At 44.4% G+C, this 137,318-nt stretch overlaps 1 protein-coding gene across 1 annotated transcript; it reads left to right on the forward strand.

The window, feature by feature from the left end:
* Nucleotides 1-1,137: 1,137 nt before the first annotated feature.
* On the forward strand, nt 1,138-109,832 carry LOC120904711. The gene is made up of 16 exons (XM_040314944.1): nt 1,138-1,290; nt 43,745-44,067; nt 91,038-91,129; nt 95,206-95,928; nt 96,008-98,137; nt 98,211-98,503; nt 98,576-98,712; nt 99,088-99,147; nt 100,385-100,508; nt 101,288-104,269; nt 105,547-105,636; nt 106,255-106,442; nt 106,520-106,706; nt 106,773-107,063; nt 107,154-107,343; nt 107,421-109,832. The coding sequence occupies exons 2-16, from the start codon at nt 43,999-44,001 to the stop codon at nt 107,539-107,541; spliced, it is 7,677 nt and encodes a 2,558-aa protein (XP_040170878.1). The 5' UTR covers nt 1,138-1,290; nt 43,745-43,998; the 3' UTR covers nt 107,542-109,832.
* The last annotated feature ends 27,486 nt before the right edge of the window (nt 109,833-137,318 follow it).

The following is a 137,318-nucleotide window of genomic DNA, read 5'->3' on the forward strand; positions in this document are numbered from 1 at the left end:
ATTTTTTGCATTAACGATTGGTTGCAATTGCTGAGAAATGCAAGCATAGTTATCCTGAGAACCCAAATAGCCAATTTGCTTAAGCAGCTAATTTTGGCATGCTAAAGTTCGCTGCTTGAATTCACCTTTTGCAGTAGATAAACAGCATCAAAGTTCCAGGTGGGTCTACAACACATTTTTTTGTTTTCTTTATGTGCATGTTTTTTTGTGAACAATAAATGTTCATAACTTTCACAGAATTGTAAATAATTTACAGTTAACTCAAAATCACTTCACTTATTATTACTACTTTAAATAACTAATCTAACTGGAACACAAACCACGAGACGGCGTCTGTCTTTGACACTTTGACAAGAGCCACTTTTTTATCGATATTAAAAAGCTATAAAGTTCCACAAAGTTCGGTACACGTTCTTTACAAGCCTTCAAGTTATATCATGAACCCTACACATAGTGCTAATCAGCCGCAAAGTTCCAAAGAGTACCATAGTTCGGCAAAGTACTGCTTCATCTCTTAATCATCCACAAAGTACGACATCGGAACGACTTTTCGTTAAATAGCATAAATTAGCTATAGAGTTCGGGCTGGCCATTTGGGAAATCAAACAAAAACTCACACCATTATGTATTTATTACCATCATTTTGCAATTCAGTTCATTTCTCAGTCGGAATAGAGACAGAAAACAACTTCAAAATCATTTTCAACTGATTTTAAACACGTAGAGCTGCATAATAGCTGCTTAAGAGCTACAGTTCCACTCTTAAGCAGCGTAAATGATGCGGTTGTTTCGAAACATTACTTATCTGCGTTTTTTTACATGCATTAGGCACACTATTACCAAACACTACTAGGGAAGTACAAATGACGCAGATTATGAGTTAAATTATTAAAAATAAATAAAAATTCAATTGTTTTCTTTCCTTTCTGCCACCAAAAAATAACACCAACGCTCATTCCTACCCCTTGACAGCGAGCACAAACGTCACCGGCGGCATTTGGCGCGTGACAGCTGCCATCGACGTCAATGCGAACAGTGAGCGAAGCCGCTACCCCATTTCGTCCAAAGCGCACACTGAGCAGGCTTCAGTTCGTGGTCAAAACAGCACCTTGTTTACCATTTCCAACGTGAGAAAAAGTCAAAAACGTTCATTATTTTGTCCAGCACGGACGTCGTCGTTGTCGTCGTCGGGTCGCGTGAAGTTCTGATGTTTTGTTTTCAGTTTTAAACGCTAAACCATACAAACTTGAGTGTTTTCGCAATTGAAAGGAGATAAAAAACGTCTAGAAAGTACGTAAGTGTTGGTGGGGAGAGAATTTAATTTACTTTTCTGTGCAGTTTTTGTTCTTTTGATTATGTGTGTATGTGTGCTTGCGTTCGTGTTCTTTCTCGGATTCTTTCCCTCATAGAGAAAGGGGAGGAAAGGTGCTGCTGTAGAAAAACCCTTTTTCGCGGTGCTTGATGCAGGGAGTGAAATGTGAATCGTGTGCTTTGTGGCTGAGGGTTCAAGATGTTCCTTTTCTCAACAAAGTGGTAGAATCCCATCCTCCCGGTCGCTTGGTGCAGCAATGCGTCTTTCGCACCAGAATTATTCAACCAAACAGGCGAATTTTCAACACACAATCACGCGAAGGTGCTTACAGTGTGCAGAAATTCCCAGAAAAGAAAAGCTGGTAGGGAAAGCAGCAGCTTTTCCATTTCCATTCGCAATCAAACACGGAAACGGAGACGCGCAAGTGTAGAAAAGGCGCACCAGAGAAGGAAGTGGTTAGGAAGGACAGGAGGGCAGTGCGTCAGGGGGGGGGGGGACTGCAGCAGAGTCTTTCGGTTGTTCGGGGTTGATTTGCCCTGATAACATTGTTCTTCCCCTGGGTTTAGGTGTGTGATTGTGTGAAACATTGCCGCCACTATCGAAATAAAAAATAAAGGTGCGTGTTCCCGTGTGCTTCTGTGTGTGTGTGTGCGGTTTAAGCTTGCGAAGAAGAAGCGTCATTGTGCGGTAGGAAAAAAGGGCTGTTCGAAAAAGGAAAAAAATAAAACCTCCCAAAAGCTAACAAATACAAACGCGCTCCAAGAAGCCAAGCAACGGAATGTGTGACCGTAGTGTGTGGGTAATTTCAATTCAATTTGTGAGTCGGCTAATGCTTTTCTAAGGTTACTGCGAGCTACATGAAAAGCTGTGTGTTGCTTGTCTGCATGTTTGTGTGCGTGTAAGTGTGTGTATGTGTGCTACGATTTGAAAGAAAAGGAGCAAAAAGGATAACAACCGAAACGACGGCGGAGTACCTTTAATTACTGTGTGCGTCCAGGTCAAAGACAAGGGAACGATTCGTCTCGTGTGTTTTCAACGCAGACAACAATGGCAAATGGTCCAACAAAAAGCCTCACAGGTAAGAAGTAGTGAATAGTGAATTGAACGTACCTTAAGAAGGTTTATTCTTTCATTCTCTATATTTGTATGTGTGTGTGTGTGTTGAACAACAACCTGCCTGTTTTTGGAGCAATGTATGCCTCCAGCCACCGTCGCAGGTTGCTATGATTTGTGTCGAGACCCTTTTGTTGAGGGCGTTTTAAATTTCCCAGCGCTCAAGGGCTGTGGAAATTGAAATTGAGCTGGAATAGAAATTGAATATATGCAAGGCTTTATGTTCCAATTTTTAGAAGTTCTTGTATATTGTATATTTTGACATTTTGTCTGTGTTGTGAGCGTAAAATGACACTACACATCCTATTAACCCTATTATCTCACTCGCTGAAAAGCACTTTGGATAGCTTAAAATAATTAAAAATAAATAAAGAACATTCTTCTAATAAGCTTCATCTTATCCTGTTAAGATGATGATACCCCGATACCGGTTCCCTGTTCAATTGGCACCCCAGGCAACCCATCCCAGGCGTTGCCGTTTGAATTTTAACCGTTTTTTGCGTTTTGATATTGTGCGACCCGCTTCACGAACCGTTTGCTGTTTTCGATTACGGAATACGGCTTTTCTTAATATGCCTTCAACATCATTCTAGAGCCTGCTTCCTCTTCCACCACATCTGGATGTGCCAGCCGGATGATCACTATCGGGAATGATGTTTGAGAACAGGTTAATGCTGCCCCAGCAGAACCAGTTATTCCAGTTGACCGGTGCCAGAGCCTCCTTCCCGAGACACACACACACACAGACACACACACCTCCCCACCAATGATCTGCGAACGGATGTGAATGTATTATTTAAATGTGGCTTTTAAATGTGTTGTTTAGAGAATGGCTCCCCTGGCGGCAAACTCCCGGGCAAACAGCTGCAGTAAACTTTTGCGAGAAGGTTTATTGGTTTATAAATTGAGAATTTGGTTGAAATCCCAACCGGGGCCAGACAGGCAGGGCAAAGCGTACAAACCGCAATATGACGTTGTTCTTACTTTTAGGGTAGCTGTTGTTATAGCGTGTGATCACAAAAGTGACCGAGAGCGACTGGAAGGCCAGCAAACTAGTAGGCTTTACCTTATCAGCTTCCTACGGACATCCAGCATAACCACCAGCTCGCGATAATGGTGCGACAACGGTTACAGAACCCCCCAACGCTTTGCGAAAGTGAAAACGCATTTTGGTGCTGTATAGGTTTGCCCGCTTCTCTGTGTGTGTGTGAGTATGCTTTCCAGTGGCGTTGTCATGCGTTTTTATGGTCCCCCAGCATTTGATAAGATCACTGGAAAGAAGGGGGGATTTGGTGGTTTTGAAGTAGTTGTCCAAAGGCACGACCCGCTGGATAATCTCTCGCCTTTCGCCTTGCTGGAGTAAAATGATAAGAAAGGCTGTCCCGCAGCGTAACAACAATTATTGAAGCCCTCAAATTGCAGAGTTTTTTTTTTGCTCTCTTCCCTAAAGCACCAAGTTGGATGACATTCAGACGGTGAAAGTGTCTCTCCGTTTGCCGAGAAATTGTCCAAGTGAGATTTTATTGCTGCGCGCGCGTAAATCTGGAAACGAGTTTTTGATTGGATGTAATTATACAACGTTGTTATCTTTGGCTCGTTGAGATTTAAGACCTTTTTTTGATTAAATGGGTAAAATAATTCTTCGTTTCAACATTTACAGAAAAGAAATTTCTTACTGATCCTTGAAGTACGTTGAAACAGAAAGGCAAAACATTGGAAATACACAAATCTGTCTCTCTGGAATCCTTCAACAAGTAACGGAGCTTTACAACAGAAGAGAAAGACTCTTAATGATGATAGTAACATACGGTGCATGTTGCAAAAGCACTCCCTCCGATGCATTGTGCGTGCCAACAGGAAACATGACAGAAGTCATTACTCTTCGGCTGTTGGAACGCGCCGGGTGGAATTTACGCCACAGCCGTATATAGCATGGGGACAACTTTCCACAGAAGGCTGCTTGGCTGTGCTGGACCAACGGTTTAAGATCGTTGTATACATTTCTTTGCACATACGCGCACACCCTTTTACGAGTACGGGCAGATGTCGCTTGGGAGCTCCATAGTCCACAGAAAGAGTCAGTCTGCCGCCAGTCTCTTGTCTGGATGTTTTGTGACTCTTCTGTGGGATGAGCAAAAGACATTGAAGTTAAGGCGACCCATAATTAAGAAACATTTTATTACTGGACTGTTTCAGTGAATGTGAAGACTTTGATATTGGGATTAAGGGGGATGTCTGTCTGCCTTTGTGGCAAGGACGTGAAAAGGAACGTAGCAAAGAATTTTAAGAGCGAGTATATGGGGAGTTAGGCATCAATATTTAGGCATTAGTGTAAGAGCTTTTTCGCCGATTACGCGCAAAGAGCTTTGATTTAATTGAATAAGGTCTTTTGGCAAACTCTTGAACCCAATGAATATTTTTGGAGGATGTTCTTGACTTCTTCAATTTCCAACATTTTAAGCACCACGGGAAAGGTCTTACATTTCTTACCGATTAGAGATGTCTCTGTTGAACCTCTTGCACTAATTACATTCTCTCATTAGCTTCTACAACCGCTCCTGCTTATCCAATCAAACCGTTTTGGTCGTTTTCGGGTAGAAATATGATGTTGTGGATTTACCAGAGCGTGCTGTTGGGGGAAAAAAACCCCATTTCAGCTCAGGCCCAAGGCTCAGTAGTTAATATTCGGTGCAAATGAAGCTGTCCGCTTATTAGCGCATGAGTGAGTAGAGTAAACAGTTTCGGCTTTTGGCGGTTACGTAACATCCAAAGTGTTTGTGTGTCGGTCCTTAGCAGAGACCGACCCGTGACAAGGTAATGAGATTAGGTGAGCCAAAAATAGACAAAAAATTAGTTTGCCTGATGGTGGTCGGTTAGCTGAGAGCGGTCAGCAGCGGCGGCAACATTTATTAGCTGAGGCCAAACGGTGGATAATCTGTTTATGTTATTTTATGCTACTGCAGGGGTGTAGGTGTTGATTAGCTTCACGTTTTTCATGTTTATGGACATGTTATGTTGTCTGTTACTTTTCTGGAATAACATCTACACAATTTGTTACTTTCTTCGCCATGCATGCCACGTTGAAACATGTAGTAGGTAGAATTAATCGAAGAAAGGCGCCCCTACGGGTGTCTTCAAAAACGGTCTTTATCAGTGACAATGCGTCACTAATGAGCAAACCTCCTTCAACCACAGCTGCGCTTGGCTGTCCCTGACTCATCAGTGTCAATGTCGGGTTAGCTGAACTGATAGAAGGTGAGCAAGAAGTCGAGGTTTAAACTGCAAACCTTGCGGAAAAGCGTAACTTGAAATAGAAATAAAATTATCAACCTTTGTCTCCTCTGTCCCCAACATATTACGCATCTCAAATCTTACAGTTGCGTAATAACCTTACACTTCGATTGCATTATAGCCGATAGAGGAGGCGCAAGTGCATTTTGCAATCTGAACGTAGCCTTCTCCACGAAGCCACGCTCGAAACTGTTCTTCCTCCTTCCTTGGCCGTTTGATTCGTTTGACGGTCGAAATGCAGCAGAGCTTGAAGCGTCGGTTCAGTGAAAGGTCAACGAAATCAACGTCACTTCTTGATACCCGACAGCACACAACTCGCACACTTTTACGGTCTATCGGCCTGATAATGATGCTGCTGCTGCTGCTGCTGCTGCCGCTTGCACCGTAAGAACGGGCGAATGATGATGAGCAGCTAGATAGTGTTAGAAGAGGAAGGTTTCTTTCTCGTTTTAGCTCTTTTATTCTTACACATTTGTGGGAGAAAGCCGACAGAATCTAAGCTAAATTTTTCCATCTTGTGTTGTTGTGGTTCCGTTGCGTGCGTAATTGTGTATACAGAGTGTTTGTACATTCTTCCAGTCGGAAAAGAGTGTTGGTGATAAGAGAAGGCACGTTTGAAGCTTTTAAGTGTTGGCTGTTGTGGTTGGGGTTTTAGCAACGTCAGTTATAGTTGTAACGTCATTATTCACTGTAGAAAAAAACGTTTCGGAGAAATTTTAAAGTTTAATATTTAGGTATTCTTTTGACTGAAAGAATTTCTATGTTTTAATGATGTCTTACTCATGGGTTTTCACTCTTTGAAAAAGCCTTTTCTGCTTATTACACAATTGGTTCGAAACCGGGTTCGATCCCGGGACATTTTGTGTGTAAATACTAGAACTTACCTCGACCCTATGAAACCAATGTGGAATAGCTAAGTTAAATGCGGTATAAGTGATGTTTCCTTATCTGATATTTGTACTTTCTCATACATACTACTCATTGACGCTTTATAAAGAATTATCTAGCTGGCTCTCTTTATTATACAGCATTAATAAACTTCTACCACACGATCGTTGCAATAAATATCACCAAAAGTTAATTTACCTCAGCGACAACTTGGGCACAGAAATGGGAACACACGTAACTTTCTAACGGTTCTACCCAATTGCTGGGCGAGCCTTGTAACAAATCTCCATTAAATAATTCCATTCTACTTGAGAGTTGGCAGCTTTTGGCACTGATCCAAACCGAACGAACGCGGTGTCTTGGTCACACGGGTGGATACTTCGACTTTGAAATTACACGAAGAAAATAAGTTTGGTGGTGGTGAGTTTTTGGTTTTCTTTATGCAGTACATATGGCGTATACCACGTTGCCTCTCACACACACACACACACACCACTGCAGGAACATTCTTACCACCTGAGTCTCAGCTGTTCGTTCTCGTTGTCAGCAGCAAGGGGAGACAGGTTTGTGGAACCGGGTATGATATCCCCTGCTAAGGAATATATACATAAATTGTCATTAAAACTTCATTTCGCCATTAATGGCCCCGGGATAGCCATCCGGTGTGACAGACTTTGGCACACGCTCTGATGCAGTGGCGTATTTGGTGGATAGTTTAATCGAGCCCACGATGCACGATTGCGGCAAGGTGCGCTTACTGATTGGTTATTGATTGGCTGTATCGGGGAAGGATATAGCGGGAAAGTGATTGCAAGTTATAAGCTGTTCCGACGCCAACGCCGGGAGCGCACGATTGGGGAGGCTAGAGAGAAAATACACGATTATCATTTTTCATCGTTACCCATCTACTACAATCGCATAAATGGATGAAGAAAAAGTTTTATCAGTTGCCTCGTAAAGGGTTGCTACTCCGTTCCGGTTGTCACCGAGAGCTGCTCCCTCGGGACGCCATGCACATGCACACTCTGCCTGTCTACTTTTCACCGTAAAAGGGCTAAACTTTTACGCCCATAAACGGCCAGCAACTGGACATCATACAACGGCATAAACGACACTAAAAAGCGGCAAGTAAAACATGTTCAAAATTGTAAAAAAACACTCAACAACACTTTCATTGGTTTGACTGTTTTGTGGTCTCGTGTGTGGTTGCTCCCAATGAGTAAGTTGTTTGTGGGAGTTTTTCTGCTTTTTTTGGACATGTATGGGCGTATTTTTCTTTATGTTTATTACTCTCACAAATGGTCCCCATAAGCGTCATTACGTGTTAAAACGGAGAACAACTTGTGGAGCAGTGTAATGAAGAAGGTACAGATGCCCGGTGCCTCTGTAGGAAAGATGATAAGAGCAGGACGGCTGTGGTTGACTCAAGCTGTACGGTTAATTGGTAAACAGCACGTGTGAATTATCGGCAGATAAGTAGAGAGCGTCTATTGAACTACTACGTCTTGATCTGAAAATTGAAATTTGTTGATTGTGTGATACGGCTCTTCAAACACTCGATAAAACCAGTAAACGTAAGATAAGTAAAGGAGAATTTCATACTAACTCCAATAAAATTCTTTGCAAACTCAGTGACCGCACAGACTGCCCCAGGGTGAATTAATCATCGTCATAAAGGAAAACCACACCACACCACTGTGTGATGGGTGATGAGTAATCGCGGAATTCTTTCTATACCCTCGCAGGTTATGGACCTCTTTCTCTCTATGGCGGGCTACAACCAGCGAACCGCAAACGGAACTCACACGGAAACTGTTCCTTTATTTCCATGGCTCATTCCACGAGGAATAATAAGCTCTTGTGCTCTTGTTTCGTGCTCTTTGTGCGGAGTTCTTTTTTCTTTTAAGTGTGCCGTTGTGCTAGAAGTTAAGCTTGCACTCTTAGTAATGGTTAAAACCGACCGCGACTAAAACCATGGCAAACAGAAAGTGGTGTCTATCCAACTTCGCTGCTGCTTTGGCGAGTTTTATTTCTTTATGTTCTTCCAGAAGAGGCTGTCAGTGGTTAGGTTTGTAATTTAAGATCAATTAAATAGCAATAAATCGAACATGATTTTCGAGACTAGAACCTAGGGTCTGCATGTTCTTGAAGCAGTGCATTTGCCGTCTCTGCTACGAGACATGTCCAAGTCAATGTGTTTTAATACTGTCTTTATTCTCCTTCACGTCGCTATCGGTCAATCATACAACAAGTCAGGTCAAGTATTGAAGATAGCAGCCGAGTCCTTTCGCGCGCGCGTGTGTCATATGTGGTAGATAAGAAAGTATTTTGCTCTTCAAAAATATTGAATCTAGCTTCTAGGTCACGACCATGCTGTAACAAGAGCCTGCGACCGATACTACACGTCCAATGTTCCACCTAATTATAGCATGCTGGTAGCAAATGTAGAGCGGAACTGGGGAAATGTGAAGGTCATCCTTGCCTGTCCCTTTGCTCCGCGAAGTGTATTGATTGAAGTGGGAAAGCTTTTCCTTGTACGCTTTTTTAGGGCTTATGGTGGACCCATTATTTTTTCTAAAAGATTCTGCTTCTATGGTGATGTCCACACACGCCACTGCACATTGCTAAGGGGATAACTAAGAGGATTAATTTTTTGTTCTCTTACATCGTAGATAGACTTCGTGTGTGGTAGTTTTTTTTTACATATTCTCAGAAAAAACCATCACCACTATATCGCACCTTGAAGCTGTTGTGCTTAAGAGTGCAAAAAAGAAACGGAACTCCAGGGGTGTTCGATTAGCCCTACACTGACTGACGTGTGTTGTACGGGCTGCATGCTGGTCGTGTCATCTGCCACGGCAGAAGAAGACCTAATCTAATGTGTTAGTAGGTCAAATGGAGAATGGAGGAGCGAAAGAGTCGGCTTGTTGAGTGTACCGTGATGCTGCCTCCCCTTATAGTAGGGCCTGGTAGAATCTTTTGCCCGGATTTTAACACTTACCGCAAACACTCACTCCCTGCCTTTTTCCACTGTTCCTAAAGGTTTCACGCTTAACGGTCACGGTGACATGACCCAGTTGAAGACATAGGAAGGGAAAGAAACAAAAAAAAAAGTGCACAGTTGCACACATTGCAATGAAGGGAAAAGTGCAAAAACTAAACCCCGCAAGATGGTTTCGGGTTAGGTTGGACCGGTCGGGGGCTCAAGATTTTCCAACCGGCATTGACCCTCCCGATGGAAGGCTATTTTTCGCTCGTAGGCTTACCGGTCGGATTGCCTTGTTCCGCAATACCTCAGCCGGTTCGGAGTACTGAAAGTCTTTAATCTTTTTGAAGCTTGAACAATTTTCCCGGTTCTTCCAGCTGTATACTACCACGAGTGTGTGTGTGTAAAAAAGGCTTATCGTGGGGAGAGTTTGCTTTCTCGGTTGTCTTTCTGAACGGTTCTTTTTTTGTTGTTGCTAAAATGCTGCTTGGCTTTTCCGTTATGGCAAGCCGGTCTGTACGACGCGGTGGAAATTTGTGTGGAGAAAAGTGAGACTCCGTTAGGTGCGATTCGAAAAAAATTCGAGAAGCGATATATGGTATGCAGTTATCGTGTTTGGTTTGTTAAGCATTCAATGCTGTTTTTTCGCGTTTCTTCAAATAGACAGCAATTAGTTGATAATGTGTTGATAATTGAGTTAATTGAATTATAAAAGCCCCGTTTAAATACGTCTTTATCTTTAAAGTAATACTTCACTGGTTGCTGACGCCTTAATACATGACTAATTGTGGTAACACATTGAAGCTGAAATATACAACCATTAAAAACTAAACTGTGTATCCAACTATTTATAATAGACGTCTCCAAATTCTGGGTTCACAAATATCACGTCCTATCACACCCCTCATCTTACACATCACGCTACTATTACATCAAACTTCCATTCCAAAGACACCAAACTTGATTACTTATTTAAGCGGCAAGCTAAGTAACTGATCGTTTCAATAAATTACGACAGCGTTCTATCTCGCTCCCTGGAGAAAAAGGCATACCACACATTGTACGTATCGCTGGGTAGATTGGTAGACACACCTTCCACTAGTCGGTGTCGTCTGGCCCCAGTTGACCCTTAACTACGTTGGTCCGGAATTAAATGGTTTTTCCCTCGGACTCCCTCTTAGCTGGGTCAAATCGATCGAACCATAAGCTCGTCTATGTATCGTGTGCGCCGTTCATCAATATTTATTACATGCTGTCTTCTCATGGCCAGTGGTGACTATCAGTGAGACGCCCCAATACCTAACGTCTAGAAGTTCTTGAGGTTGGAATCACCCATACTCACGAATGCTTTTCAGTAGCGCAGATAAGGCGAGTCGTTTGAATTAGCAGCAAATGTGCATTATTGATGTGGTTTCGAGGGTGGTGAAGACATACCCTTTGAGGATAGGCAATGGAATGATCATATCAACACGCTGCAGTCAATTATGTGTTGCTGTTTTTGTTGGATCTTGGGCCTAGAAGGTAACAAACATTGGCGTATTTATGAAGAAACATATAAATACGTTTGTACTGGTGATGATGAGTGTATGAGTTACAGGGAGTTAATGAGAATATGAGCTAATCGTTAACTCACCCTCTACGAATCATGAAAACTATTGTGAGTGGATTCGGCATGGAAAATGATTTAACTCAGTTTGAATGAGTTACTAGTCCCCAAAAAGGTTGAAAGTTGCATTATATAGCAACTTCTTGATGATTAATTCTCTGTAAAGATGTAATTCACTCACTCATTCTAACTCAGCATGCACATTACTAGTTAGAATACACTCAATCTCTGGTTAGCCTGCTGTTATCGATAAAATGCAATTTTGCAACAAAAAAAAAGAAACAGGGTTTTGTATTTACGCAACTGTTTTGTTGCGTTTTCTACCTTGTGGCATCGTTATTGATTGATTGGATGTGCGTTTTTTGTGTGCGTAATGCAATTGATCAGCAATATTTTTGCTGACCTCCATCGCATACAAACCACCACTTCCGCCGATTATCGTTTAATCCAAATCGGTGCTTTATTATCGAACTTCGAAACGCACATCGTACGACGGTACGGTGTAACGCACCCACACACATGCAAAATCGATTCCCTTAGGGGTTTCTTTTGCCCTGGGTCACTGGCAAAACTGCCAACAAAAACGAAACTCTTCTGCGCTGTATATGACGCGATTGTTTCGAATCGCGAGTTGCGGCGTACCCGCCCGTGTGCTATAGCTTGTGACTGGTGCCGCGTCACGTTGTTGACGTGATTCCGCGGTCGTACGTACGCGCACTGGTCTACCGATAAAAAGCGTAGCAAAAAAAACCCAAACCAAGGAAAGCACTTTAGAGGGGTTTAGTGGGACAGAGAGGCCACGGTGCACGTTGTCACTGTATCGATACGACGACGACAATCGATAGAAAAGACGGCGCTGGTCAATATAGCAGCATCTAATGTGGTGCGTGTCTGTCTCTGCTGGTATTTGTTCGTTCCGTTTTTATCGCTGTTCGATGGGAATGAGTGTTGTCCGTGGTACTGCGGACGCGTCTGCGTTTGGAAAGTGCCTCATGCGCGCTCAAACAAAAACCGTTCATCCGCTTCACCGATAACGCGATGCGCGCGGTTTGATGTTTTGGTACGTGCAAAAACGTCAACCCCCCTCTTGTCGAGTGGTCGGGTTGATGACGGCTGCTAGAAGAGGGTGTTGATTCTTACGAACTTACGAACTCCACAGTGCAATGTGTATGTTTGATCTTGTAATAGCGGATATTGATTTCGTGGTAGCCAGAAATGGATTGAGTTTGGAGTGATTTTATTAAGGCTGTATAATGCTCACTGGTTTGACGCAATCGATGATTCGTGTGAAATGTCATTTTAATATTTTTTTTTTATTTTTTTCGTTACAGGTAAATTAAATCATTCCCGTGCGTCAGTGTCCAGTGAGCGTGAAAGACTCGTCAGACTCCCGGAAAATCGTTCCTGTTGATTAATTATCATAAAAAATAATACAAAAATCACTAAAAATTTGCCGATAGAGGGCGCCATAGAAAGGTGAGCGATGATTCGTTTGTTCGAGTTATATTGTCAAGATGATCGAGTGAGAACGGTGTATATATGGGTAACTGTGAGTACGTTTAATGAATCTGAATGAATCTTCGAAGTGATTCAATGACTCTGAATCTTAAAGTTTAAGATTAATTTTGAGAATCTTTATAGTCTTTCGAGGGTTGATTCGAATCACTCAAGATTCATAGTAACGAATCATTACCGAAGACTATTAAAGCATAGGCCAGGATTGGGAGCAATAGTTCGTATACCCAATATGTTCTACTCTTTTCTGAACTGAATCATCATCCTTTCATTGCAAGACATGCAACATGGCACTGACAGGCATAATTGTAGGCGCTAGCACATTCCACCGCCTATTCCAATTTGACATTACCCTCCTTGGTTTTTGCTTTCTTCGCTGACAATTGTCACGATGCGTTCTCAACATCAGTCATCAGCGTCTAAAGAACGGGCCCACAGAGCCGACCCCTGTCCCAAATCGGTGACACCTTCTCAGTCTCAGTGTTCTCAGTCCGCCCGTTTGATTGGTCCACTGGGAAAGGAGTGTGGTAAGAAAAACAGTGAGTGTGCCGTACAATTACCGTCAGCCCACGGCGCGCTCCATTCCCAAGCCTCCTCCCTTCCAATCAAACTTGCCGTGAAACTTGTCAGACACGGCTGATCCAATTGCAACTGCGTCGACAGTTCGCTTGACAAATCACCGTTCTGACCTTCCAGTTTTGTGTAGCGTGTAGAGTGTAGAATGTAAAAAAAAACAACATGCTCAAGCTATGCTGAAGTTTGATGGCAGTTTTTCATCACCAACCACAGTCTTGGGCGACACGAGACTTGTCTTGTTAGGACGTCGCGCCGCACGAAAGCTTAATGTCCACACTGGATCCGTCCCAGAGCATAGTCTCGCCGGTGTCGGTGGCGTCGGCAAACATGAAAGGAACGCGCTGAAAAAGGGAAAACTTTTGCAAAGCACCAAAGTTTTGTGCACTTGTGTACCTTAATTTGTAATCTCCATGGACACTGTGAAGTGACCGTCGCGTGTGCCCTACGTCCTAGGTGTAATGTTTGATTGCGTTTCTCGGCATCGGGGTACAAATTGATGAAGCATAATTATGTATCTACAGCCGACCCACAGATTTTTACCACAAATCGTCCGGTACAGTGATTGCAGTGTGAGTCTGTGTGTGTGTGTGTGTGTGTGTGTGTGTGTGTAGCGTAGGGCTCGGTTTTATAGAGCTCTAGGGGCTGAGTGACAGGGCAGGATTAACCTTCCATCAATCAGCTGTTCCTTGGACGGCATTCAATTAGCGGTGGCAGCGCTGGAATTGGAGCAACATCGAGGGAAAATGTGCTTCGGTTGGGTCGAGCAACGATCGAAGGACGGCGGAAGAATGCAAGCATCTGTCGAGGCCCTGTCCTGTCGTCACGCAAATTGCTCACAAGTACATGGTATGGAAGGTATGGATAAATTCTTCGGGACATGTAATCCTAATGTGTGGAGTTGTTGAAAACAAAATTGTTTTTGGGGAATGGTTTGTCCGTTGGAATCGTTTAAAAATACCTGAGCTGGTTCTAAGGTCATCTAGGAGTTTTGTTTTATATTATTGCTTTAGGTATTTAGGTCTAAAAGATATCTAGGACATTATAACTCAATGCTTCTATGTAACTTCTGTTTATCAGGCGCATTATATTCTTGCATAGAATCATCTCGACGTTGAAGTGATGATCTTTTATATGCGAAAGTTAACTTTGGAGTTCATTTTCTCGTCTGGCATCAACATCAAACTCAAAGAACTATTTTTACCATGATGTTCCTTATCTGCGAAATGTGGTATACAACATATCAACACGAATCATCTCTGGCTGTCCTAACATGTTAAACATGCCTCAGTTTAATCATCGCTCCATTGAATCGCTCACTCATCAATCATACGGCATGTTGAACAAAGCACAAAAATTCTATCCACATTTCATCCAGTTTCGCTGAACTCATGATCAGAATGAGAAATGATTCGGCTTGTCGAAATCATTCCGGCCGTTGTCGGCGAACCTCTTTTTTCGTGTGCTCAGTTGACTCTTTCCTCAGCCGATTCATCTACAACGACACATCGCAGCAGGCATACCGCTACCGTGTATTGTGTTCTTGGTGGGGCACGTCATTAGCAAACCTAATGAGTGAAAGTAATGCCATTTGTCATCGGGCATGTTGTACACATACACACAGTAGCGGAGCACAATCTTCATAAAAGGGTATATTTGTGTGCTCCAGTGTTTACAACTTGCAATAGACAGAGAGAGAGAGTGCAGTGTGGTGTTGGTGATGGCGCAGCTGATGTGTTCATTGTTGCCATCTAATGCTATTGTTTATTGTCGTCATGCTGGTGCTGTTGTGCGGTACAGATCCGGTGGCTCACCGTCAATATTGTTTGCCTCGCAGACAATGTGCTCCACTGACACATACACATGTACCCAAACACACGTGGACATACATTTGATAGTCAACGATCATCGAATCGCGCCCAGCAGCATAGCGATTTCCGTTCCAAGTGGGTGATGATGAGGCGTTAATAGAAGCGCGCGGTGGCTCAGTTACGGTACGTTTGAGGAATTATGCGTCAAACCGGCGGCATGCTCGTGGCTCGTCGAATATCTTCTCCGGTTGGTTGCCAATCGTGGGAAAACTGAGCGCATGATGCGACTTGGCAAAGATGGCGATGCTGTGCTGTGTTCGGTGGTGTTGTTCGGTTCCAACAGCTCCCACGTGGGCAATCGAATAAAAGCCGGTGCTGCTGTAATGCCGGCTTAAGCTTTTAGCCTAACTTTAGCTCGAGTACATTAAAGGGCCAAAGAAGCACTATGTGGCAAGAGTTTAGGGACTAGAGTAACTGTGATTTTTTTTCAAATTTAATGAATCTTTGCCATCCTAAGCACTGGTTTTGATTCAATCGCACAGAATTATGCTAGTAGTTGCACCCTTTTTTGAACCATTGAAATTATAAAAAGCTTTTGTTGAAGGTTCTTTTTCATGGAAGTGGTGGACAGTATCAAGAGCAGCATAAATATGTATTTAACCATCAAAGCAAACCTGCGCGGCATTGAAAAGAAAACTTCCGAAACCACGAAATGAACCCAAAATTAACCATTTGTCACTAATGACAGGCCGGAAGGGAAATGCTGCCAGCCACTCGTCACGATGTCCGCTTGTCTTGAGAGGGCAAAAAGCACCGTTTTTTGGGGGGTGTAGCTTTAGAATGGAGTACCTTTACCGTTAAGGTGGTGTATACAGAAGGAAGATCCATCGCCAGCAGTTCTTCACAAGGAGAACAGATTGCTGGGGCTGACTCAACCATCAACAGCCGTTTTTCCACGAGCTTGGAATTTACATCTTGACACGATTTATTACGCGTCGCGCTGCCCTGACTGTTGCTCCGCTGTAATGAGCCATGTGTGGTGGTGGAGTCTGTGGAGTACACTAGGTGCAAGTGTCTTTATAATTACCCAGCGGTCGGGTCGGGTGATCTCTACAGCAAATGATGCACTCTCGCACTCGGGTGAAATCATTGAATCATTCTTTCGAGCGAAAGAGAGCTTGCAATTGTTGCAGCTTTACGATGCAATCCGGACGTAACTTTACATTTAATTTCTCAATATGCATACTAAGCTCGCGAGTGGCTTTTGCGCAAACACTGCTCAGGTGCAGCACAATGTTGAGCTCTCGAGAATGTGTGGTGCATGTAAAACAATGCGTTTTGCCGTATGCTGCTCTGGTGAGAGTAATATCATCTCTTACAATTCAGCTCGTCACGAGTGTGTGATCATTACCATAACCCTGTGTGCATGCTCAATGTAAGATATGGATGGCTCGTCGTGCAGCATCATCATTATGCTGCGATGCGGCGCAGGGCTCGCTGTGTGCGTACCTGTCGTTTTATTGCAGCTGTTGAATGGGAAAAGTCAACTCACCTGTCCGCCGTGTTTGTGGCATGCGGTAAAAATTCTTCCATTGTTTATTTTCTGATTTTTTATTGCCTAACGGGAGAATTGCTGCAACAATTGAACTAGTAAATTGCTTAATTATTCGAGATGATATTATTTTGCATAATGGGCGCCATCGTTATGTCGATCCAATTCGCTTCAAAATTGATGTATTTACCCTTAGCTTTTCTCCATATACTTAAATCTATGTATTTTTTTGCATCATGTCGCTGGCAAATATGTCAATAATTTATCTATTTTCGAAATACCCAACTTGTGCCCACCTTTTGACATTTTTGCATTCCCGACCCAACAAACGTGTAACGCGACCATTGTTTCTCGTGCTACTGCTTCTCCATCTCTGCATTATACCTTTTGCATTTAAAAATTCTTTTCTGGCATTCGAGTTTTTTGCTTGCTTGCTTGCTCGCTGTTGGTCGGTTGCTTGCTACCGAACCGACTGAACTAGAGCGCTCAGCCGGCGGTGGTGAACTTGCTCAACCGAGGCGCAGAGAGCAGTTCACAATATCTCTGCTCCTGTATACCCCCATCGGGGGTAGGTGACCTTCTTGGCCCGGGCCGCGTGGAGATTGGTTACGTGGCGCACTTTCCGCACCGTTGTCGGTCCGAAAAGGCGAACAAATTCTTGAAATATTTCCCATGGTCTCGGGCGTAAAACCTCTCGGGTGGTGGTTCTTGTTCTTTCGGTTTCGGTTTTCGGTGCGGATTTGTGTCGGGGTTTTTTGAGCAAATCACAGAGGCACACAGAAAGATGGAATGGATTTACCTGGTAAATGTGGTTGTTAGCTTTTTGCACCGGTTGCTGCCGCTTCTGATCTGGCTGATTTCTGCGCTCTTCGATTTGCGCGTTGCGCAATGTTGTTTGCAAGCCGGTGGTTAGTGTATCGAATGGAATTCTGGTGTTTCTTTCGAACCTTGTCCGGATACTTTTTTTATTGGATATCTGTTATGAAAGAATGTGAATCTGTCGGTAGACAGTTGCGTGTTTAAGAAACACAGGACAACAGTATTGAATGTTGATTGGGTTAAGAAGGAAAACATAAAACTATTAATAGGAATTATAAAGCCTTTCTGATTCGCTATCTGCCAGACGTTTGTGACGGCTCAAGAAATGTGGTAATTGGTAGCAATAGCTGGTGGTCGGAACATCTGGGCTATAGCTGGGCTAGACCGGACGTTCCGTTCAACGACAATTATTGCTCATTATAGGCTTATTTCCGTGCATTACCTTGCCTATACGGTGCATACAGTGACAGAAATTGCTATAAACGGACATGTATCTCGAAATCAGATGTCAGTTGGCTCAAACGTCAAAATTTTGGCACCAATTATTTGCTAATAAGGTTCCTGAACAAGTCGGGCGAAATTTTCATTATAGGGGGCCTTCACCATTCTAGTTAGTTTTTTGTATGGAGTTTGACAGTTGGAGGCTGAAATCATGTAAACACTCCATACAAAATCACACAAAAAACTAGCCTGCAATTTTCAGTCTAGATTATTCTAGCCTCAAAGCTAGAATTAGATTCGAGTACCTGCTCGAAAACACGGTGTTGTTTACATTTATTCCAAGGTGCATTAAAGAGATCACGTGGTGGAATCTAGAATCAAAGTGTATGTAGTCCAGGTGGTCTCATAGCATTTTTTTATAACCAATTTTGAACATCAATTTTTGACAGAACGAGGGAAAACTTTTGCTCCAACGAGCTTTCTGGAGGCTTGACGAATACTCAAAACACTCTTAAAATCTTCATTCAGAACCAGAAGCGATAAAAATCAACCTTCTTGGGATAAGCCCAACCTTGGGATAAGCCCACCTGTATATTATACTTACTTAGGTAGCTGCTCGAAAACTGCTATACAATGCAAACAGCTGACAGGCTGAAATTTCAGCCTACGAACTTAAAACGGAAAGGGCCCCATAATTAGTTTTTTGATAGTACATCAAAATCGACCAAAGATTTGGATTTGGAGAAAAATTAAGCTGCACTTTTAACAATTTCCTGCACTGTATCCGCCTTTCAAAAGGTAGAATAACTCAAAAGTGTCGATATTACAAATGTGGAATTTATACCTTTCTTCAATCTGATTTGTTTGTCCAAGTTGTAACACCTTCACGCAGCAGTTTTGCATCATCGAAACGAAGCGTCCGAGCGACCGAGTCCTAATTTGACGAACCAGTGACGAAACGCACACCTTCATCAAACGGCAAGCAAAACGCCCCAAGAACGGCCACGGCAGTAACTGCCTGCCCCGGATCGCTGAGGGCTGTGTACCGCGCATATAAATTAAGATAAATTATCTAATTAACCACTCACTGCACGGCGGCGGCGGCTGCTTGCTTGGTGTGCTGGTGTTAGTTTGTGCCGCTGTGTTAATCCGCGGCCGCGAAGATGACGCTACTCTTGCTTGCACCGTCGTCTGCATCCGCGTTAAAATTGGCTGCGCAGTGAAACAGGAAGCCAAGAGTCGTTGGAATGGGCATCAGCAGCTCCCCGGGGGAATTTCACACACCCGATTCCGTCTGCCAGCGGTAGTGCACACGATGCACTCGGATGGGGGGATTGTGGTTGGTGCATCGGCGGCGCGCGATGGTGTGATAATGAACGATTACCCGCTGGATTGAGTTTAATTTGTTTCGCGCGACCATTTTCACGCGCGCTTGCACCTCTCACCAGACGAAAGTGACGAAAGCGCGAGGCGTCGGATTTACTACAATTGCATGATCTGTAGGTTGCTCTGTGTGTATTGGAAGCATGCAACTACTACTGCTAATGAGACGCACATACACGTCTCGGGTAACGTCTCCATAGGCTCAGTGCACAGTTTAAATAAGATCTCTTTGCCCGTTCGCGATCTGTGTCTGTTTGGCGCACAGGCTGTGGAGTATTATTCAAGCGCCAAAACGCAACGCGCTTACCGGCAGACAATCCTCACGGAGTGATGAAGTTTCCCCCCCGGCTCTGGCTGATTTGTGGAGGAAATTGGTGTCTGCGAGGGCACGTTAATCTCGGTGTTAGTTATGTTGTCTCTCGTAGTTTCGGTGGTAATCCCTGGGCAAACATAACAGAGTGTGTTTCAACACTGGCCTGCTGGGAAACGATGATGCTGTCGACGTTACTGGTCGAAGGGCTTTACGTTCTGGCCAATTATTTTAGTGCCAATTTGTGGCTGGAGCAGGTGCGTGTTGGGTAACTTCGAGTACTTGATCTCAATAAGAAATAAGCTATATCATTTGCTTGTGATTCTCCACAATGCAAATGTTTTAATGATGAAAAACTTCTGTACAAGTCGTAAAAATCAAATAAAAAGAAGATAATCCTTATCTTACAAGAGAACAATCTCATAATAAGACGTGATTGTTTCCAACGGTTCAAGAACCGTGACAACAACATCGAAACAACAGCCATAAAATTAAATACCAGCTCGTTTTCTCTGCTTGATCCGATCGATCTGATTAGATGTTGGCATTTTCGTCGCTGTTTTATGACCTCCCTAAAAACAATCAGACTTTGGCCTAATGTTACACCCGCATGTCGTGAATGTCTAAATATCCCCAAAACCCGCACGGGATATCCCCAGAAAAGCGATTGTGTTTCCAAATGTTTATCCTATTTGGTTCGGTTGGATCACAAATTAAATAAAGATTCCAATCGATGTTTGCGTTCGTGTCCGTATCGCTCCCCAGCTTTACACCCTGTGCCCCATTAAGAAACATTCCATCCGATTAGTAGGGAAAATGCCAACCGTACCGTATCGAACCACGTGGAAATTCAAGAGCAATATGCTAGTTTGGATGGGTAAGGAAATTGTGGGACCTAGAAAACTTGAATCATTTTACCGGCTTGAGTCGTACTAGACACACTGCCGGGTTTTCTTCGTTTACCCGTTTATCTGAATCACACAGACGGGAAAGTCCGGAAATAAGAAACTTTTCTCCGACTTCGGTACGCACTGAAGTTTTTTTTCTGCTGCTTGGTCGGTTTGCAAAGCGAACAGTAAGGGGATTGTCTTTGCTCGCAGGCCCATGAAGCAAAGGATGGGTCGGGCCCTTTTTTTGTTTTGTTTTAGTTTCTTTGCTGCATCCCACGTGTTGGCAGCTTCTTCCGTATTGCTCAGCACATTACGAGCTGAGATGTTGCACCGTGCGCACTGCAATCTGTGGAAGTTGATTGCATCCGTTGTCTCCCGGGAAGTGACACGGGAAACCCGGGGGAAAGTTTGATAAGAAGTTAAAATTAAAATAACTGCCCCCGTTTACTTGCTGGTTTGCACAGTCATTCTGGAGTCTTGGCGAAGGAGGCTTAACTTTAACTAGGTTGAAGACGGCTTTAGATTGGATTTTTATGTCCATAATTAGTTCTATCCTTTAGAAAGGGCAAATTAACATCATCCATGAATACTTCTGAGTGGAAAATGCTCTCCAACTAAAGATTCGTCTCTTAAAGCTTCAAGATTTCTCCGTTTTCTACTCAATTTTTGCACCGTTTTGCTGTAATTCTATGCCACCACTTAGCGCCTCCCAATTCCCTCACACCCAGCGCAGTCATTCACCCAAAGTGCACACTCCTACGTGCAATTCATCTTCCCTTGTGTTCCATTTTGCTACAGGTTTTTGCAAAATATGATCCTACCCAATGGAACGCAATGTGGTCCTCTGGATCACCACCTTCACCAACGCCATTTTGTGGCTCTCTTCGGAGTCGTTAAACGTTCACTGGCCGTTGGATGTCTGTCCGAACTCGAGCTGGGCAATATGGATGGTTCGTCTGCCCGGGGGAGTGTGATCCGACAGCCAATATAAAAAGGCTAGCCAGCATCATCTCCCAATGCCATTATCACTTTGGAGAGCAGTGGTGGGTTTTTTTTTTTGTATTTTCCCACAAACATTGAGAACGCGGACGATGGTTGCCGGTTGTTTCACCATATCCTTTTGAATGTTTGATGGTGTAGCAGCAGTAGCAGCTCCAATTTATTGTGTCTGCAAAAGCCTGGACCTCGGGACCATATTTCCTACCTCTACTTTTGTAACAAACCAATTAGATATATTGCACAGATCATATCTTGGAATATTTCACCAGGAACAAGTAGCTCTCCTGTGTACGCGGGGCTCTACAAGGAAACAGCAACCATGCTCGTAAACCTTCGAATTTGAAATTTCCGCTCCATTTTACGAGCAATGAAGAGGAGACGAGCTTGTGCACTTCTATTGCAGCTCTCGTCCGGGTTAGAAGGTGCAGTCAGCATTGTGTGGCCTTCTGTGTCCTTCACCGTGCATAGAGCTCAACAAAAAAAAACGAACCGTAGTGTTACTTGAAATTGAAATAAATCCTTCCGTAACCGTGCGCAGGAAAACCACCCGGGGAGATATTCTGTTGCGCTTTTCCATGTGTGCCGTGCCTTCGTTCACTAACCAGATCAGCAACCCAACCGTATGCTAGTCAGCTCAGCGTTAGCACCGAAAAATCACACAATTTGACATCCTGTGAGGGAGAAAACCCGGTGGTTTGTTACAGGCCTGACGGGGCTCCATAAGTTATTCATTACGCCGTGAGGTTGCTCTTCTCGAAGTCGTCTTCTACTTTGCAGCCTCAAGATCCAGCAACCTGTTGTTGTTGCTGTTGAGCCACCGACCGTCAGAATAGGTGTCTAAGTGTGTGTGTGTGTATGTGATTGTTGCCTTCTTTGTACATCACTGCACCACATGATTGCACCCTTGTTTCCTTCACCAATCTCTGAGCCATGCAACGAAAAGCGGATGAGAAGTTCAGTTACGATTTCCTGAGCACTACCACCACCTCGGAACTCGGTGGCGTACACCTCGGTGGATTCTTTTTTACACACACCACGTGCTGTATGTTGTACACTGGCCGAGAGTCGTTTGTAGCACAGACGTATGCTCGCCTGCCGACTCGTCGACATGGTCCCGCGGCAAATGATTCTAAATTTATCAACCTGCTGCCGCGCGCATACTTCCACCGCAGCAACTGTTTGCGGGAAGAAGGTGTCTCTGTGGTGGCCATCGTTGGGTGGGATGCATTTTATGTTCCACATTTTTTCGCCTTCCCTTTGTTTCGTTTCACGTGCATCGTCTACGTTGACGTCTAGCACGATTCGTTTTTGTCGGACGTGTTTGCATGCGGTGCGAATCTTGGCCGGCCAAACTTTGCAATACTATGACACTACTCTCCGTGTGATCATATGCTCTTTTCATCTGTATTATTGCACCCGGCTATTGTGGAAATTGACCTACATAAACACAACTTTATCTCTCGTGCTCTAGAGTGTAGATCTTCTGCAGTATCCCGATTTGGGATGGTGGCAGAGATTGCGAAATGAATCGTGTGCCTCTTAGTGGAAATTAAAACATCATCGATACAGACGGCTTTGCTGTGTGGGTGGGTGTCGTCTGTCCGACCACCGAAATACTGTGGAGGTGCTTATGCCCCACACGTGCTGTTGTTTTAGAGATTAGCATGTTTAGATACTGCGAACGACGGAAGAAGCTGTGTGCATCGAGATTGAGGCCACAGCCACACACATGCCCGGTCGTGTCGTTGGTGCATTGCGACGGATCTCTTATCTTTAATGCCTTGCTCTCTCTCTCTCTGTCTCGCTGTGTGGTGATTCTGCAGTCCCAGGTCTACTCTACAGGGAAATACAGTGCTACCGCCTTCCGTTTACCCCCGCTTGGAGAATGATTTTGAATCATCGAAGCTATTTTTGGCGGCCAATTTCCGCCGGCGTTTTTTTTTATTATGTGCACTGTGACTGGTGACGGATTTTTGAGTGCAACACAACTCTTTACTGTCTTGCGATCGGTTGGCTCGGCGGTGAAGGACTTCTTGTGCCCTTCTTCTTGTCTTATAATAAACCCCTCGGTGGGAAGGTTTTCTCTTTCAGGTCACGAATGATATAATTTTACGCAACGTTATCACTCGATTCGTGCTCGCTGCAACTACACAAACGGTCGCCCGTGTCAACCTTCGAGACACGGCGGCTCTTTTTGCGATGTGCCATAACTCGAACGGTTTCCGCTCCCTCGGGGTGACCCGATGCGAAGTTGAATAAATATTCAAAGTGACAGAGCGTTCCTTTTTTGTGTGATTTTTGGTTTGTTTTTGCTACTTTCTTAGCAACAACGCTTTGGGAACAGTATTCGCCTCGAATGCGCGCACTCGTCTAGACACTGTGGCGGACGACGGCAGCATGGCAGTTGGTTTTGTTGCAAAAAGGGAAATCCACCAAAAATGGCTTCTTTGCCAAACGATACAGCAGCGGCGGCGGCGGTGTGGGGTGTGTCTTCTATTGCTGCAATAAGACAAACGCTCTGTGCCGGAAGCCATTATGCTGCTTCAACCACATTGGCTTTCTACTACGATTTGCGTGTTCTGATTCGTGGAGCAAAAAAAAACGAAATCACAATTCTTGAATGAGGTTAGAACCATTGGAAGAAGCACGCTGACCTAACTGAAGCACAAAAAAGCGTTTGAGTTCAGTTTTTGCGGGACGATGATGTTCTGCTGTTGTTGGATATAAAACTGGAGCAATGTTTGGGGTAATTTATAACCGAATGCTATTCAAGAAATTCCCAACGCTCCATTTTATGTGTGATGTGATATTGCGATTTATTTCTACTACTGTAACTGGTTTAATAGACACCATTCTAACAAATATTGTTGTAAAGCACAAAATTGGTATCAAAGTTATTAAAACTGAAAATGTTTTTTCAATAATTAAAAATGAAAAGAACGTTATTGACTTCGAAAGGAAATTAGAGCCGCTGTAAACCAAATAGCGCCTTCTAGAGCTAGACCAATATTCCCTAACCGTGTAAATACATTCGAGTGGTTTTCTTTGCAAATGTTTTATTTTTCTCCCATCTCTGTCTGTTCCCTTTTCTCGTACAGCGATGAAAATCCAATTTCGGACTGTATGTTTTACTTCAATTTGATCGTCGATCGTTGTCCTCTACACCTCTTCGTGATGCGAAAAATGTGCTCACGGTCCGATGGGTATCGGAAGTTGGCGTGTCTTAGATCTTTCCTTTTTCGGTAAACCAAACACGGGGGAGATAAACATTCTCAGCCGGCAACTCTGCGGAGGGCGTGCAATCGGTTCTCGGCGAGCAGAAATGCAGCAGCATATGCTCTGGAGCGCTACAGGAAAACGCTGGAAGACACGTCGCTGGCGCGGTGAATTGCTTTGTAAGTTTCTACAATTATATTCACTTTATTATGTTAATCGTGCGCAGGAGAACAGTATTGTCGCGGTATACCGGAGTATTAAGAAAGAGAGCTTACCCGATCGGATGCTCCTTTTTATACCTTCTCTCTCGCCTTACGCTCGCGCGCCTATTCCTTCTCTCGCACCTGTCCTTTCTCACGCACCTACGCACTTTCGCGAGGCTACGCATTTCTCGCGCTCATTATGCGTGTCCTGCCCGACTCTCCCGTTATCTCCTAAGCTCTCTAACTATCTACTTGAGACCCTAATTAACCCTTAATATCGCAGACCTCAAGTGATGAGAAAAAGCTGTCCTTCCCAATTCACTTAATTTGAACAGGCGAACACCACAGAACCCCCCACCAGTGACGGAGTCGCGATAGAAAAAGAATTGTGAGAGTGTTTGTCTCTTAACTTGAGATTTCATTTAGTTTTTCGCAAAGCGAACATTCTTTTGGCTATTTGTGGTTTTGCCTGTTTTGGAGACACCCTCCATTTCGAAAGCAGGTTTGAGGCGGTCAATCGAAATAGATTCATTTTTTTCTTTGATTTTAACCGTGAAAAATTTTCTGCACCGTCGAACTACCTCAAAAGGTCCTTCATACGGTGCTTGTAAACCCGTTCTCACTTTATCTACCCGTACGAAAACATGTTTACAGGTTTGAAGGTGTTTTGGTAAGTAAACCGGTGTTGTATCATTTAGTTTTGGTGGGAATGGGTCAATGTGCCTTAGCGCTTTTTTAAAATCCTGAACAAATTCGGGTACGTCCTCGACGGATTTTGCAGCAGAGGGTAAAAATACTTCGGAAGGAAGTCGCAAACTTTCTCCATATACCATTTCTGCTGGAGCGCCTTTTAATGCGTCTCTGTATGCTACTCGAATGCCCAGCAGAATCAGTGGCAATCGAGAAATCCAATGCGTATTGTCTTCGCAGGCTTTTAACGCTCCTTTTAAGTGTCGATGGAATCTTTCAACCATTCCATTGGATTGAGGGTGATACGCAGTCGTTTTAATGTGATGTGTTCCTAACAACTTTGTTAGTTCTTCAAACAGTTTTGACTGGAACTGTCTGCCTCTATCGGTTGTGATTGTAGATGGACAACCAAACCTTGGAATGTAATTCCTTACAAATGTTTCAGCTAGCGTTTTAGCCGACATATCAGGCATCGGATAGCATTCCGGCCAACGTGTAAAACGGTCAACAATGGTCAGTAAGTAGCTCATTCCTTCGGATGGTGGCAATGGACCAACGATGTCCATGTGCACATGTTCAAATCTCCCTTTTGGAACGGATAATGCTTCCAAAGGCGAGCGAGTGTGACGACCAATTTTAGATTTTTGGCATCCAACACACGAACGAGTCCAGTTTCCCACGTCCTTGTTCATTGACGGCCAGAAAAATCTTTCGGATAACAGCTTGCGTGATGCGCGAATACCCGGATGGGATAGGTTGTGTAGGTTGGCGAAAGTTTTTTTCTTAGAGATTGAGGAACATACAACCTATTCTGTCCAGTCGACGACTCGAATACTAGTTTGTTTTTATCCAATATTAATTGATTTAATTTGAATTTGGAGTTTGCCTGACTATTTGAGTCTTCAAATAGTTGTTTTAGCTGTTCGTCTTTTTGTTGTTCCTTTGCAATTGCTTCATATGTAAAGTTTGTGATTTCGTTGGTTTCTCCTATTCGAGATAACGCATCTGCCACAACGTTGCTCTCGCCAGTAATGTACTTTATATCCGTTGTGAATTGTGAAATAAAGTCTAGTTGTCGGCATTGTCTTGGGGATTTTTCTGTTTTTGAATTTAGGGCATGGATCAATGGTTTATGATCTGTATAAACCGTGAACGATCTACCTTCTAGAAAATGTCGGAAATGTTTTATCCCAAGAGTAATAGCGAGCAATTCTCTATCGAATGTGGAATACCTCTGTTCCGTGGGCGTCATCGTTTTAGAAAAAAACGCAAGAGGTTCCAAAATGCCTTCGCTAGTTTGTTGTAATACTGCCCCTACAGCAACACTAGAAGCATCTGTTGTTAGTGTATAAGTAGCATTACTTTTCGGATGCACGAGCATGGTAGCGTTTGAAAGTTCATCCTTTATTTGATTTAGTGCTTGTTCACAAGCGTCAGACCATTCGAATTTGATTTTCCTATTTTTGTTGTGCTCTTTTACTAACTGGTGAAGCACTCTTAGCTTATCTGAAATGTTAGGAATGAAGCGGTGATAATAATTCACCATTCCCAAAACTCTTTGAAGCTGTTTCACCGAACATGGTGAAGGAAAATCTCGAATGGCCATTATTTTTTCTGGCGATGGTGTTATCCCTTTCGCCGAAATGGTGTGGCTGAGGAATTCTATTTGATTCACACCAAGAATGCATTTTGATGGCTTAAGTTTTATATCGTGATCCGTTAAACGTTTTAGAACAATGTGCAAGTGTTCTAAATGGGATTCACGCGTCGAACTAGCTATCAGAATGTCATCTATGTATACAAACACAAAATCTAAATCATGAAAAATATTATTCATGAGTCGTTGAAAACACTGGCTTGCATTTCTGAGGCCAAACGGCATCCTTAGAAATTCAAATAACCCGAACGGCGTGGTTATCGCCGTTTTGTGGATGTCTTCCTCGGCAACAGGTATGATGTGGTACGCTCGAATGATATCCAACTTAGAAAAAATTTGCAACCATCCAAGTTCATCGTAAAATCCTGCACATGCGGGATCGGATAACGATCAGGTATTGTGATGGCATTTAAACGCCTATAATCGCCGCAAGGTCTCCAATCTGAATCAGGTTTGGGTACCATGTGTAGCGGTGACGAAGCTGACGACGAGGACACTCTGCAGATTCCCAGATCCAACATGTGTTGAAATTCTGCTTGAGCAATCTTGTGCTTTTTCGGATCCAGACGTCGTGGTTTAGAAAATGGTAAGCTTCCTTTGGTTTCGATGTTATGTACTATCGAATGCCTAACTGGCTTTTTATAATCTGGTGGATCCACTAAAGTTGGATATTTTTTAAAAATTTCACCAAATATGCTCGATTCAATCATCCAGTTTTTGGGGGTAGGTGTATCCACTAAAGCGATGGTTGCGATCGTTTCTTGTCCTGTAAGATGATCGATCAACCTCTTTCTTTTTAAGTCGACCCACAAATCGTGCTTCGCTAAAAAATCAGCCCCAATGATTGGTCGATTCACTTCAGCAAGTGTGAAACAGTGCGAAAACACTCTCCTAAGTCCAAGACTTAACTGTAGCAACTTGGTTCCGTAAGTAGCAATAGGGCTACCATTAGTTGCTACTAGTTGGTGTTCAGCTTGTTTGAGGACTTTTCCAAAAAGATTGTACGGTATGACGGACACGTCGGCTCCTGTATCTACAAGGAAGGTAAATGTTGTTTTTTCATCGTCAATGAAAAGACGAGAGAGCCCAATATTGCTCTCGGGTTGCCCGCCGCTGCCGTTGAGCAAATTAGTTTTTTGCTGCGAAAAATTGCAGGGTTTTTGGCACCGTCGTGCTTGTTCGCCAAACCGAAAATGAAAATAACACATGGGGTGCTTTCGAACCTGTGATGGTGTTCTTGCACGTTTTTGGCTCTGAGATCTTTCTCGCTGTCTTCCTCTATTATTTCCTGTTTGGAAGGAAATTCTCCTTAGCATACTACGCAGTTCAGAAATTTCCTGTCGCAATATTGCAGTTTCATTCGAGGGATTTCTTCCCGAGCTTTCACTAGAAGAAACGCCTGCGATTGATGATACCGCTCCGGCTTGGGTTGCTTCCCACACCCTGTCTGCGATTTTAATTAGCTCATTAATTTCTCGGTTTCCGATGGCAATGAGCGCTACTTCCATTGTTTTTGGCAATCTTGATAACCAAAGCTTACGAATAAGCTCGGAAGTGAGGTTTGCAGAATCACCTGCCAGCTGAACCATGTGTCTGTAAAAATCAGACGGACTACGATCACCCATTTGTACGTGATACAACAACTGAGTGATTCGTTGTTCTTCACTCGCGTTAAGCCTTTCTAGAAGTTGACTTTTTAAATGTGAGTACGGGTTGTTTGGTAATGGCATAGTTATTATGTCCATTATTTTCGGCAAGACGTTTTTCGGGAGCACGCTTAGAACGTGAGAATATTTCGAGCGTTCCCTTTTAACGTTTGAAATATCGAACTCAGCTTCTGCTGCCACAAACCATGCGCTTGGAGCGTCTTCCCAAAAACAAGGCAATTTTGTGGAAATTTTTCTATGGCCAAATGAGAGTTTTTCTTGTTCCATCGTTCCCGCCACTGATGACGGCCCCGCGGCTCGCACCGGAATTGCACTGGGACCAGCATTTTTATCATCACTTTCGTTCTTTGACATTTTGGGTTCACAGAATATTCCCTATCTAATAAAAAAAATGTACCTAATTCTCTCTAAAATGCTTACACTATTGAGTTGATTTTTTTTTTTTTTTTTTTGGTTTAATGAAAATTGCGTATTATGATGAAAAAAAAAATTTTTGTTTGAAATGTTTACGACGTATCACGAAACGATTGTGAAATATGTATAAATATGCATATATATATAAATAGGTCGGCAAATTCAAATATAATGCATGTCAATATTTAACGCAATAGTATATACGATAATAATATAATGATGGAACGCGGGAAAATACGTTATAATAAGAGAAAAGATAAAATAAAATAAAGGAACGAGCTCACCGATATCGTGGCGTATAGCGTCAGCAGCCGGTAGGTCACCACGAGGTTCTCAGCTCGTTGTTCTCGATAGCGGCTGCGGCGTTGTGGTTCATGCAGCAAAGACGATGCTGCGCCGATGAAAATCTCGACACGTTATTGCGATGGCTGCGCCGACGAAAAACTGCACACGTCATCTACGATGTTGCACCGTAAAAAGCTGCACCCGTCATCCACGATGTTCCGCACGTTCGTTCACGTTGAAATCTGCGTCCGTTCATTCACTATGATGTTCCGTCGAATGATTGGCACGTCATCTTATGCTGCTTCCCGTTGTTTTACACAGCTCGATTTCTGCTGCGCGATGGGTTAACGTGGTTTCCACCATACAGGATCGAGATGGCTGCTGCATGTGGTTTCCACCATACAGGATCGCGATGGCTGCTTCACGAGGTTTGCCACGTAGAAAATCGCGATGGCTGCGTCACGTGGTTTGCCAAATAGAGGATCGCGATGGCTGCTTCACGTGGTTTGCCAAATAGAAGATCGCGATGGCTGCGTCACGTGGTTTGCCAAATAGAAGATCGGGTTGGCTGCATCACGCGGTTTGCCAAATAGAAGATCGCGTTGCTTCCTATGCCTTGTTCTTCACACGGGAAAATCGCTGCTCTGGCGTGGTCCCGTGTTACACTCGTCAGTTTTCGGAGGGCTGGCTTCTTCCCATCCGAAAACGAGAAAAAAAAAACCCGTGAGTGGTTTCCTTTGCGACACTCACAATGTGGGCTACCGCATGGTCCGAAACGCGGATTTCACGATGGCATTCACCCCGTACGTTGGATTGACAGGTTTTGTAGTAGCGGTAAAACACTGTCCACGCGGTAACGCGTTGCACTCTCCTTAATGTTCCGACACGCAGTGTATGTGTCCGTGTGCGTTATACTCCAGTCCGGCGCTGCAGCACGATGATAACAGGGACGTGAACAGCTGAAGAGGTGGGACCGTGATGTGCGTTAGCGACGACGGTTGTTGTTTCCTCTATCCATTGGCCATGCACTTAGCACTTGTTGCACTAATCACGACACTTTTCACGACACACTTCAGATCACGTCGGGGTCACCAATTTGTAAGTTTCTACAATTATATTCACTTTATTATGTTAATCGTGCACAGGAGAACAGTATTGTCGCGGTATACCGGAGTATTAAGAAAGAGAGCTTACCCGATCGGATGCTCCTTTTTATACCTTCTCTCTCTCGCCTTACGCTCGCGCGCCTATTCCTTCTCTCGCACCTGTCCTTTCTCACGCACCTACGCACTTTCGCGAGGCTACGCATTTCTCGCGCTCATTATGCGTGTCCTGCCCGACTCTCCCGTTATCTCCTAAGCTCTCTAACTATCTACTTGAGACCCTAATTAACCCTTAATATCGCAGACCTCAAGTGATGAGAAAAAGCTGTCCTTCCCAATTCACTTAATTTGAACAGGCGAACACCACAGCTTTTTCTCGACCGCTCATAACCGCGGTCTCTCCATTTGATGGGAAGCTCGTACGAATCGAACTCGTTTCGGAATGATGATGGTGGTGGTACTCCTTCATAAGCGGGTTGATAGTTTTGCTTCGTCCGCGTCACCACTGCTAGGGCGGTGACCCACTCCCCTTCCAACGCCTTCGAAACATATCGTTTGCCCGGTGATCAAAGACGATGATGATGGAGTTTATGAACCGCATCATTATTATGATTGTTTTATATCAATTCGATGCAGTCGGCGCTTCATCTTGAGGGAGGGCTATGGAGTCACATTTTGGGGCGTTCTTGCCTGCCTATCCAAAAGGGCAACGAACGTTGGCAATGTTGGCACTTTTTAGGTCGTGAAAAAATAATTGGATACAGGGAAACATATTTCGATCGAAAAACTATCGCACAAATTTACGAATATTGACTCACGTAGTTTCTTTTTGGAGGAACGAAAGGAATGAAAATAGAAACAAAATTTTTCTCTCTCCCGTTGGGACGGGGAAAAAAAACCGCAAAGAAGCCATTGAACTCGCGACTGTCTTTGCCGGACAGAAACATTAGAAGAGCAGCACTTCAACTTCCTACCAACGAATTGAACTTCACGTGCCGTAACCACACCGTGTTTGTGTCAGCATGTGTGTGTGTGTGTGTTACGTCTGTTAAATGGGTTGTAATTTAATTTAGCTTCAAATGGTCGGTTTCCCGTTTTTCCATTCCGATACATTCGCAAGCAGCAGCAGCAGCAACAACAGGCTCGGGCGTTTCTAATGTGTTGCTAGTTTTTCATTCCCTCTCTTACGAACACGAGTACAAATCGGTGTACGACTACGTGTAGAATTGCTTTACAGTTTGGGGGTTTTTTTCGTTCTTTTGGCTAGAATTTTCGTTTGCAACACTTCTCGTGCTCAGCCAAACTCGCTCGGTAGAAGATACTGCGTACACCAATGATTTTAATGTCAACGTACCCCAGTCGCCGGGTCGTTGATGTGTATGTGTTTTTCGGTGGCACAGGAATGCGCTGCTTTAATTCCAAATTCCATCCATCACTGGGTAGCTTAAGACACGTCGCAGCTCGCGAGTTAATGTTTTGTGGGATATCATGAGGCGGATCTAGATGGTGTGATCAACGTTGTTTAGGAGTGAATGGGAGGGTTTTTGGTAGTGCACGATCACGCGTAAAATCCGTCATGCGTAAAATTAAAATGCAGAAGCTACTTTGGTGGTTGCTGAAGAGTTTGGGAGAAATCTATCAAATTTGTTTATTATAAGAAACGAATTTTAGAGTTTCAAGAGCAATTGCATTTTTTATGCTTAGTTTCACGTTTGCCTTAATTTGCTGAGGCATTGCACGTAATGGTTTCAAAATATGGTATCGCCAACGTTCACAAATCATTTGCATATTGATACTATGAGTACACACCTCCATAACACACACTGCTCAAATAAGGGGAACCGTGCCCTAAACGATTTCCTTTGGCAAGCAATATTTTATCAAAAAACAGGAGTGGCTTCCGATAGTGCTGCATCAACCAACGGCACCGAGGACCAATTTTCCATTAGTAAACCAACCAACTAAAAAAACAGCGTTATATCCTTCCTGTACATGCCATCACTCCCTGTCTAGAAGTCGTTCCGATATGATCCGTCCAGTCAAACGCCAAGTCGGCGGTTAGAATCCTCAAGGAAGTTATATTAATCACACCCCCTGGTTCAACACTGCTAATACCCGTGGACGTGTGGGGAGTTTCTACACCAGTGCACGCGACTACCGGTTCGGGCAATTTGTTAATTAAAAAAACGAGAAAAACCCGCACAACTAAAGCAGTTTACTGACCAGGTAATGCCGGAACTAAATCAGACCCGTGTCGCATCAGGATGGTGTGGTGATAGTTCGAAATGTTCTACACGAGCACCAGTATAATGGGGCTTCTTCGGTAATGGGGTCGGGTACCTTCATGTCCCGCGAGAAAGAAACAGCACACGTCGGCAATGTCTGAGGCTATTAGTACCCTTAAGCTGATAGCGTTTTGAGAGTTCTATGTTCGTCGTTTCCTTAATTACGTTTGAAACATAAGGTGGTATATAGGGGATAGTGTGAGGGTAGTTATTGTTTTCTGTGTTCTCCTCTATATGAGTATTAGCTGACAGTTGATGGGTCTTATGTTGGGGCTGTAAATGATGTTTACAATTTTATTGTGAGTAATTGAATTTGGCGGTGTAACGACCTAGAAGAGACATTCAAACGTGTTTACTCTGTGTTGAATCACTCATTCGTACTTCATTAGAAAAGTTCCATTCGATACTTGAGGTCTAGATTTGATCACACGTCATAGTGTGTGCAAAAGTGGGCACTTGGTATGACGCCATGGAGAAACGTATTACAAGTGCGTGAAAATTCCAACTTAAATGTGTAACACGATGGTAACAATTCTTTATTAAAATAGCCTTTCATAACAGAAGAAAGGGAATGTCTGCTAGTCAAAGCGTCAAAGCGTTTACTTTATTATTATTATTTTTTATGCATTTATTCCTCAATCGAGAGATCATCAGTCAGAAGTTAATCTTAAAAAACCACAGTAATTAATAAAGAATAGCAACCGCATAGTTTTGCAGCTTTGATGAAGATATAGTACTGGCAGCTTTCTCATTCCATATCTTACCTTTTATGGTTCATTATCTTTCCGCACCTAATTGATGATTAGTTTCGGTTTGAGACTCGTCGGTCAAGAAGGATGTGTGGTATCATCTCCAGGAGAAAATCATAAACCCATCATACCATGTGTGGAAAACGTGTCCAGCAGTTTTTATTTATGACTTGTCAGAGATCTTCCCCCTTCAATTCACCTCATTCGTGTGGCGAATTTCTATCGTTTCAAGCGTTTCAAGCCAGCCTCACACTGACGACACGGACACACGACCGGACAGGCGAATAATTAATTCCGAAAGATATGGCAACGAAACACTCTCGGTGGCTTGGATCCACTTCGTAAATAAAGGTTCCTTGCCTGGTGTTTGGTATCATATTTGCGACCGGCTAGAAAAACGCAACATCTACCACGCTACCGTTCGATAGCCGGTTTTGGCGTTCCCCGAACAACAACGGTAGAGTCATTTGAAATTTAGATTAGAAATCCGATGCAACTCGTCGGACGGTCGTATTGGTTTGATTGAACCACAGTGTGCCACACCAATCCGCGCCAGTGCGCGCTGTTCAACAAGTTCCGTTTCGTAAATTCGCATAAATTTGTTGTCGTTGCTTTTTCTATGCTGCCTAGAACGAGTGGCGGAGGCACGCAGGGGGAATCATGTGACCTAGTAACGGAAGCGTAATTTGGACTGTATGGCCTTTCGACATATTATATGAGGGTTGTGACGGGGGGGAGTATCGAAGTCATGCGGTTGCTAAATGACATTACGCCTTTTGATCGCGTGAGCATGTATCGTACGGGCATTCCATTCTCGCGGTGGCTACCAGCGGAAAGGTTTTCTGTTCATCATTATGATGGTTCACTGTTGATCTGCGGAATTATCTCTGCACGATTTGCCTGTTGTGAAGTGTTTCAAGGCAAAATGAGGGGAGTCTCGAAAAAAAATCATCCTCCAAGCACAGTAAGCACATGGATGGAAGGGACGCGTTCGTCGCTTGCGTACGCTTATCTTGTTGATGTTTCTCGTTTCGCTTAACGATATGCTCAACCGACAAAACCGCCAGCGTACGCGTTCTGCCCAAGTATGGACAAATGTCCGTGCTCCACAAGAAAAATAACCACTTGTGAGCAGCACTGCGAGAGCCCTTGAGTGAGCAGCAATTCGTAAACTACGCCGGGTTCGGAATTGAAGGATGTCGTAATCATAACCTCCCCCTCCGGTTCCGAAGCGCGCCACACATCGTCGTGGGCCTATGCTAACAGTGAAACCATCGAGCGATTATTAAATAAATAAATAACATACCATGCTCCATTCAACCGTCCTTCTGGTGTGTGTTTCTGTGCGACCTTGATCTGCCTTGTTGTGGAGCAAACGTACAAACAAATTTTGTTCTCGTTCCTATTCCGACAACCTCGTACGAATGGCTCAAGCATTTTGAACCATTGAGGATAATCCACACGTCCAGGGATAGCAGGTGGCGCCAGTTGGTGCCTATGCACCTTCGCGTTAATGTCTGGCTGTCTAATCAGCACCAAGAAGGACATCCAGCAGTCTACAGTCGCTATTGTTCTTGCGTCTTTCAGCAATGCATATGTACGGTTTGTGAGCGCCTGATGCTGGAGACAGGGCGGAGAAGATTTATGCTATAATTTGTGCTACATGCACGCCTTCCCTTTTGCTTTCATATGTGCCTTGCTCCTTTCGGTTTCAACAAAACAATGTTGTACGCGGGCGCCGTCCAAATCGTTATGCGTCTGGTGACACACTTCTGTCGTATGAAGCGGCCCAGTATCGTCGTTTTGCGAGAGTCAGTTTGCTTGCCGTTGGTGTTGCACATGAAGGCAGAGGTAATAAATATTATCCGCCCATCGATTTTCCACTCGATCACCTCCTTGGGTCTTGGTTGGGATCCAGGCTCTAGAGAGCTAGAGAGCATGGTTAGACAAAAATCTGCACATCGACAACTTTTGGCTTGTATTATCTGCGGAGATGCAGCGGCGCACAGCTGTATCGAACTTTTATTTTGAGAACCAAAAACTGTTTCATTCTTGCATGCTTTGGGCGACAAATTTTCCTACTCCATTGCACCGAACGTTCGGACTCAATACAAAAGACTATAACCTCCTTTTTGTTCAGTATGCAAATAACGAGTGTTTCGATTTTTGTGTTTTACCATGCAAAAAAATATATTGCAAGTCATAAATATTAATTCCCGAATGACGTCCCGCAAGACTAGCACGCTCCTCCTCCCTTTTTGGTTTGCAGTTTTCGCTCGGGGTGGTCATGAATATTTTGGTGTGGCATAGGAAAAAATGTTGCCATAGCAACTCGGAACAATTTTATCACTTTGTGTCGGGGATCGTGTGATGTCGTAGTGATGGCGGAACCCCCGAGGGCATCACGTTTCCACCCAGTTCCACGCTTTGTGTGGCTGCTTCTAATGATCGGAGAGAAACACAATCCCGAAACACTAAACCTTTGGCCGATACAATGTTATATAATTTGCACACTGTGCGACGGTGAGCTTTACTCGTAGGAGATTCCTAGGTGGGGAGATGATAACTTCACGAAGACTTGGTTTTTTTGTTTAGTTGAGGAGGTCTAGCGGTGAATAGACGAAGCTAATCTGGTGAAACATTACACTACTGTGAGAATATAAATTTCCAGTCGGATTAAGCTGCGCAGATGAGGTTCCAACCGTTGAGAAGCATTTGGAAGTTGGCTAGAATGTGATATAATGCTAGGCATCATGTTGGCAAACTTGAAACGGAACCAGTTTTTTGACTCAACATGTTAATGATAAATACAAACTAAATGATTTGCTAATGTGTCAAACGATCAGTGATGTTTTGCTTTCCCTTGAACCTTACACACGGTTCATAGAGAAGAAGATAACTGAAATCCAAAAGCTTCCGGCATCGACGTACAAACGCCACTGTGTGTTTAGGTACCTCTTAGCGTACAGGAAACGCGTACGGATATCTATTACCATTTTGACCACAGCTGTACCGCTACTCGTACGCAAATTCGTCGTAACACAACCACAAGCGTTCGTGATCTTCCAGAAATAGAAACACACGGAGAGATCTTTCTCTTCACTATTGCGTGCGTGCGTGCAGTGCGTTAAATTGAAATGTATCCCAAAGCCTGGGTGGCTGGATCGATTGAATATCGTTTTGAAGCAAACGGTTCGTTAGCGGGTAGCTGAAGAGATCTGTCTTCTACTGGTGCTCTCGTCGTGCGGTTACTTCCTGCATTCTTCACACATCCCTTCGTAACGGCAGCAACTGCAGCCGCATCTTGTCTATAAGAGTTGGATGAAAGAAGGCATCAATTTCACGGTTCCGTAGGTTTTTCATACTTTCACTCTCTTGTCCATTTCCGCGCGTGTGTGTGTGTGTGTGTGTGTGTTTGTGTGTCTGTTCCGGAAGCTGAAACGTTTAAGTCTTCCCCCTTATTTGTTCTCAACTCTCAATACTGTTGGGTCTTTCCTGAACCATTTTCTTGGCGACTTTCAGGTAGTTGGCTGGATACCAAGTCTTAGACTTTGACCGATCGATTCGGGTTCGAGTCTCATTGTCGGAAGCTCACAAGGTGTCCACCTTTAATTACCACCAACTGTCGTGTTGTCAGTCCTTGTGGACAAAATAAATCTCGAACTTAATGATGGGCCGAACAGACTTAATGGTACCTTCGTCTGTGTGGAGTAACCGGCACCTTTTCTACGGAACACCCTGGACGTGTCTTGAGGTTCAGTTTTCCCTTTCGGGCTTTTGTATGCAAATGAATGGCCGTGTCGGGTAGAAAACAAACTTTCTCAAACTTCAAAACCCCATTTGCACAGTGGCACCTATCTAGATGGGTCCCATCCCCCTGGGGGGTAGTAGATTACCTCTGATGTCTACAGCTCGTTAAAGCCTGGTACCGATAGCAAGATCGGACCACTTTTGCACCCATCAAGGTCTGGTACGGTTTGTTAGGAACCTTTTCTGAAGTAGCACTTGCTGGGCCGAACTGAACTGTCAGCCGGAACTTCCAAACGCTCGTTGCAATAGACATTAACAAACAATCACCCGGCCGGAGTTGGTACGCTTTTAGAGACTCCCCGGCACGATGTCGGCCGTCCCAAATGGGCTGACAAATGATAATGAAGACGTAAGGATTTTGGGTTCGGGGTGCCTCTCTTTTGTCGCGATCTCGTGATCGCAAGTGAGTTTTAATGTAACATTGTTGTCCACACGGGTGTGCGATCGTTATGTGACCGAAACGGAGGAAAATTTCGGAGTTGTGCGTTGCCATTTTGCACCCTTTCGGTGTGATTACTTCCCTTGTCCAGGGGTGTTACTTAATGGGAGCCTATGCATCTTCGCAACGATTTTCAACCATGTTTCGGTTGTCCATCTCGATATTCCACGGTGGTGACGCGCAACCGCGCGGTATCAATCGGATGTATATTTCACGTCCATTTCACTCGCTTAATGTCTTATTTTGCTTGGCGCTTTTCGGACATCTGACCGGTCCATCGGGTCCGTGGGCATTTGGTCGGAAAGGAGGAAGATGCTTTTGTTTTGGTCCATCGATCCATGGCGTTGCTGTAACACGTCCGCGGGACAATCGCGACATGAATCTTCTTTTCTTTTTATTTTTTGAATGGAGGAAGCAAGTGAAAGCGGGTTCACTTCTTACAGATTTGTTTTATTTTTACTTCCAACTTTTAATAAGACAGCATCCAACACTCGTACGCTTTTGTGCTTCTCCAAACGGCTGGTTACGTTTGCTTCCAATTTTTGACCAGAGCTCTATTAGCTATTTTTCGCTGAGCGGGCAGCAGCACCGTAAAGCTTTTAAAGTATTTCAATTTCCTTCCATCCGTTTACTTCGTCTGCCGTCATATTTTCGCCAAATCTAATCCGACGCGTTAAACCCTAAACAATAATCACGCACCAAGTGGCGAGCTTTCGAGCACATGGCGGCGAAACCTTGGGAATGGAATGGAGGTATGAAACGTACCCCAGAAGATCGTTGGATTAAAACTTCCTTTGTGGCAGCATATTGCATTGATGGAGAAGAGAAAATCATAGCGTCTTCATCTCCCAAAAAAAACAGCATCGAAAAGGAAATGACGTTTTCCACTCCGGGTTGGAAGACCCGTGTTGCGCAACCCGACAGATGACCAAGATAACCAATTGGGGGGTGAATTTATCCAAACCCATATAAGAAAGAAACTTGCAAAACGTGCAATTATGCAAAAATTGAGGAGCGAGTAGGGGCTTTTTCTTTTTTTTTTTTTTTTTTTGCTCTCTCGGGAAGGATTTGATTTTTGGGCGGATGATTTTCCATCTGCAATGCGGTAAGCGCTTTTGCAGCATCGAAGTTGTAATGAGCGATGAGACGCTAAAAAGGGAGAAAACAGATCAGGAAATCGCTGTCGCGCGTTTGTGGTGGAGAAACTTTATGAAAAATGGGCCGACCTCTTTGCTGGACGAGGGTTCAAGAAGAGTTTGCCTTTTTTATGTCTGCATGTCGGCATATAATTCAAATGTGTAGTTTGTAAAGATATTTTTCTATAAAACATCGAAGATAATTACATTATACATTGGGTATTGTGCTTGTTTCTACAAAGCAGCAGTCAATCATTCAGCCATACCTACTTTTGGTCCTTATGTAGCTCTTGAACCAGGCTATTTGTGCTTAAATACGGAAGCCAGACGTGCAATGTTTGGCGCCAATGATGTTTTTTTTGTTACTATGTTTGAGTATAGCAAAGCCAGGCCAAGTAATTACGACTCTGGCGAGCAGCCGGGTTTGGTAAAGAATTCGTTCCCCTTCCGCACCATGATTGATAGAGCTAATGATGCTGACGTTAACACTTGTTTCATTTAGCGATCCTTCTTGCGAGCATGATGAATGATAGAGGAAGTGCGCAAGTTAGCTTTGGCATTTAAGTTGTAAGCTTTTGGGTGTTGTTTATTCAAGTTTATCTCAGATCTAGATCCTATTCTGAGATATAATTACAAATTTGCAAAAATGTGGAGAATTCCATCCATTACAACTAACGCCATCTTCAGACGGGAGATACCCTTCTGAGTCATCCAGCAGTGGACGACGAACGGTGTACGATGCGCTTCCCATTATTCCATCCAATCAACTGTTCCATTAAACTCAGAAGTTTCCCGTGATCGATGTCGTGCATTACCATTTATGTGCATCGTTTCTCGCCCATTTGTGCGAAAGATTAATCCGAGTTTATTTGTTGCCGGGTCGGCAGTCCCCAGCTGAAAGAAACGATTCAATTTCTGGGTTGGTGCACCCAACGGGTGTGTACACACATAAAGGACAATAAATATTATTGCGTCTTAATGCAATTACCCGTCGGTGGATGTTGATTGATTTGTTTGTCGGCCGGTTGGTAATGGTTGAAGAGCGAACTCCAGGCAAGAAGATATATTCTACCGGAGCGATTTGTTCTAGACACAAGCGATTAGTGTTAGAGTAGCTGGTTCCAGCAGACACGCTGGTTCAGTCTGTTGTGCATTGGTTGGAACATCTTTAAGCTCAAGAGTCCGATAGTGTAGTGTGTATGTACAGATCTAGATGACAACATTGTATGAGCTCGTTTGGACGTCTTTAAAGTGCTTTAAGAAACCATAAACCTGTAACAATTTAATGGCCTCAGTCATCCTTCCACAGCGAGACGCTCGCAAGACATAAAGCGACATCAATTAATATCCATTTAAGGCGCAACAGAGCTAATCGCCCCCTGACAGCTGCACTGTTTATTCTTGGTCAAATTGTTTGCCACAAGAGAATGGGGATAAAAACGGAAACGGCAATCGAATGTATTTATTTGAACGAGCAGCATTAACGCTCGCGTACTCGTTCCCGTTTTGTGGCCAAACAAACCGATCCCGTTTACCGTAAGCCTCCAACTGCAACTGGCGTTGTCAGGCTCTCGTCGAACCCCGTTCCTTTCCTTTATCGTATGTCCGCTGTCGCTGCATCAACATTTGCACAAACAACGCATGCAGCTGAACTGCACATTCAAACTGGTGTGTTTATGTGTGTTGGGATGTATTCGTGAACCCAAAAGCAATCGAACATGCGGAGCCCGGGAGGACGGGGACTGGCTTATCGTGCGCGCGCGCGCCTGTAAAGAAAACGGGTTTGGGTTGTACTGCGGCGGCACTCGCGTGGCCGCTCCGGGTGTGACCTTGGGGTATCTTTTCGCTCGCAGTTAACGGAATCGAACTGCAACCAGCTGGCAGATGGTGTGTGTGTGTGGTGTAAGGTGCATGTTCTTACGTGCAAGGTGGTTGGCCCACGGCGCATATACCCTGCCCTTTTCCAAGCGATGATAAAAATAATGACGCACCAACCCGGTTTTGATCGTTCGTCTCTTCCTGACTTGGTGGTTCTGTGAATACGGGAAATGGAACCTGCTGCTGTTGCTGTTATCGCGTCGTAACTGGGCTCTTCCGTAGTTCACCCACCAAGTCACTAACCTTTGATCGAGGAACGGCATTTGGTAGTGTCTCGATGGCGTATTTTATGGTGGTTGTTTGAAAGGGTTGTTGCCGTTGTGACGAAATAGAAAAAAATCGCTTTTTGGTTCGCATTTTTTATCTGATACTGTTAAGACGAAGAAGTTGATATAGGTTCAAGGAAGGATTAATGTGTTCTCTGTAATCTTCAGATACCGTTGCTATCAAGAATTTCTTTGAAGTGTGTGTAACCTGCTAAATTGGAGCAATAAAGCTGCTTGGGTAATAAGGAAGAGATTCCTTTAGATATGTTGCGTTTGCGTAAAGCATTGGATTTGAGTCACAGAAACATAAAAAAGGAGCTACCGCTTTACCAACAGCTCCACACACACACACAAAAAACGAAGAACCCTCTAACGGGTGTACTAATGCGCTTCACCCCTCCCAAACAAACCTTAAATCCTCAATGCCATAACTGGGCCCCATTTACGGAATGGTGTTTCATAAATTCTTGTCCAGCTGTCAACGACAAGCATGGGAAGATGTCTGTTTATTTGCGCAATTCCTTTCCGAAGCGCTATTGACCATGGAAGGTTTACGAAAATCATAAGAAAGGAGTAGGGGTTCTCTGTTTTTTATGTGTCTCCCTGCTCAAGACTGCTATCAAATGATGAAGGTTCACCATTTTCTAAGGACCACTCCACCATTTTTGCTGCCCCAAAAGAATCCCAACAGCAAACATCCGACGTCAATAGAAAGTCATCTCAAGGTCACGGAAGATGGTCCGAAGACGCCCATACCCCGGTGCAAAAGAAAGCACAGAAAGCTCAGACATGAGAAGAAAAAAAACAATCTTTATCCGATCTCGGTTTATTTCGATAACTTTCTTCGCTTTTTCTTCGTCTCTGCTTTCTTTTGGGTAGGTCAGTACATTCAATGTCGAAAGCTCTCTTGCACTGGGTGAATTCGAAGGTGCCTCAAGGCACCAAAATCCGGCCGGCTTGATTGCGTAGCAATCAGATTACATTCCTCTTCAGTGATTTAATCGGGCATCGTTTCGTTGGAGATTGAAATTTCAAGCATCGAATCATTCTGATTGACGCCGGAATGTGGAACATTTAACACCATCGTTTTTTTCTATGTGGGATTTGTTCAAATTGGAAATTTGGGTTGCAGCTTTGCTGTGACGGTAATTTATTTAACTCGTGTAGATAATCTTGTGTACACGTATCTCAAACTCGATGTGTACTCCATAAACTACATCAAAAAAGATTCATCTTGAGATAAGAGCTGTATCGAAGTGTAATCACTTCAGGGTAACCTCCCAAGTGTTAATACGTCAGTTCTCCACGTCCTACGTAATCTTCAAGTTCCAGTACCTCCAATGATTGTTTGTGTACGTCGCTTTTTTTCACCGTTTTCGGTAAGACCCACTGCGCGAGTTCGCCTTTTTTTATTGGCAGTTCATAATTCGCGATTGACCTTTTTCTTCCTTTACAACTCATTCGATCGTTCCGGCAAAGTAGGCAGCCGATTGCGAAATCATTCGTGTGGTTTGGTGCGAAATAAAAAAATCACTCTTTTTTTACTTTCGTTCAACGCCCATGAAGTGGTCATCCACCAAACAAACACAACCAGACGATCTGGAGGCAAAACGACGCTTGGAAGATAAATTGGCTGCCAAATGTTGATTCTTGCCTGTGGCCTGGCCCCCTTTGCGTTGATGCGTTGGGACGAGAAAATCTTTCGAGATTTGTTTAGGTTCGAAGGACCAAAACCGGTTTACCGAAGATTGAAACGACGCCGGAAACGATCTCGTGTTTGTTTTTAATGCCACCGCCAATAAGATTTAGGCGGCAGTACACACGCGGCTTTCTCAAGTCTTCGTCCATTCTAGTGGCATCGTCATCTCGTTATGCACCTTCCACTCTCCCCCGTACTTTCATGATCGTGGATGATCGTTTGTGTTATTTCCACTTTTGTCGTTTTGTTTTTGTTTCCGTTTTGCGTGCGTTCACGACGATCATCATCCTGCCATGCGCCTCCCTCCGATCGATGGGAAATTGATTATAAAAAGCATCCGCAAGCAATATTGCGTTTGGGGTTTTATTCGTGTTTTGCCTGTTGTGTGTGTGTGTGTGCCTGCCGCGCACGAAACTTGATCTAATTAAGACGTATCACATCCGGCCGATCGTTAAGTAATGTGTGTTTAACCTTTTATTCCGCTTCCTTTCCGTTTCAGATGTTCCAGAGTGCATTTTCCTTGCGATTGTTGATGGTGGTGTGGTGATGTGGCGGCGGCAGCAGTCTTTGCTGCTTAAGATAAATCCATAACCGTAACTGATGTTGAAGATAGTGGAGTGAAATGGTTCAAGTGAAAACCAACAATCAAGAAATGTGTTGTGTGTTTGTGTTTATCTAATGTAATTTATGAGAGCTTCAGTGAGTGGTTGATTAAAGTTTGATATTAATTTTTATATTTATTCGTTTTATTTCATTAGGTTTTTATTATTATTACGCATAAAGGTGTCACAGTTTGATCGGTGATCGTGTAACATCGTGAGTGTTAGTGAAAAGCAATAACAACAGCAAAAAAAAAAACCGGTGCCCGTTTGCGCAACATGTGCTGACAAAACATCGTGTCTTGTGTGTGAACCGTACTTAAAAGGCAGCCCGCTCGCATGCTCTCTTGCTGCTGCTGCTGCTCTCTTCGCTTCGCTTGCCCGTGTGCCGTCGGCAGAGAGTGTGACCGAAAATGAATGAAGTCGTCATCCGAGCGCCCTCTCTGAAGCGGGGAAAGAACTACGAAGGCTTGAACAACAGGGTAAGTGTCTCGGCTAAGCGTGTTATATTCGTAGCACAACTGTTCGTAGAACAGTTGTTTGTGTCTTGGCTAAGGCTGCGCATACAATGTGCGCAAACAATTGGATGTAATGATTTTCATTGCACTGCAATGTGATACAGTTTAACTATATTGTAAATTATTTTTAAAATAAGTTTGAAATGTTATTCAATGCTTACGACTGAGCCTTTTACATATTTTCAGTTATAAAATGCTATTGTGTTACAGTTTCTTCTTCTTCTTTTTCTTCTTTGGCTCTACAACCGATGTCGGTCAAGGCCTGCATGTACTACTTTTAGGGTTGGCTTTCAGTGACTAATGGTTTACCCCCAATAGCAGGATAGTCAGTCCTACGTATGGCTGCACGGTCCATTTGGGGCTTGAACCCATGACGGGCATGTTGTTACGTCGTACGAGTAGCCACGAGACCAGCTAAACTACAGTTTATTGGAGATTAAATGTTTTTGTTCAATTTTTCTTCTTGCAAAACATATTCTACCTCCAGAATAAAACCAAATGTGGTCTACTTTATAGCCTACCCAATAGATAATGTTCTCTATACCTCATTTGCAGTTATATCCATGTTCTGCTAACAGTTATCATAAATTTGCCCCATAAATCCTTTGCCAAATACATCCCTCCAAACTCCTCTCAACCACCTCGCTTCTCCCGATGTTATAAATTTCCTTGCGTGTATGTGTGCGCGGTTACGAAACCTTCCCAAACGACCTTGACGATGTACTTCTTCGTTATGTTTCGTTTGGAGCCAAAGGTGCGGGTATCATTTGGAGCGCAGTTTTGCCAGCAGCATTTGCCGGTGAATGAATAACCTGTTTCGAGAACCATCCAATTTGGCAAGGGAATTCGGACCCTGTTACAAAAGAAGAATGAAACTAACGCCCACCAGCATTCCGGGCTTTTTCGCGTTTCCCATGCCGGTGGGCGTCAATTTCTTCCCGATGACAAAGTGAGAAGAAACATTCATAGCAGCATAGGCTGCCCATGTGTGATGCGAAATCGTTTTCTGTTCGTATGTTTTACAAATGGTTCGATTGTGAGCATGATTTATATGCTTATTCCGCGGGACGGTGAGGATAAAAATCTAAAGCTATGCAAAATGGTCAAAATATGTTGAAATCTCGTCTACACAATCATATAAATAAAGATTTCCGCTTGAAATTTCACTTACAATTCACTTATAATTGCATAGTAAAATGAAACCTTGCAAATGGATCGCAATTGCGGATGCTTCAAAGGTTAATCTATAATTTATTTATCAAAATGCTCCTGCAGCAACATAATGTAATAGCAGTCCCCGTATGCGATACGTAGGCTTGAAGGGAGACCTCAAAAACCCCACCCTCAAGCCTCGCTACAGCAAGAAAGGGAAAGTATCCCATCATCCTTCGCGAACGGAACCGATCGATCCCCGTTATTACGTTTTCATTTTAGGATCTCCCTAATTGCAACCCCCCCGTTCAAGTGCTGTGTACTGGTGGTGCCGAATGCCAATATGCTTCCACGGGGTGTCTCTCTTTCGCTCGGTCTTTCCCTCAGTTCCGCCCATCCGTTACATCCGGTGAGTGCGGCGGGGTCGGGAGGTGCCCAGCAGCAATCATCAGCTGATCATGAGAGATGATAATGACGGTTGAAAAATAAAAAATAAGGTGCATGTAGCGCGAGTGCTCTCACAAAAATGTTTCGTTCGGTCTAGTGTGTTGGACCAGGACGTCGATCGTTTTGCAATTGTGGAGGGGCTTTTTAGAGCTGCAGACACGCAACCCTAAACGAGGGGGGGAAGAAAGAAGGCATAACCACAAGGGTATTCGAGTATGATTGAACGGTTTTGTGTAGGGCGCTCTTCGGGGACTCACAACCGATCGGCTCTTTCGGAGAGTAGCGATCGAGGGCTTTTCCCCACCATAGGGAAAAATGTAAACCCTTTCGTGATGAAAAAAAATGAACAGACCCCGGTAACAGGCGACCCCTTTTTTGTGTACCGCCGGAGGGCTTTTTACGTTTCGGTTGAGGAAACCGATAACGCCACCGTCCGATCAAACTGCGATCCATTTGGTACGGCGGCCCCTGCACGTAGAATTTGGGTTGCTATCAGACAACTAGAGATAGAGGGAGAAATAGGGAGAGAGAGAGTGAGAAGGATATAGAATTATTATTCTACTTTGCCATCTCGTGCTCGCGTGTGGGATGAATTTAATGATCCGTTTGATGGAAAAAGGTAGACCCGAAGTTGCACACAACCACCAACAGCGCTCTCTGTGCACTATCGAGGAGAGCATCCAACAAGCTCTCCTGCCGTATTGGAAAGATCACCTCTGGCTCTGGGAGACAGTGGTTGGTGTGTGCTGGTTTTCGTTGTTTTCAAGTTGAAGCAGATCACCATCACCCTATCTCGGTTGTGGGCCAAGCCAAGGAGAGAGTGCCCTACCTCAGCTCGTTTTTGCCCTGCCTTTTTACAGAAGATCACATCTCCCCGCAATACTATACTTAGAGCATGCGCTGTGTACTGCACCATGCAAGTGTAGATTCAGAGCGAGAGAAAGAGAGAGCGAGAAAGAAAGTAGATGGTAATGAAGGGAGAGGGAACGGAACAAAATACAAACGAAACAGATCTCTTTTCCGACTACTCTTCCGCCGCAGCTCTCTCCGTGGTTGTTACACTCTGTACACTGCCGGCGAGCGTTGTGTGTTTGGCGTTGTGATAGTGTGTGGGGCGGTATTGTTTTGAGCGTAGCTTCGAAAAACGCCGGACACACAAACCGTGTGGTAGTGGTGGGTGTCATTTGGCAAGTTCACGGCGTTAGTGACGGTATTCGGGACGCGTTTTTGGTGTGTGTCTCTCTAGCGCACACCACACGTGCACAGTTACAGTGAAAGCAAACGTTTTGTTTTTGGGAAATTTCCATAAATCATACAACGCGTTGTAAATTCTAAAGTGGTTATAATAAAAAAGGTTTGAAAAGTGCCTCGTTGTCGGATGCGCAATAGAATTTGCTACTTTCATCTGTGTGCGTTACGTGTGCTGCGTTGACACCAAACGTCAAAGTTGTTATTGAAACCCACTGCACGATCGCTGTGAGGAGTGTCGTTGCCGCAAATTAGTCTCACTAGCAACTTCAACCTAAACTAACTGTCGGAGGGAGTTAGTATTTATCTGTTCAAAGTTGGAAATTACCGTCCGCCGGCTCGGTCGCGCTCGTCACTCGCTGATTGATCGAGTGGAAAAGTGGAAAAGCTTTCTCTCGCGACGAGATAAATTCCCCCAATTAGCAGTGGAGATGGTGTGGGGTGGTCTGAGTGTAGAGTTCACGGCACGGTAGAGTGAAAGTGTCAAGTCAAATTTCGCCCGGCTCGTCGGCGAGCATTAAAACTAAGCCGAGTTATAAAAAAAAGTGTTGTAATTAAAATAAAAATATAACGCCCGGTTTAATCAGTCGCCATTGGTCGTCTCTCTGGCCCGCGTGTCTGTGATCCCAAATCAATGCTTCAACGTCCGATCCTGTGCCACGCGGTGTGTGTATGTTTATAAATAAAGTGTCCGTTCTGAGTGGCCGATCAGGCCGAGTGTAGTTTGAGTGTGCTGTGGTGTGTTGATCACATGTTAAAATCAATTGCTGAGCAAGGGTGGAAATGCCGTCCATTTGCGTCGTCTCACTTTGCTAATCAATTTTTGTGAAAGAGTTGAATGAGAAGCTAACCGAATGGGGGGGACGCAACCCAGCAACACCTGAAATAAAGTGAGCATCACAGGGCATCAACGAACCCCACAACAACAACAACAACAACATGAACAGCATGGATTACATCCGCTGTGATCAAGTAAGTGCAACGAGCGAGAACGATCCGCGGCGAACGATGCTAACGACGAGGGGTTGTTGGGTTGGAATGGGAGGAACAGTGGAATAACAACCTTCCACACACTACTAACCTAATCTGTGACGTGTCCCGATGCGCCACCTCGAATGTGGGCAGTGGGTGTAACACAGTTTATAGCAGCATTTGAGGGAAAGGGGTTCATGAAATCATGTTATCGGTTAGTATGGAAGGTAAAATTGCTGACCAACAATCGGGGGCTGTAAAACACTTTAGTGTTTTAGTGTTTTATGTAAGTTCGATATTGAACAGTTTGCTTTATCTGTTGCGTATTTTGTTTTTTTTTTTTGCTTTATGGTGAAAAAGGGGGAACAAAATATTACAATTTTATTTGATGAATGAAGTTTACAACATGACATAATTGATTCATTCATCTAATTTAATTGCCTTCATTTATCCAACAAAACTAGCTTCATCTAGGGCCAACAAAGCATGCACAAAAGGTCACCAAAGCCAGCAAAACCATGTCTCACTAATTCTGCTAAGATCGGTCCTCGCTTGTTCGCTCCCAGTCGATTGACGCTAATGATTAACTCATGGAATTAATTAACGCAGTGAGGCAGGTCCCAATGGTAGACAAGAACGAGCTGTACTAATAGATTGTATTTGCTAGGAACAAATCAACCTGACACTGGTGACGAAATGAGACGAAATCACCTTCTGTTCCTTTTCTGCGCTACTGTGTACGTTGTGTCTCGCAAGTCAATCCCAACTAGACTGGTGTACTAGATCTGTCTTTTTATCGTGCACAAGCCAATTAAGAAGATGTGTCAGTTGGAAGTTCGAAAAGATGCTGAGACCCGGCGGGAAATAGAAAACTCGATATGCAACTGGTTAATTCAGCTCGGTGTTTTGTTTTCGCTTGCTGCTTTTTTGCCTCCCGAAAAGGGTGATTAACGAAACAAGGTGTAGGTTCGGGGTTACACATGAGAAAGATGATGTGAACATTAGACTGGGTGGATCACTCAGTAGCTCACAGAGTGTGCGATCACTCGTTGTCGTACACAGCTCCCCAATGTCAGAGCATTTTCTCACACAAAAATTAGCTTACTTTCCTTATGCTTTTGGCCTGGAAAATGGTATGGAAGTTTTCCCCATTTCCCAAATCCAACTTCTTCTTTTGGAGCGTGTCTTTGTTTCGCTGCCCGCGACGATTGTCTCTCTTCATTAGCACCGACGATTGTGAAGACGACGAAGTCGAGAGAGAAATTGGTGATTTAACAATTCACCGCACGAACAATCCGGGTGAGGCAATAATTTATTTAATTTCCAAAGTCAATTACACACACGGCGGGTTATCTTACGGTAGGTGACCTTGCCCAGGCTTGCCTTTCAATGCCACGTTCGCGAAGAAATCATTGGCCCTTGGTGATAATTGTTGGAAGACATTTCGCGGCGCGATGGTAGAATTGTTTGACTCCAGAGAACGAAACGTGCCGATATTATTCCGTACTTTTTTCATGCCTCCCACTCCATTTGTACACCTATCAGAGCGAGGTTGTTCGCTGCTATCAAACGCTGTGTTACGATTTCTGGTTGCGTATGTATGATTTTCTTCTTTCCTTCTTTTTATTCGTCGCCTGCTGTAACGAGGCGCCCACCTGATAACTCTACCTGCAGGACGGTAGAACATTATTATGACACACCGAGCGAACTGCGTTTATGGGTTCCGAAATGTCTTGCGAAGAGTCTCCGTCGAAACTCGTTATCTTGTCCGTAGGGAAGGTCTTGTGTTGAGGGGCATCAGCAGGGTCGTTGTGTCTCGTACATTTATCACATCATTTTTTCTTGCGTATGTAAGAGATGTGTTTTATGGTGGAAAGGTGTCGATATACACCGACTGCGTCTGAGCAGCTTCTGGCGGCCGTAAATGACGCATCAGCATAAAACTACCGAACTCTGCCCAAAGTATGTGTTAACATAAATACTTTCCGTCACATTTTATGGCAAGTTTTGATACTTGGGATGAGTAAAGAAGTTCGTGGATGTGTTAGAAATTAATTTAAACAGATCACATTTTACATTAAGACATCATAAAGAACGCGCTGCGTGTGTTGTAAAACTGTCTATAACTTGGAGAGAATCGTTAATCGTGTCATCGTTTTGCGTTGATATTTTCACACGTTCTCAAGCAGGGCCAACTCGCATACAGAGGAAAAAACTGCGGCACTTTTCTCTACATCATAATTTCATCACCAACTCAACCTGGGTCTTGGGTTTTCAACACGCACAGGTTCGGAAGGGTACCTGTTCTCTCGCTCTGTTGCGTAAACGGCTGCGGCTTTTCTGCTACTGTCACCGCCCTCGGTGTATGTTGCCGTCCAATCCCGTACTGCTTGTAATCTTCCAAAATCAGTCATACAGGAATGTGCCACGATGGGCTGGGAATCAGGTTTAGTGAGTATGTGTTGTAGTGCACATGTAGTGCACACTCATGTTGCATTCCGGTTGCTTTTGGGTGGGTTAGGTTCAGTAGGTTTTGCTCCAGTTTTTCGGAAACTCAATATGGAGCGACGGCGTCTTGTCGCCGTACTTCGTACGGTACTCTCCCGTGTCTGTAACCTTTGTGATGTACGCTATATGTTTTGCTCTGACCCGAAGACGACCTGCAACCGTCGTAAAACGTGACTGGTTGATGAATGATCTAAGCGCTGTGTCCCAGTTTTGTTGTGTGTTTTGCCGGTGTGTGCTTTGAAGCGTGGAGCGCTTTTCGTTTTGCGTGCACTACCCTTTTTTGGGAGACCCTGAAGGTTACGGTTTGGTGTGGTGAGCACTCTTTTTGGGAAATGGCAATGATCTTACGGGCCGAGCATATGGTGATTTGCATGAATTCCTTGGTGTTCAAGCTTGTGAAACATATGCCTGATGGTTCAATGTGTCTTTGATCATCATGAAGATATTGAAAACCTTTCAAAGATAGTGCAAATATGATTGATGAGTACAAACATAATGATTTCCACATGCCTCTGAGAAATCGTACACTATCCTAGAGATTATCCTGTAGAAATGTCTCCTCAAACGTCCTTCAAAAGCATATTGGATTTTAATGATGAAAATAGTCACGTTTAGCTTAAGTCAATTCTGATTGAATGGCAAATCAGATCATCAACTTACTTTGAAAGAGTCATGAGTCATTAAAACAGTGTCAGAGTTGCTCATCGGAACAGATGACATGCTGAACACTCATCAATAGTAAAATCTTTAAAGAGATACTTGACTCACACATGATTTACTTCTCTTCGCATGAGTTGCTAGCAGACGCGAAGAGTTCAATCACTCATCGAGATATAACTCTCATTAGATTTATCAAACTCACGAGTGATCTAAATAACTTTGAATAAGCTAATCGGCATGCAAAGTGAGCCCATCGAGAGTAAACTCGCTTATCGAGATATAGTTTTGGAAAAAGATAACTGTTTAGCTTATAAACGGTAAACCATGTGGCTAATGTCTTGATCTAAGTTCGCTAGCGATCTACAATTTATGTGCCTGGTGTGTTTAGAATGTTCATAGCTTATCTCCAAAAAGACAAAGTCTTAGACAGTCTTCTCTTTCAATACCTGTTTGGGCTAGTAATCTCCGAATTTCCTAATGTAATGCATCTATCTTCACTTCAGTTATTATGTTTTTTTTTATTGTAGTTGTTATAAATAGCATCAATTCTTCATTCTTTACCCTTTCTGCAGCTTGTGTTGTCTTCTGAAGTCCATACAACAGATCAACAACAGCCAGAAATAGATATTCATTTCGTTCGGTTCTGAAACAGGAAATGCAACTCTCTACCCGCTGCCCATTACCATATACCGTTTGCCTTCTGTGACAATTAAGACACTTGTCCGCGTGCTGTCACTTAGCCGCCAGCCGCCATCCTTGGTCTGCCATCGCCCAAACACAGTCCTAACACGGTCACCCAAGCTGACAATGAGAATAAACGGATTGGAACACCAAATGATACACTCTACTACACACCCTACGGTGGCACTCATTAAACTTCTCTCGCGTAGGCTTTTGCCGCCTTTCTTCTGGGAGCAGGTAGAGCTTTCAACACCCTTCAACAACTTGGCCCACTGATATTAACATGTAAACGCTTTTTTAGTATTCGTTTAGTGTACGACCTTCAAGATGTAGCCGGGACAACTTGCTTCACACCAGTCGTTGCTGCCCTTTTCCTCTCTTTAAAAAAGCCCTTTTTGGGAGGAACTTTTCCTTTAACTGTCACAACTCACCTGGTGGACACGTCTTGTTGCCGTACATTTTGTTTGATTTTTTTTAAATTTAATTGACGTATGGCGGCTGTCTGTTTTATTAAGCGCGTTCACCTTTTCCCTTTTAAAATCTGGTGATATAGAAGAAAAAATAGCCCTCTGTGGTGATGCTTTCTTAATTTACTGCCGGCACTCGTTGCACTCGGCAAGGCGTCGTTTGGTGTGAGCCCGCACACCGCCATGATTGAAACCCGTGAATGCAAATGAGATCGGTGCCGTTAATTATCTTTGACGTGGCTGCTGCCAGAGAGACAGAGAGAGACAGAGAAACCTCCACAGCACCATCCGTGCTGTAATGCACTTTTAAGCCTCTCCCAGAGTTCCAAACCGTAGGACCGCCGAAGAAAGAGCTTTGTTTCTGTAGACAGAACAGTGTGTGCTCTTCACCTTTGCGCACCTTGACCGAAGCTTTCCTTGTGCACTCACGAAAAACTAGCTTGTTTTCTGATTTGGTTTCCTCTTCCTCCGTGAGTGGTAGACAAACGAGAGCTGCCATTACCCACTCCCTCGGTCCTCAGATCGTCATCTAGATTGATTAATTGTTAAGCTTCTAGTTCCGTTCCAATTTTACATCCACCTCTTCCAGTTTCTCCGTGACGTGCCGAGAGTGTCAAGGGTGAAGTTCAGCTGTTCGAAAGCATCACACACTTCTCGCAACCCTTTTTGTACTATTCAAATTCAAATGTTTATTGACTGTGAAGGTTCATCTCTCTGTGGCGTACACTCACACGCGCACGTGGGTGGTGAAGAAGTTCAGTGGTAAACTGGTTCAGCTTTCATCCCCTCCAAAAGAGCACGCACTATCAATCAAATGCGTTCTTTTGTGTACGTGTGCCCCAGTTGAGCTGCTGTTGCATTTGTATTCGGATGCACTGTGGCTTGAAAGTGTGAGAGAGCAGGTGAGAAGAGGAAGAGCCATATTATGACCCGGCACCCGCTTTCCATGCAGCGGCACCGGTAAAGTGCACTTGAAATTTGCATTTTGATGATCATCTTTTCGGAAAGAAAGAAGCCTTGTGTGTCTCTCCTCTGCACTTGTTTTGCGTGGGCATGTGTGGGTTTCCGTGACTGGAATGTTAAAGTGTACGCTCACTTGCAGTCTTCTGTCGGAAGATTTCCTTGAGAATTCGATATCGCTTCATCTCGCATCAGTGTTCGCCCAGCGACCCAGTGGGCTCTGGGTTCGTGTATGAAATACAAATACAGATCGATGCTTTCAATAAAGGTTGATTGAAAAATAAAAATCTACATAAAAAACGCTACTCAAAACACCTGTGTGTTTGAAAATTTGATACCAAACATTTACATGAAACGGGACCGTCGAAACCATACTTTAAAAGCTCTCCAAACCAGTAACACCCGTTTTCATGCGCGCTTTATGTCTCTGTATCGATTAAGTTGCTTGGTCAGGTGGATCAGTTTGCATTTTTAATCATCTTTTAGTGCTATTTAATTCCGTCTGGCACAACAAATCGAAAACCCGACCAGTCCGGATTTTTCGTCGATGCCTTAATTTGTTTTTGAGTCTGTTTTTTCGACATTAGAATAAACAACTCATCCTAAAATTTATTGGTTCTGTTCTTGGTTTCGCTTGTTGTTTTGTTGGGTGGTTGGGGCTTAAGTTACTCCTTCGTAGCCTTTGCAGGTGGAGCAAACTCATTGTGTAATGCGAGCAACCCGATCTGATCTGATCGATCATCAAAGGTGAGGTAACGACACATTTGATACGAACCAAACGAACCGTGCCATTTGCCGGTGTTTCAGTGGGCTGTGTACCTTCGCTCCCAAGCGCCTACGTTATGCTTCATTTACCGATTTGCTGATCAATATCTGCAGCATGTCCCATAAAGTATGCTCACCCGCGAGGCGCCGCCAGAGTGTGTTGGTAAATTTAGCATATCTTGCCTAATTTTCGATAGCATCGATCATCATCATTAACGCAATGAATCGAACGCAGCAAGCAACGCTGAAGAAGTAAGGTGTCGTCTTACATTGATTGTAGGTCCCGCGAGACCATTAGGCGCGTGCGAGTTGGTAAAATTTTGTGCAACGATAAAAATCTCTCCCTTTTTTTAGTTTTTTTGTTGTGGAGCTTTTAATTCATTTTCTCACTGAAGCCACGCTTTACATCTTTGATTGTGCTTTGAGCATTTAGCTCCGCCCGCCATCGTTAAGGCAGTTGATTAGCGTTCGTGTGCCAAGCACAGTCACGATTTTTTCGGCCCGATAAAGGTATAATAATGGGCCAAGATAGTGATAGTCGCAGGATAAAGAAAAGCACTCTCACTCTCTCTCTCTTTTCGGCGCCTTTATTATGCAAACACGTGTGCACAATACGGTGCATTTGCATTTTGCCTTTTGGCGGAAGGGAGTTTGGGAGGTGTAGGGTGGTGACGGCTTGATTTTGTGCAGCACTTTCTTTTGCGATGAATTACTTTTCAGCGTCTAATTTTTCGACTGAGCCCGAGCTGTAATTGTAATTTCATTGATGAAATTCACTCTCAATCAGAAGGGGAGAAGGTAAACGCTGATCATGGTTGAGAAAAAGCAATAATTGTAACCCACTCACACAAAAAAAAACCTAATGCAGTCGTTTCTATTACATCAATTAATTAAATTCCTCCCGCTTAATGCTGTTTTGGCGCAAAACAAAAAGCTGCAAACCATACTTGAAACTTGTGGCCAAAATCAAACGATTTTTCGAAGAATTGCCGGTTTAATGAAAACGCACACACACAAACACGGACGTCGAATTGCTTAGTTTTGACACGCACACGTCCCTTGTGGGGTACCGCAAATCAGAATCAATAAAAAGTCACGCAGCCGATGAAGAAAAAGAAGCGAAACGAAAATTGCAGCTAAAAACGGGCGCTTTCTTGAAGGGTGGAAAGCACGAAAGCAAGCTGTTGCAGATATATCGGCGTGGCGTGTTTTCATTTTGCAACAAAGTTGTGCGTGCGTGTGTGTGTGTGTGTGTGTCTAGTTTTCGCAAAACCTGGTAGCACCGTTGAAATTCTAATCGCAATCGGAAGCTATAATTATTAAATTCCACCGAACACACAGGCAGGAAGGCGCTGTTTTTGGGAGTAAGAAACGTTGTCCGTGTTTGCTTTTGTTTGCATTGGGCAAGAAATCGTGGGGCTCTGGGCGTGCGCTATTTGTCTGCAGATTTGCATAATGGCTGTACCATGACGGGGCGCTGCCACCGAACACGTGTTTTTGTTTCGACTTCCGCAAGGGATCCTTCTTTCCGCTTTTTCTTTGCAGTGTGTGCTGTTCTCTTCGTTAATTGCATTTGAGCTAGGTGCAGCTCTTATTTTTTACACAACACACACACGACACGTTTTTTTTCTTTCTTCTCAATGTCTTTCCTCCCAAAAGTGATTAAAAGTCGTCTCCCCAATAGACATTAGCTAATACAGGGGTTTTCAGGAGTTTTCAGAGCTGTGGGACACTTGATTGACCCTTTCATACGTGAAATGAACTTCATGAAATGGGAATTTGACTCTATAGCACCCTTGTTGCACAAATGCAATAAGAATTTCCAAGGAGCGTGTCCTAAAAGGGTGCCATAGAGTCCAATTTCCAACATATGAAGCTCTCTTCCAATAGGAAAGAGTCAAGGAAGTGTCCCATTCCTATGAAAACCCCTGGAAAACCCTGTAAGGTGAGGCCCCGAACCAAAAACAAACTGATTCCATTCCGTTATTATTGTTTGGCTGTGTGTGTGTGTTTGCAAGGAACAAACGACAAACAAACAGCTCTCGGGGACAGATTGTTTGGATCGGACCAGGAGAAATATGAACCTACCAAAACCCCACAGTGCTACGTCCTCGTGTCGATGTTTGTTCTCTTGGTTTGGTTTCGGATAACATTCTGCACCGCGAGCACAGACACGCGTTCTGGCGATGACGAATGTGACATTTGCTAGGCGAAAATGCTTGGGAGAGATCTTGCCGGTATAAAGAGGAGTGGAGGACTATAATTTTGAAACTAAGTGTCAAGCAGACCTGGTATCTGGTATCACATTCTCACAGGTATTTCTTGACATTCCAGTTTCGCTCCTTTGAGCAATAAAAATGAAGGTAGTCACCCAGAATAACCTATCACTTCTTATTGGGGCCAAACATGTAGAATAAATGGTACCAATCCAACATTTTTAATCCCTTTTAATAAGCCCCAATTGCTTATAATAGAACCAACAAAAAAGACTCTTCAACATTATCAATCCTCACTCCATAAATTACGTCTTTGTGTAAGACATTTTAAATAGCTCTCTCTCCACTAAAAAGCGCATCTTCAGGAACGGAGAAATGCTTCGCAACGAACGCTGCGAATTGCTGCGGCAAACGCGGCTTCTCGGAGAAAGGTTCTTGAAAATTTGTGTCAGCTTCCGCCAGCAATTCCACTTGACGGTAATGGCATTCTTTTCCCCTCCCTGCTCCCTCTTCCAGCTGCCAACTTGCTTCGTTTGCTGTAAGTCTGGGTGCAAGTGTCATTGAAATTTCGACTTCGCGTTCGCCCCCAAAAACTAGAGCAACAACGCTGCGCTGGAACGAACTTGTGCCTCCTACACACCATTTTTTAATCTTTTGAGTTCATAAATTGCTGCCATTTTAGTCTTTCGGTGTACTGCACCGGATTTGAGATTGACTCCGGACCAATAGAGGAAGGAGAGATCAACATCCTTTCGTTTAGTGATGCAATCGTTTGATCGCTCCGCATCATAACTCATTTTGGGACAATTTTTGGCCAATTTTCGCACACACTGCCAAACTCAGAGAAATGCTTTCTGTTGTGAGCCGTCCACTAAGTATGGCAATGGCCGGGCAGATCACGAAGAAAACACGGAAACACGACTTATTATAGTGTGTTGTTTGATTTCAGCTCGTTATGTGATCTGGCTCGTTTGGTGGTCCTCGCCACAATTTACTAGCGAATGGTACCACCGCTTCATTTATATGTTGACTCATAAAAATGTGCACCCAAGAGCCTCCTTCACTTCCCTCCTATTCCCTCAATCGTCAAGTGCAGGCGTATGTTTTTCCTATTTTTTCCCTATTTTCTATAATAATCCTTCAAGTGGTTCGCTCTTGTTATGGTTGTACTGTTGGCAGTCGTGTGCACAGCCAGCGCGCAGCTGGATATTTTCATCATTTTCCTCCCAATAACACGGGGCTAATCTTGTCGCCGACATCAACTGCAACCGATCGTGCTCGTGTGTAGTTTGCTGTGTATGATGACGTTGCAAATTACGAAAACGAAACGCTGGGACTTTTCCAAAAAGTGTGAGTGCATTTTGGGTGGTTCTCGTCGTCGTGCCGGCTTGTATTATATAGCTCTAGACATTTCATCTCCCACCACCACCACCACCACCTTCGAAATGGAAAGTGAAATCGATGATTTTATGAGCTACACGTAGTGTGATTTGGTGCAACATGTTCTTTTTGCTGCCAGTCGTCCACCGCCCGGGCGCGCTCCATTTAAGGCTTTTGAACCCTTTGCCGATCGCACGGTGGATCGTGATTTATGTTTTCTTCCTATTGGCTGCTTCTCGTGGTGTGTGCTGACGCTAAAGGCGCTGAAATGTACGGCAGGAATGTGTGGTGCAGCCGCCGCCAGGTAAATATGTGTCGCAGGGCACACTGATCATTGGACTGTGAGAGCAATAACATAGGGCCGAGCAGAGTGCTTTCGTGGTTTCGTGGTTCGTATGAGGGTAGACCGAAACTTCCCCAAAGGGTGACAACAAGGAGAGGTGGCACATCACGAAGTACAAAAAAAAGCTCCTGCAAAAGGGAGTGGTCGTTTGCTGTGTTGTGGACTATAAGCAACATGAAAGCTCCTTTCGAGAGCCATGAAAGGCCATGAATGGGAAGCAAAACATGCCCGGTTTTAGTTTTTGTTTTTAAACACATGGGTGTAAAGTTTTCAAAATTCCAGCAATACATGAACATGCTTCTAAATCAGAAGAGTTTACGATTAAAGCTGTAATTACTTTTCTCATTTTGATTTTTTTTACCGAATTTGTGCTCTAGAAAACATCATTTTGAGAATTTTTCAGGTGGTATCCGTCTGTAAATATGATAAAATGAATAAATTCTGCTGCTGAGTTGTTATTAAACATGATAATTCAGTAAAATTAAGTAAAATGTTTCGGTTCGCTTGCACCGGCTACTCCCCAACAGTCAAGCGCAAAGCTCCACAGCCAACATGTAAAATTCCCCTATTTGATTGACATATTTCATTGAATGATTTCAACATTCCGCTGTCGATTTGCAACATTTCCTTACGTGATTTAACTAGAGGTGTGCCAAATGATCCAGAACCGTACCGTTCATTCAGTTTTTCAGTATGTATGACTTTAGACCTTCAGATACATCGAGAGATAGTAAGTATGGCATTATTAAACCATTTTGCAACAGCTAACAATGTGAATGCTCGGCTCGCTCAGCAACATACTCATTCGGAGAAAAGCTATTCAAGAAAGATTCACGTGAAAAAAAAATGAACGAACCGGTTCACAAGAGAAGAACGCTATGGTTCTTTTGAAAAATCAAAATTAAAAAATATCATGAAAATTAGTGCAACTTTAGACAGAAAAATACACCTTTGAAATCATTTGAATGTAAATCGCTTGGCCAGTTTTTGGTGATAGAACAGAAATATATAAAAAAGTCATGGAAATGTAATTTATGTTCTGAAAGAAAGTAATATTCTACGACCTGCGTTTGGTAACATAGGAATTAAGAATTCTTCTTTTGGCTCAATAACCGTTGTTGGTCAAGGCCTGTCTGTACCACGTGTGGGCTTGGCATTCAGTTGGCTTATTGATTCTCCATAGCAAGATAGTCAGGTCCCCTACGTATGGCAGCACGATCTATTTGGGGCTTGAACCCATTACGGGCATGTTGTTAAGTCGTTCGAGTTAACGACTGTACCACGAGACCTGCTTTAAGGAATTAAGAATTAGTAAAAGAAAAAGATGACAGCATTTATGTTTTAGCCTGTACAATTGTACAAAATTTTCTCTCAATTATTATACAAATCGAAGCATCTTTTTCATGATTTCTCACTAATACAACCATTCACAAACACAAATTAATAACACCACAACACTAGAGTAACTCAAAATGACAGAACTTTGCGCAGTTCGACCGCATTTCGATCGGTTGCAATTGTCTGTTTGCAAATGCCTACTGGAATGCAGCAGTTAACCCCCAACCACCCTTGCTTCTCATCAACCACCTCCTACATTCGGTTAATATTTGTGATCACCACCCTCCCTGGTTACTCAATGGCACAAAACCTCTCCTCGCTGTGCTCCTGTTTCGCTTCTAGGTCAGCCGTGGTTTTGCGAACTTTATGTGACACTTCATAATCTTGCTTGACGCCTCCGTGTGTCTATTCTGTCTGGTTGCTTTCTGAATAGTGCCATATTGCTTACACACACACTGGAGAGCCTATATTTCCCGTCAATCCTCAATAATGTGTCCCGTCTGCGATGTGTTGAAATATAGATACATAAAGGCAATTATTTCAACAACAACCACGGTTCATAATTAAATTGTCTAACCATCTAACCTAACCCCCGCGCCATTAGTTTCCCCAGACGCGACGACCTTACCTCCCCTTACCCTTTGTCTCCATCGCAGCTCCTTCGCTTTCGTTTCTTTCGCAGCTTCAATGAGCTAATTGAGTAAGCAAATGCACACAGGCAGGCACACAAACACACAAATAACGTTTGTTCACCACCCACTGGATTGTTTCACTGACACCTTTTCTTGCATAAACTGCCGGGGTTTTTTTTTGCTTCTACCAATTAATCGTTGCAGTTCCGGCTCGATGTCAAATCTGGGTGAATGTTTGTGGCTTTGTTGACTGCGGCGCAATTTCAATAGAAATGTCCACTCGATCAATGTCAATCATTTGTCAAAGAAAACAAACCGAGAACAGTTTAATCGGAAAGCGCTATTTATTTTAAATTTACTTCTAAAACTCCAAACCAATAGTTTTGCTTACGCCCAAGGCGTGTAAGCAACGAGCCCTGCCTGTAAAAGCATTTTCTTTTCATAATCGGTACTAACCTTCTCATCCGCTTTAACGGCAACTCCCCCCAGGCGCGGGAAATGAGCTTTTCAGGTGTTAACAAAAATAATCAAATTCAGACCCTCTCTATCTTTCTGTCTCTCCTTACATCATATCGCGTACGCGCAGCTGTTCAACGTTCTAGCAAATTTGCTTCAATGGCCATGAAAATGGGAGGCTTTTCCCCCTTGCTCGGCATGTCTGTCGGCCGGGCTTTACAAGGCACATGTCGGTATTGTTCCGGTGCGAGCATATCAGTGCGCTTGCCACGTACTTGTACTTGTGTAAGGCAGGAATTCAGTTGTTGTGCATTTACTTCCATTTGTACTGCTTTAATATTTACACGCACCGAAAAAACCCGCTGGAAGCTGGCTGAAAATTCCCACTGAGACTAAAGCCCAGCAGCAGCAGCAGCAACAACAGCAGCATGAACATGATGAGGCTTTTGAATTTTTGTTTTTCATGCTTCTCTCCACCACTCTGCTAAGTAAGTTTCATAACGAGCATTTGTGTTTACCGGTTAGAGTTGTGCGGTTAACCAGCGGTGATGAGTAAAAACTACCGCGACCAAACGTGCCCCATCCGGTCTCTCTCTCTTATCGTGTGCCGTTTGATGTGTGTATATGTGTATGTTATGTAAATGAGTTCTATTTGCTTAGTTTTTTTCGTTGCCTTTACTTACCGTTAATAACAAATGTTCCCAGAAAGAGTACCGGTGTCTGTCTGTTGCTCGCCTGATGGCCAATCTCGTGCGCTCCACCCAGGCGACCATGATGATGTCTTAGTTTGTCAAGCATAAGAGTGATTTAGAGAATTAGGGTGGTGGTGGTGGTGGTCGTTTTGGCCAGCTTCATGGCTGTGAATTTTTAATCATTTGCTGACCGTAAAATAATTAAAAACAAATGAACGAGTTTCAACGTTGCTTCGCGTTGGGGACGGCCTAGGAGTGCCACTTTTCTCTGTATAATTTCTACATTTAATTTAACATTAAAAGGTTCTGCTTATTCGTTTAATAAATTGTCCCCAAAATTGGTTTACTCGGTCAGTGTTTATACAAAACAATAGCATCAATTCTTCACCACTCGAAAAAAGGCTATTTTTCTTTACTGCCAGAGAATATACCAGATTTTTGTTTTACAATCATTTGCTTTATGGCCGTACCATAACGGTCGGTGTGCATGTAAACTTCCGGTGTATGACATCCCGTCAACCGTGGTGGGTTTTCCGTTTTTCACCTTCAAGAAGAAGGTAAATAAAAAAAAAAACTGTGTCGTGGTCATGACTCTTTACTCGCGGCGCTTGGTGAAGCTTATGCGAACTCAACTTCGCGGGAGTTCGTTGCCCCAACCAAAAAAAAAAAAAGGTTCGTTGCTTACTACACACCACCATCGCACGCGGAGTTTGTTGCTGCTCTCTGGCAAAGACGAATCGAGCCAGTTAAAGTGGAAAACTGCACACAACACACACTCGGCTAGCCAAAATTTAATTTAAAGCCTGCAAAGTGCGAAAACCGTGCGGTTCGTGCGTGCGTGGAGCTAAGTCTTCGGCTCACCAATGACCTCCTCGCCGTGCGTTGGCATTGGCATTGACTGTGCGGGGCCGGTAGAAGTTTGTAAATTTGCGTAAAATTATATCCACTCGGAGGATATGTCTGTTTTCGAATGATCGAGCAAAACGATCTTGCCCCAGACGCTTTTACGTTGGTGTATGTGAAATTTGGAGCGGCGGAACAAACAAACAAAAAAAAACATAAAACGAGCATTCTAATTTTGGTCTGGTGGGACCATTATTGACGTTCAGAGGTTCATTGAAACGGTTCGACAGTAGTGATGGGTAAATTCAACAAAAATCCGGAATCGCTTCCGGATGACTCCGCCAAAATTGGAAGCGATTCCGGAAGGTAGGTGCGAAACTCCGACCTCGGAGCCGTCCGGAGCCGTTCGGAGCCGTCCGGAGCCGCTAGTCGGCAGCCGGAGCCGGTCGGAGCCGTCGGAGCCGTCGGAGCCGTCGGAGCCGTCGGAGCCGTCCGGAGCCGTCGGAGCCGTCCGGAGCCGTCCGGAGCCGTCCGGAGCCGCTAGTCGGCAGCCGGAGCCGCTAGTCGGCAGCCGGAGCCGTCCGGAGCCGTCGGAGCCGTCCGGAGCCGTCGGAGCCGTTGGAGCCGTTGGAGCCGTTGGAGCCGTTGGAGCCGTCGGAGCCGTCCGGAGCCAGCCGGAGCCGTCCGGAACCGGCGGAGCCGTCGGAGCCGTTGGAGCCGTTGGAGCCGTCCGGAGCCGTCGGAGCCGTCGGAGTAGTTGTAATAGTCGGAAGCATTCTGAAGCGCATTAATTTCCCGATATTAGTGATAATTTTATTGTAAAAAACAGCTAACGAGTAAAAAAAGAGTCTTCTTCATTTATTGATATGAAGTTTTTTGTGTGTTTTTTTTCAAAAATAAAGCCAAAAATAATTGTTTGCTCCGTATATATACATAGGAAAAAAAAATGAATCAAATTAGGAGGTCAAGGAGCAATAGAACTATGACGGGAGGTGGGTTTGATAAAATACGAACGAGGCAGACGAGTGTAATTATGGCAGTTTTGCACGGTTGTTTACATTGACTAACGTGTATGGTTTAGGCCGCACTTGTTTTTTACCGAATAACATGATGGCACATGGACAAGACAAAGAATATAACTATCAATCATCCGTCCATCTTTTATGAAAATAAAGATCAATAATAGTTTGATTCATAGTTTTTACCTATATATACGGAGCAAACAATTGTTTTTGACTTTATTGTTTAAAAAAAATACAAAAAAAACTTCAGAGCAATAAATGAAGAAGACTATTTTTTTACTCGTAAGCTGTTTTTTAAAAATGAAATCATCGCTGATATCGGGAAATTAATGCGCTTCAGAAGACTTCCGACTATTACAACGACTCCGACGGCTCGAACTGGCTCTGTCGGCTTCGATGGTCCCAACGGTCCCAACGTCTCCAACCGGTTCCGTTGGCTCCAACGACTACGACGGCTCCGTCGGCTCCAACGACTACGACGGTTCCGACCGGCTCCGGACGGCTCCGTCGGCTCCGTCGGCTCCGGACGGCTCCAACCGGCTCCGTCGGCTCCAACTGCTACGACGGCTCCGACCGGCTCCAGCTGCCGACTAGCGGCTCCGACGGCTCCAACGGCTCCGACGGCTCCGGACGGCTCCGACGGCTCCAACGATTCCGGACAGCTCCAACGGCTCCAACGGCTCCGACGGCTCCGGACGGCTCCGACGGCTCCGACGGCTCCAGCTGCCGACTAGCGGCTCCGGACGGCTCCAACGGCTCCGGACGGCTCCGGACGGCTCCGACGGCTCCGGACGGCTCCGACTGCTCCAGCTGCCGAATAGCGGCTCCGGACGGCTCCGAACGGCTCCGACGGCTCCGGACGGCTCCGGACGGCTCCGACGGCTCCGGACGGCTCCGACGGCTCCGGACGGCTCCGACGGCTCCGACGGCTCCGGACGGCTCCAACGGCTCCGACGGCTCCGACGGCTCCGGCTGCCGACTAGCGGCTCCGGACGGCTCCGCACGGCTCCGGACGGCTCCGACGGCTCCGGACGGCTCCGGACGGCTCCGATGGCTCCGGGCGGAATCGTCGGTTTGAATTTTTCGGAATCGGAGCCGGAGTAGCAATGCTCGGAAGCGATTCCGAGCCGTGGGTGCGATTCCGGCTACCCATCACTATTCGACAGGCGACTTCCGGGAGTGTTTGTGACAGCTGGAACAACCAAAAGATGGGAAATTTCGTTAATGTTGTTCAGTTGATATTGCAAAACATTCAATCTTTAGTGCAAAAATTATGTAAGGAAACAATACAATCGTTTGTAATATTGCGTGAAAATCTTTGAACTTTTTTTTTAAATTATTTTTGAATAAAAAAGCATTCAAAACGCCTGAATACCTTTTTTTATTACTAAAAATTTCAACATTTGTTGCGATTGTCTTATAGTTTTCTCCAGGAGTTCTCAGAGCTGTTGGACACCCTTGTTGGACAAATCTAATAGGAATTTCCAATGAGCCTGTCCTAAAAGGGTACGATAGAGTCCAATTTCCAACATATGAAGTTATATGAACCCCTGGAAACCCCTGTAATCCAATCAATCTGTTAATAGCTAATTACACTACCACTACCTTTTTCATGCAATTTTGGCATTTTCACATGGTTAGTGTCTTTCTTAGTCGTCGTTAGAAATTGCTCTTTCTCGTCCATCATCAAACCAACTGTCGATTGGCATTTTCGTCGATATTTTCAACACATTTTTAATTAGTACATCTCTTTCCACCGACCACCACACACCTGTCTGCGAAGCGTTCGAGCTGAAATGAATGCGCACAGCTTGTCCGGTGAACCACATCGGAAACATAAATATTAAACATTTTCTTTCTTTCTTCCTCTCGTTACAGGTAAGCATTCTCATCATGCACGACACTGCCCGAGTTTAATTGTTGCTGAAAAGCTAAGGCGAAGGCCAAAGAAAACTGATGCATCAAACAACAAAAAACAGCAGTCAGCGAAGTGTCAGGTTTGAACGTAAATCGACCGTTAAATTGAATCAATGCTTCCAGCTCATCAAACCACAATTATTTCTTATTCTTTGTGTCAGCTGGGGGCACACTTTAGCAGTGAGCAATAGTTTTGCACATTCTCGTTTGTCCATTTACGGTTCGATGAGTCATGGTTTATTCATGTGCAACACTTCATAATACTGTTGATTTAGAATTCAAATCCATTTTTATCTAAACTGTTGATATCAAAAACCGATCGAACAGATTTGTTTCTGTTCCACATCAAACCGCGAGAAGCTTTCGCAATGTCATTTGAACAAGAAAAGCTTGTTCTTGCCGTGGCATAAAAAAGAGGTGGTGGTGAGTGCGTCTTTGCTGCGTAAAAAACAGCTGGCGCGCAGCAACACCTACAACCACACCGCAGCCTTGTTTGATATTCACCACACAAACGGTCCACGCGTAAACGGCTTTTGCCTGCCTGCCTGTGCGTCGTGTCAGTTTCCCAAAAGGGGGATGATGATGCGAGGGTTGCTAGCAACGCACACCACCACCACCACCGTTCGCCAAAGCAATGTGATTTGCGGCCAGTGTCCCAACGCCCCGCGTCAACGTGGGTTTGGTTGTATGAACACCACCACTACCCTTTTAAAATGCACCCTCCCCCAAAAGAAAACAACAACATTAAGCACACACACAGCAGCAGCTCAAAAAAGCACAAACACTTCGAAAGAAAAGGGGGTGGTGGGTAGGTTGAGCTGAAGTTGTTGTCTATGGGCATCCATTCATAGCCCGCGACGAGACTACCGTTGAAGCAGGGTTTGCTGTTGCGCGCTGTAAAGAGAAACAGCACCACCACAACCACCATCACTCACACACACATAGAAAAAGGTTGAACATGTAGTGGTGGTGGTGGTTTTGTGTGGTTTTGTGTGGTTGTTGGATCGCGGGCAGTGTGTTGTGCACGCGTCACCTCACAATTCTACGCCAACCATTAACGGGAGCGGTCGACGACGCAGCAAGTCCGCGAGAGAAAGGGTCCGCGCGTGTGTCCGCGGATCGTAATAGTTTTTTTAAGAAGCGAATCAACATAAATTTTGACATACTTTTTTATCAACAATCGAGAAGGATATAAGGTGGTTTATTTTGAATGTGTTTTTAGTTAATCATTTAAGTGAGTTAAAAAGTTCTCTCTGCACAAGAATGTTGAATGATTGCGACCAAACCGATTGTGTGAGCTTTGTGCGTTGTGTAATTCTGCATGTGAAATTTGTCTGTGTGTTTTTGTTCTGTGCTATGTTTTGCAATGTGCATCCGGTGGTGACCAATTACATGTTGCACTTCTTCTTCTTCTTCTTCTGCACTGTGCACGTGCGCAACGTGATATTCTGTGTTGTGTGGTTCGTGTTTTTCACTCTTTTTCACGGCCGGAGCGGAAGGAAACGAGTATTGTGCGGATTAAAATAATCCCTTTATCACGCGGCTAGTCCGACACATCCAGGCACGGTCCAGGGTCGCTTGGACCGTTTACTGAAAGTGCAGTTATAAAACAGTGTTTATTTATAATGGTTTAAAAGAGAAGAAAGCTTTTATGTTTTGTGTCCGTTTTTTGCATGGTTGAATGTGAGCTAAATGGACAAAACTATTCTATGTGATAAAAAAAACTCACCAGTTTTAACGAGAGCAATGTGTGTGTGTATGTTGTTTGATAGAAATAGAAATAGGAGGAAAACCATCAACCGAAAGCAAATTAGCCCCAGAAGCTTATGCAATTCCGGCTTCCTGTCGCGCAGCTAACAGCCAATTTAAAAGAGAAATTTTCTTGCCCGCTCAAATTTCCTGCCAACTCTAAGTCCGGTCCCTGTGCAACCCAACGTCGTCGATGTGATGACGTCACCGTGATCGAGCCCACAGCCGGGGGGCAAATGGACACACTTAAAAGTGCGATAGGAAACGATCCCTCTGCTCTGCTGTGACCCACGGACGTGGACTGCTTTTTGGGAAGGGAAACGAGAACCTGCCAACTTTTACCTTCCCATACACGTTGGCAAAAATCGCAATAATACGTTACGAAAAGCAGCAGCAACGGCAGCAGCAGATACCTTTTGGTGACAAGGTTGCCTGTGCCACCAATTGATCGGTCGATCATGTGTGTAGGCGCACTCGGTCGTTGGAGTCGGTCGGTCCCAACGTGGGTCTGCCTGTCTGGGCTTTGGGCATGCGCTCGCTTACCACGGCACGCACACCAACCCATTGGAACATTTTTCTTATCAAAAACTGCAACGGAGTGAAGGGAAAGCGTTTAGCCCGTGTGCGCTGTCTCCTACGCCGCGTTTGCAATAGATTGCGGTCAGATCACAGAGAGTGGCCACGGAAAACGGGAGTCCGCACATTACACTGAACGCTTGGTGGTGAAACCACCGTTCCTTTCCGGTGTTGCCTTGCTCTGGTTGCACCTTCCGGGGTGTGTGTGGGAGGTGCTTTAGCTCTGTACCGCTTTTCACATGCCAAACATAATGCAATCAGCAGGAGGACCAGTGCGCCTGGACACGGGCACCCTTGCATTGGAATGCAGACTCGGGCTCGTGTGAAAAAGAGGCTTCAAGTCCGGCGTGTCTGGAACATTAAGTCGTACGGTGTCAATTATTGGGTTCGTCGCTTGCTGCGGACAAGCGATTGCGCCGTGAAAGCGCCCTTCATGAAGAATGGAATAATAAACAAATTAAGCTGTATCTTAGAAGAGGCCTTTTGCATAATTCCCTTCCGTTTGTTTCCACTTGAAAAGGGTTGATTCACGAACGATCCTAAAAGAGAACAAACGCACGATTGTGATGTGTGTGTGTGTGTGTGTGTGTGTGTGTGTGTGTGTGTGTGTGTGTGTGTGTGTGTGTGTGTGTGTGTGTGTGTGTGTGTGTGTGTGTGGTCCGTTCCTTGAATAGAAATTAGCGGCTCTTCTCGCGTGCCACACTGCCACACAGGCAATTATGTGCAAATAGAAGCATCCCAAGGTTGCCCTGTGACGGTGTAAAATTAATTAGCATGTTCTAAAACATGATCCCAACCGTACATTCACCGCATCTCTCGCGTCTCGCGGTGTCTCGCCAAAGCTTGTCTGAAAACTGTAACCGCCACCGGTAAAGGTAATCGCTAATTAAATCATAATTCCACTACAAATGGTTATAATTTTCGACACGTAATGTGTGTCGTCCGTGCCAGTCGACGGTGCCTTTTTTTGAAAAACAAAAAATAATCACATTTTAATTTAATTAACAGCACACACACGACGACGCTTTTTGCTTCGGCGATCGATTGGATCGCTTTTTTTTTTCTCTGCGTGCATCATACAAACAGCAGATGTCATTACGGCAATGAGCATACAATTTCTGTCACCTTATGTGTCCGTCCGGGCCGGTTGCCAAATTCGTTTGCCATCATTTGCCGCTTTCGTCGCCATTTACCGCGCTGGCGGGCACATAAATGGGAAAGTCGGCGCGTTCGGCGTGTGTTCTTGTGAAATTTACACCTTTCCAAACAGACACACACACGCTCATTTACTTGGCGGTCGTCAGGTGGGACTTGATCTCAGGACAGCAATCGATGTTGCTAGACGCAACGGAATGCTGCTGTTCGCGAAACCATCACAAAACGCCATAGTGTACACACACACGACACAAATTAAGAATGGCTTGTCGGAGAGTTTCCATTTCGGTGTGATATAAAACAACAATTTGCGCCCACCCAAAAAATGTAACACTTGTAAGCAAAGTCCCCTCTTTGCCGACTTATGGCGTCTTGCTCGAAACCGTTGGAGGATAATTTTCTGCCCCAACTTCTCTCGTAGGCGACATCGGCTCTAATTGGTTGTCGGTGCACACGCGAGCAATTTTAATTTGCGAAGGTTGTCGTGGTCTAGATTTTTGGACACTTGGATGCTCGTCTGTTCGATGCCGATCGCTTGATCTAACCGTTCAGCACTTGCTTAGGAGTTTGATATCTTGGTTCTTGAAGTGTTGGAGAATGTTATTTATTGCAAAGCAACAGTCCCGGGATGATTCAGTCGTCTGTTTTCAGTGGTTTAGTCTTCAACGTCCTATAAACAGTGTTTGAATTTAGCGCAAGGTTCATTTCAAGACAAAATATCAAAGTTGGAAATCTCGTAGTGACATTTGGTTTTGTATTGAATACGATTATTGTCCCAATTTTGGAGCTTTCACAACAGCCGCTGGTGGGAAACCTCAGCTTTTTCTATTCTTTCCCACTTCCCCAATTAACGCCGAGAAGGTTTCCAATCATATTTATTTCATTTCAAATCGGTGTAATTCATCAACCGCGGCTGTCTGACCTTTCCCCCGAGCAAACGGGGTAGAATTCGCTTGAAAGGCTGTCAAAAAAAAAAATTAGACCTTCTCATATCGGGCGTTCGAACAAGAGAAAATGTGGGAACAGAGTTTGAAAAACCCGAATTAATAAATCTTGAAGACAGTTCTGTCCTAAGGCCTGATTTCATTACAAACTCTGGGCTGGGAAAGATGATATGTGTTTAGGGAAACGAAAATCCTCCTCCGTTTTTGGTTACAGTTTAACAGGTGCAACAGACACCGTGGATCGTGCTGCAAAAATTAATTAAAGTCCAAATTTGGAATGTCTTTTGTGTTGCTCTGCTGCTAGCGCGTGTGCCACCGTTACATTTTTTGCAATTATTCTTCACACCTTTGCAAAGGAAGATCCGCTAAATGGCCTATTGCTTTCCGTTGGCTGTGCCTGGCCGTTCCCCCAAAAGTGAGCGCCCTGCATCTAGCCAATCTTCCCCGGTGGGGCTGAGATGGGATGAATCGTTTTGCTACGCACGAACCTAGTGGCCTATTTTTAGACGCCGGCAAGCTGGCGAGAAGTTGTGAAAAAGCGCCATGCCAACGGAGGAAAGTATTTTAAACACTCTGGCACAGCAAGTGGGCACCGTGCAACGGGAACACTTTATCTTTGGGGAAGAGATCTTCTTTTATTTCGTTTTACTGTGCAACCGGCACCTTCACAGCCCAAGTGGCCGAGAAAATTGAACAATTCTCGCTTTCGTTCGGCATGCTGCTGCTGATGATGATGATTGTACCGTTTTGCGTCGTCTTTGCGCTGTGTGTTGCGCCCAAGTACGCCCAGCGAAAGGCTGTTCACCGAGCCCTTAATAATGTGCGCCGAACGGTCACCCCAACACGGTCCATCACCACCAATGTGTGTGTGTGTGCGTTGGTCACGTTCTCATTTCGGTGGGGCTTTCTCTCTCGCGGCTGTGAAAAAAAGAAGGGACTTACGCCGTGGCCGCCGTGATGATCGAGCAATCAACATATTTTTCTAAAACATATTTACCTCCGCCGCACATTGTTTCCGGCGTGTGTATGACCTCTCTTCATGGCGGCCGCAGATCGTTTAGCAGCAGTGCGCTTGCTGCTGCTGCGGCAAGAGTGAAGGTTCGTCACTTATGGCACCCGACGCGCACAAAGTCGTCTTTCGTTTGGCTTGACAACTTGAGCTTTTCTAATGCGCGGCAATTGTGGTGATCACACTTAAGGAAAAGAAAGTCGTTTTGGTTTGTTTTGTTTTGTTTTTTTTTTAATTCGTCAGCCTCTCTTTGACGTCACGGTGGAAAGAAATAGAGATTTCAACGATAAAAAAGTGCCACTGTTTGCTTTGTGCGGCCGATAGTGATCTATTTGTTTTGCTCGTAGCACGTGTTGTATTTTATTCCGCATTCAAACACCTAAAGCCTAATCCAAAAATCAATGTTTTATAATTACACCTGTTTTTGTTTTTGTTTTTTTTTTTTGTCAGTTTGGAAATTATTCCGATTGGCGATTGTTTATGACGGCGACGGGCGCCAGTGATTGAATGCATCGGATTGACCCGCTTTCGGAAACAATTGTTTCGGATTTTATGATTGGCTGTGTTTGGTGGTTTCCCATCCGCTGGTTCGTCGCTTGCTCGCGATTGAATTTTAAAGCGCGCTTGACGAAACAAACAAACAGCCAAAAAGCGCTACAGTGCAAATGGCCCATACTATATTCATATCCGGCTAAGGGGGGAGTTAAGCTCGAACATGTGTCCCAAGTGTCCTACTGTACGACTCCGCAGAAGCAGCAGAAGCAGAACACGAACCGTAAGATCCGTATCACGTCTCAACCTCAAAGTTCCATTTAATTACGTAGTCTGGCTGCGTAGTGACAGCAATAGAAAACAACTTACACACACACACTCTCACAGAGAGATCCCCAAAGGGATGGGAAGCATGCAAAGTTGTCCCTTTTCGCCAAAGCTACTGCTACCGGGCTTCAGGGAACGTGCCTTCCGTGCCTCAAAAGCACTGGCAGCGATCTCGGGCAGTTAAAATCGGTGGGGTGTGGTGTACGTGTCACTTTCAGGTTCGGTAAACACCATTTCCCCATTCGAACGGTTGTCGAACGGCACGGCGAAGATTTGTGCACATTCACTGGGAGGGAAATCTGTGCAGCGTGTGACACAGTGGAGGGTAAGATTAATGGTGCTCACACAATACTGCGTGCGGTTTGACCGTGAAGGGAAAGCCGCCGGTGCTATCTTGGCTAGCCAGACGGGTTCAATGCTTTCCGTCCCCAATATTCTCTTTTCTGTGTGTGTGAGGAAGCCTGTGGCACTGATGAATGGTTTTGTCCCCTTTGCCATTTCTTTCCGTTTATTTAACCGAATTGATGACTGTGAACTGATGCTTCGGGGATGGTTTGTTGTGATTGGGAATTGTTCGCTAAAAGAAATTTTCATACATTTTCCTAATTGACTGACGATTGTGTGCGATTTTCTTTTCGCATCATTTGCAAAAACCCACTGACAGCTCTGTATAGAATTAGGTTCAGTTTTTGTTTTTAAATTGTTTGCTAAACTCTCAGCAATTAAAGCTTTTGTAAAAGCTCAAAATTCTGAAGTCTTCCTGACCATCTGGTACTATCGTACCTGTCCAAACGGCAGGTGAATTCCAATCTAGCTCAATCATCACCCTAAGTTCCTCCGTAGCGCCGTCCAATTTAACGTGCTACCGGCATCGTTCGGTGTAAAAAAACTGCAACTCCCAATAAAGGCAGTGAAGCGGATTTCCAGAACATATTTCTTCCCCACACGATTTGCCTTCCTACTACTGCCCACCTAAAAAACAGTCGTAGGCGTCAGTAACACTGTCCTCAAGACACATAGGGACATGGAGTGTGGGGCCGTGTGTGAGCACGTTCGGTAGGTTCTATTCTCTCGGTCTAATCTTTATTTAATTGATGTCCGATTTTGGCGTCGCTGGTTGCTTTGAAAGAACGTGCTTTGATTGATCGCCTGAGATATTGCGGTATCAAACGATTCTTACTTCCTAAGAGGAAGCCTTCGTATTAAAAGCTAGGCTACCATGCTTTAATTTTGTTGACTCTTTTTTCTCTGTTTAATGCGTATCAAGTTGTTTTCGCAAAGGACTGCTCTTGACACCCGGAATGCGCTTGTTGGTTTTCTATATCTGTGTTGTCACACGCACCATCGGACTCTCAATGTTAATGAGAAGCAGACACTCTCCAAAAACCGAGAGGGCCAAACACGATGGTGCTGCTGATTAATAGGTGCGAGAGTTTTAAATTCCCATCTTTACGGAGCTCTCCAGACTTCGGGGCCGCGCCACTATCGACACGATTTTCAACAGGCGTCGGATTCCTCCTACGGTTGCTATCCCACATCTCCGTATCTTACGTAGTACACACACACCACACGTGGTTGTTGAGACCATGGAATGTTAAGATATAGAGGTGTATCAACGGAGAGAAGAAAAAAAACTGTGGCAAAAATGAATAGCTTCTGACCAAAGCAAACTATACCAAGCTACGTTTACGAGCCGCTGGAAGCGATAAATTCAACACCCCACAAGAAGTATCATTTGCAACAAGACCAAGGGTGTAAAGCCATGCGCCCTTGCTGTTTGTTGAAGTAGCACCAGCATTTTGACGCAGTTTTTTTTATGGTGAACCCTAGAATGATGATCTAATTTTATGTTTTCGCTTTTACTCGCAACAAACACTCGGTTCATATTTCATCCACCAAAAACTGATTGCCACCTGCGTGTGGGTAAATATTATTGCAAGCAAATAAACCGCTTTGCGGTCTGGTGTGCCTGTTGTTTGAGGCATTCGGTGTAGTAGAACAGGTTACCAATCAAAACGTTGCTTTTGCTTCATTTTTGATTTTAATATCCACCCGAAAAAAGCATCGCTTGGGCAGTGATTTTTTCTTCAATTTGCATGTCTTTTATAATCCCATCGTAGAAGACGCAACCGGTAAAAGCCCTCCTTTGCCAATCAGAAGCCACTCCAAAGATCCCACAACACAAAAACAGGTTCATCGCTTTGCGCTGCATTGATGTCGTTTGATTATTAATCGACAGCGACAAGCAAAGAGAAAAAAAACAAACCATCATTGACCTTGATCGTGCTGCGACCTTCGTCGCTTATTCAGTTCATCATTTGTTTGTGGTAGCCGTCCGCAGCACGATCACACGCGATACTCGCGCTTCTGGGTGGCGGTACTTAATCTTGAAAAAATGATTTAATTATTAAAAAATGATGCAAAAGGTTTTCGAGCTTTTTGTCGTTGATCCGAGCAAATAAATCGTTCGTGACAGCGACCCTCTTGAATGACTTCTTTTTCTGGCGTTGCATAATTGAACAGCTTGTTCTACTGTTATTTGCTCTCTGGTGACCGTCATCATCAGTTCCGAATGGGAAGTTGACGTCATATTCAAAAAAAAAGCACACACATGTAGGAGGGTGGATGGTTGTGCTTGCTTGCTTAAATTCTTCCGAAAGTTGAATGGTGTATTTTTAACGCATTAAGCAACGCCGTAAACTTTCTGGCAAACGTGGACGCGCACAGGTTTTGGTGAAACAATGTCGTAAGCAGGGAAGAAAGATCCATTGCGAGTGTCGTAAAATTGTTGTCGGTATCGATTAAGCAACAACTGGTTGCCCCTACCCTAAGCGAAACGATGCTCTCTCACTCTCTCTGGTGTGTTACAAACAAAGCCGGGTGGAAGTTTTGTGAACAATTTAAATATGTAAATGATTCCCGCTGCCTTATTCGAACACCCTGTAGACGACGGAATGGCAAGTTGTGTGTGTTTTTGTTCCTTTTAGCTCTTAGATTCCCTTGTCAACAAAAGCGTTCTCCAGGTTGGGCCCGCGTCATTCGGTTTGCCTCTCCAAAAACCAGTGCTGTTTGCCAACTTTTTAGCACCACCAGCAGCCCACTTCCACCGCAACTCCAAAATTGTACATTTCATCCACTGGAATGGACGTCACCCAATTTTGTCAACCGTAGTTTGCTTCTAAATTGTTCAAATTTTTCCTCGCACATATACGGTGGTGTGCCCAGTGGTGGTGGTGGGAAGGCAAACATGAAATCGAAAACAAATAAATAAATAAATAAGAAGCTCATCTCATCTCGCAGAATGTCGCCAAAAATTCGTTTCTCATGACAGAACTGACGACAAAGCAGAGGGACTTTGGCTAGTAGGAAAGGCAAACGGAAGGAATTAAACAAACACACACACACACACTCATATTTCTGACATAATCGTCTTGCTCGCCTGGGAAAGATACTGGACGTGTCCCGTCGGATAGCCGCCGTGTTGTCCTTTCACCTTGCGTTGGATTGGAACTTTTACGCCGGCACGAAAGTTATTCAACCGCAAACACTCACAAACATTTGGTTGGTGACCGTTGTGCGATGCTTTCTTCTTGCAGAATCGAGACCGAAAACGTGATGACAATGGAAAGTGCAAGTGCAAACTCGAACAGTAGCGTGCAAATGGAGAAATTCGTCAAGCGTGAGAAAATCGATTACCGATACGATCGAGTGTGAAGTTGTTTTTTTCTTGTATCAATTGTGAAACAAATGTGTTGCGAAAACGAAATTAAAAGTCAATATTGAATAATATAATCTGCTAAGAAGAGCCAACGAAACGAGTGTTTGAAGTAATCATTTAACAAAAAGTGGCTTTAAAACATAATTGAAAAGTATTAAGCAAAAGTCTTGTAAAACCAAGTGAAAACTACGAAAAGTTAAGTAAACGAGAAAAAAAAACAAGCAAACGAATTCACAAAATAAAACATAAAAGCGTTTGTGTGGATTGGTGCAAATTCGCTGAAAGGTGTTCTGAATATTCTAAGCGATTACGTCGGTACTCCACCTTTGTGTGTGTCTTTTCTCCGCGTTTGTACACGTCCGTGAATGTGAAATCAAACGCAATGTTTGCGCCAAGAAACTCATCGCCTCCGCTGCAAATCTACAACAGCGACGAGGTGGCCGCCTATCAGGTTAGTATGTGTACACCACGTGTGCACACTCGTGGTGACTGTGGAGGAGCTCTCCTGTTGACATAACTACGTCAAAGCCAACGAAACAACTGTCTAGCTGTCTGCGTGTTTAAAGGTTTTTTTTTCTTCTGTTGGATAGAGGACGATTACCGCCCGTCTGAAGGCGGCCCTTGCCTAAGATATATCCCCCAACCAGACACTTTCTCCCAGCAAAGCTGTCGCACCTTCCAATGAGATAGGTTGAAGGTGGTGGTCGTGGTGATGGTGAAACAGGGGCACTCCCCAAGTCCCATTCTTATTTTGGAAGCAATTTTAAACACATTTCTCTGGTGTGGCCATGCTTCTCGCCCAGTCTGGTGAAAGTCTTTTTCCAACGCAACACGCTGTTGCAAACGAAGGGCCCCACCGTCCTCCGTTTCTACTATGTAGCGTTCCTGTGTGATGCTGCAGGGTGCATCGTGTGCCATTGCTTTTCACTCTGTCTCTCTCTTTTTTGGAGAAGGGAAAATAAGCTCTAACTACTATCGCGCTAGCCTGCAAGCTAGTGAAAAGTGAGTGGGAATATCTCACCAATTCACCACCGACCCTTTCTGCAACCTTGCCAACTACCCTGAAAAAATTACAAGGTATCGCTATTGACCGGGCGCATACCGCCGGTCAAATTCGTGACCATAGTTTAGCCACTCCGAACGAGCCTTCGATGGCCGGCGGGGCACGGTGTGAGACAGTTTTTCACAGTTTCGATGTTAAAATGTACGATCTCTCGGATGAGTGAACAAGCCGCGCCGACCACCAAAACCGCACAACCGGAGTGACGACGACGACCACGACGACGACTGTCAATCTTAATTTGGAGGTTCACTTTTTGGTAGTTGGTGGTGCCTTAACCCGCTCTAGGGAGGTAGGGCAAATAGAAAGCGTCAGCATCCTTTCAGGCTGTTCAAACACAGTCGCAGCGGAATCCGAAAGGATTATTACTGATCTCTTCATCCAGTGCTTTTATGCCTTTCTAAGCAAGCTTATTCATTTAAGCCAGCTGCCAGTGATGATGATGTACTGTGGGGCATTGCAAATGTTCCATCCACAGCTTAACTAGACCTTACTAAAACCGCTCTTAACAGTGTTAAAAAGCACAGCGCTCGGTTGAGAAACGTTTCAACACACACATGCAATCTCTTCTGCCTGTTTTTGCATCATCCAACAAAGCGGCATCTTAGGCGATTCGCCGCTTAGAGTGATTTTATATGTATTAGCAATTGGCAGCACCCCCTTCTGGCAGAGCTCGATCATCCCTGCGTCCTTCACGGTGAGCCGGGCGAATTAATTATAAACGCGAGCCAAGTGAAATTGCTCTAAATTATAGCTTCAGCTCTAGTGTAATTGGCTCTCCCCCCCTACCTGCTGCTTTAAGAACAACCCCAGAAGGTGTGGCGTATGCACAGCAACTCACACTGGCGCGCTTGCCATTTTTGCCACAATTTGATTCGCTACCTCACTTTTCTTTCGATGCGCGTGATTTACATGTCTAGAGTTGGGCGTTTGGAATTGGAAGCACTTTTAAGGTGGAATTTTAATATCATTTTCTTTTCACTGGCCCCGCTGGCGAAGCTTGTGTGGAATTCGGAGTGGCTTAAAGCGCTTTGTGGAGGCAGCAAATAACGCAATTGGCAGGGATGTTGCTACTATTAGCTAGCTAATTAAAAACAAATTGCTTTAATCAGCTCGCGTCAATAATTTATGACAAAAAATCTTTAAATAAGCGCTTTGCTTCATGGTTTCTCAAACCCCCTGTTTCATAAATTCCCCTTTCATAAATCAATAAAAGCAATATTAATTTCGCCTCAAATGAGGCTAACAATCCATTCTCACCACCGTATCAATTTGTATAAATATCACGCAACCGGTTTTTTTTTAGTAATTATTGAACACATTTTTATGGTTCTCGCTACACGACATGCAAAACCGTGGTCGCCTCCTGATCCTTGATCTCGACCCGTTTTTTCTCGCTTTGAAGCTTTTTGCAAAACAACAAACCTCTCAGCCCGACAACACACGGCTACAAACGTTAGCACGACGCTTCCCAACCCTGCTACAGGTCGCCTTATAAGGGAGCAAACGATACACACCAATCAACAGAGAGCGAGAAAGAGCTAGAGGGGGTGGCATTATGTCATCCCAGGCTGGTCTCTATCGGGCAGTCTAATGTGTGTGTGTTTTTTTCCCTTTTCCGCTCGAATATCTTAAAGTGTGTGACACGGTGAGATGTAAACACAGCGAGAGGCACACGTTTGGGTGTATCTGAGCCACACCGACCGAAGTTTAGACTATGTCAACAATGTGTGCAACCTGTCACCGCGAGATAACCACGGCAGCAACACCACCGTTGTTACTTAAGCATTCGCTTTCGTTTATAGAATCCCGACTCTAATGGAATATTTACATTCGCGCGCCGTCCCTTCGATACCGACGACTCTGTGAATTTAAATTCCTCGTGCCGCTTACAACTGTCATCAAGCGTTTGTTTAGAGCTCGGGGCCTGACCATCTGGTGACATTTCGGATCATTTAACACGCACCGAAACGATCTACCGAACTGCTTTCGGATGCATCTGCCAGCTAGTGGAGCAAACGTTCAAACGGTGCATCAAATCTCGTCCAGATCGACCCGCTTTGTATGCTAAACTAGATGATAAATTGTCCGTAGCAGCAGCTTCCTATAAATGTAAAGATGTCTTGTAAAGCTTGCCTAACGATGACATCGTTTGACGGACTTAAAGTAGGCTTTTTCCCCTCTCGAGAGAACTTGTAAACGATCGTTAGCCTTCCCCTAATGAACTCATTCGAATGTAAATACCCGCCCAGCGTCACGCAGCGCGTCTTCCGTTCCCGGAAAGTGTTTCAAAAATACGACTGCCCGTCATCATTAGCACGGGCGTAGCCGCGAGGACGCCACACCACACAACATGGTCAACGTGGGTTGCGGTGGAATTGGAAGGCTTTTTTTTGCGCGCGCCACTATGATCTAGCCGCCATCAAAATCAATAGATGTCATTCATACACACCCAACGGGTACGGACACAAACGCAATCGCATGAGGCCAACGCAGGCAACAATCGATATGCATCTTCGTGCGGTATCTTTTTTGTTGCTGTTAATGATAACGAGATCTACTATGAAGGTGGTGAGAAAATGTTACACGTCCCTTGGCTAATGCGCAACTGGGGTGTTTTACGGTTTGCAGTAGTAATTTTAAAATTCACAACCAATCGACAAGTTTGGATGAAAGCTGTATCGAAACGGTGACGTTTATTATTCCAACGACACGCGGGGATTTGCCTTCCCAGTGCTAGCTCCCTATGCTAACAACTGCTAGGCAAAACCACGTGGATCTAATGTCACATGTGTTGCACCACTAGTGTATAACAGCCCTCGTCACGATACCTCGGAGGAAGGAAAGATCACTCACTACTTCTCAGCGCTATAATTACTGTGTTTATTTCACACGGAGATGATGCTGTCAGATGGTAATGATACGATCCATCCTACTACGCCTTTCGCAGGCAAATTGCAGTCGATTGGATGGGACGCTTATGTGCTTATGGCGGGGTAGATTTATGTTATACAGCGTTTGATTTTCCTCGCCCGAACGTTCGACAGGTTCAAGAACGTTCACTAGAGGACTGCGATCGTGAAGCAGGTCGTATCTGATCGTGAAAAATGATGTTACCGGCTGTGCTAGATGTCTAGTACTGTTTCTAGCGTAATCTTCAAATCAGCGTGTAAACATGTTCTGTTATTTTATTTCTGTAGTTGATTTGCGTTCGTTATGCAGTTATACTGGCAAGCTAGAAATATAAAGCTAATTAGCACACAGTATTCCTGTTGATCGGATAGAGTCATTACGTAGCCTGTGGCCTTGCATGCGACAAGATGTGAGATCGAATCTCGACTCTGAAAACACAGCATATGGTTTTATTAATCGGATTTAAATGTCAATATCATTCTTCAAAACAATTCTCTTTCCCCCCCAGTACACTGATATGTGTTTTTTCGTATCAAAAAAAACAACAAAGACGGCTATTTGTAGAAGTTCTTTCGTCACCAACAACATTGCATTAAATTTGGTCACGTTTGCCTATTTCGCAAGCTAATGACGCGGAACGTGCGTGTTTGGTTTCAATTATGTGTGCGTGTGCGAGCTACTAAAAAACCTATTAAAACTCTATTTCTCTAGCTGATTGATAAAATGAAGTGCGATACGCGAACTCAAGAACAAGTTGAGCTCATTTTGTCGAGCCGTTTTCTTGCACAAAACACGATTTTTATAAGCGCACGTAGGCCCCCGGATTGCGCTCGCAATAATCTCTTACATCATGTCATGCTTAAATTTGTCCCCTAGAATGTGTCCGTTCCGTTACAAATGGTGCACGGGAGTGGAACTAAAAACGGAAAGCGTACGCCCGGGCTAGCATCATGTCCATGCCAAGCACAAATCTTCAAAGCTCGTTTCTGCTGTTCTTTGAGCAGTGCAACGACGAGAGCCGGAAGCAGAATGTAAATTAGGCATCCGCTTGGCATGCTCTGTAGGAAAGCACGGCTGACGGCAGCGATGTGAGATTCTTCCGTCGCTTCAAAGTGCATCTCTTCAATCTCCAACAGCCTGTGCAGAGAGCAGCCTTGAAGACTTCTCTTATCATCGTGCGCCACTCACGTATCACCCGAAAAGTGTCGCGTAAAAAGGGGGAAAAGTAAAAAGAAGCTAAAAGCGACACAGTCTTTGATGGATTTCCTGTGGCGCATAGGAAGTGAACCATTGGGCAAAGGGGGAAGCAACCCATAATCCGCCTCGCAACAACACGGGTGGAAGGAAAGGAGGGTGTACGGGCTGAATATGGTTCGCTCGAACGGTTCCGCTGAAGCTTCAATGGGAAGGGGAAAGGATGTAGCTAAAGGAAGAGCGCATAACTATAACGTCGCCATCTCGATGCGCGTTTGGCTGGCCAAGGGTTGCGGCCGAGGGGTGTGACCGTTGCAAGGTGGAAATCGATGGAAAGGAAGGCAGCGGGCGGAGTGAGAGAGAGTACCGTAAGCTTATGCAAATCGTCAGAAGCTTGCGCGAAAGCGCTGGAAAAGTCTCACGGGCGGCCAAGAAAGAAAAAATGAACGGTATGTGCTATGCGTAACGACCCTTCGCTAACGGTTGGTTGGTCTGTTATACCTTTGGAGCTGTTCTGTCTCTCTCTCACACACACTCACACTGGCTTATTAGTCCTCCAACAACTTGCTTACCATTTAGATAGTATATGAGTGTTACAGAGGTTGCAAGAAGCGAACGACCGAGAATGGTCACAAAAAATGGCCAATAAACAAATTATATGGCTACAACTGGCGAGACGGCATTAAGGCCACACACATACACGCCCTCACCTGCTCGGCGTGAAGACGAGGCACCCGATACCGATCGCGTTTGGCAACAGGAAATGCATTCGCCATTAACACACACACACCAACTGCTCGGTATGCTTGATTGCACCAATGAAAACTGCATAACAAGTGTGGCTGCACTTTTAGTGCTTCGCACAAGTAGGAAGGCGCGTATTTTGGGGTGGAATTATAAACACACACCAACACAGAGAAAGTGTTAGTAAAAAAGCTTCTTCAGTAATGAAAAGGGATTCAAAAAAGCAATACATTCTTAGTTCTATTTAATGCATTAATTCAAAGACATGTGTTTTGGTGTGCATTTTAAATGAAGATACCTCTTCCTTCGATCGTCATTTCTGCTGGGGAAATGGGGGTGTGGAATTCTTTGAAAACTTTATCTTGATTTCTTCCCAATTTCCTGTCGTTGCTTTTATTTATTTACCAAGCAAGCTCGACTATTCGTCTGCCTTTTTTCTATTCGTTTCGCTATCTTTCCACCATGGCATCACCGGGAAAACATTCCGAAAGTTCATTCTGGTTCATTCTGGCTCTAGCCATTTTTCGATTCCCGTAACCGTATCGATTTTTCCACTATCTTCCCACGCTTGTTTTTTTTGCCACGCATTTGTTCAGTTTGGAAAGTTGCAATCGGAAAGGCGGAAATATAAATTTAAAAGGCAAAAAACACACACTCCGTGCTGTGTTGCAATAAAACTTCCTGTTCGATCAAATAAAGTTGCACAAAAAGAGAGAAGTTAAATGCAGCTTTTTGAAACTCTTTGCTTAGTTTGGCAAAGAAAGTGCTCTTGTACTCAGTTTTTCACGCTTAAAGTTCACTGTGCTTTGCCTAGTTGTAGTGTTTGTGTTGCAAAGTTTTTTAGAAGAAAACTCATCGTTTTAAGGGCAAATTCTCGATTTAAAACATTGTTCAAAACACTGTACCGAATAAAATCGCTTAATTATTGTTTTTAATTTGAAAAGATATTGAAAAAATTCTCTTAATTTGATATTTCCTCATTTCGCATTTAACACACCTCTCGCTCTTACAAAAACGTGTTAAATACGACATGATTTCCGAAGCACATTTCCGACACACACGGTCTTAATCGATTTGCAAGGTGAGTGTTGTCGGGTGTTGCTACATCGCTGCGAACGTTTTAACGCGCTAAAAAGACAGCTTTCTGACATTTATACCATTTTTTTTTGTTCGTCCCTCCTCAATTCCAACGACTCCATTCTGAGAGTCGCCAATGCTGTGCAGAGCAATAGTCATATTGCCTGCCCACCTTTTAAACCAACCACGTCTGTATCGATTATTTGCCTTCGATCGAGCTACCTCCTTCACCACCCCGAGTTTGGCGATGATGATGATGATGGTCAGCGTTTCTGCGACGCCATTTCCACCGAGCGAGATGCGTGTGTGGGGGTCTAAATTGCATCAATATTTAATTTATGCGCGCCTATTTGACCACTGTCCCCGCCGGTACGGCCGGTCGGTCGGTCAGTCGGTGTCGGTGTACTACAACCGTCGATTCGTCGATAAATATTAAATCGTAAAAACTGAAGGCTTGTTTTGCTTGGAGCTCTCAGCTGCTCGACATTCGCGCTCTGCCCGTGTAGGTTTTGGGGACCGTTCGGACTGACGAGTGTGACGTTTTGGTGGGTCAGTAGTATATGGGCCACTCACACACGCAGCTGGAACACGGTAAAAATGTTATTGGAATAGGTTGTTTAAAGCCCAAAGTATCTGATAATGTTTTGTGCCATTATTTTTCTATTCAATATGTGTTCAAAGTCTCTTGCTGTTTCAAATAATCTAAACCGAGCAAAGATGCAGAGCATTTTTCCAACATTTTCTTTCGAAAATTCCACAACACACTGACAAACATGTGTTCCTGCTGTCTTGGCTTAATTAAATTACTGTCCTCTACGAGCTGCCTCCGTGGTGTCCTACACGTTTTCTAATCCTTTTTGCACTTCCTTTCCTGTTACTCCAAAGACATCGGTCTCTTACCCTCCCTCTCCCTCACCGAACGGGTCAAAGGTCACGCTGCAGTTAAGTGGGCACGTCTTAGGGTCCATTGCACCCGACCGGTCGGTCGCCCCGGTAATTCGATTTGTGCAAACGGCTACAGCTGATGATTTTGGTTAAGTCGTTACCCATCCCACCGGTCATCGTCCCTAATCTGCCGGCAAGACTTCCTGCTTTTTAGTTTTGCAAACTGCAATTGACCACCATTGGGAGCGAAGCAGACAGTTCCTGGCAGGGACAAATTGCCATCCCAACCACCCCAACCAATCCATAATACTATCTCATAACCTCGGCAAATGCACACCACGTTCCCGGAACGACGACTTCCACTTGACAGACAGTAACTCTCATGTGCCGGCACACACGTTTAGGCAAGCCCTCATGCCAGGCTGGTGGTACCGTAGTGAAATGGTTTCACTTTTCAGCCGGAAAAGACGGTTACAATCTTGACCCGGCGCTCCCTCTCATACCATTCACTCCGGATCACTGCGAACACGGCAACATGAGCGCAACCCAATTATGCAAAACCATTATTTCATTTCGACCACCACCACTGGGTGGTTGGTGCAATTGGACTCGACCTTTACCAATTTCCATGGCAAACGTACGATTTTAGCGAATTTTCCATTTATTTCTCCTGTTTTTTTTTTTTGTGTCGTCTTTTTCGTCCAATAAAAGAGCGGAAGTGGGAAAACATATCTTTGCAACGCAACAAGCTGTTGCGCCGGCCCCGGTCGTTCCATTATGCTTTCGGGCTGTTTAAGCAGGTCTAATGAAACGGCTCGTTTGAAATTTCGGAATGGAAATGAGGAAGAAAATGACACTGAAGACTCTCAGGGCATGCAAAACCCATTAGCGCTTCTTTTTAGGCGCCCTTTTGCCAGCGCACTTTTGCTTTCCGCTCATGCAACTTCCAACCGTCGAGCTGGACACACACACACACGCCGAGACCGAGAGCGAAAGGTGAAAGATGTAAATGGAAAAGATGAAAGCGACTTCCCGAGAGAAAAATGATCACCGTTTGACGGAGTGTACATCCTTTTAAGGTATCTACTCTGGGTGTTGGAGTTGGAGCTGGAATAGGAAGAACTTTGCTCCTCTGATTTGTTGAATGACCGCAACAAATCAGTAAAATGTATAGATTTTTATTGAAACGCTTTTGTGCAACTGGGTAGGATGCAAGAAGTTATCTAATAAACGCCTCACACTGTTCCAGAAAAACATAAATTAGTCATAAAATATCCATCTATCACAATCGAACAGATGACTTCTATTCTACTTTTTTGTCCGTTTGACTCAATAAATTAAGCATCTAATTTAATTTTGTATCACAAAGCGCTCAAGATCACGAGCACAGTCCCCTTGACAGATGTGCTGCCTACTGTGAATCGAATCGTAGATAATAGAGGTCTTCCTACTACAACACCAAATATGCGATCGTTGTTACGCAATCTTCTCAATTCTGCACCGTTTGATTCTATTCTATTCGACCATGTTAAAATCTCATACGCCACCATCGCAACCCTCACAGCAATCCTCAATAAAATCGCTCAAATCCTACGCTCCGAATACCTCAACCTTACGAGGCACACACAAAGCACTATTCTATTAAGCTATTAAGCACTATTAAGCACTATATAGCATGTACGTCATGTAGCAGGAAAACGGCATTCTAACCCTTCCGAAAGGAGCCTCTAATCTCCTGCTGGAAGCACACAATAATGAATGTGATTTTAATTCAACGCGGTATTAATTTAACACGAGAGCTGTTCGTTGCCTTTGTCGCGACGACACGAACCCGGCCGCGTTAGCAAACCGTGTGTCCGACGCAGATGAAATTAAAAAGGTGACACCACATATATTTCCTACCGAAGCAAATCTCTTCCATGTCCATTTCCTACACGAACCGAAGTATATTCGCGTAGAGGATGGTGGGCGGCGAATCTCGGGTGAAGATCGTTTGCGATGAAGCAATTAATCATGCGCGCAAACTGCTGGGCGATCTTGTACAACGTATGTAAACGGTTCAATTGCGCTTCGAGGTAGAGCCGTCAGCTTTGATCATGGAGTTAGGATTGTCGCCCGAAAAAAAAGAAGTGATTTATTTCTTCCCAGCCCATACGCTAAAAGGAAACAGAAGTCTCTTTAGCAGCAATTTGTGTAGGAGTGATCGAAAATCGGAAGTGAGCTGCTTCTTTTGTAGGTACTGCTGTGATTGCTTGGAAATAAACAAAACCCCCTGAAACAGGAAGCAAGCCCCAAACGAAGGTCCAATAAACGCACGCAACTGCCTGCAACTGCGTGGTGGTAATGAATTTGGTGAAAACAGGTTTCATTGCTCATCTTCTCATTATCGGGCGGGAGGAATCGGACTTCCTGTACGGAGTTTTTGATTTATATATGTTTTGCTGCCCGTCGGTCGGACTTTCCGATCCGCGAGCAATGGAAGGCTAACCAAGCGATGCGCAGCGCAGTTGCGATTGCACCAGCAGTTGCATATTCAAATACGCATGCAAACAGCCCCATGCGTGCACTTCCGGTGAATGGAGCGGAGAGACTTGTTCGGGTGGGAAATTGTATTGCACCGGAGGCATTGGCCATGAAATGAAATTAAACGAGTGCTTAATCAGACCTTCAGGTTTAAGAATGGGAAAATGTTTCCGGGTGTAAATTTACCTTATCGTGGGTTTTTACGATTCCAACTATTTTTCTTGCATGGAGTTTGACATTTGGTGACTTCAAATTATGTCAAACATCCCCAAAAAATGTGGATAAATCAATATCTTTTGAAGTACTCAAATGAAGAACAATTCGATGTTGAGATGTCTGCTCAATGTCTACAAAGTTCTTCTTGAAGTAAAGCCTCATTAGTTTAAAATTAAGAGTGTCTGTTTTCCATTCAGTATCGCTTAAGAACTGTCACATCAACTGTCAAATATATGCGTCATCTCTGCACGCCAAAGGCAAGAATATAGGTCAAGGTAGGCTTCTCGGATTACTTTAATTCTCAAGTGAATTGCAAAAAAAAACACAACACACAGAAACAGCTCAATTTCAACTTTTGGACAGCTTATCCACTGCCACGGACGCATTAGAGCAAATGAGTTTGATTGCCTTTCCTGATAATCCTCTTACGCTCGCTCAAGTACCTCACCACAGTGTGTGAGTGTCGAGAGTTTAGCTGCAAAAAACCCTCCCCAACGCTGCGAGAAGTGCTTCATGGGAAATAAATTATCCATCCGCACGCCGGAGTTCTCCCTCCCGGCTGGCTCGAATTGGCAATTGAATGTTCAACAACCTCGTAAAACATTAAATTACACGATATGATGTCGGGCGTAAGTAATGAAGTAGCCAAGAAGCCAAGCACTTGCACTCACTGAACAGAACTTCACCCCTCCGAACAGATCGACTGGGTTGGGTAAGGAAATCATAGACTGCAGGTCATAAACTTCGCCTCCCAAGCACCACACACACACACACCGTCCGCTTCACAAAAGGGCCCGGTACGTCAATCCAATAAACATCCAAGCTGGAATTTCAAATCTGTGGGTGGAAAATTCCTCCACGCGAAGGCCTGCTGCTGCTGCTGCTGCTAGGTCGTTGCGGCCTAGACACGCGGCTCGTTCGGAGCTCGTGGAGCTCGGCTAGGTGTCTTGGGTAAAGTGTCGCGAATAATTAATTCACGCTTTATGACACAATCGGAAACGACTTCCATAAGGCCAGCTGGAGGAAGGTTTGGCGTGGTGTGTGCGTGGTAGATGCCTCCCCGGAAATGGGCATAAGAATGAAGATCCTGCTCAGAGTGCAGTTCAACCATTTTGGGGCATGTATGTATGTGTCACGCGGGACATCAAAAACCGATTGCTCTTTGTTCCGAAGTCGCAATCTGCAACTGCATCCCCCAAGATATGGTCGTCAGTACGCAAGCGAAGGAACACAAACGGTGGCGGCATTGTCGATGTTTAGTTTGTTAGGTAGGCGGCAACTCGCAAGCTTCCCTTTTTCCCTATCCAATTCCAAAGATATTTCCTCTCGGTGAATGTGAAACTATTAGACCGCAAGAGACCCAAAGCGCTCTTGACTTCAACCACACACGTGCCCGAGACGCAAACCGGACCGCTCACATCTTCCGGGCTTGTATCGGATTACTCTGCCGGGCCCTGTGGCCAACATCATTGGACACACGGACTCGAAACACTTCGAAGAATGGAGCAGTCGGGGATGCGGCTCATCGAGCGCGCTTCATCTACTGGCCTAGTATTCATGCTGCTTCAAGCGAACCGGACAGCGCCTCCGCCGGCTGGAGAAAACGTGTCGTCCGTCTCGATCGATCGATCGCCGACGATGATTATGATTTGATGAGGCGGCGGTACCCGACTAACAAGAGCGGGTGGCCGTGGTTGGGTTTTCGTTGCGCATTTTACTGTGCCACCACCCGCCGGATGCAACAATTCGCGCATATGCTAGATGACCTACTTATCTCTCTCTCTCTCTCTCTATTTGAAGTACAACAAACAGCTTTCACAAGAACGTTTCCCGCTCATGATCGCATCATGGTTCGTGTGTGTTTTTTTAGCGAAGATGGATGCATTCGGAGTCATCTCTAATCCGTCGCCTGTAAACAAAGATGAACAACAAGTAAACATGTTGTGAAAGAAAGGAAAAACAAACTAATGTACCAACTTTTTCTCTTCCCACACACACTGCTGCTGCTGTTCTGCATGAACTGTGCCACAAAAATTGTGCGGTTGATGGTTGATGCGGGCAGAGAAAAACAATTTTCCATTCCGGCTTTTTAACATCAACAACAATCCGTCTTCCTTTCGGTGTGGATTGCACAGCAGTACATGCGGCCTTGAAATTTGCGTGTGGCGGCTTGTGTCGGCCGGGTGGATGACATAAAGTGTACAAGGAAAATTACTTGCCGACTGCTCCAATATTATTTCGAGCGTGAACACTTTACGTGTCCCACCGTATGCTGTCATGAAAGACATGTTGGTTTTCGGGGGCCTTTTGGGAGGTTTTTGAACCTGTCATGGAGCATACAAGTAACACATTTTGAAGAAATTTTTACCCTTTATGCAAAGTGTTACAATGTATTAATGTTTGAGCACTAAAATATATTGTTTTTAGAGTCGAAAACATAGAAATTAATCTTAAAAATACAACTTTTTTGTATTTTCCTACTGCTCTGGAGTCATTTCAAGTTCAAGAAAACGTTAAAGCTTCCATCCCAGCGGACAGCAATGAGCACTCGTGCGTGAAAGTAAATTTTGCCCACCAAGTACCAAGCATGAAAACCACTCCACCGGATGACAAAAAGAGAACTTCCATTTGCCAATTTATGTTTCCTTGTCCCGGGGGAGGCGTTCAGCTTTTTTGGGGGAAGACCGAAATGATACTAATTGTACACTCCATATCCACCCACCAGCAGTGGGGTCAGTTTCAAATGGTAAACTACAGCCGCTTTAAGGTGTATAATAATCATCCCAGCACCACAATAATTTCGTGAGCAAAAACGAAATGTTTTATTGCCTTCCTGCCTGTCTGCAGGTGGTGCTGCTGCTGGGAACAGCAAGGTTCATTTCATGCCCCCTTCACTCTACCATTTTACGTTCATTTTGGGGGAAGATGAGAAGGTTTGGAGAAAGATTAGCAATAATTTACTGATGTGCAAAAAAAAAGGTAAAACTCAAGAAAGCGTTTGTCGTCTTGCTACTCCTGAAGAACGACGCGGGTCCATTCGCCAAATTAGAGCCGACTGTCAAGCGAACCGTGTCAGCTGTGGACGACGGGAGAAGCAAAACAAACAATGCTGAGTGAAATCATGCAATCTTAAAATGTTTCTCTGTTTCCACCTCGAAGAAACTGGATGAGTTTATTGAACCGAATGTTATTTGGTCGGACAGTTTCATTATTAATTGGCAGAATGGTTGGACCAAGCTTAATTTCCTTTCCGTTTTAGATCACCAACTTTCAACACGATTATGTGTAATTAATACTCTTAAAAATCTACTTAAAACATTATTTTAAACAACGAACATTACCACTTGGTCTCGAAGTAATTAATTTCAAACCCCCTAACTAATTCAAACTTCACATAGCCGCTCTCCGGGACTAAAAGTTTGTAATGAGATAAAAGTTTTGCATCGAAAATGCAACATCGATACTCGCCGTGATATAGACCTCTCGGGCTCATGCTGCTCCTGCACCCCGTCAACAGTGTACTTTAATTTAATTTTGTTAGGCACGAAGCAACTTCCTCCGGTTTGCAACTTGTAACTGACGGAAAGTTCACGACGAATCGCAACACCACCATTACACATAGACGGTCCGCCCCGCCATCATCTCAAGCAAAAGTCTGTAAGCGAGATCGTTGCTCGAATTGCTCCAGACCGGGCTAAGCCCGCGCCTTTTTGGCTGTAAGGCGGCCACACTTCCCATGACCTTTCGGTGCTGCCGGCCGCGCGCGCGCGCCACCGGTGTATGCAACGCGTGACACACGCGTGCCCTGACGTGACGCACCTTTCGGCATTGTAGTGAAATAATGCCTCCCAGCGTTTAACTTCTAACTAAAACCCCACCATCACATGGGCGTATGGGGGAAAAATCAAGCACCCAAGGGCACCATTTTAAATATGAGTTTTGGGACAAAAGGGTTTCGCGAGGGGGGTGTCGTCGGGTAGTAAAGATTCGCATTGAACGCTGCATGCACACTGCTCAAATATGCATAAGCTAAGTGGCGCAAAAACGCTGCAGTAGTATGTTCCATACTGCCTTCTTTTTTTTTTTTTCTTTTTTGCAACAATACATTTCCATCACCACTCCGTACGTTTTCTAGGTTTTCCTCCAAATTTAAAGCCTTTTTATTGACATTGTAACGTTTGCCTTCCGCGCGAAAGCATAAACCATCAGGCGGAGGTTAAGCTCACCTACCAACGAAGCTCCAGTCCTTCCTTTCTATATGGCTTTCTGTGTGAATGTGTCCAGCCAGAAGAAGGTGGTTGTGCAGAGTGTGGAAGAGTGTGCACAACATGAAATACTTTCTATTGCCTGCTGCTGCTGCACGGAAAACCCTCCCGGGAGGCGCAAAACTCTCGTTCGAACTTTTACCAAAGCTACAACCACGGCGCACACGCGGGAAACCCTTTTATGTAGGGCGAGAGCCAGCTCGCCAGAGCCTGTGGCATGGGATTGCGTGTGTGTGTGTAGGGGGAAGCACACCTTTTTCAATTTCGCTGTTTTGCTTCCACTTTTTTTCTAATAACACCAGGCCTCAGGCAAGTCATTTCTATAAATCGTGTTTTGTTGCATTGTATGTGTTTTTTAAAGTCATTTTAATCTTTTCCTATTGGTTGGAATAGTTTTGGAGGAAAAATTAAAACACAAATCTAGCTGACCATACATTTGAAATCAATCTCTGGCCAATAATTTTATTCAAATGGTCTTTTCCAGCCTTTACCGCTGCATAATTCCATCCATAACCTTACGCAACGCACCGTTTTTCACACAGCATACTACAGGGTTAGCCTGTCTAGCCAAAAATTGAGTTTGTCAAATATTATTTGCCAAATGCAAAGTATCTGAGCGACTATTCGGCATTCGAGCTACCATTGATATTGTTTAAATGTATTTTACGACCTTAAGTTATTCACATATAGTAAGCGGTGTAAGTAACCCTGCATGGTGTACTGCAACGACCACACAATGAGACTGCAGCCGCAATTTCCAATCGATTGTATGTGCCGCCAACGAATAAATGGGCAATCATCGACGGTAGCAGTTAATTTTAGGATGCTGCTTTCCCCTCCCCTTTTCTCTCTCTGAACACTTCTCCCTCCACGGCACTGCCTATTAATGTTCATGTTTGGCAACATATGAAGCTGCAAAGCTTTAGCAAACGCACACAAAAAACAATGCATCACTTTGTCATTGACCTCGTGGCAATTAGCAGGAGAGGGAGCTCGACCTTTAAAACTGAAGCGCTCTGTGAAGCAGATAGACAGACAGCAACGCCTCGCTTAAAAAGCCATTTAAGCTTCCTATCGCTGCGTTGACGTAGACAGGGCGATTTTGTCGACGTTTGCTTTGGCTGAGACTAATACGCCGTACTACCACCACTTTATCACATCCAAACGGGGCGGAGGGCGCGAGATAACTTATCCATCTGCAGGCCAAGGGTAGGAAAAGGGCAGTTTAGATATCGAGCAGCAGCAGCAGCAGCGGGCCTCTGTTTTACAATCGTGACCGTCAAACGCGCCAGCATTCCCGTTTCCGCAATGAATGACAAAAACCCTTCTGCTTTGTGTGCTTCGTTGACTAATGTTTGTTGTTTTCTTTGTCGCTTTTGTCGTTACAGATAAAATTGAAGAAAATCCTAGGCTTAACAGTATGCAGCAGCGCCGGGCTCGATGTATCCTCCACCACCGGCGTCCTTGCGTATCCGGCAGGGTAAGTTAAACGTAGGGGAAAGCGGGGCAAAATGGGCATGTGGGGCAAAATGGGCACCCTCTATTTAAGCATTATTTGACTACAAAGCTACTTTCCAATGCTCAAAATGTATTAATTAGAGTGTTTTATGAACACCATGTAAGTTTCATAACCCTAACACAACAAATAACCAAGAAAAGTGCAAAATAAGGTTTAGTAGCATATTGATGTAATTTTTGTCACTTCGAAAATAAGCTTAACCCAGTGTCACAGGGATGCGTTGAAGTTTTACATTACATATTATTAAAGATATGATATTTCTATACAATTTGTCTGAAGAAAGCAAGGCGATCGAATGCGTATTTTTACTAATATAACATAAAATACAAAAATGCTTCACGTGGGGCAAAATGGGCAGTTACGCTTGGGGCAAAATGGGCAGATACTTTTGACAAATGGCGTTTGGTGAGGCTATGGTGTTGTATTTGTCGCCTCAATAATGATAACAGACTTACTTACTTATCCGGCGATAAGTCATATGATAACAGAAACAGCTTCAAAAGAATCGATTTTGTAGATTTAAACATGTAAAAACTGTTTTAATTTTGATAACATATTTTTGGAAGAATTTTAAGGGCTTTCCTGACCAGCAAAACAAAAGATAGAACGAAAATACAATTCACGAAACGGTGCGCAAAAGCATAGACCATTACCTAAGCGCAGTTGTTGTGGCCCATTTTACCCCAGTCTTTTGACGTTTCACAGTTTGTTTACATATGCCCATTTTGCCCCAGGGCTATGCCCATTTTACCCCGCCTGTCAAAATAGCTTCTCGTAAAACATCAACTTTTATTTTACACTGTTTTCATGATTTTAAGTTGTTTTCATTCTATGTGGCAATTTTAATCCATAGATAAATAGTGGAGGCATACAATAATGCACGATTAATTGTGTTTTGTGGCATATTCAATGGAATATTCAGTAAACTGCTTAACATGCCCATTTTGCCCCGCTTTCCCCTACATTTAATCGTCAATTTTGTTTTGTTGAAATATACGATTGCTGTTAATATTCCGCATAAAATAGATTTTTTTCTATGAGAAATTGCATAGCTTTAGGCGCAATTCCATGACGAGAGCTTGCGCAGAACTTTGTCAAACATGGCTCTTTTGCAATCTATTTTATTAAAGAGTCTGTTAAACATCAACGCACCAACTCAACGCAGAACGTTCCAAAACCTTCTATTAAAAAACCCCGTTTCACCGCCTGTACACAGCGTGCATCGAGCCGATTTCGTCTACGGTTCGATGCAAATCGCCAAACCCGACGGTGAAGCCGGGTCTCTCCCCATGCTTCGAAAGCCGAGCCGGGCCGGTTTACAAACACCGTAACCTTAATTCGGACAGATCGGCGCATCGGAAAGCGGAACCCCTCAGCTCAGCTACCACCGGCGGAGAAGGCTCCGTGCGGCCGGCCAGCACCACGAGCTTCAGCACTAGTGACTAGTTCCGCAACCAGCGTTCAAGATTGAACCGGGCCGGTAAACGGTCCACCCCGGGTTTACACACATATTTTAATGGCGAAAGTGGTTTTCATCGCTGCTGGTAAGCAGCAACAAGAACGGCGCTACCCTTCGCTCGCTTCGCGCAGGATTATTATTCGATTAGCGTTCGGACACACGACGACTCTTACATGCGTGAAACAAAACAAAAATCATTAACATCAGCCACACTCGCCGAACAACGGATGAGCTTTATCTACAAATTTGTTTTCAATTTGCTACGGATTAGTCCACCCCCCACTCAAAAACACAACAGCGATTCCGGAACGAACACAGCCAAATTAATGTTGTGTTTGCAAAACGTGCTCCTCGTACCTGCGCGCATGTGTTTTTAGGTTTACTTTCTTCTTTCTTCATCAACTGCCGTAAACATAGGGAGAGTGAAGCATGCGAAGCATATCGAACCAAATTGTTCCTAATTAAGCCACATTATCTACGCAAACCTAACCTCTCGCGACTGGCCACCGCCCACTTCCAAAATTCGAATAGGATCAATTTAAAGTATTACAGGCATCCCACTCGTATCGACACATACGCATACATACCCTCTTCCACTCACGGAGAATGGGGAGAAACGTATCGAATTGTAATAATTACAAACCACAAACTTTCATCTTTAGTGTTGCTTATTTGTAACGAAATTTATTCAAAATAGATTATTTTTTAAAGGGACTTTCTAAGCGGGGTTTACATTTAAACCTATACTTAGTGTCGATATTCCTCAGGAAAGTCTATGTTGAGTGTAGGCGCTTATAATTAAGCAGCAAGCGTTTTAAGATAATTGACATATCCGTCAAACAGTGTAATCTAGCCACAAAATAAAAAAAAAAGGTTAATCATCGCATCAACAGAGCATTACTATCACGCCCGAATCAATATACCAATTCGTCTAGAGATAAGTTTTTGCTGAAGACGTTCATTCATCGTAACAGATGCTTAAAAGTTGTACATTTAAAACCCACCCTTAAGGAGGTACAATGTGGGTTGATCGTGCTGAGTGTGCCTGGTCGAAAATGTTGAGCATTTTATTTGCTCTTTCCATAATAAATTGAAAACTACATCGTTAACGATCGACAGTCGGTTCGTACGAATGCAGATAGCTGCCTTTCAATAGATCGTGTAGTAGAGGCGGCTTACAATCGTGTTGATCACCATTTTCTTCCATTTTTTGTCGATGTGCTAATGCTTTTGAGTGACCGTTGATGTACTCTCCCGAAAAAGAAAAAAAACAAGCTAGTCGACTAGTCCAACACTAAAAATAATAAAAAGACAAATATGCAACCCTGCGCGTAGGCTAAAAGCGTATTTGCATGTGAAGTGACAGTCCCCTGCCCCTGGATAGACCACCAGATAAGAAGTCATTTTTATACAGTTCAGTGTGCGGTGGGCATTGATCGCCTTGGTCGCCAAAAACAAACAATACGCGCGCGCCCGGGACAAACAACAACAAGCTCGCTAATGCTTAAACACAATGTTCGATGAGCTGAAGATTAAGCAGGAGATGAGATAGCCTTACATGCGAAGCGGGAGGAGCTTTATTTTCGCCTTTCGGTACGTGCTGACAAGCAAACAAACATTTCGGAAATATTGGAAACACACACGACACACGAAACACGAACGATTGACGGGGTTTGTTTCGTTTGATTTTTGTTGTACCGCAGACAAATTGACCCCCGGAGGCGCAAGTGGTGGTAGTTTGGGGCGTCGATGAAGAAGCTGTACAACTTCCTACGCACGCGCTGGCCTTCTTTGCGTTGCTTTTACACTAGGGCTCAACCTTTTCACGCAACGCTCATTTGGTCGCCCAAATCAAGATGCACATTTAAAGCTTCAAGATACATATTGCGCCTTCGCTCGGGCCTTCGATGATTGACCACGTTGCGCGAACGACTTGCGAAGGTAAACCCTCGAAAGCTGATCAAACCGAAAGCTGCGTTTCGTAAGCGAGAGGAGCCCTTAAAAGGCAGCCACTGCTTGTGCTAACTAGGCGGACGGACGGCCGGAACCCACCGCCCGAACCGAAACTTGGTCGTCGTCGTGTGTTTGCTGCGTTTGCATCGGGGCGCGTACACCGAGAGTGCGAGCGCGGGGCTTATTGTGCATTGTGCTTGATATTAATATCTCGCCAAACACACACAAAGGAAAGATCAATAGCACGAGATGTGTTAATGTTGGCCAGCTGTAGGGAAATCTAGTTGAAGAATGCGTGAGCTAAAGAGTTGGCCGAAATGGTTCGCTTTTTGAGGCGGAATCGGTAAAGCAAATACAACGATATGCTAAGGTGAAACCCTTTGCTTACACATTTCATGCCAGTAGAAGTGGCAGTGTTTCGTAACATCGGAGTTAAAGCTACCATTAACGATGAAAATGGCCAAGCGACGAACCTACCAACTTCATTTGCATAGCGCTATTTCAAATTTTCAATGGAACTCTCGTTCAATCTGTGTTGCAACATACAGCATTACACCAAATGACTCCACAACTTCTTGATTATTAACTCTCGTCCCATTTCTGTTTTCCCTCCCGTCCCCCACAGATGCACGGTGGTGCTGTTCAACTCCAAAAAGCTGTCCCAGAACTTCCTGCTCAACACAACGAAGAAAGCCATCACGGCGGTTGCATACTCCGAGTGTGGCCGGTACCTGGCGACGGGCGAGTGTGGCCACAATCCCTCGATCAAGGTGTGGGAGCTGGACGCGTCCGGCGGCCCCGGTGGCGGTGGTGCGATCGAGAACGGTGCGGCCGGTAGCATCGTGGCCGAGTTCTCGGGCCACAAGTACGCGGTCAGCTGTGTGGCCTTCTCACCCACGGGCAAGTACCTGGTGTCGGTCGGGTCGCAGCACGACAACATCGTGAACGTGTTCGACTGGAAGGCGAACCTCAAGATCGCCTCGAACAAGGTGACGGCCAAGGTGGTGGCGGTGAGCTTCAGCGAGGACGGCAACTACTTTGTGACGGTGGGCAACCGGCACGTGAAGTACTGGTATCTGGAGGGCAGCCGGAAGTACAAGGAACCGATCCCGCTGATGGGCCGCAGCGCCATCCTGGGGGAGCTGCGCAACAATGACTTTTGTGCGGTGGCGTGCGGCAAGGGCGAGATGGCGGAAAGTACGTACGCGATCACGCGGAACGGCCATCTGGTGGAGTTCAATGCACGGCGCCTGCTCGATAAGTGGGTGATGTGCAGGACGAATGCGGCCAACTGTATGGTGGCCAGTACAAAGTACATACTCGTCGGTTGTGCCGAAGCCATCGTGAGGTAGGTGTTTGTTTGGAAGCCCTTTCAAAAGATAACAAGAACGGCTCTTTAACGCTTTACTCTCTAATTCTCTTTTTAGGGTATTTAATGCCGAAACGCTAGAATACATTACCACCCTGCCCCGGACCCACTTTCTCGGCGTGGATGTGGCGCAGGGCGTCCACATCAACCACATGATGGCGGTGCCGCAGAACGCCAAGTACCCGGACACGATCGCGATCGTGTACGACGAGGCCCGGTCGAAGGTGACGTGCGTGTACAACGACCACAGCCTGTACATCTGGGACCTGCGGGACATTCGGCGGGTGGGCAAGAGCCAATCCTTCCTGTACCACTCCGCCTGCATCTGGGGCGTCGAAACAGTGCCATTCAGCTACCAGCAGCAGCTCCGGCAGCACAACGGCGGGGCGGCGAACGGGGCCGGCGACACGCTGCCGTCCGACTGCTTCATGACCTGCTCGTCCGACGACACGATCCGCGTGTGGGACGTGGACAGCTGCGAGACGAACGAGGTGTACCGGAAGAACATCTACAGCAAGGAGCTGCTGAAGGTGCTGTACATCGACGACGAGCTGAACTTCATCAAGGACACGGACAATCCGATCCACAGCACGGAGAAAAACTCCAGCTACGACGGGCGGAACGGAGTGCGCTGCATCAAGATCAGCCCAGACAGCCGGCAGCTGGCGACGGGCGACCGGAGCGGCAACATTCGAATCTACAATCTCAGTAACCTTAAGCTGATCACAACGATCGAGGCGCACGACTCGGAGGTGCTGTGCCTGGAGTACACGAACGAGAAGATCGAGCGACGGCTGCTGGCCAGCGCTAGCCGGGACCGGCTAATACACATCTTCGACTGCGAGGCCAACTATCGCATCCTGCAGACGCTGGACGACCATTCGAGCAGCATCACGTCGGTGCGGTTCATCGGGGCGGGCAAGCAGTTCCAGATGGTGTCGTGCGGTGCGGACAAATCCATCATCTTCCGGCACTTCCAGAACAACGTGTTTCTGCGCGGGAACAATTGCTCGGGAAAGAACACGCTGTACGACATGGAGGTGGACAGTAACAGCAAGCACATACTGACCGCGTGCCAGGACAGGAACATCCGCGTGTACAGCACGCAGAACGCGAAGCACACGAAAACGTTCAAGGGTTCACACTCGGACGAGGGCAGCCTGATAAAGGTGAGCCTCGATCTGAGCGGGATCTACATTGCGACGTCCTGCACGGACAAAACGCTCAGCGTGTACGACTACTACTCGAACGAGTGTATGGCGCGCATGTACGGCCACAGCGAGCTGGTGACGGGGCTAAAGTTCACCAACGACTGCAAGTATCTCATATCGGCCAGTGGCGACGGGTGCGTGTTCATCTGGCAGGTGCCGCACGACATGATCGTGACGATGCAGGCCCGCCTGTCGCAGCAGGCACTGCGGTCGGGCTTGCAGCCGATCCCGCGTACCCTCCAGCCCACCAACCCGTTCACGGATGCCATTCTCAACCACCCGCAGCCAACGCCACCGGCACCGAGCAGCGTGTCCGAGTTTGGCTCTCCGCCGAACAGCGCATTCCTGGTGGACGATGCGCCGGGTACGCCCGGGTACCGGTTTTCCGACGTCGGCCAACTGCCCCAGTGGGCCAAGCGGAAGCCTTCGGAAGATTTGCAATCCAGCTCGCCCGTACTCGGTAGCAGCCCGAGCCAGACGGGGGCGAACTTCGGTGGACTAGCGCCGAAGCCGCGCGGTCGCTGGGGCCAGAAGGGTGTCGGTGGCCAGCTGGAGGATCCGTTCGATTTGCGAAACATCGTGGAGAGCAGCCCGCTTGGCACCACGTTCGTGGGTGGTGACTCGCGGCAGCAACCGACAACGCCACAGCCCAGCGCCACCGCAGCGCCCGGACAGCCAATACATCCACCGGCCACCAACACACCGACGTCCGGGTACAATAGCAGCGGCTCGAAGGATGTGTACAGCAACGCCTACCTCAGCGAGGACAGCTCCATCGACAGTGGGCGCGAGAACCGGCGGCCCGATCTGAGCTCGTTCCTGCACAAGAAGATCACCGAAACGAAGGCGTTGAACAGCCTGAACTCGGAATCGAACACCGAGCACGACGGGGACGTGGAGGACATTTCGGACGGTGAGCGAACGAGCTCGGACCACGGCATGGTGTACTACCCATCGGCGGCGCCATCCACACCGACGTACGTGGCACCCCCTTTTCAGTTGTCACATTTGAATGTGTTTTTAACGAAAGCTTCATTCATCGTTTTACAGGGATTTCAAAATCAACGAAATCGACACGAACGAGCTGCGCAAGTCGATCCGGCGCCAGAAGCTGGAAAAGCAAGGCCTTAGTCTGGCGGCTCAGTTTCAGAGTGCCGCCTCCGGCACCGGTACCGGCACGTCCGACGACGAGGACGAAGGCTCGACGCCCAGTGGCGATAATGCGGATCGATCGCTTGCCTCCACCCTCGGTGGTAGCTCGGAAAGCATTCCGCAACAGACTTCGTCCACCTTTCTGCAGGCCGTCCTCGATGGGCCGGGCAGTTTATCGGACCGGGAGCGCTGTAAGTCTGTGGCTGCGATAGTCAACCGAGGGAAACGTATTTAAAGCTTGTTTTCCTCTTTTATCTCTGCAGCCCAAGCGCGCAAAAGCATGAGCGCGAAGCACAACAACGATGCGAAGATTACCACCAGCATATCGAAATCGTTTGCCAACAACAAAAAGGAAGAGCTGATGAAGGTGATCAACGAGGCAAAGGCAAAGCTGGAGAATGTGAGTATTGGAGTGGTGTGTGTGTGTCTGGCCACTGAAACTCCCCTCCCGGAATCGAATCCCGAACCCAACCAATCCCGTTTCGAAAAGTGTACTTTAAATGTTTTAGCATTCCGTGTCCTATTTTCCAATTTCCCTCATTTCATCCAATCGACTACGTAGACATGTGTTAAAAATTAATGGCCTTCCTCTTTTGTTGGGATTGTGTGTGTTTTTTCGCCTTTGTCTGTTTGTTTATGTGTTACGCTGATTTTCATTTATTTTTAATTATCGTTCATGCGTGTTGTTGTGTGTTTCTCCCCGCTGCTGATATGAAACCATCCTTTCCTGCATTCATAAATAACTCCTTTTTGGTTGAAACTATGTATTTTCTAGGGGATAATGTTTCATAATATGCGTGAGATTAAACCTCCATTAAATTATGCTCAATTCAAGGTGAGAATCCGTGTGTTTCCATGTTTTTTTTTTTTTGGTCCGTACTACTACTGTTGAAGCATTCTACTGCTACTCACTTGCACACAGCCACACAATATGCTTGTAGAAGAAGGTGATGTTTTAACCCACTTTGTGTCGGTAACACACAGTGATTGTGCTTGTTCATTGTTGAAATGCATTGCAAATTTTAATAATCTCACTTTCAGTTTAATATCTTCATTCCTCTTAAGTGCGTGACATCTCTTTCTAATGATAGAAATAACGCTTTAATGATCCATTTCTGCTTTTAATAACAAAAGAGTGACCATTTCATAAACCTACTTCATAAAAAGACCTACCAAAGCTAATGATAATGCGACACGCTCGTTTTAAATCCACAAGCTCCTGGTGGCATAATGCTGTCGACCCAGAAAAGCTATCAAAATGTCATCAATCAAATCAACCGTCCGACCACCTCCTCCTACCTTTTTCTTTGTTGCTCTCCTCTGTAGCAGTGCCAATTTCGATCGGTAATTAATCCATTCCAGTTGCAGTTTGCAACCGATTTCCACCTACACATCGCCATGCTCGGTTAAATCCGGCTGGGGTTTTGCTTTTTTCTTCCGTGCTGTGTATTATTTCACAGTGTTGCATATGAACAATATGCACCCGATGGGGGAGAGCGCTAAACACTACTGACTGGCCACAGTAGAATAACACCGATCGAATGATTTACGATGCAAAGTCGGCACGGTGTGTTTCTCGTTTGCTCGGTGGAAGGGGTGGGCTGTTGTGTTTTGTAGGAGCTTTTTCGTTCGCATGTAGAGTCATTGTGATTCTTGCTGTTTTGAATTTGTTTTGTATGCAATGGGACTAAGAGTAAGAGCGTCATAAATTGTGTTGTTTTGGACGGGTGTGCAAATAAATGGAAACAGATATAACTTATGTCTCCTTGCCATTGCCGATGGAGATTTGAATTTGGTGCAATAACAACAACCATTTCGTAAGAACAAACTACTTTTGGCTTTGGCTAATCAATATTTTCTTCAAACTTTAAGCTACAATCGCGTAGTTTAACAATTACCTTAACAAAAATTGATCCAGATTGACCATTCTTCTTAAAACAGCCATTTCCTCCGCTGTAATCCTACACTAATGCAACTGTCCACTGGATTCCTTAACATCTTTCCACTAAATACGCTTCAGCATCGTTGTATGAGTAAACTAATCAACTTTACTATTCCACAAATGCTTCCAGGTCGGCTACCGGTCCGGTCTACGCGCTAGTCATAGCATATCCGACTTGAGTCACTCGATGAACATGTCGGGAGCGAGTCCCAACCGCACGCAACGGATAGGTAAGAGTTTTCGCTTCCCTTTTCGTATCACACCAACACACTGTCACACATCTCCTTCATTCATTTTTCCCCATTTCGTTGGTGTTCTGTTTTATGTGTTTCTTTTTTATGTACTAACATTCCACATCACGAGACCAAAAGCTAACTCAAAGTAGTGATTTGTTTATTTGTGTGTGTGCGCGTGTGGCCACAATCATCACGGGCTTGCTCTGCGTGTGTTTCGGGTTCACATTTGTTTTATTCACATTATATTGATTTCTTTTAACACATTTTCCTGGTTGGCAGGAAAATGAATTGGTTTGTTCGCTTGAACCAGAAAGCTAACTGCACTGGGAGAGAGTGGTAGAAATCTGTTGATTGTAGGAAGCAAGTAAAGATAGCAAAAAAAAGTAATTAATACAATCACCGCGCTATTGCTGCCGCAGTTTCCTGAAACCATTCTGAAATATTGTCCAAATTATGATATCATTTTGTTCGATTCGATCTTTTGTTCTTTTCGCTATTCTTTGTTTTTAATCCGTCCAACGTGTAACCGGCAAGCCCGTCGACGTCGGGAATGTATTTTTCATCTCGCAAATCGTATTTTCTCTTCCCTATACTTTCCATGCCGCTCATATTCTTCTTCGCTCGTTGCAACCGGGTTGTTTGCGATACGGTAATAAATGGTAAATGGTTGTTTTGTGGTGCGGTTATTTGTTTCGTGCCGAATATCTGTGCCATCCTTTTCTCTATAGAAGTAGATAGTAATCTAGGTCCAAGAGTGTATCACCCCGGTGCTGGTGCAGCGGGTCCTTACGGAGGAGCGCCCGGCATGCATCCGAACTCATCCAATTTCCTTCACAGTGCCGCTCCACGCTCGAAGCTGGCCCAGAATTGTATGCTTATGAATCAGATACAGCAAGAGCTTCCACCGTATCCACGGGACGTTGGCATCTACGAGCCAGGGCCTGCCCAAAGACCGGACAAGCTAGACCTGGTGGAGCTACCCCCGGTGCCAGCCGACAAGCTCCGAAAGCATCCCGGCATTCTGAAGAACTACAAATCCTGTCCCGTGTCGCCGGTGCACGAAGAGCAGGAATGGTCGAGCCCCTCCAATCACGACGAATCATCGCACAACCAGCAGAAAACGCTCGACCGTACTGGGCGGCAGATGCGCCACTCGATGTACTACGAAGATGCCAAAACGATACTGAGCATGATACACTCCGATACGGAAAAGATGATACGAGAAATCACGAGCAAGTACGGCGATCTGGACGATATACAACCGACGGGAAAGGTAAAAGAGGAAGGAGAAAAAACAGTGCCGCCACCACCACCGTCGACAGTGGCCAAAGCGGGCTCTAAACTACCCGATACCAAAGCTTCCACCGCTCGCGAACACCAGGAACATGGATTCCTATCAGAAGACGAACCTAACTTTAGCTCCGACTCGCTGGAAGATTGCAGTCTCGATCTCGACCTCGAGCGGCAAGGTCTGCCGGTGCCAGCGAGAAAGAAGCAAACCTGTGCCAAACATCACCCGGCGAAGCGAACGCCACTCACACTGCCAAAACGATCCGTTTCCGATTACTTTATCTACGATCAAGCACCGCAAGGGCCGAGCGAAATCCCCTACCGCAACGTATCGCTCTCGGACATCCTGGATGACGAGGAAGCGATCCGGCAGGCGGAGAATCGATTCCTCGAAACGCAGCGACACTCGAGCGCTAGCTTCTTCCTCGGTCAGCAGTACCCCACGCGGAAAAGCCAGGAAAGCATCCTCTCGGACGAGTACGGAAGTGGAGGTGTTAGCTTTTGCAACAGCATGGAAAGCATCCTGTCGGACGATTCGGAGTGCAAGAGTGCCCCGCTGGAGGTGCTGTTCGGGCGCATCCGCCGCGATCATCACGGCCAGGGGGGACATGGGCATGGCGCCGGGCGTAATGCGTCCGGCAATTTCGAGTACAAGCTGGAAGGACTCGGCTGTGCTACGTCCAAATCGTACGGTTCCAGCCCGAACGCAGGCTGCGGGTTTGATTACTACATGCAGGGCAACTATTTCCATGCGACGACCGCAACTGACAGTAGCTACTTTGGGATGGTACAGGATAGCCTGGAGTACGGGGGACATGAGCGACGCGTCCGGCAAGGTGCACCCGGTATGCCAACGTCCATGAGCTATCCACGGTTTCTGCCCAGTCTGGCGGGTTCGGCCGCCGCTCCACTGTCCTCCGGGCGGGAGGAACTACTTTTCAACGAAACGTTCGAGGAGGGAGAAGATTTCATCCCGTCCCTAACGTCCAAGGCGGCTCAATATGGCGGTGCTACGGTGAAGAGTCTCAGCAAGGACTTTGCCAACCAGCGGAAGCAGATGAACTCCAATCCACTCTACAACTGCAACGATGGAAGTGGTGTTGCTGCTGCTGCTGCTGCTGGGGCAGGAAATGGAGATCTCTTCATTCGAAAAACGGTTAACGCGACAAACCAGCACCAAATCACCCGATCCGACATCTTCGGCACCGAATCGTCCGTGTACGTGATGAAGAAGTCGTGCAGTTTTGAGATCGAAATGGGCGGTCGTCGCATAGCGCGGAACTCGAAAAAATTCGAACAAAACCTGCAACGCTTCGAGCAGGAGCGCAAACAATCGAACGAACGCTTCCTTCATCAACAGTTTGGCGGCACGTTGGAGATGGATTACGTGCCGCACAAGCCACCGGTAGCGCATCGTCGTTCCGCCAGCATGAAGGGCCGGGGACGGGTACGGTCCAAGGAAAAATTTAACACCATCATCGGTCAGATGAGCAACTCTCCTGGGCAGTGCGACGAACCTGCAATGATCGGCGGTAAGTTGCGCGACTTTGTCAATCGGGACTTTGTGATGCCAAACAAACCGCCGTCTTCTGAGGTGATGTCCGTGTCCGTCGGTGGGGCACCGCGCCGCTGTGACATTGGGGAGGAAAAGTCTTTCGAGGTGTACGTCGCAGAGAAGGGCGTCAGCGAGGACGACAATATGGACAGTTTGGAGCTGCTTTCGAAGGCGAAAAGTGCGGCTTGCGTGCGGAAAGAAAACTCCACCGATTCGCTCGACGCCCCTGGGGCGGTTGAGGGAGTGACGGAGATCGGTGTGGAAGCGCTGGAAGAAGGCATAGATGCGGCGCCCGAAGATGAGGACGTGAATGCCGCTGTCGATGCACTCGCTGCGGAAGAAGCGCTAGAACTTCCGAGAAAAAGTCTCACCCAAGGGGCAACGAGCGAGCTGGAAAAGCTGATCGATCGTGGTCTGCTAACGAGCGGCGAGTACAACCGCTTCCTGGACATTGAGAAGAAGATCGACATCGTTAACAAGCTGGTGGAGCTGGAGGAGCGCAAGCTGGAGCAGGAACGGACGGCCAAGGAGCATCGCATGCGCCCCTTCAACTGTGATCCCCGCCAGAAAGGGTACGTGAAGAGTTTGACGGAGAACTTTGACCGGCTGGCGAAGGACGCCCAGGAGGAGCTGGAAAATGAGAAGAGTTGGCATCTGGCGAAGGCTCGCATGAAGCGCAACTTTAGCCTCCCCGATGTGCTGGACTTTGGTGCGGACTGTTGCTGCCGGCATGCTGGGAAGTGCTGCGAGCGGCGCGGCGACGGCGATGATGACGATGAGGCCGATGAGTGTGTGTGCTGCGGGGACGGGTGCAATGCGTACAAGCAGAAAGACGAGGAGGAGCTGTCGGAGAAGGACGAAAACTCGATGGCGGCGGCGGTGGCGGCCGTGGCAGCAGCCGTCGCTGCCATCGGCATGTCGCACAGTGATGAAGGTGTTTATTGATTGTCTTTTCCAGCTCGCTCCAGTTGCAGCCAAAGATGTTGTTGTTTCAATATGTTGGCTCTTTGGTTTTACTGTTTCAAGTTGATAGCGATTCTCGTTTCTTTGTTTGTATAACGTTTCTCCTTTCGTTTACCATTGTGCACGAGATTTTGAGTATTTTTTGTTTCATTTTCTTTTCTATTTCGTCCAGAGAAGAATGTTACGCATGATACATTAAAAATACAAATTCTTCTATCTTTTCTTCAATTCTTTCATTTTTGTTCAATACGTCTAATGTGTCAAAAGTTTTTCCATGTTCAGAATGATTTCAAGCTTTTTCTATGTAGTTGTTGACTCTTTATCCTATTCCTTTTGGTTTGTTTTTTCGGTGATGGGTTCTTGTTACGCAATTGTTTTTACTGCTTTTAAGGTGTTTTGGTGTTTTTTTTTTAATATATTATCAAACAGTATTGTCACGCTTTGCTTTAATTATGCCACGCTACTAGTGACTCCACTTATGTCCTGCCTTGCACCATATATTTTTTTTGCTCCGTCATGTAACGACGTCATACTAGCGATGAGATATTCCATAACTCCATCACTATCTTAAAAGGTGTAGGACGGTTAAAGCTCATCGCGTCTTTTAATCTTTTTCGGGGGATACAAACCCCTCATTTAAAATTTTATTTTAAAATAAAATTTCAATTCGAAATCTCAATTTGAATGCATTTATTCGCGACTACAATAATAATGCAACATCATAAACACCTAATTTCGCCCACTGATCCTATTGTAAACAGGTTCTTCACATTCCTGGTAGCCTTTCTCATGTAATTATCATTTTCGATAGCAAATAGTTTCTGTTTCGTATCCTAACCGTAAGCGTTGTAGATATTTTTTTTGTTTTTTCGTTGCACCCCATAGCTGTTGAAAGTAACTAAATGATTATTTTAGAGCGAATTTCCTGCGTGCCATTACGCAGCAGGGAAGAAATGCCCCCTTCCGCGAAGGTTAATGTTAAATGAATTTGTTTTTCTTTTCTTTTTTCTTTTTCTCTCTTTCTCTCTCCTGTACGTGTTTGGTGTGTACGGCTGTGAAAAATCCAAAATCCAAAAAAAACGAACATTTTCCTGATTTACTTCTCCCCGTACTTGTGTATGAAACACAAACCACAAAATCTCCCTTGTACTGGAAATGATACACGAAAAAACGTGCCTCAAACACACAATGTACTCCCCAATCAAACAAAATACTCCCCAAAAATTATAAAAAAAAACTGTTCTGTAGGCGGTAATCCCCGAAGCTTAATCTCTGCGCAAGATAGTGAATCTTCGATTAGACGTGCTTGTTCGCTTAGTGATTTGAGTATGGGAAAAGGTAAAGCATCGTTTTTATTGTTTTTATTTTACTTCTCCGAAAACATTATACTTCTCTCTTGCTCTCTTTTACACTCCTGTTTGTTTGTTTGTTTGAGTTTTTCGACTTTATTTTCAACATTTTTTTTTTTTACTTTTATTGCACTTTATTACGTTGTTTTTTTCTCGATTTAATTTTCATCTTATACTTCACATTTTTACTTCCACACTACTAGTTCTGTGTGATGTTGTTTAGTTTCATTTCACACTTGTTTTTGTTTGATGATCACTTCATTTTGCATGATGTTTCTGTTAATTATTAAAAAAACAATATATGATTTCAACTCTTAAATGTCTCTTTAAGTTCAATTTGATTCGTTTTCTAAAATTTTAAATTATCAATGTCAATTATGAATCGTTTTGTCAATGTCGAAAAGCTATCAATTTTCTCTTTAATATTCTAAATATCTTTTTCTCAAATCGTTTTCAAAAACTAGAATATTTTGAAAATAATACATTTTTCTTCTATTTGTTTTTTTTTTGTAATTTTCTTTCCCATCTCTGAATGGCATGATTTTCCATCCTCAATGTGCGGTTTTCTTTCCTTCAACTGAAATGAAATGAACGTACTAATGTGTAGGCTACAAATCGCCCAATCAATCGACGGCTGGCAGCGGACAGTACAAACCATCGGTAAGCAACCGAAACACCAGCACACCGACACGAAACACACCGAAACGGAGCACGTCGTCGGTCGGCAAGGGCGGTGCCTCGCTGTCCACGGGCATGGGCGTGCGTAGTATTTCGGTTGGAATGCTTAACCAAGCGGTAAGTGTTGCAGTTTCGCAATGTATTTTTTAGTATTGAAACTAATTTTTAAACGATTTCTCGCTTAATTTCCACAGAGTGACTCCGAGGCGGAACCAGCAGGCACACGAGGCGGTCTGCTGAAGCCTACGATTTCTTCCCAGAACAAAATCAACGGCACGGGCAACGGTACCGGGCCGGGTAGCGGTGGCAAATACATCAATCCCCGCAGCGCCGCTGGTATTATTAACCGACGCAAGGGCCTGCAAAATGCGTACAGTAGTGGTAAGTGTGAGAAAAACGCTCCTTTCCCTTCCCGGCGTTTACTAATTATTACCTCTTTTTTTTTAGTAAATATCTCTACCGCCGGTCAGGATGAATCCAGCTCGGAAGAGTCGCCCACCAGCACGGTCTGCACCGTGCCAGCGAAACCGGCCGTACCGCCCCGGCCGCGTAGCATCGCCTTCGAGCACAAGCGGATAGCCAACGCTAGTCAGTTAAACGTGAAGAAAACGGTGACCGTCGGCGGTACGACAACCATACCGGCCGATGCCACCACCAACGGTGGCAGCAACAACAATGGCAGCAGCAATAATGGTGCCATGCTGCCCGTAAAGGATGCCGATCTGGACAATGCTGACCGTACGTGTTTGAGCTTTTTAACCGTGAACATGGATCGATTGTGGAAAAAGTCACTAATTTAATTTCGAATTTCGTTTCACTCCTTTCCAGTTACCAACCAGCTCTGTACGAACATTATCAACCAGCTCGTGCAAACCACCTCGACCGTGATTCAGCTGCACCAGCGGCTCAAATCGAGCGACGAGGCAAGCATCAATGGGCGCAACAATTCGCTCATGCTGAAAGAGCTCGAAAATGCCGTCATCATGACGCAAAACATGCTCACCAAAGTCACCAACCGGTAGGTCCAATGCCATTTGTTACGAAAATCAGCTTTGCTAAAAATGAATTGTGTCTCTCTCTGTGCCCATTTTGCAGCAATCACAACGACGGTATCAACAATAACAGTATGAGCAACAACACCAACAATCAAATCATGTACGAAAAGTGTGTCGACATGCTCAACCAGGTGCAGAAGCACGTGAACAATAACGGTTAGGATGCTGCGTCGTGCCTCGCCAGTGCCCGTGCGGATGTGTGCGGGGAACGGTGATCGATAACAGTATAAAACAACAACAACAACATATACCTGTGTTCATATCCTGCTCGCACACACACACACACACAAGCGGGAAAGGGTATGCAAAAACAAAAACAAAAAACGGAAACATTCCCCAGGATAATGCCGTCAATTTTCAAGCCGAACGACGAAATTATAGAGAGTTTTATGTTTTACTTGAATGGATTGATTATTCTGTGTAGTGTGTGTTTTCAGCTGTTTTTTCTGTCTCTGTTTTCCTTTTCCATCGTAAAGCTTGTATGGAACGAAACACGAAAATACGAAATTGGACTACATTTTTTACGTCCGAGATGTTGTGTGTATGTTTGTGTACGTAAGCGAAACGATGAAATTCATTAGTCGATGAAGATATATCAGCGCCATATCTAGAATTGAGTTAAACATTAAGATACGAACCGAAGGAGAAACCCTGCGTAAACCCCTTAAAGACATATGTGAAGAAAAAACAAGATTTTATGCTGTAAGTAAGACATCTTCTATCCGTAAACAAAACACATTTACCTATTAATCTATTAATGCACCCATAAGAAACAGTTGCTTAAGTTTAGTCGCTAGCGCAATTCAATAACGTGTGTTTGGAATATGATCGTCCGCGCAAACAGAGCTTTGTTGCCGCAGCGAGTTATGTTCTGTTCTGTTTTGCGTTGCTCGCGCAAACACATAAAATTAACGTTAAGGATAAGCGATAGTTTTTGTTCTGTTAGCGAAACCTTGTTTATGGCAGGTCTGTTGAGTTTTGAGCATTTGCATTGCATTGTGAGGAGTAGCAAGGAGCAAACAGAGAAATATCCATCTATCTACGCCGTCCAAATGAGCTTTTTGTTTAGTCGAAAATTGTTAGTTAGTTTGTTTGCTTTGACCACGAGCTTCACTCGTGGTCGTTAGGGGAAAAGCATGTTTTTGTAGTTTCGTTCATAGAGAGAGAGAGAGAGAGAGAAAGAGAGAGAGAGCTTCAAGGGAACTCGAACATTCTGCACGTGTACCGTAGATCGTTAATCTCCCAATCTGTTCAATAGCATTGTGCACGTTACGTTTAGGTGGTTTGTTTTTTGGTAGTAAAATTAAATGCTAGATTATTGTCCGTTTTTCTTTCCCCCACCCTCTTACAAACACATGCCACGAACACACATACACACGTTGAAACGGACGCATTTTAAACAAAAAATCGGGTACATCGAACTATATCGTCGGTATTCCCGCGTGAGCGTCCTCTTCTTCTTCGCAATTTATACTCTTATTAATCGATAGTGCTTAGACGGCATGAAGAAAGGACGAAAGTGTTCATATGTGTATGTGATTGGGGTTTAACGTATATATATACATACATATGCAAACCAAAAGAGGATGGGGTGGGGAGAAAAAAGAAAACGCCTCTTATTACTAAGCCACGGCCGCAGAACCGTTTCAGTCAGTACTAATAAACTAAGCCTAACCGCGATACCATGCTAAACACAAAACACAAACACACACAGACAACATTAAACAACAACAACAAAAACTATTAAATCATATTGATTTACCTTTTCCTTCCCTCATTAACGAAACAAACAAACAAACAAAAAAAAACACTAAATCATAATTAACCTACAATACTATGGCGGAGGGTGGAATGGGCGGACGAGTAAGAGTGGGTGTAAACGAGTAAGGAATTTAGCAAGGAATTTAACGTTTAATCAATGTGCTGTGGATGATGTGACTATTCTAAACGTGAAGCCGGAAGGTGGTCAGGTAGGAAGGAAGAAGCGATGGCAAAGTATGTGTGTGTGTGAGATGTAGAAAACATAAAAACACACATTTCGGTGAAAACCACGCATTAACGCTGTACATAATTGACGCTTTAAAGAAGTTTGGTATTTTGTATTCCCATCGGGCCATCGGTTCTCTCCCGTTGGAAAGTGTGTTGAATTCGCTACACACTACCAGGTTTAGCACACACACACACATACATGAAGTAATCGAAAGTGTACGCTATTTAACGGGAAGCTGTAGAAGTAACACGAGAAGTACTTATTTTAGCCGGTTTTCGATGAAAAGTTAACTAACTCACGCGAAGCAAACCTAAAACATTGTCTTTCCAGAAAATAAATATGAAGTGAAACCTCAAACCTCAAGATAAACGCATAGTAGCAATGTGTGTGTGTGGTAGCGTACATGATGAGAACATTCGAACGACGAGGTACCTTAAATACACACCGTAACACAAAAAAAAACAAAAGTAGCAACTATAAAGCAAAGCAGAAAGCATCCAGCAATTCACCCGGGAACGAGCAAGTAGATAGTGCGTGTAAGGAAATATTTACAAATGAACGATTTCAACCACACTTGTACTACTTCCCCATGGGGTGCAGTTCACGTTTGTTTTGCAATAATAGGATGCAAATCTTACTACAAAACTGTGCTATCTGTCTATAATGCTCTTTGTGGATAGGTGACATTACGAAGAAAGAGAAGCACTCTCGAGACTCACTACACAAAATACAATTTGTGAGGCAAAACACACCACCACACCTTAGACGAGGTGGAGGCAAAACTGTTCGTCAAAAAAATAACTTTATCAAACTTTCTCTCTTATTAACGTTTAAACGACTTAGTCACTGTCATTGTCATTTTGGTCAGGTATTTCAATCTTACCAAAATAATGTCCAACACACACACACACTTAAAAGTAATTAAAAGAACGTTTCTTCCAACACCGTGCAACCGCTGGATGTTGTCAGTTTTCATGCCAAACCTGTAGCAGTGTAAACGTGAACTGTTTAAGCCCCCGAAAGGCGCTTAAACAGTTCATCTCCCGAGCAGTTAGGAGTGTTTTCGACGGCGGTATGAATTAGTCCGTTGTACATTTCTTACGGAAGCAAAAACGAAAACTCTACCCGCCCGCCCCCATTATTAAGATCTATCGCTATTTGCTACAACACTACATCAAGTATAAGTATATATTAATAATTATAATTATCTTCTTTCGCTAATACCGTCGTTATTACTACTTCACTCACAAACCACGGGGGTGTGTACGCCCTTACCTACAGGCAGGCACACATTGAGTGCTGTTAATAATACACTCACAAAACTTACACAACACATTTATCAACACTGGGGGAGAGGTCCCAGGACGACAGGATATATCGTATCGGGAAGCACATACAAGAACTGAACAGAAGTAAGGATTTGTGCAAGAAAAGCAAAGAGAATAGTGAAAACAAGGAGACAAAACACCTTGTGCAAGGAATTATGCCCACTGGCAGGAATTAAAGGCGAGCGAACAGAGCGAACAGGAAGCTTGGTGGCCGTGGTAGCTTGTATAAAACAAAACCCCCATGTTTAACACACTCGAACTCGAAGGTGAACACTAATTTAACATATTGATCCACAGCCAACATACATGGAGGGAGACAGTGTAGCATACTAAAAACAACCGCCAAACTAATGGTAACACGCGCCGTGACCGCGTTAGGGCAGCGAAGGAATACACGGATCGTAAAAGGGAAGAAGTGACACAAACAGCAAGCAGTACGATCGTATATGTGAGAAAACGGAAATGGAAATATATTTAAAAACCCAAGACAATTTAAAATCCAAACTGAAACGCTTATCGCGCGCTTGCGCTCATAATCACAGGACGCTTTTTGGTATATGAACGATTACGAAAGAAAGCATCGAGTATAGAGAGGGCTTAATGCTGGTGAAACGACGTTCTCTCATCCTGCTTTGTGAAAGCTAATAGCTTTGCTGCTTCTACTAACATCTTCAGCGGCCCATCGCGTTGTGTTCTTTGCGTTCGGTGTTACGCGATCGATCGAACGTCCAAACGAGCCACGGATGGGCGGCATGCCGGGTGAGATATCCAGCAGCACGGTATGTGGAAGAAAAGATCCCCCCCAAAGGACGGGTTGCTTGCGTTTGCAATGGCAAGGAATTTTGGTCCCTTTCGGTCTGGATGGAAAGCTGTGGAAAGAAGCTGAAAACAGGTAGGTTTGAGGGAAGGTTTTAACAATTTTAACATAAATTAATGGGAAAGCTTTTTCTACCAAAACTATTAACCAATCATCCGTGCTTTAAACGTTCTTTCTGTGCCTACACTCGAACACACACATACACACACTCTCTCGTCCAATTCGTGTTACCGGTAGTCGTTAAGCACAACCACAGTGTAAATAAGTGTATAATTTTTGGAGTATTGTTTAAAGCAGTAATTTACCATTTTATTACTTGATCGAGCTCTTCATCCAACCAGCAAGGCAAATAAAATTCAATGGAGTCAATGGACACCCTGTGCATACCGTGAAATGAGTGTGAAATCATTATTAGAAGAGAAAGAATCGACTAGTGAATAATGTTCGAAAATTCTCATAATTCTGAAAAATTCTGAAAATTCTTCATAAGCTTTGAATGATAAATCTCTACGAAGTCAATTTCCTTTAGTGATTGTAAGTATACGAACTGTAAACTAAAACTGTTAAAACTGTAAAATATCTCCATCGAGGACCACTCACTGTGAAACCTTTTTTATCATTTTAGCTAAAACCAACACACAGTATCCAACCACACCAAGGCAAACCTAGGGAAGTGAGTGCAAATTCTACCCAATCGGGTAAAATCGGGAGCTAGTGGTCATCATCATTTATCAAACATTAGCACCACAGAAAACGTAACACAAAACAGTAAGATGCCATTACCCAGATTGCTGCAAACCACTTCAACACCCTTTTATCAGCAACCGGTGCACCATCACATGTTTCTTTCGTCCAAATTAACCCACCCGTCGCTCGAACCAGCGCACCCTCCAAGGTGCGACACCCGAACGACGCTCAATGGTGGTACAAACGGTGACGCCACGATGAAAAGCGTAAGATAACGCAACAAAACGGCGTTGCGTTCTTCGCCATCGTGATACACATCAGCAGCAGGGAGGTAGAGATGTCCTTTCGCACAAACGGACATAGTGTGTGTGTGTGTGCGTGTATTTGCAGCCCGAAAATTGGAAAGTGCAAACATAGACGAATGTAAATCGATTCCATTTCCATCCCGCGAGCGATGCTTCTTCATCGGCCACGCTCTGCGCAACATCAAAGCACGTGTAGCGGGGTTGCGTTACACACAAAAGGCTGCTGCGGGGTGGATGGAAAGCACACACTTATTTGCACTGTCCGAGTGTGTAATGGCGCGGGGATGAAAGCTGTACAGCCGCAGGCCGTAGCTATCGATCCATCTGTGCTGCAGTGCACACAGGCCGGATTTTCTGGGTTTGTTTAATTTCGTTAATTGAAATAGTGTCGAAAACGACACCGGCAAGCCCGAGATTTGTGAGGGATGAAGTGCCAGCCAACACAGTTGACACAACAGTTGTTCGAGTGTCCGTAGTGGCATCGTGGCGATGGACACAGGGACGGGGGACACACACACGTGGTGAAATGGCTACCACAAAAAGCGGAACGAGAGTTCGCTTTGGAAACTAAACTAACTCTAGTAATCGAACCAGTAGACTGTGTGCAAACGTGTGTGAGGGACAGAGCAGCGGCTAACCGAAGGACCTTACTCCCTTTTTGTGGGGTGTTGTTTGAACTAGTGCAATTGATTTGCTTTGCAGAAGAAGAAGAAAAAATAGGAAAGGACAGCAAAAGCAAACGAGGCAAGCTCGATTGAAGCTAGTTGATAAGATGCCATATGGAAAAAACGGAAAACTGAAGTGAAAATGGAAATGGCCGTCGGGTGTCCGAGGTTCATCGGAGAATGAAGAACTCCACCCACACGATCTGATGGTCATCTGGAAGCCGCTCTTGTTAAAAGTGGTGTGCAAAGTAAACCTCTCTATCCGCGCTGGCCCCAGTCTCCCGCCAGGTCGTAGCACGGGTACGCGTTGGTCAAAGTGGCCAACCGGTCCGAAGGTCCGAAAGTAAACGTGTATGTGTGCTCTTCATCCGGGCACTCTCAATAGAATCTTTCACTCTCTCTCTCTCTCCCTCACACACACACACACACAGAGGCCAAGAGCCCAGTTCGCATTAAAATTGTATGCCAGCATTTGAAATGCATGGACCAGACAGAGCAGTGGCCGGCGGGATGGCTGTTGTCCTCGGCATGGAACTGACCCGAGCAACCGAGGAGGTGTCCATCACCATCAAGTTTCGGTGGCCGGTGTTTCTACCATTCAGCTGGCTAACAATCCCTCTCTTCAGGACCTCCCTACTCGTTGGGCAGAAAAAAAGACATTCAGAAAAACGGAACCCTGGGTCGATCCGGTCAAAAAGGCACACACGTTCGTTGTTCGTGGAATTTTCAGCAAGTGAACACCACAGCCCGGGCTTTTGGTGAACGAGCACACACGACATACACCACCATCACCACCTTCCTGTGCTTGATGGGAAGAGGCAATGGGGGGAGGAAATCAATTTTCAAATCAAAGCAAAAAAACAGAACAACATACATGTGTTTGATTTAAACCTGAACCACAGTGTATCGTGTCATTCGCGTGTCCCTACAGCGTTCTGTTTCATTTTACAGCTACGAAAGAGAGCGAAAGTGAGCGATAGTCCTGGAAACACCGGCACCGGATGTCGTGCCAGTTTGGTAATTGTTAATGTGACACACACACGTCAAGCATTGTTTGATGTACTTTTTGAGCGATGATGAACGGATCAAACTGCTGGTAGGTTTTTTTTAACCGGGGTCTCGGAATGGATTGTATTAATCCACTGTCACCGAGAGTCTACCGGTGACGTACCGTAACAGCTGGTAAAGGGCACTAGAGAGCGAGTGAGGGATGACAGTATTAGAGTAAGAGTATTTGCATGATACTTGCTGAAATGCAATGTAATTAATAAGGATTAGGATGAATTTGATTATTAATCTGCAATGGGGGTGTTTTTTACTATTATTATAAAATCAGTCAATCGACAAAGATGTCCTTTTTGAATCCACAAGGGATCATATTTGTATGATAGAGAAAGATATTTTAAATTAATTTACTTCAATTCAACATTTTAAAGAGAAAATAATGATTGATTTATATCGAATTGAAAGAAAGGAAAAATATCAATAAATGAAAAAGGATATCAAACAGGAAGAGGAAGCATGAGAGCATATTGGATATTATTCTGGTAACTAATTTATAATGAAGATTGTTGCCCTTCCCTCTTATTTACTCATCTCTCTCTCTACTAAAATTCATTTGGCATTAAGCTCTCTCCACTTATCGGTCATTATAATTCTCCATTTCTAATTATAATAATTATCCATATTTCTTATTACCAATAGCAATTTCGATTCGGGAACGTCAATCAGAGAGAGAGAGAGTGAGTATCGAGGAAAATCTGCCAAAATTTGCCAACCCTCCCTATGCGAAGCTAACTACTCGTCCGTTCCCTGACATGCGAGAATTTGTCATCATCATCGTCAGGATCATAATTTTCACACACCAACAAGCTCATTTTGCGATAAATGCCGGGGTGACAAACGATTTACTCCTACGCGCCCAATTACACCACCCAATATGCTCGCTTGGTGTGTATGTCCCCCACAACGATTAACCCCTCACCATGCCGGGTGCTAATCGGACCCTGCTAATTTCGCCGTTTATTTATTGCCTGTTGGACAAGGAACGAACGGCGAGCACAGCAATTGGTCAAAGCGCTCTCGAAAAGGGGGTTCATTTCGTAGGGTGATCGAATGGGTGCGTATGATATGGATGTGTGGTAGCGCAGGAAATGGAGTTGAAACGTTGAGTAAAGATTTAAAATTTGATGCATCCACATACCGATTGAAAAAGTTACACAAATGCTAGTTTGCGTAGTGTAAAGCTTACTTGCAAAAGTGTGCTTAATAATAGTAGCAGGAGTAATTATTGTTTGCATTACTTACTAGGAAATAGATACTTTGAGGCTTTATTTGCACTGCGTGATGAATAATTTATTCGACCAATCTCCCGCCCGCTCCAGACCAAAACCTCAGGTGCCCGCGAGCCCTACAGTGCGTCCCAAAATCAACCCTTCTACGTCCTTCTCAAGTGGCCTCGGTGGTGGTACGGTACGCGAAAACGTAGCGCGCGACCGCTAACCGGTTGTTTTGCTGCCCTTTCGACATTATAATGCCCTCACTCGCCATCCGACATTAGTAAAGCAAGCAAGCAAGCAAAAAACAACAACGAAAATCCCGTTGGGAAAAAGAGGGTTCGCCTCTCTTAGCAAAGGCAAGCACGAAAAAACAACGGATTGGGCGAACAAAAAACAAGGGTCCCGGCCGGAAGGGGGAGTCCGACGAGCAAAATAATCCATCCATCTTTCCCCCTTCCTAGTCACCGCACCGAACAAAAAACCAACGGTACCAACCCGGAAAACTAATAAAACTGTAACAATTAATTTACGTGTGCTCACCACCACCACCACCACCACCACGCCGCTTGAAATGTAAACATATTAACTGAACAAGGCACAACAGAAGAAATACTTCTAGCAAGCGGTGAATACAGAGGCTTGTGTTGCCCCGCTTGCTTTGGTTGGTTGTTGCGGTGCAGAAAAAGGGATAGGGGTGTGTGCATGTGCATTTTTGCCAGTTCTAAGGGCCCTCTTTCAAGGGCATGCCGGCAAAAGTGTGGTGGTGGAAAATTAGGAGAATGCTAAAATGGGAAGGTGTTTTTCTTCTAATGGTGCATGAAGTGGGCCATTTTTTTAGAGGGGGTGAAAGAGCGGGGACAGGACAGGAGTTTTGGTTAGATGTTGCATTTGCCTACCCGGTAAGTTGAAACGAGATGAACGGAAAATTGTTGTACAATTATTGCTTTTTTTTTACACGAAAATAGTGGAAAATTTAGTTAGAAAATTTAGGAAATCTCGCATTTTCAATAGAGATAGAGAGAAAAGGGAATTACCACATTTTGAAAGTGCTTGCGAGATAGATCGAAGGAGGCGTTAAACTCTACGTTTTGAATTGTACGTTAAATCCTTGCTCCATATGATCATCCTCGATCCCGATCGTGCGGACCCTTTAAATATTCATTACATTAGGCGTCATCCATCAATTACGTGACACAAAAATTGGTTCTGATGATCGGATGCTCAGTACCGTTTGCAATGTTTTTGCATCACCATCATCAGAAGCATATGTCTTTACCTCATGTAAAGATGACGAGCGGAGTGTGTATCCGTTCTCTCACTCCTACCGCTACCTTTGAGGGATGCTGCTACCATTCGAAACGCCATTAGCGTGGACCAAAATTCGACAGGAGATAACAGATAACAGTAACAGGAGATCATCCAAATCAGGAGCTCAGCTCTATTAATTCCCACATTGTCACTAGTGTGTGAATATTTGTAACTTCTTCTTCTTTTCCTTTGGCTCAACAACCGTTGTCAGTCAAGGCCTGCCTGTACCACTTGTGGGCTTGGCTTTCAGTGACTAATTGATTTCCCCCATAGCAGGATAGTCAATCCTACGTATGGCGGCACGGTATATTTGGGGATTGAACCCAAGACGGGCATGTTGTTAAGTCGTACGAGTTGACGACTATACTACGCGACCGGCCTCAATGTGTAACTTACTCTCTCTTATTAGGCGTTTATCACATGCTCTTATCATACGAGAGGGAAGAAGACGATCGGACTGTGTATCCTTTCTCTTACTCCTTACGCTACTTTAACGTATGCTGCGACCAATTAAAACGCAACAAATTAAACGAAAATTAAAATTATCATAAAGCGTCATTCATCAATTACATAACGCAAAAATTGTAAATTTGCGACCCCAAACTGTAACGTTGGAAGCAACCGACGTTGGTATGAACCAGTGTTGGTATGCAACGTTGGTATGAACCGACCCCCAAGCAATTCGGTAGTGTGGTACATAAAAAGTAGCGATATCCGTTTTAGGCTAGCATTGCTGTGAAGGTTGTTAAGCAAAGAAGAAGAATCAACGATTACATATTACTCATAAGTTATTCGAATTAAAAAACAAACAATCATTATATTTTGCATTACGCACTCCCCTTCTAAATGCTAAACTCCCCTTCTTCCCCATGTAACAAATCGTAACGTTTGCCGACACCCTCTCCCATCGCTATCAGCGATACGTAATTGATGGATGACGCCTTACACATAACGATACAGCAAATTAGCTATTCCATAAAGGCCCGTTTTTATAACTCAGCTACGAAAGTAAACACATCTTTACCGGCCAACCGTTCCTACCTCAAAGCTGTTCATTTGTTAACCTTTCGCAAGATAGTTTCATTGCTGATTATCGTTCACCGTTGCTGCCGTTGAGAGGGAACAAATAAAGCACTACAGACCCTTTTACTGCACACGAATTCAAAGCGACGAACCCCTCCGGGGGTTCCAGGCGAGCGTTAACACAACTCTCTGCTCTAAGCCAAACCTCAAACATACAACCAGCTCAGAGCACAGAAAACATGCCTCCGGTGTAGTGCGCATGTAGAACAACGTTGTTCACGCGCGCCAAAAGAAATGCACGGAAAACTTTAAATCGAACCTCAAACACAACACAACAGAGCACAATTTTCCTCCCCGGAAATGGGAAGAAGGTGCTAGCAAGGAGTGTCCGATGCACTCACTCGGACGAGGAAACAATGCGTTCGAGCCTGTTTTATGGCATTACAAGCAGGAGAGATAGAGAGAAAAAACCTTGAGAAAGGTAAACAAGCTCCATTTTTGTCGTAGTTTGCTTACAAAGCACTAACAAATTGGAATGCGCACGATGGAATCTACATGTCCAATCAAAAGTAAGGTTTTGCTCTTTTGGCGTTTGTCAAACCGGTAGAAGAATTACGGACGGTTTTTGCTCATATTGCAGCTTGCTTTTGTTGTTAGCGTTTGGGAAGATCACATCGCATTCATTGTGAGTCACCATCATTCATCAGCGGGCAATTAACTGGGTGGAAGAAAGATGTGTCTTCAAGATGGGTTTATTTTGCTCAACTGCATGTTTATGCTTAGCATGTTTATGCCTAAGCAAATAGAGATTAGGGCTGTTTGTGTATGTAGGTTCAGAGTGTATAAGAACCCCATTAATATGTAACTACAGCGTTTTATGAACGCTTTTCTCAAGACAAGGCCCTTTAAATTGGCTCAAGAGCACACACCGGCTCTTGAGCTGCCTTTAGAGTCGATACATTTTTGCAGTAGTTTAAAGTATGGGAGTTTTGTTCATTTTTAAACCACTCATAAACACTTTGATTCGCAACGATCGTCGTCGTTTTCTATGCCAAATTGCCCCTGCTCTAACGGATTGATTTAACTCCACTCTCACCACCAACTTCCAACTCTTCTACCAAAATGCGAAAGCGGTCGATCCCTGGTGCAGCCCATTGCACACCATAGGAGGGATTTTTGTCCTGGGAATGGGAAGTTTTGTTCCCATTGCCAAACCCGCCACGCCACCGTGGGGAAACGAGGAGTGGCATTGAACGGTTTAAACGGGTGGGCAGACATCAATGACATTTCTGGCTGTGATGCAAATATGCATAAGAGTTGTTGTGGTGGTCTTTATTGTTTTGTCCCGATGTTGTGGCCTATCGTTTGGGCGGGTTCAATATCCGTCTATTGTTTCTTTGGTTGGGCGTTTTTTTTCGGACGGCTGACATTTTTATCGGGAATCAAACAATCGTCCAACACGACATGGTGTCGGTGGTTTACAACAACATGATTAATTTTTAACGCGCACAATTAAACTTGTGTTGGAACGTTTTAACAGGGTTTTCTTAAGCATCAAGCTCAACATCATTAGCAAATATTTATATCTCAACAGTATTCATGACCATTTGAATGATCTATCGTTGGTGGCTTGGACTTATTTTTGGCTAAACAATGAACTTTAAACATTCAATGTTAAAAAATTGGAGATGGAAGCTTTTGAAAGACTATCCGGAAAGCTACAGATATTCAAATAATTAATTTATTAATGAAAACCCCGGGCTTTGGTTCTACAAGCATGAAAACAAATCTGGAACGAATACCACTAATAACTAGTCCATCTTTAAAGTCTTTCCTGTTTTTGTAGAGAACAAAGACACTAGAAGGAGCTACCAACTAAGGACAATATATGAAGATTTGCTCTCTTTGCTAAGTTATCATATAATACAAATGATTATTCTCTTTTCCCTAGTTCTTTTTTTTACTTTCTGCTTGTTGATCTTCTTGGCCAGCATGAATTACACCTCCTCGTTACTCTATCGTTACAATATCGAAAATACTCTATCGTTACAGAATCCAATACTTTGTTGCTTTGCGCCTCAAAGAACCATGCTTCTCAATGAAATAGCATCGATTGAGATCTTAAAATTGATCTATCTATTATCTCTCGATTGCTACATCTACGATATTCCCGTTTATTCGGACCCTTTCTTTATTGGCAAAACAGATCATCAAAACATTTGGCAGCAATGCTTTCCGAAGCATGAAACGCGTACACACACTCGATCCATTTCACAGCTGCTGATTGTGGCTGAAGCAATGATTTGATTTGAAGATTGTTGTACCTTTTTTTTTGGGTTGCCTCTCTGCTCACCAAATACACTTCGCCGAATCGGAATCACACCGAATCATCATCGTCCCAAACACCCCGTCAATAATCCAACCCCGAATGGACGCGAACGGACGCATCCAACGCATTTGTCCAAAGTCGTCGAACCGTCCCACGACGCTGCCTTTAATCGGCTGCTTAAGCCGGAAAAAGGAAGCGATCCCCGGGGGCAAGGTTTTGGGGGAAGCAGAAGAAGCATTAGGAACTGCTACCGAAGCTGGGCGCAGTTTGTTGTTGCCTTTCGTCGGAGAGCACTCAAGCATGCAACAATACATCTTCGAAGCCATCTTTAGAGCACGATATGGTATTGATGGTTCTGGAAGATCCTACAGCAAAGGAGAACAGGATCCGTGATCTCAAGAACTCTGCCGAAAAAAAGAAGGTAGGCCCGATGCTCTTCCCGGCGTGAGCATCCGGGGCCGATGTGAGGGTTGAATTATTTCATTAGACCTCAAAATCAAAACGCTTCAGCCGTCAGGGTGAAGGGTAGGGTCTAGAAGGGCCGTCCTAGCATGAGGTCATGGGTGCAATGGGTGCGCGAATGCCATTCCCTGCTGGCTTAATTATAGACGTACGTTGTCGGCTGCGCTTAGCCGCTGGGTGAAGAACTCAACTCTCTCTCTGTCGCAACTCTGGGAGGAGCAAACACCGTGGACGTCTTTCCTATTTGGGGCGTTGATTTGACTTGTGCAAGCGTCGGAATGTGTCTCAGACTCGGACACAAAGCTTGCCAAGGTGAGAACCGACCGGAACATTGACTCCCAACGTCAGGAGTCGAGTATAGCAGGAAGTCCTGCGGGCACTGTGGGGACAGAGTCAGATCACCGCCCATCGAAAAACGGGACATTCCTTTACATTTCTGGAGGTTGGCGCGAGCGTGGCGCGATGACTTCGCGGGGTGCACCTGTGGGAACTGGGCCCGTTTCCACGGTGGACCTTGTGTCTAAGGAGTTGTTTGTAAGGTTCTCAAGGAGCTAACAACGAGCATGTTTTCGCTTCGCGAATTACTTAGTTTTGCCAATATTTAATTTGCTCTGGAACAATAAAACAAATCCTTGCTGTTGGGAAAACAAATTTCTTCTTGTTTGAAATCAGAAATTAAACAATAGGCTTACAGAGAGTGCATGCATAAACAGAGCTATTGTTAGTTGGATAGGATTTGGAATAAGGGGAAACGTAAGAATTGGGCATATAAATTAAAACCATTAATAACTTGTGAATTTTGGATTTTTTTAATGTAATGAGGCTGGATAAAATAAACTCCTAAGGAATAGAAAAATATAAAAATATCAATCCATTTTTCATCTATTTTTAGATTGTTTTTTCTCTAGTTTGCTCTTCTTTATCTACTTTTTGCTATATTTTTAAAACATCATTCATTCATTAATATGTTTAATAAGAACATTATCATGTGTTTGTCCTTCTTTAACCTTACTACACAAGAAATTTCAATAATAAGTCTTGAAAATTCATCCCAAAATGCTCTTCCGGCATATGAAACAAACACAATTACCTGCCGAGCAGGGTTTTGGGACTGTTTAACCCATGGCCTACTATCAGCATGGGAGTAAGGTGGAAATTCACATCCAATAGAGCAAAGGAAGCAAGAACAAAAAGCTTTCTTCACGCACACAAAAACACACACACACACACACACACACCCTCATGCAAAGCTAACAAAATCGAGTGTCCCGAATAAACGTGAATAGGAAATTCGGAACTCGCTCCGAAAAACACGGCCCGACCGGAGGAAAACGATTCGATTTCCTGCAACACACACCCGCGGGATGTACACATACAGAAGACAGAGCAGGCAGAACATCAGGCAGCACGGCATGAAAGCGAAAAAGATCAATTATCCTGGACAAATATTTGCCGGTGCGCGCTACCGCGGCATCATTTTGCTCCCGCAGCAGGCCATGCGATGGAAGAGCACGCTGCGGAACAACCTTCCACCATCAAGATCTCAGTATGCGCTGTGGCCTCTGGGCAGCAAAGTTCCCTCGTCTACCCCCGGTGGATCGATTCCGGAATTGTTGTTGGTTTGTTTGCTTTGATGTTTGTGAGTGTCTGTATGTATCTCTTTTGGCCTTTGAATGGGCCACCGCGCGCGCATGAGCCCCGAAACTCGACGGAAGTTCTTTTGCCTATTGTGCTCCATTTTGCTGCTGCTGCTGCTGCTCTTGCTGGTCTGGCAGCGATGTGCGTTTAATTGTTGCCCAAGAAAAGTGACACTCAATCGGGCCCGGCGTTTTACCATTTCGAAACGCACTGACTATTTGCGTTGCGGATTTGATGTCACCAAGCCATGCCACGGAACGCCACACGGCTCATGATTCTCGCTCATGGGTGAAATTGTTTGCGGAAAAGCTTACCTGTGTCATCGCGGTTACACGGGGAGGGAAACATGGAGAATCTCCCGAGGAAACCGGTACAGGACAAGTTTCAGTTGCACTCGACACTGGTGAGGGGGTGATATTCGATGCATCCGCTGGTGTGGTTTCACCGTCCCAAAACGTTTTGGTCGGTCGGTTACACTTTGTCACTAGATCATTTCGAGGGTTTCCGCGAGTAAACAAACACGCGCGCGTGGGGAACTTGTGTCACAACTAATCACAAGAAGATAAAAAACTGTCAAACTTTAGGCAGCGCATACTATGTTTACTTTTGATTGTAATCGCTAAGGATGGGCTCGTGTCCTTTTGTGCTTGTACGACGGCGGGCCCGACAGTGTGCGACTATTAGTTTGTGTGACATTGTAATTAGGAATGGAAGTCGTAGAAAGAGAACATTTGCGAGGCTTCCAGGCAATAATTTACATGTAAAAGCATGTTCAACAATATGTTAAATCGCACCATTTTCTTCCAAATATACCAGCTTGCAACCTTGAATCCTTATCCTCCCTTTTTCTTTCTCTCTCATTAGCCACCAGAATCGCATAGGATGTATTACACGCCAAAACATGATTTTCACGAAGCGATAATCAGCCCGGAACAAGCAAACCATTGATTGGCCCAGTAGCTTCCGTTGGCTTCAGGATTCAGGCGGTTCCTTTTGGCGTGAGAACAAGTTCCAGACGATTGTACCACACGCACCACAGGGATCCTGCTGACCTGAGTTGAGTGAGATTTCCTTTCAAACAAAAAAATCTGTATTAACAATACCACTTCCTCGATTGTTTGCACTGATATATTGGCAAATGCAAATATTGTTAATCCCTGTGGTCACCAACACGGCAATACACGCACACACACAAAACTGCATTTCTTTTGCCTGGAATTCCTTCCCATTTTCTTTGGGCATTCGGTAGCATCATCGGTCACAGCAGGATAATTCGACTTAATTATGTCGTTAATGCTATTCTCCACCCACTCATTAACGCGTGGCTTTGGTCTCTTAAGGGTTCAAAGGACGGCGAGGACGAAGAACGAACGGTTCATAAATGTCGGTTTTGTGTGCTCCTTGCATCCTTCTGGGGTAGGGAGTGACGCCTTCGATAACTCGGGCCATGATGACCCCTTTAGGATAAGAGGGCATGTACGTACAAGGCATGCGACTTGCCGCTTTCTTTCCCTGTTTTGATGAGCATGGTTTTGCATGTATTTCTTCTGTACGGTGGCAAAAACAAGGAATAAGGTTTCACGTTGGTTTTGGTCGGCCAACGCAAAGAATCGGGTAGGACGAGTTGTGTGATAATCCGTTACGTGGGAATCTGTTTTGCAAATATGGTGCATTTAAACAACTACAGACATGTTCGACAAGACGTTATGAGATCTGATATTGAGGAATTCATGCGGAAACACGTTCTATTGCCAGAAATGTTGACGTGTTTTTGTTTTTGTTTTGGTGTAGCTCTGCCAGCTCTAACTAGCTCTCTAAGATCAATGTAACTCCACGCGCTCTTCGAAATTCTTTTATACTGTAGCCTCCATGTAGTTTCACGCACTGTAAATGCATGCAGCTCCATTAACTATTTTCAGTTCAATCCCCACAATATAGCTCCGTAAACGCGAAAGCAACTAAACACGCTCAATCTACATCTCTCAATCTACTGGTGTAACCGCCATGTAGCTCCGTAGCTCAGATTAGCCCAGACGCTCACTACAGCTCGGTCTATCGACCTCTTTTCGCTCATTGTAGCTCTGTAAGCTCAAAGTAACTCCACACGCGCTCCAAACACTTGATACACATTGAAATTTATTGTAAATGCTTATTTCACATCAATTGTTATTTATTTTTTCTTTGATTTTCTTATATTTTCTTTCTCGTTGAAATAAAGTTTCATAGCATACAAAATTAAGTTTTACGCTCTTACACGGTTGTCCAAGTCACTTTCGAATGTGCACATAATTTTTCATCACTTCCAAAATGTTTTTCAACAGCTGCCAAATGGTTTATTTGCTTCAAAATGAAATTTCAGCTTCTACACATGAGTTTCAACACATCACAAACTCAATCCAGCTTGAATTGTGTTGAAAATCATGCTGAAGAAATTAAAAATTATTGTGATGGAAATGAAACATCAGATTGATGTGGATTAACTTCTTGCATGCGGTGAAAAACAATGTTTACATTCGAAAGTGACTTGGAAAACCTCGTATTACTCGATTTTAATTTATGCAACTCGAACTCGTGCTTTTGTTTGCTTTTCTCGATGTATTTTGTCTGCATTTTCACATAAAAAAGGAATAAAAACTCGGCAACGATACGTCATTATTAATTTATATCAATCAATGCAGGTCTTATTCATACACCTCTCAAGGTTCAACGTGTCTTAAACCGTCTTGCGTAAACATTATTATGGAAAAAACGCGATCCCGTCTCCCCACTGCATTCATTCCATCAACAGAAGCGAATCAATATGCATTACAGCAATGTGCAGTTCAGTATTTACACCTCTTGAAACCTATCCCCACCCAATACAGCATATCCTTTCAATCCAGTGCGGGGTGTTTGTCTGTTTATCAATATCGCTTTTCCGAGTATCACACTTTCAATATCTCCTATGCACACCCACATCCCGCCCAATCCCATGCCAAAGGGCCGACCCGGACACAATTTCACAATTATCTCGCAGTTTTGCTCTTCGGATAATTGCAACACACATGACACGGTACGGGGATGTGCGAACAAAACCCCGCGCACGAATATTCGTTAGCGCCCGGCTGGCGTCCCTAATGAAACAATCATTTTCTTATTAATATTTATGATCGCCACACAAATTTGCACACTTTCACAAATTCGTATTTACACGGCAGCGTTCGCGTTCTTTCCCGGACGCTTCGAAGCAACAGCAGCACCAGCAGGGGAGAAGCACAAGATGGAGCCCCCAGAGCTATGCCGTGGCACAAAACCCACCCACCCATCCCCCCTGGGTACATTAATACTTTCAAAACGTAGGAAGAAAAAGGGGTGCACAAAACCTGGCATGGCGTTTTTGTCCCCCCCAAACCCGGTGCGAAACGATCCAGAGATGGATTTGAAGCAATGAATACTAAAGTGGAAATAATTGCACCGGTACACAAAAAGAAAACATCCCCCCCTCCTTCCCCTTCTTCTCACACCGGTTGGGCGGACACGCTTTTCTTTCACCAGTCGGAGCAGTCGTTGCCCGCTGTCGATCTCCCATTTGCGTGAAAATCTCCAACGCGCAGGTGAAAATGGCGAGAAAAAAGCGTCCCCCACGGCGCCCCTGAATACAATCCTCTGCCGTCGCCTACTGCTTGATGCTGTGTGTGTGTGTGTGTGTGTGTGTGTGTTTGTGTTGTGGATGATAATAAAGATGCACACAAACACACACATACATTCCCCTCCCCCCCCCCACACGGTGGTGTGGCGTCGGCTACTGCGACCAGTTTTTCCCCATTTCATTTCCCAGTCGGTGGAATTTCTGTGTGTATGTTTTTGCAGAATTATCCCGTACCGGTCGGTGGCAGCTGGCAGCTTGTTTCGCTTTTTTGTGTGTTTGTAACTGTTAGATAAGCGTGGTATAAGTGATGTGCTCCCGCTTTCTCACTCGCTTCCTCGCGTGCCTTCCCGCAATCGGATGAGCGGATCAACATTCCATCAATGAGGTGGGTTTTTCCTGTTTGTTTCAATAACGCACTGCTTCGGGGTAGGGAAAATCGTTTGTGCGGGCGAAAAAGGAGGAACAAAATCGTATTCACAGTGGCAAAGACAGACAGACACATTCATCATTTGTATGATGGCCCAGTCGCGGTTTTGATAACAAAAAAACAACAACAACATCACGCCATTGCAGCAAGATTAAGCAAAGGGAAAGGATGGGGCAAAAACATTACGCCGCAACACTAAGGAATTAAAACAGACTACCACTAACGGTAAAAAGGAGACGTTAGTGTGTGGTAACGGATGCGAAATGAATATTTGTACGCCTGTATGAAGAAAGGATGCGTTAAAAATGTGGTTCATTTAATGTTGAAGAAATGATTTCTGCTAAGGATGCGTTAAAAATGTGGTTCATTTAATGTTGAAGAAATGATTTCTGCTTTTGTTGCCATTTCCATGTCTCGAGGGGAGAAAATCACGTCATTAGAACGGTTAAATAAGCGAATATTTTTGTATTTGTTTATTTATTTATTTTTATTGGTTTTAGTGTAGTTTACTTCATTCGTTTGCTTTAAATCTTCAAATCTCGCAAATACAGTTCATAACAAATGAAGGCTGCATAAGCATCTCCAGGCTAGCTTGAAAATATTCGATGTGTATGTTCAATATAATAAATCCATACTTATCTCTTCAATGTTTATTAAATAATTAATCCATAATCATCAACATTACATTTTTTTGGAGTGTTTATATTGCAATCACCGTCTTAATCTGACCGACTCGACCATTAACATCGACTTCCGCCAAGTATCAATTAATCAACGCAAAATGGAAACACACATACACCCGCCAAAGCGCGATAAGCACCGCAGAAATACGCATCAGCAGTATACGCAAAATGTTGCTGCTGCGCTCCGAAAAGAAGTCAAAAACGAAATTGTTGCGATCAATCCAAGCACTCCAAAGGCAAACCAACGTTACCAGCGTTACATATCGCTCTCGTACGTTCTCTCACTCTCTTTGATAGTGTTCCTTTCCCGCTCCTTCCCAGCGGGAAAATGGTCGGGCCCGGGTTTGGGTGGTTAATAATTTTCCCGACCATTCCCCCCCTCGCCAAAAAGGCCGACGGGGGGAGTGGGTGGACCTGACAAGGACATACCCGCGTTGCGATTTATGAATTATGAAGCACACGCTAGGTGTCTCTTTCTCTCACTCTTATACGCGCTCTCTCTCTCTTTCTATTCCCTTTTTTTGGATGATTTTGATTTGAGGAAAATGGAAGCCAGGCAAAGGAAAGAGCACATCGGTGGGGAGGGAGATCTGGCAAATTCCCCCTCCTTACCCATGTATCATCTGCGTTCCGCGTGGGCGTGGTGTAGCTGCTGGTCGTCGTCGTCCTCGTCGTTGACTTTTCGGGGCAGATTGTTTCCACAGCTTTCCCGGCACATATTTTGGCACGGAATTTTCACGGCACGCTCATGGGCTTGGTATTTGTGTCTGTTTGTGAGTGTGTAGAGGATCCTATTTACCCACTATGGACCGATGTACGATATTAATATCGGTGGAAACATGTTGTTGGGCAAAAGTGGCTTTAAATTGCACTTTCAAATATTTGCAGTTAATAATTTTATTATCAATTTCGATACGTTGAAAAGCTTTTCAGGCACGTAATTTGTATTTATTTGAAAAATTCTTCTGATAAAACAAAACCTTATTTTTAAACTCACTCTTGGAAGGGATGCTTTTCAGCTTGCTTAAAGTTACACAAGCTAAAAAAATCCTCAAACCACTCCAGATGAAGAGAACCAAACTCTCTGAAGGACATTGAAGGACTTTTTCCTAGAAGTCCGTCCGAGTCCGTAGCATCTTGCCATTTTTTGCCTTTAACAGTATTTCCACCCACCAAACAAAACACACATTGGCCGAATCCGTTCCTTTCACCCATCCGCACGATGGAAAAGCTCAAGTGAGGTTGGTCTGGAAGGTCTTGTTTTGTTAATAATTGCAAGCAATGCAGTTTTTTATTCCGTTTTTACGCTGTTCCAAAAGAAAGCATTCTTCCCCCCATACTAATGACTAATGATGCAATTGTACATTACAGTACAATGTGAAAGCAACAACTTTCAGCGCATTTGTGCGTTTCTTTGGCTTGCCAGTCCAACAACAAATAAAAAAAAACTCGAATTTACGTTCCCTCCCTCACCGAGCTGTACCGATCGGCTGCGCTCAAAGGCACGGGAGGACACAGATCCCTTCGCAATGAAGGATAATCCGCCTTACGTTACGGGATCTCGCGGCAAACAAAAAAAACGAAAGATCGATCCTTTTTCGCATTCCTGCCAGCGTGCATTTAGCTTCGGTTCAGTGGCCAAGCCTGTTTGGAAGTTGCGCTGCATCGATCAAGCGCATCGTGTCCGGGACGCTAAACACCTCCTGGAGCTGGACCAAAACCGTGGCTGTAACTTCAGGTGGTTCCCTCCAGCTGAAGAAGCAAAGGAAGAAAGGGCCTTCATCTTTTTTCTTCTTTGTTCCGCCTTCACCATCTTGCGCGTGGGAGAGTTACCGAAGTATCGTGTTACTCTTGCGCGCCGAAGAAGTTTTCCCTACACGCCTGCCGACATTGACTCCTTCTTCAAAAGTCCTGTTTTGTGGCACAGTGTTTTGGCAACAGATTAATCTGTTGAGCTTGGGGTTTTGTTTTCATCGGGAGTTTTTTGTTGACCGATGCACCAACCAAAACATGGACCATCTGACCTTTGACACGGTACTGAACGTTTCCAGTTAACTTGCAAGCTAATTACATTAGGTTCGGTTACGAACTTACAGCTGCAAGTTGGTTGGTTTTGGGAGAGGATGGAAAGATTGTTTCTTAATTCTGAGTTTGATTCAGCGTACCTACTTACGCAAAACTTAACCATGTTTTATTAATTAATTGAATTGAAGCTTTTTGCGCTCATTTGTTTTGCAGTATCTTTTGTCAATGGATGTACAATGCAGTTGTTTAATGAATTAAAGATGGACAAAGTTGGTTTTTGATGCAAGAATACAGGATTTACAGTCAGAATTCAATAGTTGAACGCTTTTTAGTTGGCATGCTTTTTAGTTGGACGCTCGATAGTTGGCTGACAGTTCAATTAAAAAGCATGCGTTTGTATGGAAACCCCGGTTTTTGAAAAATTCACAAAAATCACATGGCCTGTCGAGAAAAATTTTAGAAATGTTTTGTATGGAAAAACGTGCCAACTAAAAAGCACATATTCAATAGTTGGCAGGGAATCGAAGTTCAACCAGTGAGTTTGGACTGTATTTTGAAAGGATAAAAACATAAGAATATATTTACCATGAGGTATATGGTTTCGAAGACAATCTGAGCTTAATTGTTATGCTATGCATAATTTGATGCCGTGACCAGGATAAATTTGACCTATTTGACCCGCAGGGAAACCATTTAGCGCTGTTAAATAACTAAAATAACTTTACATAACTAGTACTTTTGAGCCATTAGGTATAATTCTTAAGTCGTTAGGCATCATACTAATGACGCTTCGCTGTATATTTCCTCTCGTGTGACTGCGCGGTTATCGTGCGGTTGACCATGCGGGAAGATGAATTCTTGGGTGACAGTTCCCAACAATATTGGTCAAAGGATGCTATGGTTTTCCAGTGGTTTAATGGATACTTCATAGCAACTTGCATACTTTATAGAGATTTCACTGTAATGAAAAAGGGTGATAACATATGATTTCAGTTTCAAAATATTCAATGCATATAGCAAATTTTCAAAACATCGTTCTGCCTCATAAAATGTTCTTTCTTACCTTATCCATGATAAATTGTATTTGAATTTAAATTGATTTTTATTAATTGACATATGTTTTACTCTAACAGCTAGTGAAAGTCAAGTGAATGAATAATCCAGCAAACCTATCCACAGTGCATCTTCTAAACCACTGCTCAAGACACCTTTCATTGCAAATCATTCAACTTCAAACAGAAAATAATGATAATAGTAATAGAAAAGGAACACCAACCCATCATGCCTTTTTTTCATCATTATCCACGCGAGAGAAATCGATAGAAGCCCGCCTTTCCTCGCTCCATCCACCTTGCATTGAGGATGACATCAATGACCACCATCAAACCGTTCGATTAGCCATCAACCGAAAGGGAAGAGGGAACAAATGAAAAAAGCAAATAGCGAATGACACAGAACAACAACGAGAACTACAACAACTACAACAACAGCAAAACACAAAGAATAGGGCCGAGAGGCGTGAAGAAGCGTTCCCCTTCCTCCTTGGGGAGTTGTGAGTTTATTTTCCTCAGGATTTTGCTTCCCTTGTTTGCCATTGATTATCGACTGAAGAAGCTGCTGCCGGACTCCCGGAGGTAGAAGAACTTCATCACGCACACTTGATTTTTTTCCCAGAGTGCTTGCAGAGGGTCCCATCTCGCGCCACCCGGCAAACGCACTAACGAACCAAGCGTCCGCCGCCACTTTACATGCCTTTGATTTCGCTCTCCGCCAACACCGGCACTCGAATCGAAACGGAATCGAACATCCTCGCCCAGATCATAATCATCCATCGCACAAGGAAATTATGATCTGGCGAGGATGAGACTGCGGCACCGTAGAAGCTGTAAAAAAAGGCACATAAATCACATTCAACAGCTGAAGCAATCATTATTTGCCACCCCAGAGAGGACATCCCGAAGGTTTTTGACGGCTCATTGACGGGGGGAACTTCCTCTTCCAGCAAGCACACAACAATCGACATCAAAGCAAGTGGTATATTGTAATTAATATCGCTTCCGCCATCTACCCGAAACAGCGATGCACTCGCTGGTAAATATCGCATCGCAGTGTGCTGTGGTGACGATGATCTGTGCTTTGCAGTTGCCATACCGTTGCACTTGTTGGTCTGCTAACGAATTGTTTGCACTTTATGCTGTTTTTTCTGTATGCGCTCGATGTTTATTTAACCAAACTCTTCACCATTCTCTCAATATGTTGCATAAAAATAATGTTTTTTTTTCCTTCTAACGATATCCTCTTGATGTGCATAAAATAATAATAATAACGATAATCATACTCATAATCATCTCCGAACCCCGCCGAAGTCCAACACACACACAAACACTCGGTGGATCTAAGTGTGCTGGAAAAATAACTGATGCTTTTAAATTTCCATATTTTCCTACCCCCTCCTTCTTCCAACCGTTCCAAAACTCGGTTGGTGAGAGGCATCACTCACGCCCTCCAACACACGCTGGACGTCCTGCGGTGCTCGAGTGTGTGTCATTCAGTTGCGCCAACGGAGAGAGCGATAGATAGGCGAGCGACGACGAGCGCGCATCCTTTGCGTGCGTTTGCGCTTCCCCTTCTTCCCCGTCAGCTACGCGTTTGAGTGGTTTCGGCTAGTATTTGCATTTTACTTTGATCTTTACGCTCAAGCATTTTTAACTGATGTCGTTTTTTTTCTCTCTCGAGCGAGTGAGCACTCTTGCCACAACTCCAACTTCCTACTTTTAAAATGCCATCCCGTCGGGGGGAGTCAGTGAGTGCAAATAAAGCGCAAGAAATGTAGCGCTCGAAAAATGCAGTGGCGAACCCAATCCACCCCCCCCCCTCCTCCCACAAAAGTCAAACAGTATTATCAAATGAAATCTCGGCCCGATCGAAGGGGGGGGGGGGTAGTGTAGGTTTGTGGCTTTTTGTTGAGGGCCGAGATCACGGGACGAACGTTGCGTACGTTTGGTTGCACCTGAGCAGCAAATTTTTCTTTAATTTGATCGTGAGGAACTGATACGGCATCATTTCATGTGGTCTTTGAAGAAAGTTGTACTTACATATACACACACACACACACGAGATTGCTCGGTTGTGATAGCGAAGAGGTCGCGTTTGAAGTTTTGCTAGTGATCAAACGCAAGTGGTTCAAAGTGTTGCTGGCCAGGTAGTTTGTTTAACCGCTGAAATGACACGAGACTGTTAAAGGATTCATTTGGTGGTTTCATCCGAACATTCAAAGACTGTTCAAAGCAGTAAAAAATAAAGCCAAATGTCGCAAAAATGTTGGTCGCAAAATTCTTGGTCGCAAAAATCTTGGTCGCATAATTGTTGATCGCATAATTGTTCAAATGTTACTTCATTTGGTCTATAATGGGTAGTTTGGATGACTGCTTCAAGATGAAGCTTAACATGTTTTTTCTTTAGGACCTCGTTTACGACAAATATTACATATATTGTACATGGACCGTCACTCTAAAACCAGATACCTTATATTTGCAGTTGGACAGTTGGTATAAACTCTGTATCACGATACTGTCTTTACACATCGATGGGGATTCTTTTTAACAATGCCCCTGCTAAAGATTGGGCTGATAGTTAAATCATTGCTGGGAAATGCATCATTAGGTCCACGAAAAGCCAGACAATCGCCATGTCTTAACAAAATAGTCAGTAATGAACACTATTGTGGTGACATTGGAAGTTTAATTACAAATTAAAGGTATTTTACTGAGAATAGACATATAATTTGTACGGAAAGAATAATAGATGCTCTCATAGATTAAAAGCTAAATTGAAATCCTGCCAAAGTTTGCCCTCGTGATAGAATGAATTCGATGCTACTTCTACCAAACCATTTGCTAGGCTTATTCAGTTCTTGTTAAATTCTCAAACATTTTCAAACTACGTCTTTACAATCCCACACCTTCCACGACGAATTTCGGAACACTGCTTCGCTGCCACTCCTTGTCCATGTCCACTTCCACCTAACTACGTGGTGAATTGGTGCAAGAGCGCATATGATTCCAATTAAACGCAACCTTTGTCAATTCTCGCCTCACCTGATCGGGTGACAACGTTCGCATCCCACCCAACCGAGCATCCCCGTTTGTCTTTTGTACTTGCCGGCAATCCCTGGGAACTTCTGCACGATGCCCGATGCATTGTCTCTACGACGACGACCTCAACGTCGGCCGGAAATCGGTCCACCTGGCAACCAAGCCGTCCAGCAGGAGCAGCAGATATGTACGCCTCGCACACATCTAAATCGTTTCGGAAAATGGACATACTACTTACCGGCCTTTCGGCACCGCACCGGGGAGGGTGCGAGTTTCAATGTCCACGCTGCACTGCACGCAGTACCGTTGTCGTCATCGTCGTCGTCGTCATCGAAGTGAAGTGAACAATGGGCGCGTAAGCTGCCATGAATGTTGCAAGAACCTTCCACCATCGATCCTGCCGTGCCGCATACATCCCTCGGACAACCCCCGGCAAAGGAATGAGCGCATTTCGTCCATATAATCCGCCCATTCACCCGTGGTGTTGAACCGTGCGATGTAATTCCGTAAATGTAAAACCCCACCCCTCCCCCCCCCTTACCTCACCCATCTCCTTTGGCGAGGGAAATTTGTGCACAAGGAATCAACCCGTGGCCGTTCGGGAAAACGGAGTGGAAGGAAAGCCCTCGGTGGTGCTGTTGAGCGCGCACGATAGTAGGTGTGAAATATTTCAATTATTTTCAATCGAATCCAGTGTTTGCGGGACGTTGCTGTTGATCTGTCCTCGCTTTGCGGAAGATGAAATTAATGCCGCATTATGCCGTGCGGCCCAGGTGAGCACCGGATCCGGTCGGGCGTTTATAATGCTCTAACAATCCGTAGCTTCCCCAACCCCGTGAAACGAAGGGTAAACTGGGTGACAGTTTTTTGTGTGTGTTCGGTCCAATGCTATCTGCACGATGCGCTGTGTGTAGCTGGATTAATAATTGCACCTGTGAACCGGTGCACGTGGCAATTAAAAAATGTGCGCGTGAGTGTTTAAATGCCTGTACGGATCGTTTGCACGGGTGTGAAAAGGTGATATGGTTGATACATTTTTATCCCCCCCCTCCCCCCCCCCGTGAGGATGGATGTGGAGGGTGTATTGAATACAGTTTCGTTTCTAAAAGGATAAATTGGATTGAACGGTATCTCGTTAGCTAGTTGTTAAGGATCGAAATTTTTGAAGCAACTGCAGTTTTTAAATTTCAAACTTTAGGACAATGATTTAAATTATATCCTAGCTTTGGATATAATTTATTATCTATTAACAATTGCTTGAAGAAAGAGGCGAATCAGGCCAATAGGCTGAAAGTCTCTATAAAAATATAGAAAAAAAATTGCTTGAAGTATGTTCAATTGTATTTTGCTTACATAATCAAATTTTTAGTGAATAATGAGCTATATAATTAAATATATAGTGGCAAATTAACTCTACTCATGCAAAATATTTTTTTTTCTTCAAAAATAAATTAATGTTATCCTCAGTCAGTCACTTTATCCATTTATCCAGTAGATTCTTTCTTGTATTATCTACACCAATGTATGGTATTCAAACCATATAAATGCATGGTTTTTGGCGTTCTTAATGTCTGTTTTTTTTATAAAAAATGAAAATGTTTGTTATTACATTTACAATCGTCAGTTAAAATAACTTTTATTGGATTATTTTTGGTATAAAGTTACATCAAAACATTTAAGACAGTGGCCACAGTGGCTCGTTGTGCATAAATTTAACAGACGCCAAGTCAAAGTTTTTGATTTAATTATGAAATAAATTAACAAAATGTATTGACTTTAGACAAATTAACAAGCAGTGAACAAAAGTTACATCATAATTAGAAAAGAGTAAATGTTATTCAGAGACTGGTGGTATCCCTTCTAATTCGATATAAAAAATTCCACAAAAAGGGTTTTCCAAGCCACTTCAATGTAGAAAGTGAAAATTTCAACCCCGTTAAACTAATGCTGAAGGCTGCACCGGTGATTTCAACTCAGAAAAGCCAGTTCAATACAAAAAGTTTTGTTTTCAAAATCGTAACACTATTTGTCAATATCGGTATAAGCCATTTCAATCTGTCAGTTTGGCGGGCTCTCGATACTATGGGATAGAAGGAATTGAAATACGTCAAAATGTTCAGTGTGTTTTGAACTGGCTTTCCAGAATTGAAATCGCCCGTTAAGCCTTCAGCATTCGTTTAACGTGGTTGAAATATTCAGTACCAACATTGAAGTGGCTTGGAAAACCCTGTAAAACCACATTTGTCACGTCAAATTTGTTTGGTCCCAATCAAAGGAGCACAGGCGAAATGGTGAACTTTCTAGTGTCCATCGTACTTAGATGGCCTACTCAGTAATCCAAACATCATTTGCAATAGTACGGCTTGATTGGCACTAGATGGTGCTGTTAGGTAAGCGTTTGAAATAGACGTACGACGAATCAAGAAATCATCATTTACCCTGAAGAAATCATTCAGATACTAAAGAAATATCGCACAATGCGATAATTACAACATAAAATTTGAAACTAGTCCATTAAAGGTATAGTTAAAGGAGTGCATTTGGATAAAATTACTAAAATTATTCAATATTCGTCAGAAGACAAGAGTCCAATTATGATACAAGTTGCAAACGTTATCTTCATTCTGATCGATAAAATTGTGTTAGCTACTGTTCTTCGTTGTCTAAGATTTTTTTAAAAACCTAAAAACCTTTCATTCTTCTTTTTTTTTTCAAAAAACCTTTGATTGCCCTGCTATACTTTTCCTCAAATCCTCAGCACAGCTTCCGACAAGCAAACAACACATTGCACTACATTTCACGCTTCGTTCGTTAAATCTCTCTCACCCCTACCTTCGCGGATATAAAGATATGATAACAATCAAACAATTAACGAATGGCAAACATGTTGCTTGCTTACTTACTTACCAAAAACCATTCCGGAACAACAATTTCCCCGTTCCACAAGAAGAAAAAAAACCGCACCAAAGCTGTGAAAAAACGTCCTTCCACGAAAACCGGAGAAGATCGCGGATGATCACCCGGACATAGATCATCCTCCCAGCGGCGGTTAGCTTCTTGCTGCAGGATATCCTGTCCCGTATGCGGTTTGTTTTCATCCTCTCTGTTACTTACACGGTCACAAGCAGGCAGCGGTGTTTCCACGATCAGCAACAAACTACAAACAATGGACGAATGGACACTACAAATGATCCTGGAACGCACCAACCATCTTACCGGTGTTACCGGTCAAGCGTGGCTCCAGCCCGGTCGGGTATGTACGGTGTTCGGGTGTTTTGTGCAAATATTTTGAGATAATTTTGCCGGCTTTGCTAATAGCCGCTAATGATCTTAACCATTGTGCGGTGGCCAGATTAAGATCACATAAAACAATCACAACACCAATTTACGGAACTAGCCAACCGTTTTCGGGACATGCATGCATGTGTGTGTGTGTTTCTCTGTTTGCCATAGTCCTTTGCCGGTCATCCCGTAAATCCCGTATGCCGCACCTGAACGACCGTTTTCCGAAGCTCTGGAGAACTATTCTTTAACCAAAAAAAAGGAAAGCTCAAAACGCATGTACACACAAAGGAAGGAAAGGATCTGGGAATGGAGTGTGCTTGCTTGTTTGCACTAGAAGTATTGTGCCCTACACGCTGTCATATATCGTGTGGCTTTGTTTGGACACCAAAAAACGGGATCATGCTCGGAGCACGGTAGCAAAACGGGTCAATAGTAAACAAGCCGACTTAGGATTTAGTTGGATTACAACCGGAATTGGACGATTTTTGGTCCGATGCCAAGGGATGGCTGGTGATCTATCGTTGCTTGATAATTTTAGATTAGTTGCCTAGATGACTACATGAAACACCAACTTTATGGTGAAAATAAAAATATAAAATGAAATTAAAGCAAATTTACTAAACGTTTCATAATAAGAATAAGAATAATGGTGTCTAATTAGCTCCTAAGTACTAACTACAGTGAAATCTCCCTGAGGTGAATCTTCAAGCGATCGTCAGCTTAGAGAGATATTCATATTGAGGAAAACTAATGAATGTGTTGCTACGAAGTATCCAAGAAGCTGCGGGAAAAGCATGGCATCCTTTGACCAATATTGTTGTGAACTGTCACTCAAAAATTCATCGTACAGAAATTTGACTGCCGCATATGCAACTCACAGTATACTGGCCTTGAAGAGACATAAAATGTATGGAATATGACGGGACGGGGAGAGATTTCGCTGTATTAGATAGTATTAGCTTCTA

This window comes from Anopheles arabiensis, chromosome 3 (assembly GCF_016920715.1).
Source record: "Anopheles arabiensis isolate DONGOLA chromosome 3, AaraD3, whole genome shotgun sequence".
Classification (NCBI taxonomy): domain Eukaryota; kingdom Metazoa; phylum Arthropoda; class Insecta; order Diptera; family Culicidae; genus Anopheles; species Anopheles arabiensis.

Excerpts from the sequence above, each read along its gene's own strand:
- LOC120904711 (XM_040314944.1), top strand. The coding sequence starts at position 43,999 with ATGAATGAAGTCGTCATCCGAGCGCCCTCTCTGAAGCGGGGAAAGAAC. Across the intron at positions 44,068-91,037 it reads ACGAAGGCTTGAACAACAGG|ATAAAATTGAAGAAAATCCT; the intron begins GTAAGTGTCTCG and ends TTGTCGTTACAG. Across the intron at positions 98,504-98,575 it reads TTTATCGGACCGGGAGCGCT|CCCAAGCGCGCAAAAGCATG; the intron begins GTAAGTCTGTGG and ends TTATCTCTGCAG.